Here is a 142,988-nt window from a genome sequence, read left to right as displayed (position 1 = left end):
CCATATCAAATAAGCATAGCCTACTGTATATGTGTCTTTACGTTAAAGTCAAATAAATGTACTGGAGTATAAGTATAACGTACCAACACAACTAGTTAATACATAGTTGTTAATGTGTTAATACACATTGTATGTAGATGCTGATATGTTTAAATATTCAACCACAGTTGTTGTTGTTGTACGTGTAAAAAAGAAAAACAGAGGACAGCGAGGGAAAGATTGGTGTCGTTTGGCCTCTCGCTGCTTCACTGCGGGGAGAGAAAAACTCTCACTGTCTGGTTTACAGTCCCCCCCTCACTTCTGATGCTTTTCACCAAAATAGAACTAGGCAAGAGGAAACCAAATCCTTGTATCAATTAAAGTTGTGACACTGAGGGGTCAGCAAACAACTTCAGAGGCAGGACTCTTCTAAGATGAAGACTCTGGGACAATCCGCTGGGCAAATTGTGCTCTGAGCATTACAGATTCCAAAATGACCACCCTGCCAAACAGTTATCTATCTTAACATATGGTTATTATTAGAAAGAGATAAGTGGCTGCTCTCAATAATTGTTAGGGCATGAGGGTGAGAGAATGCAAATATATTACAAGGCATTTTATTCGAAAATATTGGGTTCTCAAGGTCAAATAAGAGTCCTCCACTCTGTAAGCTGGTCAAACAGGAAGTGTTGTTTGTGCTAATGCCAGAGCATTTTTGATCTGTGATTACCTTCAGGGATCTGAAAGTCTTTAAGTGTGAAAATATGGAAATTGCACTGTCAAGCAAAAAGCTGACCGCCTGTGACCTTATTGCTCTGAGAGCAAAAGTGTCCCATTTTTAGAAACCTAATTTCCACCCACATGTCTCTCCTAATGCCTCTCTGGTCACCATTAGTGCCCCTCTGGTTGGTTCAAAAGGCCCTCTGGTCGACTCAATTGTCCCTCTAGTGTGACCCAAACGTGAAATGCACAATCACATTAACCCTGCACATAAGATTGCACTTGTTTTGTTTTTTTACCCCACTCCTGGTAGTTTTATTCTCACCATTGCTCATGGATATGCAAACAAATCTGTCCGAGGAAAAAAACGGTTGCAACACTTTTCTCTTACCAAACTCTATGTAGCATCCTGATGCTACATAGATACATGTTCATACATCCTGAAACTCAGCTTCCTGCTGTCTGGAAAAAAAACGGTGAAACCTGTAAGATTAGGAAAAAGTCTTGTTATGAAATGATTCAGACTTCAGATAAAGATCTTATTGTATTCTAGGTTATAGCATACTGTAGTATTTTGTGGGTATATGAGGTTTTTAGCATGTACAGATCGGACAGCTGTTTTCGGAGATTCAGGCCTGAGGCACGACCGGTCATAAGAGCAAGAGCCAAGCAAGGAATATTTTTCAGAATAACAACCTCAGGTTCTTGTCATTTTTTTATAGAAAATCAATGCACTAAAAAGCACAAATATCCTCGTTTTTTTCTTTCCAGTATTGTTAAAACCGGCACACTTGGACCTGAGATGTCTCGGCCGTTATCAGGCCAGCTGGCAGCCAGTCCACACCGCTCACTCACCGTGTTGAAAGGTGTATGGCATTCTGATAAGAGTTTTGAGTTGCATTACCATGTTTCTTGCTGGGTGTTATGACGGCCTGTATTACTCTTTGGGGTGTTGTGTCTGCCCTCCAGGCGGTTTCACTGTTATCTGGACCCAGCCAGGCTCACACAGGAGAACTATAAATGAGAACTGAGAAATGTGATAGCTCATGTGTGGCCATAGACTACCTTTATTCTCATTAATAAAACATGAGGAAAATATGGACCGTTTATGCAAGAAATACGCGTGGATCTATCCAATTCTATGTAACTCTCTGTGGGTCTGTGTGTTTATCACTAGCCCTGTTCCTGTTTCTCCTCTACACAGACATTTTAAATGATTTTGTATTACAATGGCACTCTCTGGCTCTCCAATCAAATCTTAATGAGAGATTGGATTGTGGAGGAAAAGCCCTTTTTATTTCTTTCATTCTATCCATGAGGCGTTCCGAGATAAACAGCTTACCTTTGGCATGACCCATTCCACTTTAATAAGCACTAAGTACTTCACTGTCCCACTTTCCAAAGCCGTTAATTTGATAAGTGAGGGGATCTCTCACTTAGCAATCATATTCTGGACAATTAAACCCATATTCGAAGAATAGCGCTTGTCAGGAGGGCTTTTTATTGCAAATTATGTGGAACCGTTTGTCTCGACGTCTAATATTATGTTGAAATGAGCCATTGTTGTCAGAGAGCTATTGCTTATACATTGCAGTTTTTAGTCTTTAGTTTATTTTGATTTAAACATTGAGGAACAGAGTATTACTGATGTGATGTCCACTGGCAATTTGAGTTTTTTCACCTTTTTTTTTAAAGGAAAAGGTGTTTTTTAACATCCTTCTGCAGTTTTGGCTTGAAATGATCTGAAACTGAAAGGAAGCACATTGTACACTTTTGGGCATTCACAGACTAAGAAGAGACAAAATATATTGACTAATTAGCTTAATCCCAGATTTTGATGACAATGCCTACTCTACTAGTTGCTTAATAACCCTTAAATCAGGTGACGGTAATGATACTGCCCAAAAAAATATTACTGTTAAATTCAACATCATCCCTCCATTTAGAAAACATGAGAGCGATAGAGTCCAACATGTCCAATCATGTGGCTGCTTATATTCCTGCAAGAAGTATTAGTGGGCAAAACATTTGTTTTTTTAAATAAAAAGGGACACAAATCTGAAAGGGACCAGAGAGCGATGATCGGAATAGTGGATTGTAAACCCAAACAGACACGAAGAGAGAGAGAACCTGACACACTGGCTGCAGCACTATAGGACATCAATTAACAAGCGACACATGTTGCACTTCATTCTTCACACCCTTCAACTTCACCTCAGAAAACATATGATCCAGAGGTGATAGCCTGTTTGATTGGATCCCCTCAGGTAGAAGACATAGTGACACATAGACCCGAAACCTGCAGCAAAACAATTGCCCGATTAGACTGAGCCAGCCGAACTCAGCTTGGGTTCTTTGACTATAAGGAACACCTTCTCATGTCACATTGAAATGATGGCCAAAACTAGCAAGAAGTAAAGATTCAGGTTGTAAAAACAAAAAACAAAATAATTCTCCAATAACTCCTCTGAATGTAGATAGGCAGCATGTAAGCTCGCGAGTGCATCGACCTGACTGACCTGAGTTCAAACCCACCACCAACACCCAACTGTCCCAACATGACAAATGAAGAACTATGAGGCTATTGAACAGCTGGATAAAGACAGGCAGCAGAGCCAACAGTGCACAGAGATCAGTCAAACGTCATCACCTCCTGACAGCCGGGTCAGCCAGGTCTCATGTAACAGTGATGAATGTTTCCTCTGCACTGATAAGTCCACAAAACTCTCACTGTCAAATGCTCCTAAAAACGGCTCAGAGTGCTTGGTCTTATTTATTTCACACTACTGAGTGTAGGCACTTGTGTGATCACAGCTCAGTACGAGAGAAATATTCCACGGGCTTGTCACTGACCGATTTGATTACACATTCAGGATGCAAGCTTTAGTCATTCGGAGCTATTAAAAAAATAATGAACAGCATGTTGTGTTGACAACAAGCTCCTGGAAGAGACACATTTCTAATGACTTATTTAGAGGTTTGTGACTCATAAATTATGTTTTCATTTCAAAAGAGGTTTATAGAAATAATCAAATTATTACATATCTGAATAGGAAAATAACCCAGTCAACTTTTGGTGCTTTGGTTGGTTTCTGTGATATATCTAAAAGAGCCGGGATCAAAAGCGGAAATGGGACTGCACATTTTGTGGCTTGTTTCTGTCTAGGTGTTTTATCCACGGTACAAACCACCTTGTTTTGGTAGATTAGATCATGATTCACTTCATGGAATCAATTTCACAGTGTATTACTGCAGTATCCCCTGCAAGATCAGTCTGAATGTCATTTTGGGAGATGATATTTCTCGCTCAGAGTGCACAAGCATTTTCCCGCGTACTGTACATACTCTCCTCAGTTTATCATGCCCTCGGAAAATCTTTATTAGCGTGAAAGGCTTGCATTGGGTCCCACGGGAGAGCGGGCTGGCATTGATGCGGATGACAGCAGCAGTCTCTTTTCACACTCTGTAGTGTTGACAGACGTGGAAGTAGTAAGGATCTGTCAGGAAGCACTGCAGAACTCATTGCTCGAGCTGCACCAGCTATAAATATTTCAAGAAATAACAATCAGGGCTGTTTATTCTTTCCAAAGTTATCCGCAAATATGACCGACTTGTTTTGAAGAAGGTTGTTGTTTTGACAGATTTCGGGGCTGACAGTGACTGCTCCCTGTCTATCTGCACGCTGTTGTTGTGTCTGCGAGTGCACACTGTGTACAGCCGAAGCAGTAGTGACAATAAAGCTACTCGTCTTCGTTTGGCTTTCTCTGAGATCTCTCACTTTTCATAAATCTGCACAGATTTTTACGTCCTTGTATTTATCAGAGATGGTTAAATATAGAGGGGGGGGGGGGAAATGACTGTTCAACTGAAGGGGGCGACGTTAGGAAACAGGAGCTAATTTAAAGCAAGCTGCAACCTTCAGTGCTGATAAATGAAGCGGAGAAAAGACGAAAACAAATGGCCACTTCAGGCTTGCTCCAAAAGAGAGTTATTTTCAAAGACCTTGTACAAAAAAACACTAATCTCCCCTTTCATGACAACTGTAGGGGGTTAAACTCACACATTTGAATTATATTAAGGCTTAAAGCTATGCGTAATTAAGGGTGTGGCCACTTTGAGTGACAGGTGGATGCCATCACAGGTTGCTAGCTGTTTGCTCTGCTGCTCCACCTCTTTGCCCATTTGTGGATTACCTGGCAGCTAAGCATAGTCGGCACTGCCAAGATGGCGACAACCAGAACTACACCACGGCTCTTTAGAAACCTGTGGGTGACGTCATGGAGATTACGTCCATAGTTTATACAGTCTATGGTCTAAAGTAGTAGTAAGTAACCACTCATTCCTTCCATATATCGAGCCACAGGTAGCATCGACAGCACTTCCCTGCTAAACATCTGCCTGTTAGCTAGCTGACTTTAGCAGCTGCTGGATCTTAGTTTAGACTCAGTATTTTACATTTTGACTACTTTAAAGCCAACGAAATGTCAGCGATACTTCCGTGACTGTCGTCCCTTTAACACTTTCAAGGTCAAGACTTGAAAATTCAAAACAATCCCTGCAATGATTAGCTCGGAGTTGACTTTTCAGTAATATCTTTGTGCAATTATTTTCACAAACAGATTAGAAACTGTGAGCTAAAATTAGCATCAGACAAACAAGGATTGATTTAGAAGAAGGTATCGATTGCCCCACTGTCACGACCAATTATGCTAATTGCCGATAGCCTTTAACTTTGCTGTCAGTGTCCTGATTTGCTAAACTAAATGTTAACATATAAACAATATGCTTTGGCAGGACACTTGATTGATGAAACAACTCTGCAGAATAGTTAAACTTAGAACAGTTTTATTATACTGACTATGAATCAGGTACTGCCAAAATAGAGACTGTCTCCTCTAATATTTTAGACATTGTTGTCTTCTTGATGTGGGTTGGGGTGTTTGAAAAAAAATAAATTATATTCTTCTGAGCAGTTATTTGTTTATTTGTCATACAGTCTGTTTTGCAGATAAGCCAATAAAATATTTAGAAATCATCACTAATTGTGTAGTCCATATTGAGGCAAATTACTTATTTTCATGTTTTTGTTTCCTAACAGCAAATCATTCTTGAAGTAAAACATACTTGCTTGCAATACTCTGCAATCACTATATTCTTTAATAAATCACACAAAAAAAAGGAATGGCACTGATAAATCACCTCAACAATGCTGGAGCGAAAACAAAATTGTAATCCAAGAAATGATACATGGTATGTAGGATGAATAAAGAAAAAGTGCCGAAAAATATCAAACAAAATTGAGCTATGGTTCGTGTGAAACACATCTGACACCAAATGTAATGTTTAGCAAATAAGGGTGAGAAGGAAAACAAACAATGTGAAAAAGAGGCGGAGGAGAGGTGTGAGGCCTTGCTGAGCAGGTGGCAGCGGCGTCCAGATGCTGCAGAGAAGCAGATAATGTCCTGCCTAGATTACCTCCAGGGCCTGATTACAGTGGAGCGTCTCATCTGGGTCAGCTCCAAGCTGGTTCTGCAGGGATCAGCTGTTCCCACTGTCGTCCTGATGGTCTGAGGTCTCATCTGTCCCCGAAACGCAGAGGTTTGAAAACATCTTTATGCGTCGTGAAATACATGTTAATTTCAATTTCACATAATCATTTAGGGAAAGCATTATGCCTGTAATATAAACCCATGTTGCTTCAAAAAATATCCCAATGGTTAACATGCTAGATTCATGTTTTTCGGTTAGGAAGTCGTTTCTCTGCGCTGCAGCTCCTTGAACACGTTGTCAGTGAAACTGTGTGTTTGGCATCGTCTTGTCTGTTGATGTAGCAATAAGTTAGCCAAGTGTTGCAGCAGGCGTTATCCTCCCATGTTTGTGTTACCCTCGCAAGAGCACCATTCAGTTGAATACACCAGTCATGTTACTCATTCTAGTAGATTTGTAAGCAGCTTCAGCAAACACGACTGGATTAGACTGAATATTCACACTTTGACGAGCTAATCGATGTCCATTTGAGCCACTTCAAATAGCGTGCAACACAAGTGATTATATAGTTTAACATATTGTGTATTTTGCTGAAAGTTATGGCAAAAATATTTAGCATCTTCGTTAGTAAAGTTTGGATTTGAGAAATCCCATGAAAAGACAAAAAAATGCAATATTCCATCTCTTAATAATTTGCAACTTTATCATCCTGTCTGTAACACTTCTCAACGAGTGCATACATCTTTAAAATGGTCAGAAATATACAGTTATAGTTACCTTAAACATCTGAACACTGTAGTTTTAAGTTAACATTATGAAACAGGAGTAGAAAGTGTATTTTTCCAGGTACTATTTTCTGGTACAGATTAATACACATTTAGTACACTAGGGAGTACTTACATGTCACCAGTGCAACAGTGGTGCTCAATGATGTGTTTTTAATAGTTGTTGGACAACAATGGAGCTCAGAGGAACAAGCTACAAACACACACACAGGCTTTGCTAAGTCTCTGCTTTTATTTTACTTATGGGAATCTTTGTTTAACCTGGCTTCAAAGGTTCATGTCATAGTGTATAAAAGCTTTGCCTCTTTCTCAATGATTATATGCAGGATTATGAATTATCTGACTAAACCTTATAAAAAACAAACTGATTACCAAACGTGTGTTAATGGCTGGTGATTGGAAGCATTTCATTACTGACTCATGCAGCTACCACTGTCTAACGCTGGTAAACTAAGTGGTGCATGGCTGCTTCCACACTGAGGGACTGATGATTATGGTGGTCATTTTTCATATTGCTGTAACTTCCAAAAGTATAAAAGGGCCAGAGGATTATGCCTAATTATGACCAATAACCGATATAGATTTGCTACTCACAAGCTTCTTTTCGTTTATCTCAGAGACAATCTGTACTAAATGTTTTGTATCAATGCACATAGTGCTATGGTGTAGGAGAAGGTGTGATGAAGGAGGACCCAAATGCAGCAGGCTGACGATGATTAAAATAACAGAAGGGGAGCTTTTAATAGCACAAAGCTGAATACAAAAGTACAACGTAGCAAAATAAGACAAACCAATCTGCGAAGGAGACGGGGTAGACACAAGGTAAGATCAATGTACAGACTGACCAGGAACACCGGGGACGACAGGGCTATATAGACAGACACTAATCACAAGAACGAGACACAGCTGGGAGAGAAAAACACAAGGACAGGAAGTAAAACAAGACATGACACAAGGGGGAATGAAACTTCAAAATAAAACAGGAAACAGAAAACAGAAAACCAAGATCATAACACATAGTTGTGTTTGTTTGGCATATTAGGACATGATTTGGCCTTCAAATTATGTCCTGTAACTGAACATACATTTGAACATTTACAGATTAATACCATTTGATACTTTTCTGGTTTAGGTTTGGAATCGTACATATGGCAACTTCAGAAAGCTGTATAGCTTCATATGTGTTAGCTGTAACTCACCGCTCCGGAGCTCTGCGACCGCCACTCGGCGTTGCGCACTGCCACTGCTAGTGCGAGCAATGCCAGATTCAGAAATGTCTCAATAAGGGAGAAAGATCATATCTGCTTTTTTTTTTTTACTTTGTTTTTGGGGAAAACCATTTTAAACCATATATTAATCATATCAAGAGTACTTTTGCATACTTTAAACATTGGAAAAAACCAACAGTGTGTGTGTGTGTGTACCAACAGTGTTAATTGAGAGCTGGAGAATCAGCAGAGAGACACTTGGCAGTGCGATTGTTGGAGAGTGCAAACATAATTAACTAATCATGCTGGCTGACATGTTACAAATACAGATGTAATTGACTGCCAATGAGAGTTTGAAATATTCAAACAGATAAGTTGCAACAGTTAGACATTGATACTGTAACAAACACAATCTCAAAACTAATTGGGTCAGCCACTGTTCAAAGAGGCAATTTAAAAAGCAATTACGATCTCGAGTTTGCTCGTTAGCAACTGATAACCGCGTGAAAATGTCTAAATCCTCTTATGAATCATAGACCTAAGACCTAATCAATTCCAGCGTTTCAGGTAAGCGACGAATGCACAGCTATTACAGCGAACTATCTCTGAATTAACTGTATTCTGTAGGAATGTGTCCCATCCCATGATCCAATCCTATTATCACCAAAGTAACGGTTGCTGGCTGCATACGATCAAACACTGGATTTGTGCCTCTGAAGTTTCTCTGAGTGAAATCAAATCCAAGGGAGTTGAAAATGGAGCGATGTTGAAGGTGAATGAAATTCACTCTTTGATAAAGGGTAGCATATAGAAAGGCAATCAATAGAGAAAGGCTGGGTGATACACCATGTCATGCCATAATAATGACTCAGTAATGGATGAAATAATTGATCAAGTTTAAAATTAAAAGGTTATTGAAAGTTGTTAATTACTTAATTTTGTTTATTTCTTCAATCTTTACAAGGCTATACTGTGGTCAGTTCACCCAAATATAACAATAATACATAAATAATGGCCATAGTAATAATATCCATAGCTTGTTTTGTGGTTTTCATATATCTGCCTTTGAGAATTCTGTCTCTACCCCAATAAAATGGAGAAATTGTATAAATTTGACATGCATTGCTCCAAGCTTTGAATAAAGGAAGAATGTGTAGATCAACAGAGTTCTGTACTTTCTACCTTTAATAGTTAATAATCTCCATCATCAAAATTGTGCTGAAGGAGTTGATCATGTGGGGATCATGAATTTGCCCAGAAGAATTGTGTGATATAAAAGAGCCTACTGAGATCAACAAAACTACAATATACAGTCCTGCTAGTGGTTCTGAAAGGGTGGCAGGAACATTAAGGGGATCAGCACTATATTGCATGATAATCCACTGTTGTGATATTTCACTCTGAACCACATATGGCAATTACAATTCATCCTCTGAGAAGCATGACTGTCTGAACCAAATGTCTTGGCAATACTTCGCAATGTTGAAACATTTGATTAAAAATCAAAAATGTCAAAAGAGAAAAAGTCAGTAAATCACCAAAGTCAGAAGAATGTATCCTCTGGGGACCATCAACAGTTGCATGGTAGGCCATAACATTGTAATGGAGATATTTCAAAGGACCAAGAAGGTCAACCTTGGGGAAGTGACCGGCGGTGGGTCCGCAAAACAGTTTAGCTTCAGGCACAACTGTAACGGTCAGAGCAGACAGCGTAAGTTGTAAAATGATGAATATAAAGGCAAAAATAAAAGAATACATTTAAAAGTTAATACATTAAAGAAACGGAAATATCAATTTATGTCACAGTTAATTACCAAGAATCATCCTCTGGGGACCATGAATACTGTTACCAAATTAAATGACTTGAATGATAAATGTCCCACTAATAACTTATATATTGTGAAATATTAAGTCCACAATGATCATGGATGAACGCTGCCATGTGTTCCATAGCAGCAGGGAGACGTCTGAGACACATTGTTGCTTCGCAAGCAAATAATGATTCACAGCTCTTTCAATTAGCTCAGCGGTCCTAATATAGTAGCCGGGGAACAGCACATTGCCTCAGCCATAAATCAAAAGGAATTATAAAGTAGAAGACATGCCAAGACTGAACATGGAAATCTATCCCGTTTCTAAATATGCATCAACATATTCCGTCTATTTATTCATATACTACCATTTCCACATCCATCAGTGCATAGCTTGATAAAGATTAGTCACAATGAGTGCCTTGAGTCAGCTAATGCTCAGCTAAATCATTAATTTGCTCCAATTAAAGAGGCAAAAACCTATTTCTGGCTCGCATACTCAGTCTTTGAAACAGCTGCGTTATTAGTTGTTGATTAAGTTTGTTTGTGAGCCTCTGTTCATTTGCATTTTTGAAGCTTCTTACAATTTTCATCCAAAAAGCATCCAGAGGCAGTCGACAGATGGCTGCTATTCAGTGTTTATCAAGCAACACTAACTTTTATGTCTTTCACTCTGGTCTTCAGAGACTCATTATCAATGCTAGTTAGACCCTATACTAAAAAGGCAGTTCAAAGGTTGAACACCTGGCAGCTGAGATGAAGAATATCACAGTAACATTGTGTTTAATAAATCCATTATATATGCACTATATAGAAAGAAAAGGTTGAAAAAAACACATTGCAAGGTTAATCCTAATACGGGAAACCCCACTGGTCTGGTCATTCTTGAGAACCCCCACAATCCTGTGTGAATAGACCATCCTCAAATTGTATTTGTTCATCCATCACTTAAGCTTATTTTCTTTCATAGCCAGGCTTTATCTGTGAGGAGTGTCAGGGCCCAAGGCGCAAACCTACTGAAAACCATCAGAATAATTCAACGAGATTGCCCAGAGATCTCATTACAGGTCTGGAGTGGGACACTAAGCATTACACTTTCAATGTTGCCAGCAGAGGCTCTCTGAAGGCGGTGGGTCGGCTGATTGACAGACTGAAGGTTCTTTCAGGGTGAGTTCATAGTTAAATTGCCTTCTGCTCCCCATTCTCTGTATCAGTGCTCTGTCTCTCAACACTCACACTCTCTGATACCCGCTTTGAAGTCCTTCATGTAAAAGGTATAGCAGAGAAGCACACGCACATATTAGTTTTTTCAGTTTTTTTGATGGGCTGCAGATTCTTCAGTAAAACCAGGTTTTCAGTATAATGCTTCAACTCACCTAATGCATGTAGATAGTTCTTTAAATAATGTATTTTTTAATGCAACCACCAACTGTGTGTATCTTACAGTCTGGTCTTTTGTATATGTTGGTTATGATCAGCAAAGCCGATGATAAGCATGGTTCTTCTAGGGATGGTAGTGTCGGTCTGTCAGTCGGAGTCCAGACTGAAATATATCAGCAACTATTTGATAGATTTCCATGAAATTTCGTTCCGACATTCATGATCCCCAGAGGATGAATCCTCATGACTTTCGTGATCCCCCCTGACCTTTTGTCTAGCTCTAATAGCAGGTCAGACGTTTCACTTATCCTGTGAATAATCTCAGCATCTACTAAATGTATTGGCACAATATTTGGTACAGACATTCATGGTTCCCAGATGATGTATCCTAAAGACTTTGGTTATTCTCTGACCTTTCCTCTAGCACCACCACGAGACCGAAATTTGTGATTTTGAGATTAAATATCTCAGCAATGGATTGCCATGAGAATCTGTACAGACATTGGTTCCCAGAAGATGAATCCGAATGACTTTGGATTGGAATTTGATGCAGGCATTCATGTTCACGTTAAGATTAATTATTATAACGCGTGTTTCCTTAACTTTTCATGTAGTGGCATCATAAGGTCAAATACCTGCAAAACTATCAGCTTAAACTGTACTTTGTTTTTTTAGTGGTAATTAGCTCATGTTAGCATAATAACATGCTGAAATAAGATGGTGAACATGGTAAACATTACCTAAACATAAGCATATTAGCATGGGAATTGTGAGAGTGTTAGTTGACGTTAGCATTTTGCTAAAAACAGTATACTGTGCAGCCAAGTTTGATCCACAAAAGTTGATATGTCATCAATCTGCACAATAACAATTTCTCCAAAAATATTCATGTTATCTGCTATACTCATGGGAATACAAACATATTGCTTGTTACTCAAAAAAACTAAAATAATGTAGAACCATGTTTACGCAAAAGAAAATATCTGGAGATCATTGGATGCTTTTCTCTTGTGCAATGTTCCTGTGGTGCAGAAATACAAGTGATTTTTCAAACAATCTCAAGGGCAGTGTGAATTGTACATTGTTGAATAAAACGCTGTTCAGCAGCTACACAGCATAGCTAATGAAATACAAAACTCAGTTTGAAGCTTTGCCATGTATTTGGATTCAGTAATCTCTTTATACAAGCATAACTATAGCATCTGGAAAGAAGACTGCACATTTTCTCAAACTAAAGTCTCTGCTGGGAGCTGCGGGTTTAATGGCTACTGGTTGATTTACAAAATACTTTAACTTTGTCATGTTTTGTATTATACCAGGCATATGGTGAAGGGAGACAATCATTAAAATACAGCAAGGATACTACATGCCGATATTCCCCAAATTATACCATTTTTCTGCACTGACACACACTCACATATGGCTTGTAATAAACACATATTATATTTATTGCACCTTATCTTTTTCATTTCTGCCTCTTCACCTCACATAATAGGTTGTCTCTCCAACAGCAGCTTTACCCGTCTTTTTCTCTCCTGTCCATCGCCCAATGAATTTATTATCCAATTATATTACAATACTGGAGGCCGGACCATTTAGCTTTCTTTCTCTGTTTCTCTTTCTCTATTAGTCCTGGGTGTTGACCAGTCCATTTAGACACTAAGCATCAAATCCACTGAATTACACACACACACACACAAAGTAGAATAAATACTCAACTCTGCTGAATGAGTCTCTACAACACCTTTTGTGATTTTCTATGGGTTTATCCAACCCCATCTCTTTTTTCATTATCTCCCCTCTTGTTTCCAAAATTCTTACTTCAAAAAAATAAATATTATCAGAGCACATGAAACTCCTGTTGAATGGTCTTAGTGAACTTTAGTCTTCAAGTGACAGTTCTCTAAACCCTTCTACGAAAGTGTGATAGACCAATCATAGCTGAGCAACCGTTTTTCCACAAGTCAGAGCGGTGTGCGTGAGACTGAATAAGAGCGATAATTATGATTTACAGGGTGGTGTCTTTGAGTCTAAAACCAAATACCAAAGAAAAGTATAAGCAATGAATTAAACAGTGTGTTCTGCTCAGACGTAACTGCACTCAGTAGCATATCCAGCTAATTTGCTGAGTACCCACAGTAAATCTGAGCATTTGGGGGGCCAAGTAGCAGATCATTATCTACTTCTTGCTCTTTTTATTCACATGTTTTCTACATAAATCATCAGGAAATTTGAGATTTAGCTTCAGTCTTTTATCACGTACTGTAGTCATGCTATATAGTCATCAAGTGTGAGGTGACAGCTGAGGGGGAAGAAGCTGTACTTGCTCATCTTGCTGAACTCTGCACCGTGGTGACAGCCCATTTTTTTGTTAAGGACAAAAAGGGCAAACGCCATCTGAAGGGAAGCGGATTTAACCAGAGGATTCCATAAAACAACAACTGCAAAATGGACACGGGGTGAGACTTTCTCAACAGTAAATATGTAAAGCAGCACATGTAGGAAGGATTGTGGATGATACCTGAGAAATGCCAGACGTCATTGAAACTTTTTTCCTTTTATTTACATGTCAAGGCTTTTTTGGTCCATCGAGTATAATTTATGTATGGCTAACAGTTTTGTTTGAAAATATAAGCAAGCTTTAAATTCCTTTCCCACTTCGGTGTCCTCCCCGAGCAGCTTTCTTTCAGCTAATCCGAGAATTCTGTGCATGTGACAGATGAATGTTTGTAACGGGGCCACATCATGCATACATTAAGTTAAAATAGCAGCGGAGAAGCGGAAAAATGCAGTGTATGAATTCTTCCCTTGTTTCTTTTGCCCTCTGGCTGCGCTTGTTAGCGTTTAATGAGCACTTGATCAAATGTGATGTCTTTTTGGTCAGCTCAGGATAATATGGTGAGGAGTGGGAGGAGGTGAATGAGGTCTCGCTAATAATAGCCCGCAACTTTGAAAAAAAATAAAGCTGCACATTAGGGACAGTTGTAGCCGAAAGAGATGTAGTCTTGTATGGGGAAGGTCAGGAGTTCAATTCCTACCAGCTCACTGACCAATTGGAAGAATCTGTTTGGTGAGGTTGAGTGAGTTACAGTCAAAGAGCCCTCAAGACACTTGGCCATGAGCTGCTCTACTGGGCAACAAGCAAAAGACTGTAGTTTTACTAGACAGCTCCCAAGTGTGAATATGTGTAACCTTATTAGAGGGAAACCATAGCTGTGCTGTGAACAAGCTTGTGTGCTCAGCAAACCTTTCCCTGCATAATTAACACTTGGGAAAAATTAACTTGGGTAAGGTCAGCCTCCTGCTACCATCTGTGCACTCTTTAATGTTTTGTGCCAAAAAACATGGAATCAAATCCACACCACCGCATTCTCAGGACCGTCTGAAGTATTCAAAAGCACAGGAGATTTCTAAATGCACACTTGTGAAATGTCTTTTTAAATATTTATGTGGTCTGGCGCTCAGTTTTGTGGTACATTTGTGAATATGTTGCAGCCTCAGGTTACTTCTGCCAGGGTAATGTATAAGAAATGCACAATCCTTTTATTGGAAAGCTCTCTTTATGAATCTGATTTTATCCTTTAAGGATGCACAAATAAGAAGCGTATTTACTTTTGACAGCTCAATTATTTGAAATACGTGAAAAAATGTATGGCAGAATTAACACTGCAGCCATCACTGAGCTATACATTGTATAAGTATAAGTATAAATACAATAAGAATATATTTATGCATGTAGTGTTATATATAATATGTGCAGTTTGTATACATACATACTATACAACAATACTACAATAGGTTACTATGAAATACAGCACATATAATAGAAATAACAAGACTAAAGCCTTTTATTTATGCGGTTGTGCACCTATGCATCTCGTGCATGCTGTTGGCACTTGGCATATATGTATAGTATTACTGTGGGTTATGTGTAACATGTCATATCTTTTTGATTTGGACCCATATCACAGTGATAGGAAAACAAATGCAGTAAATAAATCTACTATAACCGATGGTTATTGCAGGGATGACATTCATTGAAAGAGCTTTGACATGCATCTGTGCTGAATATGATGAAGAAAAAAACTTTGCACAAATTATCGTTAAAAATGTCGAATCGAAAGTCAAAGCGAATCGTGGATTTGGAAAAAATGTGACACCCCTATTACATGTACAACATTAGTGCTTGTTCGAGAGGAATTTGTAACATGTGTGACAAATGTCAAGACACTGCAGATCGACCTTTACTTCTTGGTAAAAACATTTAGCTTGACATTGATGTGGACGTGTGAATACAAATCCATCTACAATGGCAACAGCATGATGCATGACTGTAAATTGAAATCAATGTGCTCCTCCGCTGCGATACAACACACCAAGCGGTTGATTCTGAATGTGTCATTGTGTTCACATCTTTGCCTTTTTCACATGAACCGGAACTAAATGAAACAATTTTGTTCGCTCAGCAGCAAGGCTTAGCCACCGTCTACTGCTCTGCCAGCTCCACTGCTCGCCCACTTCAATCTGTGCCAGGGGCTTTGTCCGTCCAGGAGATTCATGCTGTGTACTGAGCCCATAGAGAGAAACGCTTTATTGTAAACAGAGGAGGAGGGGAGGTCCATAATGAGGTTTTGAGGCTGAGGAAAGTGGAGTGGGTCATAGCACAACAAATCAACCAGGCTTCATCAGGATAACGTGATCTGGCCAACAGCCAAACAATTACATTATGGGGAGGAGCAGGTATTACATTTTAAATTCACAGAATAATGACACAGAAGACAGCATTAGGTGTTGAGGATATTCTTGTGTTTCTCCACCAAGTGTCCATGAGCAAGCACACTTTTAGGCCATCAGAAAAAGTTATAAAATGATTTATAACCCTTTAAATCATACGACTGTTAATGGAAGTAACTGCATCATCAATCACCTTATAAAGAGTCACCATCCATTATTGTCTCATTTAAAGTAATTGGTATTTAATAATGAGTCTACCCTCAAACTACTCATACATTTTATTCATGACCTGTAGTTGTGGATTCATTTAGTATGCTTACTGTGAGTAGAGTCCGTTCACCTGTGCACCTTAGTTTCAGGCCTGTCAGCTTAATCAGCATCTGAACTTCTCTTTTTATATATTGATATCCTTACTTATTAATTAAATTATAAATAATGTCTATTTCCATTTGATACTAGAAACCAATAATAAACGCACACTGTATTTTGTGCATGTACTGTAGGGTTTATATGCATTCATTTTCATTCAACTTATTTTACAAATTCATTTTTGTATTGATATATAATGGTGTTTTTAATCAAAGTAAAATAGTTATTTTTTGATGTTTTTAAAAATGTGTTCTGAAACATGTATCTGAATTGAGGCTCTAAGGACAGAGGATGTCGTATGCTGTACAGATTGGTAAACCCATTGAGGCACATTTGTGATATTGGATTATATAAATAACATTGACTTGACTTGACCTGGCCACAAAGGCAGCATAAAAAGTTGTTTGTTATCAATATCAAATATGCAAGGTTGTAAACCCTGCGTTATTTAAATTTCATTGATTTTACAAATATAATTTATTCTCTTAAATGCAGGATTGTTGTGGATTTAGAACTGAAATTGAACAAAATGTCAATATTTACGAATACAGAAAAGGATTGGATTATACTCCCACACTCTTCTCCATCATATCTCATCTACACATTGTTAATCAACAGTGATTATGACATTTCATTTACAGTTTAATTAATGAGATAATCCTTGTGTTTGGCAGTTGTTTTTCCCTCATTGTACAATAATCCTGATGTTATCTAAATCTATAAACAAATGGCATTTAAGTAGCACAGATTAGAGTTATTTGTACATACAAGTTATTAAAACCAATTAAAACCTTCATTTTAACAAACACATACTTGTTATTAAAAGGTATGTGTCATGAAGTTCTTTCTGTTGCAGGATCCATTAAACAGAGTCGTGTCCAATCTCTTCTTCTTAATATGTTTGGGAGTTTGTGGATGTTAATTTCTCCTCTCATACAAATTGCCAAGAAAAGGAAATGAAGCCTTCAGCTTGATTGCCTGTACAAAACCTATTAGATATTTGACCTATCAAAACGTAATCTCTGGTAACTGGGATATGAAAATATGTGATTTTTTTATGCATATTAATCAAGAAAAACAGATGTATTGCTATTACGCCGAGATTAGTTGCCTGTGGCGTTTTCTTGAGAAGGCATTCTGAGAGAAAATTGATGTGAAAATCGCAATTTAATTGAGTTTCCGGCTCAAGGAAGGGTCCCATAATAAGAGCACAAAAATGTTTTTTTATGTTTGAAATGTTGAAAGAAAATCACACAACTTATTAGAAACATTTAGAGGAATACTAAGTGGTGACGACATTGATTGAGTATGCATTTTTATATTTCATCAGTTCAATCCAATACTTTCCTAATATGCATTTTAATACATTGTCACTAATGAATCAAATATCTCTATGAAGACTGGTTTATAAAGTATTAATCTTCCTATATATTGATTGTGATGTCAGAAAGATTCATCTAATCTTGCTAGTGTTAAATATTTAATGGGTTTTGTTGATCCTTCCGTGGCCTCTGGCTGTTCAAAGAACACAAACCTTCCTAAATACTTTTAAAATCATCCTCCACACCAGGAGTCCCCCCCCCCAGCACAGCAAAGAGTCAACATGCGTTTCCTCTGACAGTAAATCCCTTCCCCAGGAACCTGCTAACACATTCTATCACACACCATCAGCAGGATGTTTATTTTCCAACACTCTTGCTGCTGATTGTGCCGTGGGTGATTTAATGAGCAGAGAGAAATTGACTTTGCAGGGTTTGATGCTTCACCCCGGTGAGAGAGAGCACACACTATTGGCGCAGGAGAGAGGTATTCACTGGGCCGTCGAAAAAGCGTAGACCAAAAATGTTTTCCTGGTGGGTCAGCTGCAGTGAGTCTCCTCAAGTTGGTTGATTTCTAATCGGACAAAGGAGATTGTGACAATGTACAGATGCTCCAACCGAACGATATTTGCTTGTTAAATGAATTATGGGTTATATTTTTGTAGTATTTATTAATAGGCAGGCTACACTAATGTTCTTGTGGAATATGTGTGTATGTGTTACTACTGTAATGGCAGCATGTCTTTCATATGTCGTGTCGCTTTGACTTGTCTGACTCGACTAGTTTCTCATCCAAGGATTATCTAAATGTATCTGAAGTATGCTTACTCCAGCGATTAAGTATTGCATTTACACAAAAAAAGAATGTTCCAAAATCGAAGCTGCAGAGGCCGAGACTCCCAGAGACCCCGGGGAAGACCCAGGACTCGGTGGAGAGATTATATCTCCTCACTGGCCTGGGAACGCCCAGTCGGAGCTGGCGGATGTGAGCCGGAGAAGAGAAGTTTGGGGTTTCTTACTGGAGCTGCTGCCGCCGCGACCCAACCCCAGATAAGCGGTAGGCGATGGATGGATGGATGGATAGTCACTAGTATGAGTCAAGCTCCAAAAACACTGGATCCTACATAACGAAGCTATAAGTATGCATTATGCTGACATGTGTTTCTATTATCATTTATATTAATAAGGCTAAATAACAGAAACACCTCTCATCATAAAGTTAAATCAACACCTCTCTAAAAACTATTCCATTAAAAATTTAACTTTATAACCTTCATTAAAGTATAATCTACTGCAGGACTGCTGTATTAGACTGCTTTAGTTTGATCCAGGTGTACCTAATGCAACCTAGGTGCAACTAAGTGTAGTGTATTTCATAGAATCTAACTTATTTATTGTTACACAGGCTTTAAAATAGAACATTTTACAAAACCCTGAACCGTTGAAAACATACAGTTCTCAGCACCGTCGCCGCAGAGACCACGCAGGGTGTTTGCTTAATAAATATTCACCAATGGGTAACATACACCATCAGTAATTTAGCGCTGCTACATCAATGCATACATGTTTAACAAGCAGGCTGATTCCTGCCCTATCCATCACATACTCTGCAATGTATCCCGTTTAGGCCACGGCTCAATAAGTATTGATGAATCAGCCTTCGCCACTGGCCTCAGCTTACAGCACCATATCTTCCGATTCAGCAGATCATTTCTCAAGAGCAGCCCGAGTGTGTGTGTGTGTGTGTGTGTGTCTGTGTGTGTGCAGATTTGTTGCTGCAATATCTAGAGTCGTGCGAGTCCATAATTAACATTTCCACTGGGATGGTAAGTGACCATCTAATAGAGACAAAGTCCCAACCAGCTCTACGAGTCCTGCGAGAACCATCACTTTAACTTAATAAGAATGCTTTCACCTCAAATTAAAAAGGAGAAAAAGGTTTATTTTGCCGACAGGAATTATAAGCAGCCACTAATGTGTGTTCTAAGTTATTCAAATGCAACCAGACAATTTTGTGAGATGAAATACTATTTCCAGAGTCACACTGGGATTTGAGCCTTGAGGAAAACTTTGCTTTCATCACACCACTCTATTCATTAATCGAGTTTTAAACATGCTACCTTTCAACAGCCCCCTGGTTTAACACAAGGACACCTCAGTTTCAAGGTTGCATCTTATTTTATAAGGACTGGGAATCACTTTTGCATGTGGCGTTATACCCCTTTTAGCCTGTGTTTCTCAAAGGGAGGTCACTGTTTTACATAAATGGAAGTTTATTTTCTTCCAAAAGTTAGTTGCGTCAGCGTGCAAGCTAATGCTGAAGCTGACATTTGATATGGACTGATCAGCTTACAGCAAAAGAAAACTCCTAGGGAAGTAATATATTCATATATTATTGAAATTAGGCAATCTAGCTTTTCAAATTGAAAATGAAAATAGCTTTTATGTACGTAGGAAGTGTTAAGAGGCAATCTTTTTGTTTGGACTTCCCGAAACTTTTTAATTAAGCCTGAATCGCTATGAAGGCGAACATCTTCAATCTCATGCTCCTTCATTTTCTTCCTAATACACACAAGTATCCTTTCATAAATAAGCCTAGGCGCGGGTCATTAATAACAGGAGAAAGTCATTACATCTCTTCCTCATGCTGAATAATTGAGCTGCTGGTTGCCTTGTACGCTCCCTGTAAAAATATGCTCATAGGCTCAGTTTTGAAAGGTCGTACGTGGACCGAGGACACATCAGTCTAATCAGGCTCCGGCTCCTCCTGCTGCTGCAGAGCAATGGCGCAACCTTCATCACCGTTTTGGCTCGGGCACATCACTACCTGAACAAACACACGTAATTGGATTAGTCTGCTGGATGCCGTGTTCTTACAATGTCCTCACAGAGACAGGAGTCGCAAACCTTTTGATCTGTGAAGAGGCAGACACAGCCTGCTAACACGGCCGAACAAATCAACTACAAGAACGGGTGACCTTTGCCATTTGTCTGAAACTTGACAAAACCTTTTAATTTTTTTTAATGGGAGGTCCTTCAAGGTCATGTTATTGTTTGAGATGAAAAGAGCCTCTATGGAGATCTAATTGCCATTCATAACACAAAACGCTGTGTAGACAAGGGGACTAGTTTCCTTTTTTTCTTCATCTTTCTTTTTTCCTCATGACACAAAATGCATTTAAAATCACTTCTGGACCAAGGTTTGCTGGAGAGACAGCTGTTAATGTACTTTTGCTGTTTGTTAATGTGATCTCAATGTATCAGATCAATGACAGTATGGCAGTGCATCAATAAATAGCACGAATAAAACATTCTGTTTTTACTCACTCATTGAATTCTTGCCTCTGGAATAGAGCGCAGCTTTTAGACCAGTGGTCCATTTCAAAATGTATTACAGCCGGCTGAAGGACTCAACTGTCTGTGTGAAAACAATGAAAGAATGCACGCTGAGAGGAAAAAATGAATATGCAGCAATGACTGAGTCATAGGACAGATTTCATCATGGACTGCTTCCTTCACCATCATTATACAGCCTGTGTACACTAATGTAAAATAAATTTGCTTGAATTTGACACCAATCAACTCAGCATTCTTGTGTTTTATAGTGTATGTGATGTAAAATCCACAGTTTTATTTGCTTAGGTTTTGAAATCCCTCTCATATTTTTGCTGCAAGGTGAATTGAATTTTCTTTGTGGTTCACAGCATTGAAAAATGACATTTAAAAGATTCCACAGCAACATGTCTTCCCAGAAACAATGGCCTAGTTACACTTGATAATATACAGAATGATAGCCTCTTTACAACACATCTGTCATTTTTAGCATTTGTAGGTCGAGGTAGCAAAGGCATAAATTACACTGTCGATGCATTTTCACAATAGAAAGTAGCACAGCCAAACGATGTGGTTCTAGAAGCTTGTTGGCGAGATTTATTTGAGTAAATATGCTTAAGTATTGGCCACACATTTAAGGTCGATAAACTGAAGGATAAAGTGTTTCTTTATGGATTGAGAAATTGTCCTACTTCTTCAGCCAAATAAACTATTTGAAAACATTATCAGAACCTTACACATCTACAGATTGACATTAATGCAGCAGTAGCCTAATTTTAATCCACAAACATAAAACAAGGGACAATTTACGAGGTATTTTTACCTTAAGTCAATTTAGCTGATAATGACATACTTTTACTTAAGTATACAAGACTTGTACCTGCCACTTTACTTAAGCAAAGGATCTGAACATGTCTTCCCCCTCTGCTAATCACAGTGCTAGCTGAACTTCTTTTGCTAGCAAACTAACTGCTAACACACTAGCCAGTTGGAAACATGCTAATGCTAGTCAGCTACATAAGCTAGCTTGGTTGCTTCAACCCATTTCTTTTTTGTGGGGCAGATAATGCTCCAAAGAAAGAGGGTTGAATAAAAATAGATGCTACAACTAATTAGCCATAGCTCCATCTGTTTTGGACTGTCTGGCTCTGAACCAGAGCTATAGCCTATCTATGGCTAGATACCACTAAAGATAGGTGAGAAAAACTGTTTTCTATAATTTGGGTGAGCCGACACTTTAAACAGTAAAAAAAGAAAGGGTGGAGAAAGGATGCAGACAGCATGTGACAATGGTCCCAGGCTAGATTCAAACCAAACACATCACACGTAGCATTGTACAGTATGTGCCTTATCTAGCTGAGACACACGCAGAAATATATTCTTTCAACAATCATTATAGAATTTGTATTTTTCCTCAGGCTGTAAGCCTATTTTGCATTTTTTCTCTGTGTTATACATCAAAACCATGCTCTTTCCCCTTATGTTAACATGTTTACTGCTTTATGTTCAGCTGAAGTTGTAGGTTGAAGCAAAAATAAATTGTCAGGAGGGATAACTTAAAAGAGGAAGGAATGAGGGCGCTTTGTTATTTGGCACTGACAATCATGAATATGGGTGATTGTATGTGATTCTTAACATTAACAGCCAGTCATTAATAGTCAACAAGAGGAAGGAGTGAGTCAGAGATGAGAGCACACATGTTGAAATAACTACTTTGTTGTTTGGCCGCTCTTAAAAAACACAATTATTCAACTGGAAACACTGTAGTGATTAGAGTGTCACGCATTTTTGTCAGAATATTTCAAATAACAATCCACCCACTGCAGCAAATCCATGTGTGATTGTATCATCAGTGTGCCTCTTTCCTTGCAAATAACGGTCCTTGTTTTAGAGGTAATGTTGATACAATCTCCATTTTTACAGAACATCTTTTATGTTAAACTTTGATAACATAAATCATAAAAATGAGTCTCATTCTGCAAATGTTGTGCAGTGTCCATTAAGAATGAACCTTTAGGTAGAAGTTTTCAAGCTGTGATGCCTGACAGTTTTTTGATTTTGCAGCTTTCTAAATGATGTCTTGTGGATATGCAATTATAAATATGCAACCTATTCTCAGCATAATGTAATATTTGCATCAGTTATTGCAGTCATGGGGAGTATTTGTTAATATTGCATAATTCCAGTTTATTATAAAGGTTTCAAATACAAACCTGAACAGGAAGAGGGGAAGGGAGCAATTTTAAGAAAATGGATCATTACATTATGGAGGTAGAGAAAGACATATATCCTGTTATATATGTACCAAAACTTCATGTGAAAAAACTGGATATATTCCTTTTATATTTTCTTTCTACAAACCTGGGAATTACGCTTTTTTTTTTTGTTTCCACTCAAAGGATTAAATGCTCTTCTACAGGTTTAGACCATTTGCCATCCCTGGGTATTGTGAAATCCTCTCAAATCCCATTGGATAAACTCAAAAAAGCAATTTGGGCAACATGAAAAAACAGGTTTCTTTTGAAGAGAGATGCAAGGTGCAACATACAATGTAAAGCCTTTGAACATGGCAGGTGCCTAAAGACACTGGCTGCAAAAAGCCTAATGTGTTTTTTGCAAATTGCAAACTCAGATTGTACTCCTTTCTGTAATCTTTTTTTCTCACAAATACAGAAACATTTGAAAAGACTGGGTACAGACAATTTCATAACACGACAGCAAAGCGTGGATGCAGGGGTAACATCTATTTCCGAGCGTTATCGCATGCCTCTGACTACCTCTTTATACTTTTCTGTCACCATGGCAGTAGCAATAAGAAGCAGTTTGATAACTCTGTTTCTTTATCAGAAAAAAAGCCTGGCTGACATTTGGACCAAGATGGCTGATAAAACGTTGCAGCCGACATTCATTTCACCTCTTTCCACCTACATATTCATCTCTTTCTGCGTGTATTTTCATAGATGTATAATCATAGTGAGGGCAGATATGTCATCATAAAGCTTTAGAATAAATTGTTGTTAGCAGCACTGTATTGTAAAAATGCAAGATTTTGCTTTTTATCCAACATGAGTCCGTTTTTCAAAGACAAATCATGTACATCTAGATCCCACCACTGCTAAACCACCTAATAGACTCCTGAAAAAGACTGTTGTGTGACAGTGAGTCTTTTTAGTACTGTCATAAATAAATATAAATATGTAGTTATTTTTGTCAAATGTCGGTTGGAGATTGTTTTAAATCCTTCTGGTTTCTTTATGTACTAAATCATGTGAGGCTCTTCAAATAGACCTTTTCACAGTAGATATTTGACCTGTCATAGCAGAAAAAAACACAGATGTATCCAATCACCCTATGGATGGCTCTATGATTGACCTATTTTGACATGTCAACATTGTCAAAGGAAATAGCCTGTGTCCGAAATCACTCCCTTGTTCACTCATTCGCTACTCCCTAGGGATCAGTGATTCCCCACCAGGGTACAAGGGGCACTTGTAGAAATCATGATTTGTTTTATAAAAAAAAGAATAAGAAATCCACAAATAGATTCAGCTGTAAACACCTGTACCTGATAAACGGTTAAAATACTTAGCTAAACTGGTTGAAAAAGTTAACTTAAAGTAATGGATAAATTGTGAAATATTTTGCCATATGTAATGGATAAACTGTTGAAAATGTAAGCAAAAAGGATATACCGTTTAAAAGAGTGGACGTAAACACCGTCTCGCTAAATCTGGCGACTTTCCAAATCTCTTGCCGATTTTGTTTTGTCAAAAGCTACTAGCGACAAATCTAGCGACTTTTTATTTTGAGAAGTGATGGCCTATTTCAATGGCAAAATAAAAAATAAAAGAACAAGAATCAACATAATTTGTAGTTCTAAACATGTTTAGGGTGTTTTTTTACTCACTTTCTGTCTCTCCCACAACGTTATTCTTCTCTCCTACAGTGTCCATTACAATTACATGCAAATTGCCAATTATGCAAATTAGGCCATGATGTCATTTAGCGACTTCTAGGACAGCCAATAGCGACATTCCTTACTGAGGAGTTGGCAACACTGGCCACCGTGACATTGGTTTGTGGCCTACCGTTTTGAAGCCTCAAGTTTGGCATATATGAAATAAATAAAAACAAATGAATGCTATCAGTCAAATTAATGAAGTGAGAAGTAGGGTCATTATCTCATAGACTTCTATACAATTGGAATTATTTTTGCAACCAGTGGAGTCGCCCCCTGCTGGCTATTAGAGAGAATGCAGATTCAAGGCACTTCCACATTGGCATCACTTTTCAGACCCAGAGTTTGGCCCTTGGCTAAAAGTAGTAAAAGGGTTAGGGTTAGGATTAAGGTTCAAGCTTCTGCCAATCCAAGTAGGATTAGTATGAAAGCAAACTCTTTAACAATGTATGGAAATCATACAGTATTGTAACAATGCACTTTTATGCTGTTGGACAACATTCAGTTTCAATTAACACAATTTGGAAGATGACAGGGAGTGTTAATGACACGGTGCTGCGGGGGTACGGTTGCTTCAGTTTTGCATGACTGTAATATTTACTATAAAATGTGACACATAAGAAAGTGGGATTGTAAGCAGAAAGTACTTTTTTAATAATAATAATAATAATAATAATAATAATAATACATTAGATTTGTATAGCGGTTTTCTAAAAAACTCAAAGACGCTTTATTGTCATTTTTGATGGCATTATATAGTAGACCTACATTAATTCCATTCTCTGAATTCCAATACTCAAATAAAATTGCGAGACAGTAAAAATTGTGCACTGGCTAAGGTCTATTGTAACCTTAGAGGGGTCAGCTTGTTTGACTTTGTGAGTCTCTAATGCCAAAACATCCTGGAAGGGGTCGTTGCCTCGGTGGTTTGGCTGACATTCACCCTTCCTAATCAGAAAGGTCTATATTGTTTCTCAGGTCATATTAACATTTATTTTCATGGCAGAAAAAAATGTTCTCCAACAAATCTAGTTAAGTTTTGTTGTTGAGTTAAAAAAAAAATAAAAGCCTTAATAGTTACTACATGTATTAAACAAAGGTCATGAGATGTTGGCAGCTGCTGCCCAGAATGCGGTTGTATTAGCTGTTTTATTGGATTTGCCTATAATGTTCGTGCCATATTGGATGATGTAGTTGTAATAGAAATTCCAGGGCTGAGCCATCGTTAATGTTATTAGTTCCACCTGTGCTTTTACTGCAATGACAACTCAAAACATCTGGTGTGAATAAGATGTTTTTTAAGAACCAGAAAGGTTTGAATTCAAAACAAACCCCAAAAACGTTTATTTATATAATTTCTTGAAACATTGGAGAATTAACTAAACGCAAGTGAACATAGATGGATTTTGATGCCCGAGGAGGACCACGCTAATTTGTGTTCAATTAAATTAGTCATGTTGAACGTGATAATTACTCATGTTACGTAAAATGATCATCTAACAGTAGACGCTGATACAATGTGCCATATCTATAAGCTTGTGGGCATTTTATTTTCTTAGTCATCACAGCTGGATTGGACCAGCTCTAATTTAAGAGCTTGCAGCCTAAAAATATTCCAGCTAAAAGTGTGTGTGGGGGGGAGTTAAGCGCTTCATATGTTCACAGTAGAAACCAATAAACTAATTGAAATAATAAACCTTATTTATGTGGCATCTTTTTAAAACACACACATGATAAACAAAAAAGAAGGAAAAATATGCGATGGGTTGTGTCAGGAGGCTCTGGGTCCTGCCCTCCTGTCTCTGGTGTGGTAGTTCTAGTAATTGAGGCTCATTATTGATGATTTGCTACACCTGCTGTTTGGCCTATTTAAACATCTCCCTGCTCTCCTTCACGGTTTATGCTCCAGAAGGCACAACCTCCCTGTAGAGGCCCCTAGTCAGATTTATTTATATGATTGGATTTGATACGGTAGCATTAGAATTGTACATGTATGCACAAGGACAAGATTTGCTGTGTTTGTAGCAAATACAAAAAAAAAACATGATAATTTACATGTCCACGTGAGAAACAAAAAGAAAATACAACGTTTTGCTTGAGTACCTAGTGCCGTTCAAGCTGTAGTAGAATTCCACGTGCCAAGTGGATTTATGTTACATTTAAATTACTGTTGAGGTTCAATAAAACATCTTCCTGCTTGACCATCTTATGCCTCTGTGTGTACCTCACTACCTGCTATGAATAAAGCCTTTTAGCACAAATGGATTTTGACTAGTGATTTTAAGGATGATGCAAATTTAGCCTTAGCTCCTCCAAGCAGGGCCTTCTACAACCGAAAGTCAATTGACAAAGACAATTTTGTCTAGATATATTTCTACAACTAAAAGATTACTCTTAGATATATTTGTGGGGTTTTGGTGTTATTGGATAGCTGAGAGAGACAGGAAGGAGAATGACGATGACTGAGCTGAATGCATGATACGGTACTTACATGGTACACTTATTCGATGTGGGTGTATTTAAACACCAGAGATTGTGGGTTTCATCTCATCTTGTTGTATTTTTATTTACTTTATTCAAACCAAGAATATCTCCCTCATCCAAACCAATTAGTTTCCAAATCCAAATGCTTATTTTGGCTTATTTTGTAGCTTACGAATGATGACTTTTCACTATCTTTAACCATATTTTTGAGAACTTGGGCCATGTGTCAACCCCCTGAGCCTGCAGTGTTTTAAACCACGGAGAACCCGCCAGCTAGACGATCCCTCTGCCCTCACTGATGTCTCCCAGCTGGAGCTCCAACCCTGCCTCAAACTGTTTGCTTTTGGAGCAACTTGGCTACTGAATCGGCTGCTGCTCGTGCCAGCAGTCCACACAGTGCTCCTGCTACAGGATGAAGGTCAAACTTTACAGTATCTGAATGTAGAAGGCCTTCTGCTACCATTCCTTTTTTTTATCGTTTTGCCATGGCCCATTACTGTTATCCATGGTAATTAGTAACTCAGAACTTAGAAATAAAACTTTTTTGAAAATTAAACTTTCCCCAGTATACCTCGAGAGCCAAACAATCCCTTCACCCACAGTATATCTGTACGGAAAATAATGAAACTTGTCTTACATCTTACAGAAGCTCAGCTCACCCATTTGTCAGTGCGACTTTTAATGTAGCCGAAGTTGAGATGTTCACTGAGGTGACCAATTTATTTGAAACCATTTTGCCAACTAATAATGGTTCTGCTTCTGCTCTAGAGTACATAGTTCAATCACTGTTATTCTTCAGAGGTTACAACATCTGTGAAATTAAAGTTGTATTTTTCAATACATCTGGTTGAGGCTTTATGAACAAAGCCAGACTAAAAGCTGAATGAAGAATTTCAAACATCCTGAGACTTTTTTACATTTATTTTGAGCAAAAGAAAAATATTTTAAAGAGAACTTGCTGCTACAGTGCAGGCTTTGACTGGCGTTGTGCTATTCTTCTCAAGTTTTGTTTCTTGTTTAAGTGCAGAAGTCTTGACTGCTTGTAACCACTGACAAATAAATTCTCATAGTTACTCTTAAGCAAAGGGTTTGTAATGACTACAACTCACCTGATTTGGTTGTTATCTTACCTGACAAAATACGGTGTACCTCAGGGCTCAAGTGTAGGTCCCCTTAATATGTACACTTTACATGTTTAGATCTATAGCTCTTTGTAAAACTCAGATGTGTTAGGTGACATGGATACCATCTTCCAAGACGCTATGGTCATGGCTTTCTTGTGTTGTCTTCTTGACCTCATACACAAAAAAGGCATGAACATATTGAATCAAATTCTTATATACAAAATGTTACTTCAGTATTTATAATGCAAAGATAAATGTATTGATTATTTTACAACTGTTCCTTTTTGTAATGATTGTAAGTGGGGAATGTCATTTTTGGCCAGTGCATCATGGGAACTGCAGTCCCGTCTATGGCTCCAAAAAACCCCTCACATGAGGGTTTGCTAAAATTTGGAGATCCATATTTAATGTGCCAAAATAAGTCATCACTTCTTGTCCATAAAGATGAGTAAGGAATTACAGTAATAAAAACAAAGCAAAATGAGAAGAATATATTTGAGAATATTTAGAGGAAAGACATTTTGACTGAGTTGGGCTTTGTTATAGATTTGTTTTGTTATAGACTGTACTGTTGTTGAGCTCCCCTTACATCAGTGAAAATCCCAGGATAATATGCTCTACAAAGCACCAGTGACTGTTTAGAGAGCTCGAGGGATCTATATACCCCCACCAAGCTGTGCCTCACTGCATACGAAACCTCATAAACATTCTTAGGCTGTTAGTCGTGTAAGGCTGCTGCATTGATGGTCACAGCTCTGGTGAATGGTTGCTAAATAAACATCTGATCCTGTTTCATTATGAATAAGGTTGAAACATAGGCTAAAGGCACCAATAACGACCAAAGAAAGAAAATGGTACAGAAATGCCTTTGCACGACAGGGGCACCTATTATTATTCCAGCCTGATTTAGCCATCTGTTAAAATCATTGTCACACTACAATTCAACTCATTGTAAATAATTTAGCACCTGCTGACGTGGACAATATATCTTCTGCTGCAAGATTCATACAAAGCTATCAAATATTGAGAGCCATTTCTTTGAGAATAAAATGTCATTCATGCTGGTGCAAGACAGAATATGTTACACATACTGGATGTTTCTGCTTTGAGAAATATGTAATGTTTTTCATATTGTTTTTCCAGCAGGGCCACAAATGAGTGATTGCAGGGAGGCAGCAGGATCGGTTATATCTACAAGAACGCTTTTGTCAACCAAATATGGTAAGATTCTCTTTAATGTCAGGTTCCAGCCTGTGATTGCACATGAGCTTGAGAGACTGGTGCTTTACGGCACTATAATTACCCACAGTAAGTGTCTTCAGCTAAGAGAATTGCAGCTCGCAGGCAGGGGGTGAACTTGGTCTCAATTAGTCTTCTCGGTTTCATCCCCCCTCTCCCCAGAGACATCAGTACCATGGAGATTGGCGTTTGTCCTGCATACAGCTGGTGGGCACATCCTCTCCTTGACATAACAGAAAAATGTCACAGAATGAAACAGGAAGCATTCGAACGCTTTGTTTGAAGTGAAAGCATTCGTTTTGAAGTCTGACACATGCGCTACAGTCGAAATGTGTGATATGCAAACAAATTGCATCCTTTCTGATGAAGGAATTCCACAGTAACATCTGCTGCCTTCTGTGAAAGCGGCCTCTGATAAAGGTTTGACAGCTGACTGCTTTTGATAAGTCACTTATGACAACTTGTCTTTTGTCTATATTTCTGCTCTTCCCATTAATGCTTAGTCTGAGAAAGGTCACACTTTGTTTGTATACATTATCAAACAGGTGTTTTGTTCCTGAGTACATTCGCAAGTTATTTCTACTTTTTCATAATAAAGGGAAACACACCTTTACCTATCTAACAAATGGAAGATAAACTTTCAAAGTGCTTTTCTAGAGTATTGTAAACTTTAAATATGCTAGGAGCGACGTCTGGAAGGATAACCTGACCTTTCCATAGCGCCTATGTACCGGTGTTAAAACAAACTGAACCACCACCGGGTACTGTGCGTCTATTTCATCATGTTCCAAATCCACCACAAGCTATATACTGTTACAAAAACTCAGAGGGCAAAAAGGCAGAACTGCCATCATGATAGGGCACTGGGGTGTCAAAAAGGCAGGCAGCACTACAGGCAAGGTGTGCCAGTGCTATGTGAGGATGTTGGCAAAAGTCAGAATAGGACAAAGCTACAAATGTCTCACCAGCTCGTCATGCTTTTTCATAGAAATACAGCTCTTTTGTCACCCACAATGGTACTCTGTCCATTCTCAGGCCCTGCAGAGTTGAGGTGCTTTTACGTGTTGCAAGCGAACAAAGGCCAACGTCACTTTTTACCAAAGAAGAAATAAAAGCCTTGGTTAGAAAGTTTCTAGATGGTAAACTGTTTACTGATGTCCTGTGTTTATGTAAAACCTCAATGTGGCAGTAGGAATTTGCAAACGCAAAAATTAAAAAGGGGTTTTGAACACAATCTACCGTGAAGGAATTGGTTTTTATCAGCATTTATATCTACGAACACTTTGACTAAAATCAATTTTCCTCTTTAGTGGAATCACTGCAGTCAGTGGATCGCTCATGGAGGTGAAGGAAATTTGCATGCTGCAACTCTGACATGCAAAATCATGCCCTCATATTTTAGTGTATTCGTTTTGATCATAGACTGTATAAAATATGCATGTGGTCTCCGTGATATCACTCATTCTGAAGAGCCGCTGTGAACCTCAATGCGTGTGGCTCCGATTGTTGCCATCTTGGCAGTGATGAACTCGCTTAACTCCCGGCTAATCAAAAAATGGGAAAGGAAGTGAACCGCCGGTGGAGCCGAGGCGGGCCGGGGCGACGCAGCAGAGCAGACGGCTTTCGGCTAGCGACCTGCTACGGCAACCGCCTGTCACTCAAAGCTGCCATGCCTTTTAATTATGCATCACTTTTTAAGCTTTAATATAATTCAAGCAGGTGAGTTCTACAAAGAATTCATCCCATGTACAGTTGTCATGAACAGGGAAATTGGCTATAGCTGTTTTTGTACCAGACTCTTCCTCTCACTATTGACGCCAGCTTCAAGTGGCCATTCGAGGAACTGCAGTTTCCGTGTTTCCATAAAAGGTACCATGTGCAGTTTAAAACAGAAATGTCACCATTTGATGCAACGTACAGGATTACTGCTTTACGTTTATTTGCATCTGTAGTCCCTTGGAATTTCCTTTTTTTTTTTTCAATGTGGTGAAAACAAACAAACAAACAAACAAACAAAACATTTGATTTTTAATGATTTACAAGGAAAATCTTGCTTGCCCTATTCCAATATTCAATTATTATTCAAAGTAAGAAGACTACCTGACAAACCGACTACATACAAATATTGCTAGACTGCTAGATTGTGACGCCTATATAAAACGCATTCACTTAAATTAAATTACCCACCATATTACATGGTCACAAGACGCACAAGAGAAGACGATTTAGCTGTAATAAACCCAAAAACATACAACCACTTTATTGACCTAAAAAAAGTTGTTTTTCAGTGTGCCTCCAAACTGTAAAGTGTTATCCAGGCCTTCCATTTAGTCATTTTTAAATCATTGCTGCAGGTACAATCTGAATTCACCACCCACACTGTTTTCAGGCATTGTGAGCACTGACACCATCTGGCATTAAGTGAGGCACTCTGAGAAATATGGCTTCTGCGAGGATGTCTGACTGCCAAGGGCGACCTGGGGGAAGTGCTTTGTAGTTGAAGATATGTTTACAGTGTCTAATAGATCGGCACAGGGCCAAGAATCTGACCGTCCACCTGAGGCCACAGACGAGGGTCAAGCAAGTCAACGGAGGGAAATGTTTACGTTTACTCACCAAGCAGTGAAGTGTTAAAGGGTGACCAGAAAATTCAAGCTATGAGCCAATGTATTCGCAGGTGTTGGAGAGGAAAAAAATGAAGTGGTGCAGCCATGTTTGGGATTTCTGTTTTTTTTACTACACTTCCCTTCTCTTAATACAACTGTAAACTGTTTTCTGATGGTTCACTTTAATGTCAAAACTACTCGTCTGCAGGCTTGAAAGATTAGCATGCCAAGAATTGTCTATTCCCTCAAGTCACAATCCCCATAAAACATGTTGCTTCCCCTCCCCCTACTGTCCCCTGCGCAGGTGACAAGCCAAAATGAGAGAGAGAGAGAGCTCCATTTGCTTCCTATAGCTAATTGGATTAGTGCTTAAAGCACTACAATAACGGCTGAATTTAGAGAGGCAGGCTGAGAGAATGGGGGAGTGGGGAGATGAGTGGTAGAGGCAATTTTCCAGTGAAATGAGCTTTGCTCCAGGTGAAGAGCAAACTCCTGCAGAGACATAGAGAAGCTCTGTGTTGGGAGATTTTATGCTGCCAGACACAGAATGTGTCACAGAATTTACATTGAGCGCGTTCGCAAGAAGGGACACACAGTTGGCAGGTTGTATGCCATCGTCACAATGCAGCAAACAAATTTCAAGTCAGAAGAGGAGATGATTGTGTACTTTATATCCTGGAGAACACTTAATTCAGATTAGCTGGAGGAGGGTGTGTCAATTTTAGATGGCAGTGCAGTTAATATTCAAAGGTATATTTAAACCTTTTATGTATATATTTCATTCAAGCCCTTGCCAAACAATTTCACATAATGCTGATTAAGCCTATGATCGGCAGGGAAAGCTCTCTGCAGTTCGCAGTATGAGTTGTGGTGTCTGTAGGCACACGTATGCCTGCAGGTGAGCTCACCACCCAGGAGTGCGTTCTTCAAGTTCTCCCTTTTTACTTCCTCTGAACGGCAAGTTTACTTTCTATCCGAAGGATCAACTCCAGAATATTTTTCTTGGATGCTCTTTAGGATTTTCCGCAATACTCCTGTCTGCTGCTCCGATCTCTCCCATATAGTAATTACTCTCACTGCCATACGGGGGGAGGGGGCGAAAAAAAGACAGTATTTCTGTATTGAACAAATCTTTGTTGTGTTCTTCAGTTTGCTTTTGTCGTTTGTCTTCGTCTTACTTAGTACAATCTCTTTCAGCTGTTTGTGTCCTTGTATTTGTCTTCACTTGTTCTGTAATCTGTTTATTACACAAAAAAAATACAAATAAAAAAACAATTTTACTGCATTTGTCTGACAGTCTGGCCTCTACCACAGCAATACAGCCTTGCGCCTCTAGCAGGGAGGGGTTATTGGCTCCCAGGAGGCAGACGGTGAGCGTACATGCGGTCGATGTACAGGTCGTCCTGGAGCAAGGGAAATATCTTACTGACCACAGCCTTGATTTTGGCCGGTCGCATCTGGATCAGCAGGTCAAAGGCAGCATTGTTCGCCACCAGAGCTGAAGGGAGTTTCTGGTGAAGCTACAGGGGGGGAATCGAGCCCCAGCTGACAGGCATTAAGAATAACAATATATAGAAATATCCAATCTTCTCGCTGATGGTCTCGTTTGCTTACGTAGGTCATATAGAAGCATTGGTTTTAGAGTGTTAAAAACTCCTTGTGGTAATGGTTAATTTGCATTTTGGCATGAAACCTCCCCGAGCTCTTTACTCCATTGCAGCATTCAATTTATTTGGTTGTTTCACCTGCAGCCACCTTTTTGTGTGAATGTTATTGTTTCTCAGTTCATCACTCATGACTACTTGTAAATATGCACAAAACAGCTTTGAACACTGGCAGCTCCAGATGGTAGCAGGAGGTAAGATGTTAGCAAAATGTGAATATGCAGAAGTTATGTACCCGATGGATACTCACACTGCATACCGGTGCTTACAAATTAGTCTGGGATGCTTCACATAACGGGGACAAGGGAGGCAAAAGGTTTGACGTTACAGTTTTCAGTTAAAACAACAAACCCACGAAAGAAGAATTTTGGTTGGTCTTTTGGATTAAATAAATGGAGGTGTCAGTCGCATTATTAAAATAAATGTAGGTATGACCTTCAGGTACCCTGTGGAGATTTGTGTTCTCACCAAAAAGCCTAATAAACAGTGTTGAAGCATTCCTTATTCATGCAAGCTAGCAGTCCTCTTTTCCTTGCGTTCCTTGTTCAGATTTGCCAGATTGGATTTACAAAACGCAGCCCAATCAGAACCGAGAACCCCCCCCCAATCATCATTAAAGTAGCCCAAAGCCTGATCAGTTATTGTGTATTAAGTTGAGCCAACTGAAGTCAGCGCCCTGTCAATGTCAATCATAGTATTATTATAAGTCTACATTAAACAATATACATAGAAAAACATTCATCTCAAAAAGAGAAGAAATGATTTATGCCAGATAAACTATATTTTCACTTTGAGACAAATCCATAAGCACACCTCATTTAAACACCAGCACATTAATCCCGTGCAAGATATACTCCGATGAGAGGAGGGACCGATTATGTGGATTATAGCCAAACATTTTGTTGGTGTGGAAATCACTGAAATGATTCAAAAAGTAGGCCAAATCATCACAGGCCGCCCAAAACTATTTTTACCCGCGCAATAACATAAAGTGTGAGTAAAAAATGTGCCTCAAATTAGATCAGGTTTTCATGTTGAGTGCAAAAAAAGCTACATATATAAAGTTTATTAAGCACATGATCGTGTGTGTGTGTGTGTGTGTGTGTGTGTGTGTGTGTGTGTGTGACTGTAAAAAATAAGTTACAGCGTCAACATTTTAAAACCGGCCTTTATCAGCATTCTTATTCTACAACACCATTATTTCAGATATTTCACAATTACCAATTATTTGTGCCAAAATGGGACATACATTTTTATGCATAGTGCAAATAAATGTAGCAGTCACTGTCAGGAAACTGGGTGGGGGTGCGGGATAGAAAATTGCTGAGATGCAATGGAGAAGACATGGACTTATGGTCATTGCTGATTTATCTGATGAGAGACAATTTAACAGTTCTGCACTGATTTGTGGGTGTTCTTCATGCCCTGTCCACCTAGATCAATATGGGCGTCAGTGCTATGGCCTTAAATTACTATTAGATGCTCATTACAAAGCAAAGCTCAATAGAATTGGTGGTGATAGTAGGGGTTTGTGTATATGTGTGCACCTGTGAGTGCATTTTTCTGAAGTGCCTGCCGATAAACACCATGGCCATGAGGTGGTTTGAGTTGCACAGGTTTAATCAACCGGAGTCATGATCTCGACCCGCTCACACAAACACACTTACACACAAAACACGCACACGCACACAAATACAGCCTCAAACCCAAGGGGGAGAAGACCAAGTTCTCCTTGAAGTTACCTTTGGAAACCACAGGTCTCTTGGTATACAATGTAATATATAGTAAATAGTGTTGCAGTGCAGCTAAAACATGAAATAGTATGTCCACAATGGGATGATCAAAGGCCAGAAAAAGCAATAAAAGAAGTGTGTCTATCCATCAACGGGGCTGCTGAACACCTAGAATGATCTCAGTCTCAGGTGGACTGCGTGCCTGACAGACTCTCCTCTCTAAATCACATGGCTGCTCTCTTATTTCCTGGATGACTGGACAGTTTCTGCCCTCAGCTATGTACAAAATAAGCAACTTCTGAAAGGAAAACTTCACCAGTCAGTCAATGGTGAGTCACATTTATGTATTATTGATTTTTATTTTTTTTGTTCCTGCTCACAGTCACATCAGTGCATCTTAAGAGGCTTTAAGAATTAATAGGACGTGCGCACACGGAAACATAATAGCATTTCTACACTTGGCTAGCTTTCTGCTTTGAAATCGAGCTAATTAAAATGCTGTCTCCACCTTTTACATTTGAATCATTTTTACTTGTTGCAATACGACTCATTTCAAAACCAGAATATTGTAAAAGGGGGTCTTAAATATGCACTTGATGGCTACATACATGATATTAAGCTACACGGCCATGTACCCGGCAAAAAAAAGGCGGAACTGTCTGTTGTTTTTCCGATGGCACATTATCCCGAAACCCCAATAGTCAGAAAATAGTCCCATTGGACGAATTGCATTGCACCAAAAGCTCCTAGTATAATGTGTTTGTGCTTGTATTCTAAGTATGGTTTTCTGCGACCTTTGGAGCCAGTGCTGCTAGCTCCTTTCATTGGAAAGTGTTTCAGTTGGATACTTTTTTTAAATCTAGTTTACTCTTGCTGGTTTCTCCAACGTTTACTATCCAAGTTTGAATCTATTTGTAAAAAGGTAAAACTCTTTAAATATACAGTATACTTCTTCTCAACCACCACTGTCTTTACAAACCAGTGTAATAATAAAGTTTAAAAGGCAAACACCACTTGAAATGCAAGGCCTGCAATACACACCGTGTCCTGTGGCAAACGTTCTGTTGGATTACGTGTCCAACACGAGCATCCTGTTCCTCCTTAAAGAAAATACCTTCGACAGTATCAGACTATCAGACTATCAGACTATCAGACTACCTTGCTCTCCCAGACCTGTCACTAGCTGATGTGCTTGGCTGCCTGACTGTCTGAGGACACGAGTGAGACCACCCTAATGAGAGATAAGAAAAGAGAAGAGGCATGTCTGTGTGTTAAGATCACTCAGGTACAGAGAGCTCACACTGGGAGGTAGAGAGCAGGCATATAATCTACTTTTTTTGTATGCAGAAAAGGTATTGTGAAGGTGCATTACATTTTAACCACTTAATCATTTTATGTACACAGGGTTTTGTTTATCCTCAGAGTTTGAAGCATACAGTACACATTCAACCTAGCAAACATTGTTGAATGCTTAATCCTCCATTAAACATTTATAAAGATGTTTTTTTATGTTATTTATTTTGTACATGTGCAGAGCAAACCTGCAAGCTTCCTCTACTCTTGCATTAGTGACGTTACTGTTAACACATTACCACCCTGCACAGAAATGTGTATAATGTTACATTAAAAGACACTAACAATATAGCGACCTGCACAACATACATTGCTGTATACTGCTGCTAATGATTAAAGCTTCACAGGGTATGTTTAAGTTGTACTTTGTGTATTGAAAGTCAATTTAAAAAATAAATGAATTTAGAAATTAAGGCAGCACAAATTAATAAATGCCAGAACCAGACTGTGGGTGTTACGGCCACGGCCAACGCTGTCTGCCTTATTTATCTGCGGGGATTATTCTGTGGATGCATGCACCTTTGTTTCCCTATTGTGCATGTTAATTAAGATGTGTGACCCCCCGGCCCATGATTGGCTGCAACGATACCTCTTCTCTCACCTGATGAAGACCGAGTGGAGATTGGACCGTACCTGTTCCGGTCCTCCTATCCGAGGCACACTGGAGAGACCAGAGGATACAACTGCCTGGCCAGTGCTACAGTCGGGAGCTGGTGTTGTCAGCCATATGCACTTCTGTTGGGTTCTGAGACTGTCGCGCTCGTGTATAGAGTATATTGAATGTTGTATTTTGAACATGGCCTATTGTGGTTCGTATTTCGTGTAAGCTGTTCGCATTCCTTAGTTTGAGTAGATAGTTTGATCATCAGATTGTAGAACAAGCTGTTTACAGATATGTGTTAAGCACGCTAGGTGCTTCGGTGCTGTTTTCGTATTTTATATTAATCCAGTTTTCATCCCGAGTTTTGTTTAAAATTTTGTAGGTTGGGGTTTATTTTTGTTAGATTGGCTTTGACGCCTCGTTACTCTTGTGTTAAGAGCCCTTCCTGTGTTCCCTTTGTTTTCTCCAAAGCAATTGAAATTGCCAATTGGTCCAATTATATTAATAAATATATTTTATTTACCATAACCATCTGCTTTTATGTTACTCCCTTTTCCCTTGCCGAGCCGGGTCGTAACAGTGGGGAACACATTTTCAAGCATTACAACAAATTCATTTGATGTTTGTCTTCAAAACAATTCATAAATCAATGACAAAACACATGCTGTATAATACTGGAGAAGTCAAAATAAATACTATTCGAATTGTCCGTCAGGCTTTTGAGACAAATTAAGCGCATCAAAAATAACAGCCATTCCCACTTCTACTCATATAACAGACTATTTCAGCCATTTCATATGTTCAGAGTATTGCAATTATACGTACATGTATTTTTGGGTACATTTGAATGCCAAAAGCATCTCCTGATAATATCCCTATGATTCCACTGTATTGCTGTTACTACTACATACTTCACACTCCCTGTATCAAATATTTAAACTGGTGAAGCTTCAAACAGGTGAACAGTTCACTGTGCAATTAAAACGCCTGAATTTGAAAAAGCCACAACCTCGTAGACTGTGGGACAGAGGTTGTGTTTCCATATCATTTTTAAGGCACATTAGCGTGCTGTAATTATTGAGTTTTAAAGAAAGCAAACATAGGCTAATGGAGAGACGATTTGTTTTCATATCATACATAAATTTGTCATTTTCAAACCTTGATACAAAAAATGGTATCTGTTGTCACAACACTTCATTGAGCCCAGTTGCTCGTGTAGGAACATTTTGGAGACAACATGTTGCTAGAAGAGCACAGAGCATTCGGCGTAATTAGGATTTAGTTTGGCAGTGTCTCCGAAGCTTGTTGCCTCTGTAGATAATCCTAAAAGGCTACACAATGTGTTTGTCTGAGCTATGGGAGAACTGTGAACTCAAGCCTGAGCCTGTAAGCTGCCGCAGAAGAACATGAATGAACACCCACATTCACAACAAAGTAGACTTTAAGAGAGAGAGGCAAGAAGGGAGAAACAGAGGCAGAGAAGGTGGTTGTTCAAGAGATGACACATGGCATAGCTCCCTTCTACTACACAGAAATTACTTCGGACACTGTGTTTAAATGTATTTGTGTTAAATCCTCCCTGCATTTGTCCAGCTGTCTTTTGTCATATTTTATTTTAATTATAGATCACTTAATTTATTCATTATTTTTGGCTAATTGGTTATTATATCCGCCAAGGAGGTTATGTTTATGTATTTATAGGAAAATATGAAGGTAGCGATTATCCTGTTAGCTTAGCTATGTATAAAGTATTATATCTTAAATACAATTATTATTAGAATAATAATTCTAAGTGTATATAACATGTTAATTAGTGGGTTGCTGGTTGGCATATTTTTGTTAACTTTGAACAGAGCCAGGCTCTCTGTTTCCCCCCACCCCCGTTTCCAATCTGTATGCTAAGCTAACAAGCTAACGGTCTAGAGGCTAGCATCGTATCTAACAGACAGATGAAAGTGGTATCGATCTTCTCATCCGACGCTCTGCAAAAAAAAGCAATTGTAATGGGAAGAAAAATACATTTCAATTAATTCTAAAAGTGTGCCTCCATGTTTAGATAAATGTTGAATTACAATTTTGTAACACATCCTACCTCTGAAATGTGTTTGTATTCATTTCCCATGTAACAGCTTTGAGCTGGTCATACCATAGTAGGTGACTAGACTTAACCCATGGATTTTCATTTAATTATTGATGACTTTGTGAGACTGGGGCTCATTAAAACAACAGTGTGATGCAGATACACAGCTTAGTGCTGTCAAACTCACATCTATGACCTCCAAGGACCACTGCATTTAACAGGGAACTGCTTCTCATTACTTATCCTTTATCTGCTGTCTCATTATAGCCTTGTTCTGTTTTTTTTAATGTTTTCTGTTACTGTCTTTGCAATGCAAATCTTCTGCTTAAATCAGCAGCTCTGTGTGTACACAGGCAAGGGGGAAAAAATGGCTCATCCTATTAATGTTGAGCAATCCGAGCACTTGGGGATGTAGCCAGGGTGTAAAAAAGTTAGAAAGAATATTCCCATCTTCCTAAATGCTGCTTTTCTCACTAACGTATGATGTGTATGAGAGAGAGACTTTCTATAATTTTTGCAGCGCAGCATCAGGTCTGCAGTAAACTAAGGCGTATGTGCTGATATGCCTTCCTGGATGGTAGATGATAGCTCATATGTCATGACTCTAGGCCTATCACTCACTGCGTTTCCCCCACAGTGTGAGCCAATATGTTCAGTAGACATAGATGTGGGCATTGCCTAATGGAATCCAGTCAGTATGGCTGATACCATCACCAAGTCACACTGCCAAGCCTCGATAACACCAGGCTCTCTCCCTCTTTGGAGCAATGGCAAGTGTCCTGAAGAGCCCTGCAGGATGTTACATATTAATACTTCTCGACATTTTCTGGGTGATAAGCAGCCTGGGTATAAATATTTCTTTTTTTTATGAAGCCGTTCGGGCACAGCTTTCTCATAGAAGACAATCTTTGGCTATTTCCTCTTCATAGACCTGTATCTGAAAACAAATGCTCTGTCCTCAGTAACCTGTACTTCTTAAAGATGCATCACCACAAGAAGGTAAAGTAGGCTAACGCACAAGGGAAGGTATGGTTAGAATAGGATTCATACGGACAGATATTTTGGGAGATATACTCATTTACTTTCTTGACAAGTGTTCAATGAGAAGATCAATACCACTCTTATGCATGTGTGGTAAATATGATAAATGTGAAGCTACGGGCAGGAGACAATTAGCTTAGTGTGTGTGTGTGTGTGTGTGTGTGTGTGTGTGTGTGTGTGTGTGTGTGTGTGTGTGTGTGTGTGTGTGTGTGTGTGTGTGTGTGTGTACTACAGAGCCTGGAATTCCAAATGTTAAATGCAGAGTGAAACGAATACAAACCACACCGATCCTCGTCTCTCCCCTCTCTCTGCCGAATGAAAAATTCATGTTCTATTACCCCATCAAATATGAATTGCAGTTTATAAGATCTAATTTAAAATTCCATGTCACAGCTCATGCATTCCCAAATACTTTTGGTAACATCGTGGGGGGGGGGGGATTTCTGGAGCCGGCTGATAGAAACGGTTTACAAATATGTTTCTTCACGTCGAAAAAAGGTAAAAGCAGACTGACAAAAAGCTTTATCATAGTTTTAAATGCTGAAATAATGAGGCAGGGCTACTGTATATGGAGATATATTTATAATCTGTTTTCATCGGCTAGCACAGCGCTGCATGAGTTATGAGATTGCCTGATCACTTGTCATGGGCTGGCATAAGGGAATGAGGCATGTGTCCTATCTTATTTAAGCAGCCTGATGCAGTGTGTTTTTTGGTGGATGGTTCACAGCTAGTCCTCAGCCTCTCTTTGCAGCTCATGTTGTTGAACAGTTCCTCCCCCCGGCTGTTAACTGACTGGGAAACTTTCCCGCCGGATACCATGACGACGGCTGGCATCCGCGCTTTGCGCCGTGGCGAATGGAGGTCATCTGAAGAGACAGCACACTTACCTCTTACCGTCAAAGCCACTGCTGCCATGGCTACGCAAGCCAGGCAGACTCTCTCTCTCAGCCCTCAGCCATCCCAGCATGCAGTTCACCTCTCAGCATGCTGGAGCCGTGCATCCGTTCCAACGTACATATGCTCCACGCAGAGGAATTCAGGTGCCAAGAAACTAGCGCAGCATGTGCTTGCATCTCTTAAACATCCAAGACCTCGAGGCTTTACATATCCACATCCCTCCAGCTCAGTGTACAAATCCACCAGAAAGAAAAAACACAAGAAGCTGCTGCAAAGAACGAGTTCAGCACTCCTCTCTTGGCAAGTAGCCCATAGCATGAAATGATCAAAACACATTAATTATTCATCACAAAGTAAAGATTCCATATCTCTGATGTGTGTGCATCAACAGGGTGCTTTAGGACTTGGTTTCTTTTTCCTGATCCCCTGTAAGTCCACAAAGTTACTGGAAACATTTGAAGGATTTATCTGTTTGTGTTTATTGTGCTGAGTTTTTTTGACCATGCTTGGATTTTCTCACGTAATACATCATAACTTTCAGTTTAACTCTAAATTCATGATCACAAGAACTGAGATATGAAACTAGACCAATCTATTTTGAATTTGTTTTGGTGTATCTTCTTGTTACGTCCCCACGGTGTAGCTAGGGGAAGAGGGGGACAATAACACAACAACCAATGATTGAGCGAGTCAGAGTAGGAGTGAACGTGTATAATTGTTTGTTGCACAAATAAACTGGTTCCAACGAACTCTCAAAAGTAGGGGTGAGGAAGTGAGGAAGGGACCAAATGGTCGCGCCAAACAAAATAAATAAATATAACAAAACAAGGCCTGGCTACTACTGTCCTTGCAAACAAACACAAACAAAAGCCTTTACTAGCTGATCTACTAACAAGTGGTGTAAAACATATACAGAGGTGGCAACAACCTGCTAACTAGTGTTTCTAACAGAGAAGTCTCTACGTGGATGAAAATGTACAAGGTACCCCAACTTACCTAAATCCACAACCTCACACCACACACACACATTACTACAAATATAGAACTGTATATAATTTGCTTGGTCTGGGGACGTCAGCAGTAGACCACGACACAGGCTGAAGAGAGAGTTGGCAGCAGATAACTTTGTCTTTCACATTCTGTTCAGTCTGGTGGAGAAGGCCTTCCTTCTCCTTCTTAATTTCCTTTAGTTTTTCAATTTCTTGTTCACAGGCAGCAACCTGCTGTTGTAGTCTGGTCGTCTGCTCCGTTTTCTGCTGCTCAACTTGCTCAAGTTGAATCTGGAGATCCTGGATCTGAAGGAAGGAAGGAATGAAGGAATGCTCTCTGCTCAGTGATCTCCTTTTGCAATTTTTTGTAAAACTTCATCCTTGGCTTGAATCATTTCTTTAGTTTGAGACTCCTGTTGCTTCATGAGCTCTTTCTGTTGATTCATTTCTTCTTGTGTTATTGTCCATCATGTCCATATCTCTGATGTGTGTGCATCAACAGGGTGCTTTAGGACTTTGTTTCTTTTTCCTGATCCCCTGTAAGTCCACAAAGTTACTGGAAACATTTGAAGGATTTATCTGTTTGAGTTTTTCCGCCCATGCTTGGATTTTCTCAGGTTATACATCAAAACTTTCAGTTTAACTCTAAATTCATGATCACAAGAACTGAGATATGAAACTAGACCAATCTATTTTGCATTTGTTTTGGTGTATCTTCTCCTTCCAGTTAAACCATACCACCTCGTACACACCTTTTTATGAATGTAAATGATTTATTTAACTGTGGCCTCACGGTGCTCTTACATGAATAATCTTCCCTTGTGGTGTCAATGGTGCTTGACTCAGCTACTGTGAGTCTGGATGTGGCTCTGTGTCTGTTGCTGAGGGCAGTAAATACTTTCAGTTGTAGGGATGTGATGGGAAGGGAAGGAGAGAAAATAATAATAACACTGCACAGCCTCATGCAGTGAGGGAGGTGCAGGTGCAGAGCAGGATGAGCCAGCAGTGAATATACAGCACAAAGAAAAAGTGTTCAGCTGTAAAATATCAAAACACATTTATGGATTTAGTGAAATCAAGTGGGTGGCATTGGAAAAATTGCTTCTCTAAGAATGTTGATTTAACTTCTAGAGTTACAGTTAACAGTATTAATTTAAATTCAGAAGGATCAGCAATTGTACTTCACGTATTACAAGTAACAGTACTTGTTCTGCAGTAAAGTGAATAAATGTACATATCATATCTTGAAAGCCTGTTCTTCAATATTGCGTTCAGTTAATGACGGTGAAAATGAATCAACGGTGACAGTGGAGCCAAAAGGCATTGCAAAAGAATCGAGAGCATGAACAACAAACTGAATCAAATATTAAATTCATTGAAAAGGGGGATAACACTGGCAGTGACAGCTTAATCAATCCACATTTTGGCCTGATCTATTATGTCGCCGCTCAGACAAAAGAACACAAATGAAGAAAGAAGTGGATTTCTCCTCCGCTGTGAGACCATCTTTCTTTCATTTCTTTATTTTTTCTTCCGTCCTCTAAATGTTTCCTACCTCCTTTCTGTTCTTCTTCCTCCAGATGACTTCCAGTCCATTTTCAACTTCAGTATATTACACTTGTGTGTGATAACATGGGGATGTTTCACATTTCTGAGATGTTTGAGCTGGGTTATTTGTGCTACAGCCACAGTGGAGAGACCGCCTGCTCAATTTCTCTCCTCGTGACAGATTTCATCCTCTACGTATCCATCTTTCTTACCAGCTTGGGCCACATTGCTTCTGAAATAGGAAGAAAAGGTCAGAGCGTTAATGCACAAAGTGACAGTAGATAAATCACCTAAATCTATGGTGACTTTTGGCAATACATCCCACACATAGACACTGGATTTTCATTGGGCGAAAACGGGAGTGATGCGATGGATTCCGAAATTGGAAACACACAAAGTGTTTCCTCTGGGCTTGGCAGGGTTTTCATTTTTAATAGTTAATGGTTTTTAATAAGAAGATAAACAGAGTCATTTGTTCTAATATTAAAAACTAAACTCAATCCATTTGCCATTAAATTCATCTTAATTTTTTGAAATTTAAAAACAGATGGCGACGAACGCATTTCATATTGGAAACGTTTCTCAAGAGTGTGAATTTGAACCATTTAAGAGACATTTTCTTTAACAACTCATTAGCATTTTAGCTTTGAACCTTTTTTTTGTCAGTTGTAAATATTTCCATGTCATAGTTTTCATATCTTTAATTCCGGGTTAGGGTTAGGGTTAGGGTTCCAGCAGGGTTTTTTATGATTTGCTTTTCCACCATTTAAGTACAGTAAAAAGAGGCCACCAATATTATACCATCATGCTTATTTTACTTTTATCTGCAGATGACAGCTAACTGGGTTGTGACTGACAGTTGAATATTTATCTCGGAGCCAAAAAAAAAATTGGAAATCAGGGAAGCAGAAACTGGAAGTAAGATGCCCTTGGCTCTCGCTGTGTTCCCGAATGTGCACATTAATTTGAAACAGAGATTTTCAAAATGTTCAAGTGTATAGCCTGATATTGGCCTCTCTGCTGCAGCTTTGCAAAATGTGATTGATGGCAAGTTGTTGTTGTTGTTTACTGTGCCATGTTGAATTCACTGAGAGTGAATGAGCCTGAAAAGTAACCCATCATGGCAGAACTGACTTGATATACTGTCAAAGTAGGAAGTAAATATCAATGCATTTAAGGATAAATGGATGAAAAATAAAGAGATAAAATAAGTAAGATAGAACTTTATTCGTTCCAAAAGAAATGTTGTGCATTTGGTATACATAGGAAAAACAAAAACAGTTTATAGCTGCATTAATTGTTTTATTTCGTGTCATCTTTCAACAATAGAAACAAATACTCTACTTTACTTACTTTACGAAGAGTTTTAGCAGCTTTCAGCTCATTGTTTTGGTGTTTAAAAAACAATTAATGCAGGTTTGAATATATATAAATACAGTATATATACATAGAAGGCAATAGTGAAGTAAACTTACAATCATGTTAGATGTATCCTGTAACAGAAGAGGTCAAGACATTATGTCATAATGATTTTATAGACCACATTACGGTTTATTTCGTTATTTTTATGATCATCATGTTGGTTTTTATCCTCTACAGATTCAGTTAAATTTCCTTTAGATCTCAAGCTGTTCGAGCCATTAGTAAGGAGGATTTTTTTTCTTCACACCCTCTGGCTCTCTCTATCACTCTTTGTCCTTGAGGGTGATTAGAATGCACCCTGGTTGTCTGTCTGCTCGCTCATTAATCACACAGCGAGGGACTGGGCCGAACACTAAATATACAGTTTGTCCTCATCTCAGCACTCCACACAAAGTGCTATTACAGCAGAAAACCACACAGGGTCATAAATGACTCATAAGCAGTGCTACGGGTTTCCTAGCGCTCGTTACAGTAACTCTACCAGACTCCCCAGTATTTATGTAAAATCATACTCCCGTTAAAAACATTGGACAGCATTTACAGTTGCTCTTGTACATGTGTTCTGTGTAAATTACCATTACATTACAAGGCTAGTTCTCACCTACAATGGCTAACCAACTCCTAAACTTGCTATATTTTCCTTGTAAAACAGCAAATATCAAAGCGGTGTTATAAATAAGAATGAAGAGAGTGTTTGAGTAGACACACCACAAAAGTCACACCATCAATACACAACAACTTTATCATAGTATTTGAGTTATTTCCTAAAGATATTACCTTTTAATGGATGCTACTCTTGTTGTAACATCTGTTTCTGCTTTTAAGTTCATCCCTTGAGCTTAAACAAGTCTTAAAATTGCCTCAACGGCACAAGTGTTCTAGCTAAGTGGGTGGTTATGCCATTGACCCTTTGCCTACCGCCTACTGTTGCTACACCTGTCAAGCGTTACATTCTGACACTGCACATATGCAGATTACAGTCATAATGGTGGTAGATTTAACGCTGGAAAATTGTGGAAAGCAGTAGGCTCTGTTTCACTTTCAATGTTACAAAAGACAAAGCTTTTAGAAGGACGACTTGACCACTTGTTTGGCAAAGGTGACGCTATCTAGATAACACGTTTGTCTGGGGTTGCACTTGTACGGAGCTTCTAACTCAAATAGCATTCAGCATCCATGCAATGGATAAATACAACACAGTGGATGTGCCGGCTGTTTAGTTTATTTGAGAGAAGGGTTAGTGCAAATTAAAAAACAGGCCTAAAAAAAATTGAAAGGTCAGAATTGGCCAACATTTTAATGAGGCTAATGTGTTACAACAGCCTTCCTTAAAAACATCATGGTAAAAACAAAACAGGGCATTTAGTTTATAGATTTGAAAAGGACACACTGTTAAAAGCAGTAGGTGTATGTATTAGCTGTGAAGGTGTATGTGCGTACTCTGTAATCTAACAAAATGTTGATGTTAATAGATTTGTAGTTTTGTTGTTTGCATTTGATTGATTTTCCGTAACAAAACAAATGAACTTCACAAACCCACAGGTGACACAAGATGCAAATGAGAACGGTAATGAGGGCAGACAAAGTTCACTCCTTTAAATTCACAGGTACCAATAATGTTTGACACTTTTAAAGACAGAGGAGGATATGTGTGATTCAGAAGAGAACAGTCATCAGTCAACAGACTGCCAACAACTTTTAATAAATTGCCATTGCCTGATGCAGCGAACCACCGATATACCAAGTCAAATCAGGCCAGAGGCTTCACAAAAAGAGAAAACTTTACCAAAGGAATACATAACACCCCGGGACTTCAAGGATATAATTAAAAAGAACAAGGACACAGTAATAGGGACCCCTTTTCATATTGTCCTTTCTCTAATTATTCTGCCTCTACATTAGAAGACCAACCTAAGGGCACTCATTTACCTGCAACCTAAACTCATAAGCCATTATTGCTGCATGATTCCCAGGCAAACATAATGAGCTTCCCTAATGGAATCCAAACACAATTTCTTTTAAAGATATTGTTTTCTGTCTAAGGACTTACCAGCTAAGTGTGAATGGGGATTGTTTTGCTTTTCTTTTCTTTTTTTCTGCATCAAATGTCTGCTCTTTGACAAGAAAATGGGATATGTCTACCCAACACAATTAGCTCGGATAAATAATTATATCAACTACAACAACAGTGTGAGTGTAAGGCTCAATTTGATCATTCTTCAAAATTCATACTTGTCTCTCAGGAAAAAAGGGATGAGACTCATTTCCGCTGGGATATCTGGGAATTGTGCCATTTAAAGGAGCACTTCACTGATTGTTCATGTCAAACTCAATTCACCAGTCACGGGGAATACTGCAGAGTGTATTAAAACAGCTGTACAATAGCTTCTGTGTGTTAAGTCTAAAGGGTCGTGGGCTTTGAAAGATGTGGCTGCTTACCAGGCCGTTGGTCTAACAAAAGACAAGATTGGGTTGCATTATGGGAAGTGTAGGATCCATGTCTTTTGGACCTAAAAGTCCAAATATTTCAGCCTTTGCTCATTTTAACCATAAAAATATATATATATAGGTTTGGCATATGCCTCATCTCGCTTGGCGCTGGTGTGATATAGAAGATTTAAACCGCATGATCAGAATCTCCACATACACTATTGTGTAGAAAACAAAATTTCCATAACGTAATCACAGTCTAAACGATTCAATAGATATACCCCTAAAGAAAAAGATCAAATCCACATGCACCTCAGAGCAAATCTTCAAGAAGACCAAATAAAAATATTATATGTGAGATGAAAGCTGACATACTTGTAAATGTTATCCAAAAATCCACGGTACACCTCAAATAAATACTTAAAACTAATATTTAGCTTTGAACTTACATTAGTTTTATTGTCTATTAATTACCAAATGCTTTTTTTATTATGTTTTACCTGTTGGTTGAATGTATACAAGCTGTAATATTATTTTGACGATTAAAAAAACATCGGCCAGTATATATTTGAACTCTTCCCCACAGCATGAAGGTATTTTCCCCTAAAAGTGTATTTCATAATTTCATAAACATCCAGCTACAAACTGTCTTCATCCTGATGTGTTCAAGAGCCTGTGGGGGGGGGTTTCCCTCCAGGTAAATATGCCTCCTGGGTGTGAGGTGATATGTTTTTATCTGACAGGTTGTTTGCTCGGCAAGATGTCAGCGGTTCATGTGCAGCATATTCACTGTGAAATAACACTTGAAACATAGAATGTTTCTGCAGAAGCCGATGGAGAAACAAGCCGCAGAACAAGATGCACTGCACACTCACTGTATCGGAGTATCTGCTACGCTTTCCAGTGTCATGGTTTTACAGTACTGCAAACAGAACTGCTGAGCGCAGAGTGTGCAGTATTTGGGCAAGGGCTTAATCTACAGAGCGAGCAATGAATCATAAACAAGATGTCTTATTGACTTATCGACCTTTTACGCACGTCAAATGGGCTGCCTGTTTTGTATCCATCCCCCACCCACCCCTACTCGCCATTTCAATTTGAGCCGCAATAATTCTCCGGATTGCAACTCTCACATTTCACGCTTGATTTCACATTTCTCTCCACATTTATGGAAAATCAGTTGCGTTTGCTTTACGCAATTTACGTTAATGGCTCTGCAGATTGTATTTGCAAACGGCTCGGACAGCCATAATGTGTGGGAAGTTGTATCCTTTGTCACAGATCATCTAGCTTTGTTTCACCTTGCAGATATGATATTTTATATGACCAAAAGGAAGGGATTCACTAACATAACAGCATTACACTGTCCACTCTGCACACATTCTTTACCACAATCCCACAGTGTTTAATGAACACACAGACATTCCAGCCACTGCTGCTGCCACCGCTACTCTCCATTCTGAGCAGAGTCATATTGATCTGTAGCGTCATACAGTAAATATTGTAGCAGATCACCAATATTACAAGCAATCACTGCTGCAGCCACAGATCACTGACATCTACTATAACACAAATCAAATTTGATTATTGTGTTCGAAGAGGATGAGGTGATGACAGCAGTATATAAGAAGGGAGAAATAAAAGCTATACAGAAAAGGTACATAAATGACAATTTAAATGAGAAAATATGAGTCCAGCTCTTTGCTTGAACCAGCAGCAGGGCTGTCACTTTATTCTGAAGCAAACACAGAAATAATAAAACCAGGAAAATGGAACTTCTGTAAGAGTAAAACAGCACAATTGTCTACTCTTACAAATGAAAAGTTAAATTCACAAGCAATAAAATGCACCTTTTGTTAAATGCAGTTGAATTCAGACAGGCCCACACTAAAAGCATTTTTAAAATCTTAACAGATGTTGAAAGTGTGGGGGGTGCCAGACTTAGCGACATTAATATTAAACATGTTTAATATTGCAATTTGAAATCTGTGCTTCCTGGATAGACTTCCATGGAGTGTGTACCCCGCCTTGGTCTAGTATGAGGATATTGTGGCTAATCTTAGCTTCCTAAAATGTAGTTGTTGTATAAGTGACATTATTGAGTCAGTTTTCTGACTTTATGACCACTTTAAAGTTGTGCTATAAGTTGTGTCCCACGACTCTAAAACAGGGGTGGGGAACCTCCGACCATTTGATCCGGCCCTCGAGGTAATGCACTTTCCAGGAGAAATGGACGAATGATTATTTCTTTGTGTAAGTAAAAGGCCAGTGTGCCTAGTTTGTGCAGACGCGCTTGCGGTGATGAAAAAGGCTCTCGAGCATCATTACAGCAGGAAACATGCCAAACTGGACGAGCTGAAAGGACGAGTGTGTTTGGATAAAGTTAAGTTTGGCCCAACAAGCAGCTCTCTGCAGAGCGTCACATACAAACATGGAAAGATAAAACAGAAAGACACATGGTAAAAAAAAAGTAGTTCTTTTTTTGCACAGCATGAAAGAAAGGTGAAATGAATGGGTTGTGTCTTAAAATCTTTAGTAGAGGTTATGAGTTCAATAAATAGTACGGCCCTCGAAGGATGTTGTAAAAATTGAAATGGCCCTTGATAGGAAAAAGGTTCCCCACCCCTGCTCTGAATTTCCCAAGATTCTCTTGAATCCCATCTTTTAATGTGCCGTTACTCTGTATTTGCCCCTTGTGGCCACAGTGGCTACTGTTTACTAAAAGTTACATACTCTTGCTTTAAATAGTTTTTTTTATATATTATCTGTGTCATTTATATTCTGTGTCCAGAATGCAGAAAAGCGTTTGTCTGTTTAAGCTTCGCGCAGCCAAACTTTTTTGAATGAATGCTCTCTGACAACTTGATGTGCCCTTCTAAGACAAGTCTGGGGTCGGTCGGTGTAGATTGGCAGGAGCAGATTCTCTTTCATAATGATTTACCAGAGACTGACCTTACATGGTAAAGGTAAGGTGTGAAGAGCCGATGACATTTATGGGTCATATCTGTTGTAAATGATGGGAGCGCCCTTTGTCTACAGGGTTGGAGTTAATGGGTATGTCAGGGAGAAGGTGAGGCTCACAGTGGAGGAGAGGAAACAGAAGATGTGCATATGGCAAGTACAACATTTGTGTGTAAGTTATGGGAAATTTAAACAAGAAATCAGTGGTTTTAACAGCACACGTGGCTGGCGATAGCCGTTTTGACCGACAAATTTGGGACATTTCTGTAATGTGATAGGCCGTCTCTGCCACCATGTGCGACAGCGACACTGTAAAGGTCAACGCACGCTGAGCAACCTTTGGACCAGGTGTCACCTCGCTGCCGAACACTCAGACCCGACACACAGCAGCAGGATGCTAAAGCTGCCCTTTTAACAGTCCATCACGATAGATCGGCTCTGAAGGCTTTACCTTCCTCGTTCAGAGAATATTAGGTAAATCAATACCTCGGTCTTTAAAACGAAACCGCGTATTAAGAGAGATTAACACCCTGTAATGGTTGGTATTCTACCTGAGCTGAAATGATATGCAGCAGGCGTAATTACTGACACCGTGAAAGTTTTTTGCTGTGCATGCGTGTGGAAGACCGCACAACTATTGTTTCGCTGCCACTACTTTTTAGATTTCACATTTTAATTAAAAACTACTTTGAACACAGCCTCAGGATGAAATCACTCAGAAGGAATACGGCAAAAGAAATTGTAAACAAAACAAAAAATGTCAGCTGGGTCCATTCTCACTCTTTCTGTTGTATCTCTTTTAATGCACACACACACACACACACACACACTCTCTCTCTCACACACACACACACACACACACACACACACACACACACACACACACACACACACCTAGGTTTGACCAGTGGCCATTAAACAGCCATTACTTCAGCTGACTCACCTCTTCAAGGAGCAGTTTGGCCCAAGGCACAGTGATGCATTGTGGGTCACATTATGGTTCAGTTACTGCAAAAAAAATAAGGTTAATTCAAAGTCAGCATATTAGTTATTCCATAAATCACCCTTAACTCCCAATTATTTTTCCCTTCCCCGCTCCACTGTCAACAGTTAGCACAGGTAGCGCCTCTTCCTGTCCTCGAGCCACCTTGAAACAGTAATGAGTTAACAAGCTCCAGTCCAGGTAAGTCTCTGATTAGCCAAATATGATAAGCTTGTGGATCATGATGAATTTGGCAGCGGTCCATTTTCAACAAGAGCCAGCAGCTGAAGAAGTTGAGGAAAGTCTCAAGCCCTCTCCGCCTGTCCCGTCCTGCATCGAAGGCATCCAACTGAATTCAGCTTTAATTATCACAAACATCACAATTAATAAGCATCGGTCCATATTTATGGTCTCTGGTTCAAGGATGAAAGATGTATTTTAGTCATAACTTTCCGTTTTTTTTAGATCCAGTTGGTGTGTTGAGATGCTTCTGCTTTTCTTTCCAGTCCTTTAGCACCACACTGTGCCTCATCTGTGCAGTACAGTTAGTGAGTGTGTGTGTGTGTGTGCATGTGTGTGCATGTGTGTTGAAGTTAAGTGTGTGTGGCATTCTGCTGATCCTCACGTTTTGATAGAGGCTTAAGGTTAGTCATGGTTAGTGAATGAATCTAGACAATTTAAGGCCTTCACAGGTAGATTGATTGATGTGTGTGTGTGTGTGTGTGTGTGTGTGTGTGTGTGTGTGTGTGTGTGTGTGTGTGTGTGTGTGTGTTTTTAGCTTTTGTTTTCCTTGTGTTTATTATTGTTGCTGTGTGCCCCACATTCATCTACCACCCACTTCAAAATGATATTCATCCTATCTGCATTTGTTATTTTAATCTTGTCTTTTTAAGTAGCTAGCCTATTTTCTCTTAAAGAAGCAGAATCCTACCGACCTTATTCCCAGTCCAGGTAGAGTTTATTCCCTTTTCAACGTGAGTTAACTTCTTAAGTAGGGCACAGCCAACCAGGACAGTTTGTTTTAAACACTCCCATGTCAAGATGAATGTTTTGGGAAGTGTGTCGACAACATCAAGTTTGTGACATGAATATAAATATGCTTATTCACTTTCTTACTGTGAGTTAAGAGGAGATTTTATTTTAATCTCTCAGGCGGTCTCATTGAGATTAGGATCAAGAAGCAAGCACACAACAAGAAAACAAGAAACGACACAACTACACACACACAAAAAAACAAAAACAGTTACATGAATCATAAAAAACATCAGACAATAAAGCTGTAAAATCTCCCAGAGGAATGTACGACGAGTTTGAAGGCAGGTTGCAGTTTATTCCCTTTAAAAGGTGCTTTAGTGCTTACATGAGACATATCTAAAACATGATTACTGGATTGTGTACTTAATCGAGAGATGTGAGGTAGTTTGGAAGCTTTATAAAGGGTTAACATGAGGAGCGGTGTTTGATACAGAGAACAATGAAGAGAAATGAGTTCTTCTTTTATAATATACTTATATAAGCATGTATAGTATTGTTTACAAGTAGTATAAATGCTTTTATGAAACTTAAAATATACTTAAGAAGGGTGTTAAGGGTTTACAAACTGTTGGTTTTATTCCTCTGATTTAGTAAGTGGGGATTCATATAAATATATATATTTCTTTATCACCTTAAAGTGGCAAAATAAGGTCCAGGTTTTATTTGTCAGGGTGACATCATTAAAAAGCTGGATTAATACCTTATTTAAGGTCACGCTCTAACATATTTTATCTGTCTCACTCCCTGCCCTTTCTTCTCATCTTTTCCCTCTAAATTGTCCGGGACTGTTGTTTCAATCACTCACACGTAAAATAAGATGCCGCCAGTATCCACCGAAGCTGCCGTGAATTCTCAGCAATCCATCATCCACGCCATATTAATCGCAGACTAGCTGCCATCCACGTCCCGAATTAGCTTTGCAGAACAGAACCCCTCTGAGATAATCACTTTTTCATCACCAGCGATGTGACATGTGGCAAATTCAGATGTGGCCATGATAAAACAAAAGGAGAGATGTGTGTCTCCTTAATGCAATCTGCATGTAGAATATCATTCAGTGGAGGATGATTTAAGACATTGACGCTCCAGTATGGTTTGTGAAATAAGATTGTTTTTATCTACTCCCCTATGTAGTCAGTAATAGCATTTAAGGTCAGTTAGGCAGCCTTTAATGTCTATTTAATTAAATGGCAATTTACAAAATGACACTATATTATACATTCTAGTGTATGTGTGTGTATATATATATATATATATATATATATATATATATATATATATATATATATTCAGAGTGTAAGGTGATGGAGTGTCTTAATGCTTTTAAATAGTGATATAATTGAAACTGATAGGAAGCGACTTCAATGTCTATCGTTGAAAGTTTTTTTTATTCTTTGATAGATATATTTGGGAATTAGATTTTTATCGAGGTGTGGAATAATGTACATGTTTTGTAAGCTTATCCTTAATGTGATGCTTCATAAAAAATTGAAAAAGCAGATTTTATTTGAAAGCAACATCTTTTTTAATGAAACGGCAAAACGTTCATCAAAGTTGGCGTTTCGAGGGAGCATTCAGGAGGACTGGTTTGTGATCTCTGAGAAACTGTTTTCCATCATGTTCAAAGTGCTTAAAGATGGAGTCTTCTGGGAGACGTCGGCAACGGGAAGATTTTCTTTCTTCCCGACGGTCGTGATGCGTGTTGCCATCTCTTTAGCCACGTCTCCCTTGATAAAAAGTCTCAGCGGTGCTAACCTGGCAGTTTCTCTACATACATAATTAAAAACAACTTTATACTCACTTACTCAAGCAGCTTGTCATTTTTATGAATGGTGTATAAGTGTTCAGATTTAGCTGCAGTGACATGTGGCTGCCAGCTAAGGTCTACTGCTCTGTTGCAATGAGTGCACACTGCAGCTGAGTGGCTGTATTTGACATGACACTGCCATCCAGTGGTGACATCACCGCAACAACTGGTCCTTTATATCATATATGCAACTCAGACATGTGTATATATAAAAGATGTAACTGACAACTTCAATAACAATCCTTGTAGTAATTAAAAAACAGACAATAATGCGTTGTTGGCATTTCTTTAATAAACATTTGCCAAAGGAGGAGGGAGGGGGACAAAATCATTTTAGTACAAAAAGAAGACATTGTTTTTGAACTTGGGTTACTTGTGTTTTTTTTTTTTTGTTTTGCTCATGATTTTACAACACCTATTGGCAAAAAGGCATGTGGAATTTAAAGTGAAAAGAGCCTTTTTCCATGAAGTCAGATCAGCTGCTGCTGTCGTCCAAGTTCTACCAGTCTGTTCTCAAATAGCTCCCTGCTACGCCATCGACCCAATCAACTGAGCCGTCATTGTTTCGACAAACCATGGCAGTCATAAAAAGGAGGACACTACATTACTGGTCATATTCCTAATTGTGCAGATAAAGCACACCATCCATTTCCTTTCATAGCTAAAATAGTTTCCACCTACTTTAGTCAGTAGTGCAAAACATCAATACTACTCTGCTCTGGAGCAGTTACAGAAAGGCTAAGGTTTAAAATGTACCCAGGCCTGATAAATGTACACTCAAAAAAAAAAAAGGGTAAAAGTTTAATTTAAAAGACAGCAGAATAGATTACAAAAAAAAAAAAATAGGAAAAATGGTACGAGCAAGAAAAGCTCCTCCGGTGTTATTCGGCTGTCCTGCTGCAACGTACTCTACATTCCAGACTGAAGGAATACAATGCCTTACACAGATTTAAGTTATTACAAACTGAGTGTGCATCTCCAGATCCCTCTGGTCTGGCCTGAGAGGCTTTAGGCTCAAAATTGAGTCCTCTAGCCTTTTGTCCATTGTCACTGCCATTTGCTATTTCCAGTCTTTCAGAAAGGCAGGCCTCGTCCTCTGATTGTTGCTGTTGAGTTCACATGTGGGAGAAAGCCAAGGGGTAGTGGCGGGGCCCCCACTTGGGAAGGGGAGCCCCAGGGTTGTCCTGGGATGGGTGGGGGAGGAGGTACACCATCCTTTCTAGCCATGGCGTGGTTGTACAGGTGGATAGCACTAGGCTGTCCCTCCATGGGTAAAGGGTTGTGATTGTAATTAAAACGGTGGTCCTTGTCCCCAGTGAACACCATGCTGCTGGGTCCAGTGGCCCCAGCGCCTGGAGGGAAGGGGTCGGGGTGGGCCGGGGCCAGAACGCCTACAGCAGACAAGGAGCTAGAAGCCTGGCCAGGTCCGCTAAACACTTCTCTCAGAGCGTGAGGGGGTAGGCCTCCGCCTAACATGTGACCCATGTAACCATCCCCAAACCCTGCAGGAGTGAAGGGAGGAGGTGGATGGATGTAGTCTCCGCCATATCCAGGCCCCTCTGCAGTAGGGAGAGGTGGGTAGTCTGGCTCTGGGGGTCTCCCTCCATCACCTCCACCTGCAGATGCAATAGGTGGAGCGTGGCCAGTCTTGGGTTCAGGTGGAGGCTGCCGGTAGTCCAGGTCAGCATGTGGAGGCGGCTCTGGAGGCTCAGGTGGCCTCTGGTCTGGGGGCAGGATGGACACGCCACCTACTTCAGACACTGAGACAGAAATGAAAACATCACATTAGGTACGGAATGTATTTATTATAGTTTTATTTATTATTTCCTTACTATTAACCCTTTTTCTTGTGCCGCTGTAATGTGAATTTCTCTTCTTAAATTAATAAATGGTTTGGAAAAGAAATCCTTATTTCTTATGATTCCATCTGGCAAACCCATGTTCAACGTCAATAACAATTCTCTCATGGACACGTGGTTTGAAAAACAAAAAGACCTGCAGGGCCACAAGTAGAAAGAGATATTCCTCACTGAAAAGATTAAAGAGGGTTACCTGGAGAGACTGGGCTGGGCTCTGGAGGCTGTTTGACATCTGGAGGTAGAGGCTTCCCCCCCGGTGCTGCTCCTGCGGGGTTACCACTCTCCGCCCTTTCTCCCCCATCACTCGGTTCCTGCCTCTGGGCCTGCTGGGCCTGCTGGGCCTGCTGAGCCTGGAGGAGCTGGGCCAGCAGCATCGTCATGGCCGTCTGCGTGGCAGATGCGGCCTCACCTTCTGGGATACCAGTCGGTGCGGACATGGGGGGTGAAGGAGGCTTAGGCATTGGGGGTGTACGGGGCACTCCCGCAGGAGCAGCAGGCTGGGGAGGCTTCACAGGCGTAGGTTGAGGAGGAGGCTCAGCGGGGTCAGTGGGAGCTAGGGCTTTGGAGAGCTGCTGTAATGTTTCCTGATTGACCTTTGTGCCCATGGACTGCACAAACTGCGCGGTGTTGATTGAACTCTTGGATTGGCTGAGGAAGTTCAGGAGGACCGCTAGCTGCTCCTGAGTTAACTGGGAGCTTGGACCCTTTGGGTCTGTAGGAAGACGGAAGATTCATTCAGAGATGCATTTTAAACCTTGGAAACACACACCTGGGATTAAAAAGCTTTTTCAATGAACATTAGACTGTATCTGAGATTCGACTGAACAGCTGTACTCTATATCTCCAATGAGTCAAAACCTTTTGATGCCAAATCAAATTACAAGTCAGACTGCAGCTCCACCTGACAAAGCTGATTCATCACTAGGACAAGGTCCAAAAGGTGTAAAGAATTATACACAGTTCAACAATGTTGTAGAACGGGGCCGACTAAATGAGCTCCTTTGATGGGACCTTCAGAAGATATGGGAAAGTGAAGGAATCCGTATTAAAGACCAACCATTCTGAAAAGCATATAGAGACTGCTCTATAAGTATTAAGTCCAGTGGTTGTATGCATTGTATCACTCAAATTATACTCGATTAGCACAGCACCTTTCAGACAGGTTAAATGCAATTGAAAGCTTTTTGTATCCAAGTAGTTAAACTCACCTAGCAGCGCAGAAGCAGCCACATTTGGAGCTTTAATACCTCCAGGAGCAGGGAAGCCCTGGGGAGTATTACTGCGGCTGTCGTCAAGGCCCAGCTCTTTACGGGGCGCCTTCGGGGCTGCCGCTTCCTCTGGCACCTGCTTCTGTCGCCGACGTTTCTTGCTCCACAGCTCGTGACAGTCCTGCCACAGTGGAAGACTGGAGAGAGACAGAAACAGTTAACATTTTAATCCTGGTAGTAAAGCGTAGGATAAACCTGTTGCTGCATGAAGCAAAACATACTCTGGCGGGGGCATCTTGTCCGGGTCCACGTCCTTGAGGAACTCGCTTCCCAACGCTTGTTCAGCTGTGCAGCGTTTGCTGGGGTCCAAGTTTAACATGTGGTCAAACAGGTCCAGGGCAGACGGAGGGATGCTGGACAACGGCAGACGCACAACATTTCAGTATAATCCACTGGCCTATCCTTACATTTTCAATTACACACCATAAACATTCACTTACAAGGCATACTCCTCTCGCAACCGTCTCCTGTACTGTTTCTTTGGTTTCATGGTGTTGAAGAAGGGGAGTTTTATTACATCTGGCCACACAGCAGGGCAGGGGCTGCCACATATTCGGCTAAAAGACAGAAATGCATTTGTTTAAGCAGAACGCAGTAACGTGTGGACATAACAGGCAAGCATGACTTCCTACATATCTCAGAAAGGCTTCACAGCAACACCGAGAGAACTGGCCTCGAGTGTTGCTTTAAATTACATTTTAATTCACTGGAACTTATTTTCTATCCTCCCTCACTATCACCAATGCTGTACCTTGTAAAGTGAGGAAAGTAAATTAAAAAACAATACCGTTGTGTTTCTTCCATTTTGTGCTGCGCATAGCTCACAGCAAAAACAAGATTTGTACAAACCTTCAAGGTTTGCAGCAGCAGAGGCGGACTGTCTCCACTCGATTAATCACTACTGTCACCTTTTCTCTAACAAGGGCAGTCATAACAAAACAAGTGAAGCCTGTTAATCAAAACACATCTTGCGGTTTCATAGCTTTATGGTCGATGGAGGCGATCAGTGGAAAAACATTTGTACTGCTTTCTCTTCCTGTTTAAGATAGCTGAAACCCACTCAGTGCTGCGCCCACTTGCGTCAGAGACAGACGATGTGCAACTAAATCTAAACTTCAGACATTAAGCCTAAACTTACCTGATAAGCTCTAACTGGGCAAGCTCCTGATTCGCTTGGAAAATTGGTTTCTTCGTGAAAAGTTCTCCAAGAATGCATCTGTGAGAGACAGGATACAATTAACCAATATGACTAACAGAAGGTAGCACAGACTGGGCAGAAAATCAAGAAACAACAACATTTAGGTCAATATCAGTCCTGCTCTTACCCGCAGCTCCACACATCAATAGCCGGCGTGTACCTCTCTTCTCCCAGAAGTAACTCTGGGGGACGGTACCATAGTGTAATCACTTTATTGGTGTATGGACGACTGAAAATGAGAACGAAAGACAGGAGTTGTTAGCATTAACACACAGTACAGTGAAAGTTGTGAAGGTTAAAATGTGTGGTGCATTTACAAAAAGACATAGGAGACTCACCTCTCTTCAGAGTTATACAGCCGAGCAAGACCAAAATCTGCGAGCTTTATTTGACCTCTGAGTAGGAAAAAAAACTAATTAAATGTAGTGGACAACAAAAGACAAAAAAGGTGATAAAAGGAAATCAAAAAACAGTTTTGAGTGTAGAAATACTCAGGACTCACTTGTTATTGAGCAGAATGTTGGAGCATTTAATGTCTCTGTGCAGGAAGTTCTTCTTGTGGCAGTAGTCAAGACCCTCCAGCAACTGTCGCATGAAAGACTTGATGTGGCTCTCGTTGAAATGGACCAGACCAGACTCGAGCAAACCCATCAGGTCATGGTCCATGTACTCAAATACGAGATAGAAAGCACCTGAGATGAAGGAAATAAAGATTTAGTCATAAAATAAATACATTGTATTAAACAAGTCAGTGTCGTGTGGCAGGATCATGGAGTCCACTATACAAAGTAAAACATAATGTACCTTTATCATTCTTGAAATCCAGAGCATCTTCCTTGTCTGTGACGATCTCCTTCATGTTTATGATGCTCTTGTGGTTGAGTTGCCGCAAAATCTTAATCTCTCTGATGGCCGTGATTGGGAAACCCTCCTTTTCATTGTCCAGCCGAACTTTCTTCAAAGCCACCATTTCGGCTATGAAACAGAAGAAAGAACAACGTGCGAAGACCCATCATGAGCTGGTCTCACCCTTAACAGACTATGATCTATGACTGGCATTTCCAACAGAACATTCAATCAATAACTTTTATTTTGCCTCTAATAAACAGTGGTCCGCATTCACAAATACTTTCCTATGTTTTTTCTTAAATTTGTTCTTGAAGAAGTGTCAGATTCCAAACATGTTCCTAAACCGCAAAATTGTTTGTACCTGTGTTCTTATCATGATCATGATGAATTCCATTGTTATCGTAAATTGAGGTAAATCAACCCTGTCAATCCCCATAAAAGGGCGTAACAATGCAGGGCTGCGTGCACACAGAAATTGAAACCAAACGAAAGTCTGAAGAGGAACTAGACTACAAATGTTAAAAAAAAACGAAAACATTGATGGTCCTGAAGTTAAAGTAATTATGTAAGAAGTGGACGGCGTACGAGACGTCGCCAGTCAGTAGATATAGGTTTAAAATAACTTCAAAACACTCACCAGTGTCTTTGTCTTTAGCCTTGTACACCTGACCGTAGGTTCCTTCCCCTGTGATTCCAATGATCTCAAACTTGTCCACACAGCGTTTGCCCCAATCTATCTCAGTTTCTTTAATCTCACCGTATCTTGGGCCACAAATTCTGGAAATTACAAGAAAATATTTCAATGGAAGCAAAGTGAATATACAGCAGAAGAAAAGACGATAAAGCACTGAATGCACTGTAACATACTTAGGTCTTCGGCGAGGTGTTTGGGACTTCTTGTCATCGGGTGGGCTGTGCGGGAAAGACGTGCCACCAGGAAGTTCAGGGGGGAGAGGCAAGTCGGTGAGAAGCTGACGGGCCTTTCTCTCCGACTTTTTCTTCACTGAGAGCAAGCTTTCCTTCAAGCTGATAGTAGAAAAATGCAGGAGATACAAAGACAGAGAGAGTGTGAGTAAGTTTTGACAATCAAGTACAAAAGGTGCATAAGAATTCTGGGTCTATTGGCACAACAACACTCCCATACCTTTCTGCTTTCGCCATGTGCTCAAGAACTGTTTGAGGCAAGGGTAGGGATGACAGAGTAGAGATGAGTGGAACAGTTGCTCGTTCCTTGTCTTTGCTCTGTACAGATGCTGGTGCTTTCCTTTTGTCCTGATGTACTGAGTCATCTTTCCCCTTTCCATCTCTGTCCCTGCCGGTCTGGTGCTCAGTGTTCCTCTTGGACGACCTGTCAGAGGGGGAATGGGGCTGGCTCGATGTGGGAGTTCTTGGCCCTTTCTCTGGTTGTGGTGGAGATGGAGGGCGGCCCTTTCTGGATGCCTGATTGGACTTAGGGCTGGGTTGATGAGCAGATGAGGAACCCTTGGTTGGAGTGGATGTGTTGCTGGTGTTCTTGGCCTTGGCAGCTGCTTCTGCAGCTTTAGCCTTTTTCTGCTTACTGAGTTCAGCAGCAAGACTGGTTTTGAAGGTGAGCGTGCTCGGGGAAAGGCTAGAGGGGTGACTGCGGGAGCGAGAGTGGCGGTGACGGCTGCGAGACCGTGAATGCCTTGTGGATGAATATGGACTTCTGCTACGTGACCTGGCGGATCGCCTGGAAAGAAACGGACATGGACATAGGATTTTAACACCAACTGTAACATGCAGGACTTCTTCTATCACTTAAAATACAGTTAGGTCAGATTTCTGCAAAAGCAAATTTTGACAAAAACATGAGGCCTCAACAACCATAAATGTTACAACTTTGTCCTTGTTTGGTTTGCACCATTATGTCAAACTGTAAAAATCTACAACCACCGTTGTGGAGAATCAATGTCCGACAAGTCATATAATAAATATGTTTATAATATAAGAAAGTGCTTATTATAAGCGCATCTTAAAAACACAATTACACTACAGCCAACAAATAAAACACATCATTCCTATAGCTGCTTTATAACTACTCACCTGACATCTGGACTTGGGCTCAGGGACTTTCTGTATGGACTTCGTGATCTCCTGCGGTTTCCATAGGGACTTGTACCAAACTCTCCTTGTTCATATGGACTGTGACGCCCATAACTTGGGGACCTGCGCCAGTTGGCTGGGCTCGCTGGGGACCGCTTCCTTTTGTTGCTGGAGTATGAACTTGGTGACTTTGGCACACCATATGCCCCATACCCATCTGTATCCCGGCTATAATACGCAGAACTGGGAGAGAGTCTTTTGCTCCCATAAGTTGGACTTTTTCTAGATATTTGCTGGTTATAACCACCAGGAGACTGGTAGCTATACTGGATATGATGTCCGATAGGGACTTTCTGATTTGAAACCAGGACTTTTTTTGTATGCCCTGAGGTCTTCACGGTCATCTCTGTAAGATTGTGGAGCATCTCTGTATGCAGATGGGGGCTCTTTATCAGATCTTGTTTTACTACTTTGTCTTTTTGAATCCTTTTTCTCTGCAGATTGTGAGGACTGAGATGTGGATGTCCTTTTACCATTTCTGTCATTGCTCCTTGTAGTGTCTCTGTGATTTTTAGAGCTACTAAGGCTACCTCCACTCCTAGCTTTTGAGGAGTCTCTCTCACGACTCTGACGGTCCTTTTTCTTGCCTGGCTCCTTCTCTTGCTTGCTCCTATCAGATGGTCCTCTTGTTTTTTCGTCCTTGCTAATGCACACTGCCTCCCGGTCTCTCGGGTGACTTCTGTCTGGGGTTACTGGTCCATTATACTCACCAAAGTCAACATCACTAAGTCGGTCTACTGAGCGCCTGCCAGCATGGGGGTCATGTTTAGGAGAAGGGCTCCCAGAAAATCGCTCTGACTGGGAGCTCACGTCGTCATACTCTACCAATGTCCTAAGTTCAGAGTCTTTAGCAAAAGTGCCTTTTCGGTCATTACGAGGGTCTCCTGTTGTACCTGTATGCCACAAGTCTCTTCCCTTGGCCTGTCTGCGTTTCTTTCTCCTAGAAGCCGATGACCGCCTCTTCTCTCGTTGTTTGTCTCGCTGAGCAGCACCGCTCCCTGGTTTACTACGCCTGTCCTGTCTGTTAGCATTTTTCTGAGCAGAGGGGCTCCGTCCCCGACCCTCACGAAGCACCTCTGAATTAGGCATTTATCTACAAATATACCCTAAACCCACGTCGAGAATGTTTTGTATATGATACACTTTACTTAAAAACTATGTTCCTTGTTGTGTCGTGAAACAAAACATTGGGCTAGCTTTTGTAACAGGCTAGTAATTCACAATTAAGACAGCCAGCCAGCTAGCTAGCGTTAGCCAAATCACAAGCTTAACATTAGCATTACAAAGATAGCTCGTTTCAGGTTCAAGAAAAAGTGAGTTACCCCCAACGTTAGTTATTCCATGACACTTGGTGCCTGTCGATTCCACCACATACAATCCACAATAGTGTGTTTAGTTATAGAGTCAGTCGGTACTCAACCGTTGTCTTCCAGGACGGAAATCTCCCAAATGTGCTAGCTAATGGCAGTCGGTTTAGCCAGCTAGCCTCCAATAGCTAACTGTGTACAACTAGACAGTGGCATTCCATTTCATGGTCAAAGCACAGGCCCAAAGCAGCTCTATATTTAAAATCCAGTTCTTCTGTAATGTTGCAGTTCGTACAAGCATGTAAATCCATTAACCAGATAGTGTTAAAGTTTAAGTAAAAAAACTCAGTCTCCTTCTCACAAACTTCTTCTCGCCTTCCATCACACTCCAATGTGCAACAAGGAAGTGACTAGCACGCGAGTTGGCTGGGTAGCCGCCGCTAGCTAGCCGCTAGCATATTAGCCAGCTAGCTTCCTTTCCCCCTTGCTATGAGTTCAATGCAACTCAGTCAAGATGCAATATAACAATGTTATTAAAAAACAACGTCTTCTTCCACGTATCTCGCCTGGTTGTTGCTCCCTCTTACCACGGCGTGGTCCAAGTGTAGCGGACGTGTTCGGGCAAACTGGCTCCACAATTCCTTGAATTCATTTCAAAATATTGTAACTTTGTTCGCAATGTGGCTAACGGTACAACTCGCCAGGGCCCAGGCAGCTTTCAAACTACAGGCCTTGTGCGTCGGTGTGAACCAATGATACCCGTTTGCGTAATCCAGATCAGTGGGTACGTCACCGCCAAGGGAAACCCCTACCATTTCTAAATCGATGTATCAATTTATACAAAAGGTAGTGCCTTATTTTCTATAAACCACATACTAGATCACTGGCATTACAAATATTAATTTTGGGAATTTTTGTATTTAATTTTCTTATAAACATATAGATTACGCCACATAAAATACTTGTGCAAATATTTCCAAAACAGAAAAAAAAAAAGGCTTAAGTGCAACTGCGACATTACACTTACCTGACAGTTGTGACATTCTGCTTAATGTATTAAGTAATACGTAATATTGGTATTAAACAAATACAAATATTATGCTTATATAATATAAAATAAATATTCTAAAATGCCATCTCTCCTCTTTCCATCTAATTTATTAAGGAGTTTTTACTCCTGTTTTTAGAAACTGTAATAGATATTCTAGAAACTATTCACAAAATGTTTAAATTAAATGTGTGCATTTGGCAATTACATACGGATTTCACTCTTATCAAAGATTGTGCTCTATGCTATTTTTTACCACTCAACTTTGACCGTTATAAAACAGCAATATATCCATGTCTGTACTATGGTAAATCAACACTTCCCCTTGTCCTCCCTAGCATTATATATGCAGCACAAAGAATCAGTGTGATTGTGTAAACACAGAGATAAGGGCAGCGCCAAGTTGTCTGTGCTTACATACATTATATAGTGCAACAATAACAATTTGGTGCAGTCAAATTTTGCCTAAAAAAAACTGCCTAACATAACATTTAAGAAAATTACAAGTGTAGCGAGTGAAGATATATCATATCCGAGGCATTCACTGCTTAGATAGTGTAACTAATGATTTACAATTCTTTAAATTCACCTTCATCTGATCAATGGCAAAAGGTCAGGGTCCGCAGGTGGTGGTATTCGGCGTGTTCACACAGACATGTGAGCAGCAAAACGTGCAAAGTCCCAGAGGAACCTTCTGCCTGCTCAGTGTAAAAACTCCAGCCAAGACATACCTCTTCACACAAAGAATACCTCAACACGTTTGGGAAATGTTATTAGTAATATCCACTTTATTTGCCATTTCCAAAGAACTCACAAAATGTTTTAATTGAAATGTAAGCTTTTACCTCTTGCATTCACAAACAGAAAGACAGACGGGCTGCATTAGTGGTTATGTTCAAAATAAGGAAACATGAAGGAAACATTTAGTTGATGGCATACATACAACCATCCAATCATAAAACATAGATATCTATTTATTCTTCCAAGGGTAATTATATAAAAAGGCAAAACAAGTTATTTGAATACCCAGTGGGAGATGCTCATAGCTTTCACACAAATATCTGTTTTAGTATCACCCCTTGGAATGTGGGCCATCGACGTCTATCGACATGAAGACAAAGAAAAATAATTATAAATGTTTGCACCTGGAAAAACAAAAGCACTGAAACAAGAATTAAGTGTGTAAAGCCAATGTTAAAGTAAGCAAGCACTATGGTGGTGACTTTACTGTAAGTAGCGTCTGCAATGCAGATACACAGCACTTCATTTAATGGACATAAGTTAAGGAAGGTTAACAGACTCTTACACGATACGTCAGTTTCTGCGCCTGCTACTTTCACTTTCAGGTGTGTTTCACTCATGGTATGGTGTACTGGAGATTAGCCCTTAAAACAAATGAACCCAAACTACTTTCTGATGCCACACGCTTCCGACACGTCGGGGTTTGCCTCGCATATCTTTAAACGCTAACTCTCTCCTACTGTGTGCTTTTCAGTTGACAAGAAATACCACGGACATTCTTTTACATTACTGTCGTTTTTTGTACAATTAACACAATGAAATATATGACAATCAAAGCCAGAAGTTATTTAGTGTCGATGTAATAACTCAATCAATGAGACAACTTTACGTACTTTCAAATATAAAAAAAACAGTTCACAATTTTTTGAACGATGTTGGGTTTTCTGAGTTTTAAATTGTTCCCAAGTTTCATATTCTCTCCCGCTTTGCAATTACAACAATCATTATTTTTGCATAGACTCCAGTGTCGGGCACCTTATTTGTTGAGCAAATCCTTTAAATGTAAATGGCGATCTGTTGCTGTTGGCAACACAAACATTTACTCTGGATCAGAGTGAAACGAGGCGACAATCTCAGGATGGTGGTCAGACTTTGAAAAATAATTATAACAAATAAAATAAGTTATTTTAAATAAGTTAAAAGAAGAGTGGGTCAGTCATCAAATGGAAACTAAAAAGAATTGAGGGATAGATTACACAGTATGTTTTGGTCTAGCGGTTTAGCCGTTAATCACGTAGGAAATTCTTATTTTTACACTGCTAAAGTTATTACGACACGAGCTACAAGAGTAAATGAACATATCAGGTATTTCATCAAGATGTTGCTACAGCTTTATAACACCGGGAAGCCTTGCACAAAATGCAACAACGGTAAACAAAGTAGACCATCAATGAGCTCTAAACTCTGCACATCATTGGCTGACTAGGATTACAGGCAAACAGGAAGGTTATGGGGGGTGGGGGGTCACAGTCACAATGGACAGAGAGGCAACAGTGATGCACTGTACATGATTTACTAAATCCCTCGTAACTTTGCATTTCCTTCCCGGGCCATTCATAATGGAAATCTTTAACTTTTGCCTCCGTCAAGTTTTTACAAAGATAGTTTCTACACAAACACTGCAGACGCTCACTATAGCAAGTTGTCATTCACTTCCATTAATAAGTGGGCACTTGTTTGTACTAGCGAGCATTTTTCTTTGGTGACAGAGAGCTACTTTTTTTGGACAGGTACCGCCGTACTTCTTTTCCATCCTGCATTCATTTCTGATATTTTGTGCCTTAAAAATTCAGCTATCCATTGATTTATTCCCACTTAAGTCCCCATTAAGAAACACACACAAGGTTGTGGATTAATGGTCTGAGCCAGGAAAAGTTAAATTGGCTAAATAAATATTTACATGACTGGAAGCAATTTATTTGATCAACTTTTAAGATGCGTTTAAAAATAGCATGTAAAAAGATGTAGTGTTATGGAATCGCCTTTCATCAGAGCACCAGGGATTCCTTTATCGCAAAACAAAACAAAACAAAACAAAAAGGCAATGAAAGTTGTTAAACTTCTGAAATGTTATAATTCTAAAATGTTCAAGTGTTGTAAAATCCCTCACAGATTTAAGGGTAATGTTTGTGCATTTGAGAGGACTCAACAAAGTGACGTGGGGGGGGGCGGGGGGGACGACGACAGAAAGGACAAAAAAAGAAAAGGATAAAAAGAAGTATTCAGAATTCACCACGTGCTAAAATCGAGGTGTAAAACAACAAATAGGAATGGCATCAAATTTCGGCTTCAAGTAACAACCTTTCAATTTCAATGCTTCACAGAGTCACCAGTGCAACGTACATTTCCTTGGTGGCACTTGATGATTTCTGGGTGGACACTACACTGCCGAGTCTGTTCACTTACATTTCCTAACCAAGCTCCAGTTACAATTTCCCCCCCATTTAAACCGTGGCTCTGACACTTCCATTTCTATCTGCACAGTCGTCTGAATATATTATACACGTCAAACTTTACAATGAAAGGTTTCGTAACATTTCAGGGCTTAGCCCCGTGTCAAGCGTAGTTCTAAATTAAACTCCATCCATGTGTTACGCTCTGCAATGCGGTCAGAGGAGAGAGAGAGAGTACGTAAATGATCTGGAGTGTCAGCACATAAACAGTTAGAGCTATAAATGGTGTATGGAGTGCCACCTTACTACTCCCTGACACACGGTCAGCTGTCCTGTTAGCCAGGAACAGGAAGTCATGGTCAGGTATGGGCACAAAATAAATGCAAAGTCTGAGAGATGTATATGTACATAAGCAGCTACCCTGCTCTCTTTTACCACTATAAAATACAGCATCTCTCTCTAATTCGTTTAGCCAAACTTTTACTTTTCTTTTTCCCATTCTTCTCTTTGCTGTCCTCCATTTTCCTCGCCCGGATCTCTCTCATCAGGTCAAAGAAAACCTGTTAAAGAGAAGAAAAACGCTAAATATATATCTGCTTGCTCAATATAACCGGCGTTAACTTATTTAGCCTATCTTTAGCTACTCAAAACGTACCTTGTCAACATTGGCCCGGGTTTTGGCAGAAGTCTCCACATAGCACACGCCCCACTGCTCAGCACGTGCTTTGGCCTCCTCCGCGCTAACCTGCCGTCGGTCGTCCAAATCTGACTTGTTACCAACCAACAGAAAGGGCACATTCTCATCCTCCTTCACTCGCAGAATCTGCTCCCTGCAACAAAAAGAAGAAATGTCATTCAGCCATGAATACACCTGTAAATAAACAGGCTTACTAAAGTGAAAGAGGATTTCTTTTAGAAAATACAGCCTTTAATGATGTTCCAAAGTGTCAAAAAGAGCATAGCTTTATGCTTTTTAGCAGGGGGAAGACACCCAACAGAATCCGTCATTAAATTCTAATGGTTTGAAAAGTGTCTCGTGGAAATATTGTACGCCACTGGACCTGAAGTCGACTGTTGCTGCAAATGATTCCAGTTCTGTGATGGAAAATACGCAGAGGAAACCCTCGCCGCTGCGGAAGTAGTTATCTCGGATGGCTGCGTAGTCCTCTTGTCCAGCTGTGTCAAGGATGTCAATCTGTACCTCTTCTCCGTCCAGCACCACTTTCTTCCTATAACTGTCTGCTTTGGTGGGCTCATAGTCTTCAACAAACTACAAGGGAGGGGGGGGGGGGGGGGGAATATAACGTTTATGTTTGGAGAGAAACTTTTTCTACCTCAAAATCTTGAGATATACGGCATACAGAATATGATTTCACTGTCGTAATGCAAGTTTCTCACCTCATCGTACATGAACTGGAGTGTGAGGGCTGATTTCCCCACTCCTCCACTGCCCACCATAATCACTTTGTGAAGGGCTAGAGAGTTCTGCCCTTTTGGCTTAGCAGCAGCCATGGCTCTGTGTACCAAGAGATCCGAGTGTGTGGGGTAAAATGTTCAAGGTGGAGCGGGAGTTGGTGGGAAGGATTGTGAAATGAGGACCGTAAAATCCAGCTGCAGCAAGGGGCCCGAATGATGATTCCTGGAGAGAAAAAGATATTTCATCATCAATTCCGAGGCTCTATTGCAAAGCCATCATTGTGACCAGCAGCAATAAAATGCAACCAGGAGAAAGTGCCATTACACTTTAAATGTAGTGCAGAGGATTCTTCTCTGTGCCTGGTTAAGACTACAGCAAGATAAAGTGGTAATAATGACCACCGGCACAAGATTGATGCATTAGAAACTGCTTTTTAAAGCAGTATTTTTTATTACCACTCCTCCCTGCAGCTATGCGTCTGCAGAACGATTTGCCCCTTAATTTAGCTATAGTGAACACTGTTTTCTTTGCAAGGACAAAAAAGTGATAGAAGCAGATTGTAATACTTAAATAAAATACTCTATTTCTATACTATTTTGTAATAGATGTTAAACCACCATACATAAATGCAAAATAATGCTTATGGATAAGCAAACTCAACTGCTGCACACCATGACACAGTAGGCAAATTCCACTAAGCTAAGAAGAACCTGCGAAAGCCATTTAGCAAATAAATATAACTTTTTTTTTAAAGCTTCTGCTTAACATCTGGCAGTATTTTCCAAACTTTGACAGGACTCGATAAAATATGTCATAAGGCAAAGCCATTTAGTGGTCAGTTTCACATACTGGACAGACCAAAAAGACTATGGGAATACCATGATGTCCAGAAGTGTGTGTTAATGGCCTTTCCCCATCACAGGCCCACACAGACCTCTGGGAATCAGGGATAAAGATGGGAATGCAGCAAATAGGTCATTATACAAATTAACAAAAAGGGGCGTATGCACTAAGGAGGCAATGTCCATTTACCATAACCATTTAAAGTAAGTAAGGAAACATGTCTCTTAGATCATTTTCAGGAAACATTATATTGCCCGTTGTATACATATGTGACATCTCCAGTTATGTTAGGCAAGTTAAAGTCCGTTTATAATGAAAACAACAGCAACTATATGTTTCAACGATGACCCCAACAATAGGATTACCTGTAACGTTAATTAGGTGTCATCATAGCCGTTAAACAGGTGTATAGACGGATCATGAAATTGGCTCAATGGCACTGACACGTCAAGAAAACAATACAATGCTCTACTGTCCAATCATTATTGCAACAACAGACGACTGGAATCATAAATAAAAACGTGCAATGCTCTAATAATTCATTTATTAGCAAATTAGCAGGTGACATTTCAACAACAAGTAATCTAGCTAGCAGGTTAACCACAGTGGGTGATGTGGCTAACAAGCTAACTAACCCACCAAGCAGGTGCACGTCACCTGCACGCTAATTAACACGTGAGGAAGTTCACAATGAAGGTACCCTCTCAGATAACACATATAAGACAAATCCTTAAAATCAGATACCCAGCAACAGATGTTCAATCGATCCTCGATAGACACAGCTCGGGAAGCCACCGCAGACTGTACACACAGGCAGAAAGGGCTAGCAAGCGATAACGAGCAGCTAATCACAACTAAATGATGAAACGTAAAAAAAAAAAAAAGAGCAAACATGACCAGAAGCAAGCGTTACAACTACGGCATTTGTATGAATAGCATCACCTACCGGTTAATTTAACAGTATTCACCTTGGTTTGACGAAGGTTGAATTATGGTGGCAGAATGAGAAGACTCAGCTAGCTACTTGTTAGCTCATGGCTAGCTCCCAAGCTAGCTCCAGAGATTTAGCAGCAGACTGACTGCACATCCTGTGGGGCTTGGTTCCGTCTGACAACGCCCGCCCACGTGGGAAAAAGCAGACAACACTCAGCTTTGCATTTTGTGTCAACGTAACATCAATTTCGCACAAATGAAAACAACATCTAACAGTTGTGAATAATAATGTTGTTTTTGGTATTTGCTTTCGTGGTTGTACATCCAATAGCCTACGTGCAAGTGGATACAGGCATGATAATTGATTAATTGAATAATCCGCATAAATGTTGGCACGTTTGTTCAGGTGGAGACCTTTTGTCAAATCAGTAAGAGTGGCACTGGCTTTCAGGAGCAAGGTAATGTTGGTTAAAAACGCAATTCTTTAATTGTAATCCAAAGATATACATTAAAATTGATGAAAAGTTCATTTCAAATGGTGTGGATGCTGTAGTTTTAATAGTTTCAGTTTCTTCTTCTTCTTCTTTTGCCTGTGCTTTAGCCATGAAGTCCAAAATCTCTGACTTGCACTTGAAATTTGCAGAGAAGACATGGAAGGAAACATTTCAGCTTGTTCGAAGATGCATGGTAAGACAAACTCCAGTGAACACTACCTCTTGTGTTCATCAGCATGTTAGCTTTAACTCCTTTTTTCTAAATGTCACAATGAAAATTATGGAGCTCACATAAAATTATTATATTATTATTTGAAGGTATGTCATTTTATTATTTATATGCAGAGGAAAGTGAAGCTTGCTTAAATAAAAGACTTGTTACTGGCTTCTCTGTTGTATGATGATGTGTTGCAGATCAGGAACTGTTGTGACCATGCACTGAGCTCATCTATCCTGGAACACACACGTCTTTGTTGTTGCATCAGTTTGTGCATTGACGATTATTTGGATTCACTTCAACCACATGGCGTAGTATGAGTAGTGAGCCTTTTTAGAACAAAACAAAGTTGTTGTTTTTTAGGTTGCCTTATGGCGATTGCTTTGTTTTTCTATGTTTAACACTGTCCTGTTAAGACAATCACTATCTGTTCTTTGGAACGCTCCTCTTACAGATTTGTATCATTTGGCTACAATGTTTGCGGCCAAACTTGCTGAGCGTCACAGATTCTGATCTCTTTTACACTTAACAAGAATGCTGCAAAGTGCTGTTAAGGTTCCTGAGCACTGCTGCACTGACTTGTATGCCGAGGCAATGAGAGGGTGTGTCCGTTTTTCTTTAGATTTGTAACCGGTGGAGCCGCAGAATAGATAATACTTCTGGATTATTACAAAGTGGAGCTTGGCAGTGGTCAGCCTCTGCAGGCTCGTAAAGAAACTTGATGACTTGGTGGACTGAAGTGATGTGTGGTTCAAGGGGATAGGGCAACTGGGGCTAGTCATGCAGTTTCCTGCCAGTAGTGGTGCTTTTTTTTTTATGGGAAAAGGCTTCTCGAAAAGGAAGCCTGGTGAACAATGTATTTTCACACACCCGGGTGTGGCAGCCTCCCATGGTTTTAAAAACATGCCCATCCTAAAGTGCAAAGCATCCAAATGTCAATGTTTCCCTTCACCATGGTGCCATGGGCTGGGCTGGGAGGACCAAAGACTGTTTACCCATGGATGACCACACAACTGGTCCATTGTTGTGTTTTGTATTCCCTTTTGTCTCCCAAATAGGACAGACCTAAAGATGCTAGCAAACCGTGTGAGCCACTGGTTCGATCCCTGGAAAGGCTCCAGGAAGTGGTTAATGGTAAACAGACAATATACCAATAATTCTGTGTATGTTAGTACATGTATGTCACTTTACATGTGAGTAAGTCTGTCTCTGTATGTTTCAGTGTCCTCTATGAATACCATGAAGTCTCGCCTGGAAATGATCGCCAAACAACAAGGGTAGAGAGTTGACTTATAGGGCTTGTGATATTTGACGTCAAAGCCCTACAAGATCTATTTTATTGGTTTTAATGTTTCTTTTAATGAACAGGATCCTCATTATAGAGCTTAATTTCTCTTGTAATATAATGTGGCGGCGCAAATTATTTCCTCCCCAGAATGGGCTTTCACATTACTGAGGCCACATGCTACCTGACAGCAGATTTGTTCTACCTGGAGGTGGTGTTGCTGCCGTGTGGCGGGGTGGAAGACGTCAAAGTGGCCCCACATGGAGGATCCCCTGTTGTACGTGAGCTACATTCACATTCACATTACTCTCCTTTACTGTGTGTGATAATGTAATTGTCTTGCAGCCCAGTGAGTCCTTTCTTCAGCTGCTGAGGTAAGCATTAGGGCGGTGATCAATTCTAAATGTTGACATTTTGCTTGCAAGATGAAGCTGACTGTGCTATTTAAATGATTTACCTAAATAAATAGTTATAGATGCTGATGGTACGTTTTTTTTAATTTTCTTTGGGGTTTTTTTTTTTGTTGGCACAGGTTAAAACATTTTGTTGAGTTCTCCATGAAGTTGGCTGTTCTCTTCACCCAGTACAACATCCCTGGAGACAAGTACCTAAATAATATTTAGCCGTTAATATTTTGGGCCGTCTTTTGCTTTATGTGCATTGATGTCGTCTTTTCTTTTCTTTTCTCTCAGTGAAATCAAATTAAAATTGTTTGCATCTCTGCATTTCCTTGCAAAAGACCTGGAGCAAATGTCCCATTTACCAATGTAAGTGATCAAATATAAGGACTTGTTGTCATCATATAATAGTAAACAAGATTTTGACTCTTTATTTGGATGGAATGGCAATTTGAGGACATCACTTTGAGCTCTGGGACGTTGTGATAGTAATGTTTTACTACTTTGTTGACGTTTCAGAAACAAAATCAGTCATGGAAAAATTGGTAGATTAATCGATAATGAAAATAATTGTTTGTTTGCAGCCCAAATGCAAATTTGGAATCAGCACAGTTGCCAGTGGACTCTGACCCCCAAGGTGACAAGATTAACAAAGGCAGGATTGGGTGTTTGATAGCTGGAAAAGAAGGTAAATGGCACCAAGAAAACATTTTCTTTTAAAAACACAAGTTATGCATTATTTTTATTTTTTATTCCATTGATTTTTAATGTATCACTTTAGATTGCCCCATGTCTATCCAGTTCTACGTCACCCAGACTGCTGGAATGAAGACTCCAGATTTACGTAAGATGTTTGCTTGTGCTGAACCAGTTGGTTTACTTTATACACCTTTTTTTAAATAAATGTTCCAATGCGTTATGCTCATTCTTATTTGCATGTTGAGTATTTAAAAGGCACCATGAAACCTCCCCAGTTGATTACATTAAGACAATTATTTTTTGTCGTTTTCTGAAATGTTATGTTAAAATATGCAAATGCAGCAGACATTTATTAGATATGCATTAATTTGCATATATTTCCTAAACAGAAATCTGAACCTTGTTGTTTATTTATTTGTTATATCATTTTTTATTGTATGGTTAAATATGCAAATAAGGCATTATTAATGCACATTTTTGGTGATTTAGAGACCAAGACTAAGAGAAATATACAGATTCTTTTTTTTTTTAAAGAAATAACCGATAAAGAGTCGATCGTCCAGGCAGCCCTGGTGACTGTAGCTGTCAGTGATGTGACCCACAAGCTTCAGATGGCATCTGTGATCCCACAGCCTCCACAGCTGGATCCCCAGGGGTAACATGTTACTGTTTAATCTCTCACTCAACAGGATACTATTCATTATACATCCCACAGAGAATATGAATGTCAGTGCTTGAGGTGGTAAAAGTGTGTCCTCTGTGGCAGTTCTCCTGTGTTCCTGCCGTTGAGTGACTCACCATATGAGATGCTGCCTGCCTGCTTTCTCCTCAAACTGCAGCCTGCAATACCAATACTGTTGTCTTTTGTAAACAAGCTCAGCCAAGTTGCAGGTCAGTGTAAAGAACACACTTTTAAAAACAATCTATTTGAATAAGTAGTCAACAAGTATCACCCTATCACAGGCTCTCTTGTTCCCCCTCTGTGATATTTCGTAGATGTGGCCATACCAGATGTTGACCTGCAGTGGGCACCCTTACCCAAGCTTCTGATGAGCCGTTCACCAAGTGCAAAAATCCACGGGGAGATCTTAGATGAGCAGGATACTATTTGTACAGTGGTATGTATGATCAATACAAAGCTCAATGTGAAAGGTAACTGGGTAGATGAACATGAACATAAAGGGAATCGATACTTTTTCTGTCCAGCCACTTCCTGGTGGTGTGATGCACCGTTATATCCTCCCTGGAGCTGCATGGGAGGTGCCTGGACAGAGAGGGGCTGTAGTGGACAGTATTCCATTCACCCATCCTGCCCATGTCCCACCCCTGCTGGAGCTGCTTCGACATCAGTGTGCCATCAACACCCTGCTGAGGAGCTGTATAACTTCTCTGTGTGCCAGAACAGGCAGGATGAGTTTTAAATCACAAAAAGCTGAAATTGGACAATGATGAGGCATTTTTATATCTCTTTTTAAAAGGGGGGTGGGGGGGTGACTCATGGATCAAGTTAAAAGCGGATTTAAATAGGTGGCTTTTGAGTGAGGTTTTGAAAGAGGGGTTGTTGGCGTCAGCAGATCTGAGGTTTCAAAGTAGGAGTATGACCGTCCAGGAGGTCAGTGAGGTTTGAGGGGGCTAGGTTGTAAATGATGAGTAATGGATTTGGTAGAGCTGGGTGTCGTCAGCATAACGGTGGAAATGGAGGCCGTGGTGGCGTATTATGTGACTCAAGGCGACTCATTTCGAGGATGAAGAGGCTGTTCATCTAAAGTTGGCAGAATTTATATCTTTTTTTTTTGTGAAGTCATTATTGATTTATTTGATTGTTTGTTTATGCCATCAGCTTTGGCGTGTGACCACCACTTTGAAGTCCTTCCGGAGTCTGAGACGAGCTTTTCTGTGACCTTCCACCGACCTGACACCGACTCCCTCGCTGTTTGTGAGCATTTCATAATCTATGACGAAGGCCTTTTTTTTTTTTGTTAATCTGATTTGCTTTTCTTTCACCACATAAGGTGTATAATTTTAAGATAATCACATAGAAATCGCAAATGTTCTTTTTTTGTACACAGTGCTGGTGAACGTATCTGCATCTCATCGGATTACCTGCACTTTGTTCGGAGCTGGATTAGGGGAGCCCTCTCTGGGTGAACTCCTTTCCACTGTCATGAAGAAGTATGGCTTCATAATTTATAGCTACCCTCTTACTTCATGAGGCAAATCTGTTTGAGATTGTTTTGATATGCAGCAGTATACAATTGCTTGTTTTGTTTTTTTAATCTTAAAAAATACACATGACTTTGCATTCTGGCCTGTGTCTCAGGTCCATGTCCATCCCGGTGACCTTGAGGGCATTATACAACAAGCTAGAGGAGATCACCTCTGCCCGACATGCTCCCGGTCCTGCGGCCACCGCAGAAGCCGAAAATGACCACTCTGCTCCTTCGTGCACCGCTGTGACCGACTCCAACGGCGCCTTGACCACGCTCTCCCAGAGTGCAGCTGTGCCAGAGGACAGCTTCAGTGTTTCTAGTTCGGCCTGCTACGCCATGTCTGCCAAATCTGAGCTCCTTCCTGAAATAAACACGAGTCCTGCTGTCAGCCCTTACCCTTTCGCTCCTGGGGGTGTGTTTTTGCACTGAATGACCAATAGTGGCCACCTGTCAGAGCTGATCTGAAACCAGTATGTTTACACGTGGTGACATAAAGTGTGTCAATTTTAGAATTGAATAAATGTTTTGGTAAAGCAAATGTTCCGTCGCATACAACATCACAATGGTGTGTGTATCTGGTAACAGCTAGATACTTTTGTTAATCCAGTTACTGTGTGATCACAGCCATCTCCTGCAGAAAGATGAAGCCTTTCTTACTATGCATTCCAGTGTGGCAGAGATTGCAGCCTGTAAAGGTTTTGAGGTTTGGCGTTTGACATCTCTCAAACAGCCAAAAGCCCAGTTGATTGGTACCATGTGAGCCAATCAAACATTGTTAAAGTGCATTCTTGAAGGCTCGTGAGAGTAAAGTAGAGATCAACATAATAAACGTTAGAATAAGAAATGTCTCTGCTGGATGTCTAAACATTATCAAGCGTAGTGTCTGATTGTAATCAACATAAAATATTACAGATGTGTCACGCCTTTAACCCTTTCTTTTTTTAAACCAAAATGTTAGTACAATTTACAGTTCAATACCTTTTGGGACATTGCACTCCAGTCTGGGATTTCTTCCTTTTCCTGGGTGCCAGTCAGGACAGCTACCAATATAGCACAAATACAGTAGCAGATACATTTGCCATGCAATGCAGAGAAGCAGAATATGCCTTCATAAAGCTCCATCATGCAAACATAACTGTTTGCATGTTGATTTCTTTAAAAGTGCAGTCTGTCTCCCTCTATATATATATATATATATATATATATATATATATATATATATATATATATATATATATATATTTTATTCTGTTTTAATGTGACATTCTGCATTTAAAATATCTTTTAAGTTGCCTACTTTTTAAGCATCTGTAACGTTTTTATAAAATTGAGTGACATCTGGTGGTCATATTTTAAACACTTTATAATATTAGCTCCTTTTAACTGTACAGTATAATATTTAAAGCTCTTGCAGCCAAAAAACTTTTATTATATATGTTTAACTTCAATTAAAGGTCTTTTTACATTGTGCTATAATGAAAGAAAAGTTCCCCTTGACATTTAGTGAATAGTGCATTTGATATAAAACCAGTGGTGTTATATAAACCTGTGTATTTAATTAGGGGGGAAAAAAGTCACCATAGACCAAAATGCCGTGTAATCCTTAGATCTGTCGGCTGTGTGCATTTAGAAAGGAATTTCAACATGTATCTAGAATATTAAGTCACCTGTCAACAGCAGACAACTGGCTTTGTCCTGTGACTTTACTTCTAGATATCCAATGACCTGTATGACTGCTATTCATAGGCACATTCCCACATGTGCGGTTAAACCATTCTCTCCTTTCAGCAGGCCTATATCCTCAGAGATTATATGTCCTCCATTCTAATTGGCTGAGTGTGAATCTCTTAAAATCACACCTGTGATGACATAATACTTAAATATTAATGAGGGATAAGGGAAAATAATGTAATGGGATTGTGACTGTTTCCGTATGTTAAATATAGACTATGATTGTGTTAATTCAGTGGGGGGGGGGTAACTAAGTTTATTTACTATAGTAACGTACTTAAGATAAAAACTCTATTGGTAGGCTATTCTGAAATGAGCCATTCTGCATACCTTAGTGCTATTACTTTTGGTATATGCTGATGTTAACACTTTTTCTTTTTAAGTAATTTGAATGAAGCACTTTTACTTGTAACTGAGTACTTTCTCCCAGCACCACTGTCTGAGTCACAGTCTGTCGTTGGCTTATCTTTCTTTAAATATCCACATCTCCCTCCCTGGTCTGCGGTCTCTTTAAATCCAGATCCAGAGGAGGAGAGCTGCGAGTCCTCACCAAGTTGTCTGGCCGCTATGATTGCCCGCACTCCGCCTGATAAACAGCTGCTTACCATTTAGGGCACTTCACAAAAGTTTTTTTTTCTGAGAACTCCTCGAATCAGGACTTTTTTGTTGTTGTGTAACACCGCTCTTTGTCGGTGGATGTTCAGATATAGACCGTCTGGAAGCTCGAGTCTGAACTCTAGGTTTGCATAATGCTGAGGCGTCTTCTGCTCAACATCTGGATTAACTATTTGGAGTCAGAGCTAGCGGCCCTACACAAAACCCTCACTGTCTAGCCTATCTTTACGCAAAGACTGCCCGTTTCTCTGGAATTTAACTCCTTTTGATACACCGAGTTTTGCGCATAGATTATGTATTCTTTAAAATGGGTGCGAACAATGGAAAACAGTATGGAAGCGAGGGTAAGTGCTATTATTACTTCAAAACACATTGTATTTGAATTTTTTTAATGAAACGATACACTACTGTGTCACCGTTATCTGTCATAGTTTCTTCTGTAAAGTAAAACTGGAAACAAAGTTGCGGTTTCTTTGGGTTTGTAGCTTCCTTGAGTTTGTCCCTGGACATTACAGAGCTAGCTTAAAACTACAAATGTCCCCTCTATATCTTTAATTTTCTCCCAGTAAGTGTTTCCTGTCTTTGTGTAGAGATGAAAGTGTGCCGAACTCCATTCAAACATCTTCAAATGGCGAGGCTAGCTATGTCCTGATACCAAGCTGAAACCAACGTTTGACCTTAAATGCCATACTTTTCCTACTTTTTAAGTAATGTGCAACGTTTATATTCTTCAGTAGATACAGAGTGACATCTGGTGGGCATATTTTAAACACTAACAGTACAGTATAGCATTTAACATTTAATTAAATAACACTTTTTTAACCCACTCTCCAGAAATGAACTACAAACTAACATTTCAATGAATGTTACATATTGCTATAATATAAATGTAGGATGTAACCGGTCCTATAACTTATTATTGGACATGCAAGTATTTAAGTTCGTAGAAAAGGTGATATTTTAGATAGTTTATATCAAATATCACCTCACATAATCAGTCAAAAACAGCTGACTTGGCAGGGCAACCAGTTCATCAAACACCAAGTAGCTTAATTTATGCTTTGTGTTTTAAAGAGTGTATTCCTGCAGGTTTGGTGGAGGTGGGTCAAAGGATACGAGTGTTTGGGCATGTGGACACTTAGTCACTCTCGTCTTCATAAGAGCCAATTCCAGAGATTTTTGTCCACAATCCTCTAAACTATTTGCTGTTTGATTTGGCAGCCATTTTGAGCATATTGGTCACTGCCATATGATCTATATTAAGAAGAAATATGTAGAAGACACCCTGATAAGATACATAACAGCTATGGTAATGAAACATGTGTTAAAGCTACTATGGAAACAGCTCCTACTTAGATATATTTTTTATCGTAAAGGTATTCCTAAAAAGTTAATAGCTAATATTCTCATTAAGTATTTAGACTTTGATATTGTCCCTCGAGCACAGATTGCCTCTCTTGTGTATTAATGAAAATAACTAAAGATAAGGAATATTAAAATAATAAAAAGCTACAATTGTTTGTCTCATTACGTCAATATTAATTAATCAGTAATGATGGTCTGATGGTCAGGCAGGCACTGTCCATCTAACTCAACTATCAGATGCATTCAGAGAATTGTTTCACCCAACTGGAATGCATTAATTTGTGATATTATAACAACATTATAACAAAATCCATATCTGCAGACAGACTCTAATACCACAATATTGATAGCATCTCCAAACATGGCATTAAAGAGCTTAGCGAGTCAAACCCACCTTCACTGCTTAAGGCATGTTTAGGTATTCATTCAGTCTGTACCAAGACATAATCATTCATATGATCTCCTACCTCCTCTCTCTCTCTCTCTCTCTCTCTCCCGCTGTCTTTTCTTCATCTAATCTCTAACATTACTTATTCAGGGAAAAATCTGTGGCTGCAATCCATCGAACACATTAGTTCTGTCTCCAGAGCCGAAATGTTTGTATAAATAACATTCCAGTGTGCTCTCGTCCTAAGTCAATAACTGCGGAGATGTCATGATGTTAAAAAAAAAGTGGACCAGCTCCACCCAGGAATCCAGCCTGTTCAGGTACATGAACAGATCCTAACGCAGATGTGATTCCATACCAAACCTTCTTTTCTTACTCCCATTAAGTTAAACTGGGAACAAATGCTCTGTAGGCTCTGCATTGTGTAGTCCTGTTGCACATGTCACCTGTCGTTATTCATAAGGTCTTCATTCTAAGATAGAATAAGATCTGATGTTTGGCACTTGGTAAGATTAAACCTCTTTGGTATACAATATAAAACACAGGCCTTATACACCAAACTAAGTATAAGCACTGGTACGAACAATCCCCTAATTGAACGCGTCATCTTTTATGAGCTCACAAGGATTGATTTGATTGAGTCTGACGCTGCAAGCTTAAGTTTGTGGTTTAAATTCATGGATACGTCAGTTTCATAGCGGTTAATACACATGTTATGATAACACAGCATGTATCTCAACACTCAACATGTTAGCTAGTTGGTTAGCTTTTTCGTAAAAACAAAAGAAGCATTGCACCTTAAAGTTATAGTCTGTAAAGTTTCAGTCCTGGTTGATTTGGTGACGCCAGTGGAGTCGTCAGATCAACAGTCCAAACCCAAAGATATTCACTTTACGACAGTAGAATACTGAAGAAACCAGCAAATATTGCCATAAGAAGAAGCTGGAACAAGAGAATATTGGCATTTAACCACTTAATAGATTATCAAAATAGTTAAAAGTTCATCCTCTGTCGATTGACTAAACAACTAATTTACTAATAATTGCAGGTTTAGTTGTTTTAACAAAGAAGTCGGTCAATAATTAGCTTGTTTTTTGCGACCTGGTCATGCTGCACACAGCTGTTTCTGTTGAATCCCTCGTGAATAGGTGGGCGGTATAAATACAGGGAACTCCGCCATTAACAATGAAGACTACTATATAGCGAGCGTAATCCCAGAATGTAAATATATTAAATTGCTTTTGCTGAAGTTTATAGTCATTTCACAAAAGGAAATATCTGATAATATTTATGTTATCTGCATCTTTATAGTGTCTAAGACCAGCATCTTAGTGCAGAACTCTGCAGTCCGTCTGTCCACATCTGTTTTCAAGTGTGATTCCACAATTAATTACACACCGGTCACAGCTATGCAGCGAGCCCTCCACCAACACATTATATAAGCACAAGACAGGAAGCAGGAGCTTTTCTAAAAGTTGTTTTTCCATGAAAGACAGAAAACAATCGGCCTTGCACAGACTCAGAGTTCCTCATGCTGAGAAAAAGAATCCAGTTACCAGCTAAATATTATTAAGATATATTTGCTTTCTGCTCTGAATTAGAAAAGTGGACATCTGCGAGCTCTTCGTGCGTTGCTCGGCCCTTTCTGGGGGACTGAAGAAGCCGTAGCAGATGTGTCGGCTCGGTGATGTCACCCCCAAAACGTAGCATATATGAGCTGCTCTGGTTTAAAAGGAACGTATATGTGTCGGTGTGGTCGTGTGTCTGTCGTGCGGCCGAATCTGGCGTCATAGGTTGCTTTTTTTATTTTCTTCTTAATTCGGGGAACTGTCTAGTCCGTTTAGGTGGTTGCACTTGATGTGCAAGTGGGTGTGACTGTTTGGGAATACCTCTTCGTGCTGGGTGAAAGGCACATACTTAGTCTCAGGAAAGCCACAAAGCTGCATTTATGACAGAGGAATGAAATGCCATAAACAACTACTCCACAGGCAGCCTGCAGTCACCATGGCAGTGGAGCCTGATGTACCCTGGCAGCAAAGATTATCTGTTGTGGGACTGTATTGGAATCTAAATCCAACAACACAAGGATAGCTCATGAAGGAGGAGTTGTACATTTGTGTAAATTGAATCAAAAGTGCTTTCATGTGGCAGTTGTACAGACTTGTACGACCTGAGAAGCATGTTATTGTAATCACTCATTAGAGTGCTTGCTCGTATCTTTCCTCTCTCGTCCCCCGTGGAAGCGAAGGCTGAGGGAGGATTTTTAGGAGACTTTATTCTTCTTCCAAATATAAAACAAACGTGTGCCAAGCCTACCTATTCTTCCCAAAGTGAGGAGCATACGAGTGATGGGCTTCATACCTCCTTACCTTATTAAATACAGCATTAAACATCTCATCTGCAACATAAAAAGTGTTTTGAAAAGATTTTTCAAAGGCTGTGCGGTAAAAAAAAACCCCAATGAATCATAACTGTTTGTTATCTTAGAGTTGCTACACTGTGTCCCAGCAGTTTTGTTTTTCTTCCCTTTTCCCCCTGCAGGTAAAGGGAGCTCAAGCATCTCTTCTGACATAAGTTCGAGCACAGATCACACACCGACCAAAGCTCCAAAGAATGTGGCTACCACCGAAGGTAAGGCATCTGGTGCTCATTAACCAAACTCCCCTCCCTTCTTCTTCTCCTCCTCCTCCTCCTCCTCCTCCTCCCACCCTTCTCTTTCCTCCTCATCCCCTCTCTGTACTGCCTATTTTTGGAGAGAAACCTGCGTGTTCCTGGGATAACCCTAAACTGAAAAACAAACTCACAGCTCCCATCAGAAAACCAAAGGCATTTCTCTGGGCTTTGTTTGAGAAGACGGGGGAAAAAAACAACACACTTCTGGCTTCTCACTGCGGAAGAATGCTTATCTAAACTGTGGTCGTATCAGGCTCAAAGCGTTGCTAGGGAGGGAGGAACGTGTGCTTCGAGAGAGGAGGGTGAGAGGGATTCTTTCTGGAGTAAAAAATGGTGAAAAGAGAGCTTCACCTTCTGTTGTTACTCCTCTACCATGCAGCTCTCTGGCTCCCTCTCGCCTCCCCAGCCTTATGCCTGTACAGGCAATCTTCCAAACCCTGGCAGACCGGCTGTAGGGAACCGCTCCTCTTTGTCAGGAGTGTATGTGTTTAAAATGTAAACTGTATGCTCACTGTAATGGTTGGAAAATGCATCGCAGCTGACAGATGTCTTTTGAAGCCTCCTGTCAGCAGTTCTGAGACATTTAACAATATGTCACTCAAAGCAAAGATTTTAAATAAAAATTATGTTTTAAAAAAATAGGACAGAATATCTCAATGTCATAGCTGCAATGCCAGGTGCTATATATATATATATATATATATATATATATATATATATATATATATATATATATATATATATATATCCCCAATGTCTTGTAAAAACATTGAATTTGAGCTCTCTAGGAAATCATAGTTTGTTATGAAACACATTTATTCATTAAAGATTTCAGACCACTTGGTCTCAACCAAAACATTTTTGAATTAATGCAATTATTTTCATAATAAACGGGCTTGCCAAGCAACATTTTTGAGCAAAATCTATCCACAAATGTAAAGATAATAAACCAAAGTAATTGTACATAATGACAACTCAAAAAGACGTTTCTCTATTTTCCATCTGTGTAAGAAAACTCCACAGGGTGCAACAAGCTGAAAACACAACATGGACATATCATCTTATAAAGTTAATAGAGCTAATTTGTTAGCAAACTTATTTTTTGCAGACACAGAGCATCATTAGCCTTCAATTGCAGTTGTGTCTCCCTCTCCTTTTTGGCTCTGTTTTGGTCTCCACCAATACCTAAAGAAATATTCGGCTCTTCAGCTGTTAAATGTTCTACAATGTTCACCAGCTAGTTGCTCACTTTGTTTGCCGCTGAACACGTAGCATATAGTGTGTTTATCAGAGCTCCTTCTCTAAAAAGAGCTACCTGCTGGAACCGAGGTCGTTGTGCGCCGTGAGAGTGAATTAAAGCAATAAAGTTGCGCACTTGTAAAACCAAAACAAAGATCTGAAAGACTCTAAAGCACTTCAAAGAGCCCAGAAGAAATGCAGGGTTGGATAATAATAAGAACGACTCCTTCCACATTACACATAGTAATTGAATCCATTCTTTATATAAAGAAATATTGATTAATGCGCCTTTAAGCATTTCAGTATAGCAGACTAATTGCTTTGCATCAGTAAAATGACATAGCATCCTACAGCTCATTTACAGCATACCTCACAGTGCTTTACAGGTTTCGGGAGTGTGTTAAACTTCCACTAGGCAGGAAATGTTAAAAGAGTGTGAGTCAGACAGTGAAAACTAAATCTCAGAACCCGGTGAAGTACTCATTGATTTTGATCGTACACCATATCAAACTATATACATTATGCTCTCTCTCTTTGTGCTATGTTTCTCTTTCTCTCAGTTGACCACCGGTGACTCACCGACTCTTTTGCTCCCCCCCCCCCCCCCCCCCCGTTCCTCTCATGCATTGTCATCACCCGTCTTAAATTTGCTCTGGCATGATGAATGTAGTATTCTTGTGGTTTCGGAGCTGCCCACAAGAAAACAAATAGCAGCTTCCAGCCTGTGTTTGTAGCTGTCACTCAGTGGAAGATTTCAAGGTGTTTCTCTGAGAGAACAAAGCACCGGGGGCTGGCTCCTCACGAGACATCAGACGTGCTTTTGGTTTCACGCAAGATGTGTGTCAATTAGTTTGTTTTAGTGAGGTTAATTCACTGATTAACCTCGCTGAATGTAGAGTTGGATGTGGCGTCCTGTGGGTGCGCATTAGGACGAGGCAAATTGCTCTTTCGACTTCTTCTCTGGAAATGCTGACTCACTTGGATCTGACCATTGAGGAGCTACTGAAAGTTCTTTTCAGGGAGATTGATAATTGTCCTGAATGCGTCTACTTGGAGAACAACCTGTAACAGATAGAAATATATACAGTGGCTTTCTCGACCATAATTTTACTCCTGTGTTATGACTGATTTTATTTTTTTTTTCCTCCATGCTAAGTGGGAGTAATTACATGGTCTGGAACCACCACGGCCACAGTCAAATCCCCCCTCCTTAAAAAGACACACATGCATGTACACACACACGCATGCATATTCACGCTCACACACACACACAGTGGCAGATGCCCACCTCGTCCTGTGGTCCACTAAACTAATCAGGAAGCAGTCCGGGCTGTTCCCCCACCACACACGGGGAGTATTCATATTAGGTTCTTTCAAAGTATCCCCATGCTGCTTAGTCAGTTAGATATTTATTCACTTAGTTAGTTAGTTAGTTAGTTAGTTAGTTAGTTAGTTAGGAAGCAACATTTTTCTTGCGACACATGCAAAAAAGAAAAACATTAAAAACATTATATATACGTACATGTATACATGTTTTCATGCTTAAGTTCAAATGAATTGTGTAGAATAGGGGTGTTGCTTTATATCGGTATATGATAACATGAAATATTCATATCATATTAATAATACACATTTGATAATATCCCCTTTCAAGCCTCCATTAGTGTCATGATTTGTTTTGTACGCTTTTGTCATCAATCTGATATCGATAGAGGCGTAGTGCAGAAGAAAGAAAAATAAATGCTACGAGCCAAAGGCTTATCCCCATGAAGGACTTTCTCCTCAAGTAACAGGTTAATGTATAAATGTTTCGTACGTGAATAGCCAACTTCATTTCTGTTTTTAACTTACAAAAAAAACAACATAATGTTTTGGTTCCCAGTGAAAGAGACGGAAATTATATTGGTACAACTGAACCATACAATTCCACTTAAAGCAGCGATATAACTTCTGCTGAGTGGCAGCCACAGTGGCTACATGTGACAATTATGTGAGATTGGCAAATGTTAAAGTGAGAACAGTCAGTTACACAGCAATATTCACCTAAAGTGACCTGACATTATCCAACACAAGCTGCTGGTCATACCAGACCACGTAAGGTTGTATCTGCAAATCCCCAGAGTGTATTAAAATGAGAAAGAGTGTGTCAAATCTACAAATAAAAAACTTCTGAAGATGCGATAATCATCTCAAAATGCTTAAAACTCAATGAACGGTATTATCGAATAGCCCTAATATGAGTAGGACATCGCATGTGACTCATTCTGCCCCTGAACACAAACCCGAGTCGAGCAGTCATCTGGCAAGTTTCTCCAACGTGTCTCTGTTTTCATTTATTATTTAGACGGGCTTGTGGCGGTCTGACCCAGTTGCTTATTAGCCGCAGACTGAAAGGCACAGTCGTGGACAGTAAATCCTTCCTGTGGGATGAAATTGAGTATCTCCCAGCAGGGGTTGCACTGGGACCCTGTCTGGGCCTCAAGGCTTTGCTTTCGCACAGCCCAACTCAGGGTACCTTAGGAATGTAGCTCAGACATGGCGGGAGCTAAACGGACAAACGCCCTGAGATGTTCGACCTGCGTGTCGTAACTCTCCAACACCGTTATCATCCTCCTATATCAGCTTCAGATGTAACGCAGACTCACGGGGGGCGTCGATCGTGTCAAAGCAGCCATGCTTCGGGGTCAGCTCCTTCACCCGTTTATAATGGCACCAGGAAGGTAGCAGAGAAGCAAGGAATGGTGGGAACAATGAACATGCCGACTTCCTTTCCGTCTGCTGTGATAACAGGGACGGGGGAAAAGCTGACTCTGTCCTTCCATGAAAACACTGTAGTAAAAGATTACACATGATTTACATGGAATTCTTCAAAAGCAGCGTACCATTTAGATTCTTCTTCTTCTTTGGAGGTGTCTGTTCCTTGCATGAAGTCATTAAAGCCTTGCTGTACATGTAGTTATGGCCTATTAAGGCAAAATCAGACAATTTGTGACGTAAATTTGTCTCATAGTGGAAGAAAACCAAGATGTTTCGTACGTCCTTGACAGAAAGATTAACATGTTAGAAATGTTTTACATCCTTATACCATGTCCTCAGTGCATGAATGTAAAAGAAATCCTGCCCATTGTAAGCTTTATTTAATTAGGCAACTCTTCACTGTCCTGTGAAAGAAGACCTGAGTATATATAGTGAAAAACAATAATAAAGATTTAATATAAAAACACAATACATAAAGTACAATTATAAGTAAAAAAAAGTTTTAAAAAAGTACTTTTAAAAACACTGCAATTTCACTTTTGCATGTCAAGCAGGTTGTGAGAGACCGCAAGCAATGACTGGTGAGGGATCTCCTAATCTGGCATGAATTATGTTTCCATTCAAATGTTTTTCTTTGGCAAAAATGAAATCTAACATCAGCGTGTGCCTCACATTCCCACCATCCTCAAAACCTATTCATTGACCAATCTCTACCTGTTCACCAGATGTCCCTCCAGTCCCAGTCACCTGACCTTCCACCCACACAGCTGCTCGCTCACCTGTTCCCACTTTCCCCTCATCAGCCCTGCAGATATTTAACCAGCCCTTTTCCACTCACTCTGCTTTTTGCTTCTGTATTCTGTTATCTGAAACCTGGAAACTGAAATTGAACTTTTTCCTAAAAGTATCTCTTTCTCATGAGCTGAGAAAAACTTACCCCCCCTCCCCCACCCCACCCCATGAAGAACGACGCCATCAGTCCAAAATGATATAATATTTACCCTTATTCTACTTTAGCTTGCTTTTATTTCTGTTCTCTTGGATATTTAATGAGTTTAAAGTTGTATTTAAATGTCATTTAATAAGTTTCTTTTGCACTATTTAGTAATGCTTTTACTGTTTATGCAAAGCCTTGTTGTTGTATAAATGAACTTGTCTAAATTAACGGAAACACTGCTCGTCTCCCATATGCATAACATGACCGTGATCGCAGGTTTATTTTTGTAATGACGAAAGGTCCTCTAACCTTAGCCAAAAAAGTAATTTTAACTTACTTTGGCAAATGAAAGGCTCTGCACACCCACACAGGTGTTTTCACTTTGTTTTTGTTTACTCTGGCTAACACAAACCTTTTTTATTTGACTGAATTATGATGGAATCACAAACTCTGATATAATAATGTTACAACAATACACACTTTGATCAGTCTTAGTTCACAGTATTCCCATTTGAGGTTCAGCGGTGCAGTCTAAACAGCCCCTCCACAAAGCCCCTGTCTCCAACATGTTAATATTTTTGCCCTCCCAAAAGCAACAAATCCCTCACACTTCATCTGCAAACTAACCTCACCCACTGATGACCCATGTTCTGCTGTTTACCCAAAGCAGATATATAGGGTTTCACTGTTGATTTTTGCCGAGCCAAGTACGAGAGGCTGCCGCGAGGTGTTTGCGTGTGTCATTGCCTTTGGGACAGTTTGTTTTACTGCAGAAAGGAGATTTCACTGGTTGTCTTCCATTTCTGTTGTAAATTAAAATCCTTTTTTTTTATCGTTTAAGCCAAACAATTCTGGGAAGACTTTGAACTAGGTGTGACAAATCTTTCTCGCACGAGCAAAAGATGTGTAGATGAAGAAGCATCTGTTTCTGCACAGAAACGTTTGGCAGGTGATTGACTATTTTATGAAGCGTTAGAGGAAGTTGTGTTGTAGATTGTTTTCTTTTTAATGCCGAGGAATTTGCAGCCTGGAGAAGTTTGTCCTCATTAAATGCGAGACAGTGTTGGTGGAAGAGAACACTGTCCCTTTTCTTTCTTAGGACACAAAGCAGCAGCCTGCAGTTATTTGAAGACTTTTTCAACAAGCCTATAGCAATTGCAATGAGAACTATCAGTGCAGTACTTATAATCCTCATTGGAAATTGTCTACGTACAGAGAGAACACATAGAGGCTAATGCCAAAGCTTTTTCCCCCCAGATTTTCTCCATCAGCTGTCCTCGCTCCTCCCCCTTCTTTTCTACCGCTCTCAGAGCCAGGAAATCTGAGCGAAGAAGCACAGAACAAGGCGGTGAAAGAAAACAAGTGAAAGCAGTTTAGCGAAGGAGATGGAAGAGGAGGAGGAGGTGAAGCAGATCTCATAACTCTTCTCTGATTACAGCTCGCTCTTCTCATTCTCTGTCTCGGGGAGGAAGCGCCGGCCCTGTTGTTTAAAATGCCTTTTTTTTTTTTTTTCAGCAGGGTCACATTTTTCAGTTTCTACGAGCAGCATGTTTGACAGGGGTTGGGAAAGACGCCACATGGCCCAGAACACACGCTTTTGCTTCCTGTAAGATTTTTTGGCTCGCGAGTGATGTTTTTACTGTGATACACCTGGGTCTTTTGGGCTTTTCATGTGGCAGTACGACCAGATGAACTGACACATTGGCCTTCCCCTTTCGCTCTTTTCATTCTGTGGTTTGTTTCATTACGTACGCAGCAAAGTGTCAGTTGTGGCTGCAATGGTACAAGAATGAGGGGAAAGTTTCTCTCTGGACAGTGTTCTAGAAGAGGGTCTTGGTTCGGTAAATGAAAGTTTAAACTAAAGTTCTTTTTTTAAGACATGCTTGGTTGCAAAAATATACCAGAGACTCTAAATCCTCCGAAGAGAGTGGTATCAATGTTCGTATCTAACTCTCGACAAGAAAGCAAATAAGCGTAATTGGAAACTTTCAAGATTTATTTGTCAGTTTTTTGCCGTTTAACTTGCCTGACGTGGCTTTTTTCCACATTAAAAGGTTGCTGAAAGGATCGCCAACATACTTCTTGTGAAAGATTTTGAGAGACTAAAATGTCCCGGCTTCCCAGGACTGTGCAATATCATCTTCATTCTGCATATAAACATTAATATATACAGTGAAGAAACGATCACAAACATGCATAGTGTTTCAAAAACAAAACTTAGCTGATAAACAGGTTTCGTAACGCACTTGTTTTCACTCTCCCTAAAGGCACGTCTACCATTTGAGACAAAACAACCTCTTTCTGCAGTTAAAGTGAACCCTTTTTCTGTCAAGAGTTTAAAACCGCAAGAGTTCCAGGCACTTCCCTTGTTCTGTTGCTTCGACCACATGAGATCATTACATTTGCTCCTCATCACGACCAAATCAACCGTTTAGGCCAGCGCACGCTTTTCCATTCCTGTCTGATGCAGTGTAGTTCTTCCCGCTGTTTGCTGTGTGTCGCCAACGTTACCCTCCTCAGTCATTTAACATGACTGTCACTCCACACCTCACTCACACGCCACTGCCAAAAAGGATTAACTGTACAGAAAGGCATTGTATGCACATGATTCCCTGCATCTTTGACATCCTGATCTAACAACCTGTAAAAAAAATGATGACATCTTGATTTTCAGGGATTTGTTTAGTCTGAACTGTCCTCTCTATTCTGGAAAATGTGCACCGTGATGAATAGAAACGCACGCAAATGCTCGTTTCTGACTTTTGAGTAGATTGCGCCTTTAAGGTATCTGTGCGTCTGCTGTCCTCCTCAGCCGAGGATTTATAAAGTGACGAGGGGCAGAGTGTGGAGACGTTTGTGTCTTTTGAACTGACAGAAGGGCTATAAGAGGTCGGAAAACTCCCTTGAGGAAATTAGTGGCGTTATGTGGGGAAAGAGTGTAATAGTTCCTGGCGCATGTGTAGCGAATCTGTTGCTGCACATGCTTCAAAAAATGAATCCCGAGACTGAGTGAGTGTGAGAATAGCTGCAGTCCAGAAGTAATGGAGTTATGGGGGCTGTGTGGAACTAAGGAGTCTGTTTCCTGTCCAAGTGTGCACATTGTAAAGGAACCAGCAGGCCCTATTGTCTGTCAGGTCGTCCAGTGACGCAAGACCTTCCTGTAGTGAAGGCTTTACTGATAGCCCCGCCGCCACACTGTACGTTAATATCAACTTCCATGTATTCAATAAAACCCAAGACAGATCCAGATGTTTTTTATCCCAGGAGTTCTTTCTCTCAGTCGGATGTTTCCCTTTTAAAAAAAATCGCGTAACCGTTTAGTGCTGATAAATCAATTCTCTTTCAGTCAAATCCCTTCTGCCTGGTTGTTTCTCTATAACCTGATGCTTCTTTTTTAAACCCCTCGTGTTGATTTGTCTTTGATTTCCTGACCTATGAGTAGAAAATAGAAACATCTCTGATTCCCTCACATGCGGCACATCACCCTGTCACGGTCATGGCAGAGGAGAGGGTGCAGAGCAGGAACATGTCACAGGGCTAATGGCATTGAGGTAATGGTTGGTCTGTAATGCCAGATGCAGCGGTAATAATCCTACGAGCTCCAGACAGGGTCTTAGCAGAGCTTCACAGCACTGTAAGATCCTGAGAAGAATCCCTATAGCTTTAGTTTATGAGCAGACTGCGTCAAAGTCTGAATTGACCCTGCCTGTGCACTTGTCTCTGTCTCTGCTAAAGTCTGCAGACTCTTTTGCCAATTTATCTTCCCTCTCTTCTTTCCTCTTGCCCCTATTTTCTCTTAGAGGCCTTCGAATGACTCCCTTAAAATCTGTTTTTGTCCGTTACTTTTTCCTTTTTTAAAGCCATAAGGTCTTCGTCATTAAGGCGACATCACTCCAAACATGCAGCTGCGCCTCTTCATCACGCAAGCATCTTGTCTTTTCAGTGATCACTTCCATTGATGTACATTAAACTTGTGGTATCAAAGCTCGATCCAGATGTGTCTCAGAAGTAAGCTGATGTTAATGGGATCCTGCTGCGGCACTGCTGTGGATCAGCTTAGATTTGGGTATTAGTGGCAAATGATTTCAGCCAACTATGCCTCTCTGTGGCTATATGCACATTCAAAATGCATGACTTTCTCTTTCATTTCACCACTGCATCGTTGTTCTTTGTCCAGAGTAAAGACCAGATGTTCCACTGTTTCTCTTCTGATTTCCTAAACCAAGCTGAATCTTCCACCATCTGCACTTACAGTCCCTTGAAGAGCATTTTAACAGCTGCATGGTATTTGTTCTGTTAATGATAGGTTTGCTGTGATACAGAGATATAAAACACGACACCGCACTGGTTAACATATACAGATTCCACGGTTTATTCTTTCATGCTTAGAGTTTGGAGCTGCAGGTATAATTTACAGCAAATCCTAACTCAAGGGCCGCTTACTAGCTTTTTCTGGAGCTTTCAGTTCAGATGGTCTTATTTTGTGGATTAAGTTTGCTTAGTTGACATGGAGATAGATCTGTTGACATGCAATGTTTTCATCCATAGCACTTCTAGGACTTCTCGTGTCTGTTGGCTCATAACTTGAGAGTAAAGTTTATTCTCGACCTTGGAAATTACAGCAACATGATCTCATTCCTACTTGTCATATTTTGGCGCTGACACCATTTGCGTAGTATCGTGGCGCGTTACTCAGGGTTGTAGCGTCACAGTCAAGTTTAAGCAACAAAACTACTCAGTTAGGTTTAGGCAACAAAACTACTCAGTTAGGTTTAGGCAACAAAACTACTCAGTTAAGTTTAGGCAACAAGACAACTCAATTAAGTTTAGGCAACAAGACAACTCAATTAAGTTTAGGCAACAAAACTACTCAATTAGGGTTAGGGTTTAGACACAACTAGTTTGTTAGTTTTAGAAAAAAGCAAATGGTTTGTTACGGGCGTAACATCATGTGACTCAGTGACGTAGCGTCACGTGACATAACGTCGTCAGTAAAAATAACTCTCAATTCTCACGGGACACAAATGCCGATCCCTGGGTGAAAGTCCTGTGTTTGTTTGACCCATATACCACAAGCGGACTTTTGCACTCTTAATACTCCTTCCGTTGCTCTGAACATCTAATAATGACGCGGATGGATTTACATTGGAGTTACTTGAAAGCCTGGTGCGTCTCATACAGTTGCTTAACGGTGCCTTCATACCAACGCCCATTGCCCAAGCGTACTTGACCCCCTGGGAGTGAGACCAGACTGTAACAAGTCAAGCGCCACTTACAGTTGAAAGCTCTCGGAAAAAGTTTGTACAGTAAGTGGACCTTGAGTTGTCTTGACTTCAAAGGTCAAGAGAACTTTTCTGCTTCACACTTAAGTTGATAAGTTTGATTATTTTTGCATTATTATTTTGACTTTTTACATTATAGACAGTACAACTATATTAGTAGAAATATTAGAGGTAAAGTTCCTCAGGAATTATAGTATACTTTCTGCTCCTGATGAAATGCCTTTGCTTCTTATTTGGCTACAATAATATGCTTCATCTGGTTTATGCCTGGCATGAATGTTTGCATTCATACCTTTTATGTCTTAATTCCTCCATTTAGCCTGCGTCTGCATGACTGGCTTTGTATAGCTTACTATAGAGATTTGACTTGAACACGTCTGTTGCAAATGCATCATAGTAAATAGAACCATCAGATAGAAAAAAAGGCTTACATAGCATTTAAAAACTAGCAGAGGTTTTCCAGATGCTAAAAGGACACATTGACTGCATATCCAGAAGTGACAAAGTGAAAGAAATCGAAAGGAAAGTGAATTTTTTGATCATAAGATCATTTTTTTCAACAATGCCTATTGTGTGTGCAGCATTAATGGCCAATGGGGATTGGATAAACAGATGCCTTACTCAACAAAAAAAACATAGATAGATAACACCTGGGCGTCCTTAAAGAGACCCAGGTGATATGTCCAAAATCCAGCGCAACCAAGCAACTGCAAAGCTGTCTTTATTTAACTTTTCCCACCAGCTGTGTGGAAGTGTGACTGAGAGAAAGGAAAGGGGGGGGGGGGGGGTGGAAGTCATCTAATTATTAGCACTTTGTTTGTCCGGGCTTGGAGCTCTCTTCTGATCAGTGACACATGTAATTACTCAATTTGGTAGTTGCTTCTTAGCCAGTGGCAGATGAGTTTGTCTCCTGCATGCGGAATCCATCGCATTAGCTCGGACTTGGACAACAAAGTAATGCATCCGTCAAAACGAATGACTCAAGCAACGTGTCTGTGTCACGCCTGGAAAATCTAATATGCTCCCGGATGTCGAGACACTTTTGCAGATCTTTCACAGGATTACAACTTGAATTCAGTTTATATCACTAATATTGTTTTTATTTAATGAAAATATTTAATTGAAGTGGCAGAAATAGACTGATTTCCTCTTGTTTGTATAGCTCTGTGTTGCATAGTGTGTGGTTTCCAGCCGTGTTGGATAAATCCACAATCACTCGGTATTAACTCAGGAATCTTACAATATTTGCAGTGCACTTGAATAAACATAAAAAAAAACCCTCAGCACCACCAATGTCATGACATATTTGGACAGGTGTGTGAAATCTGAAATAGATGAGGTGTTTATAATGACCTCAGACCATTAAATCCTTTGTATTAAGGTAAAACAATAAACAAGCCAAGATAAACTGGATGACCTGAAGGAAATAATCCTAAAGTTGAACTAACTATAGGCAGACCACTCACAAGAATGAGGAGTTTTAAAGTAGCCGTGAAACGGTGGACATGCTCCCGAGAGGACGGGTCTGTGGATGTCATCAGAGGCGCGGCGGCGGGAGGCGGACCGAGCCCAGGGTCTGGAATACTGATCTGCGGGACGGATCGTAAGGGCGGTGTCGCTGCCCAGCTGCCTGTCCATGCACACAAATCCACATGACAGGCAGGATGTGGTCCATTTGTCATGAAGATGCCGACATATGCTGTGTAGAACCAGCTGACCTGGTCCTGAAGCATCCTTCAACCAACACGGTTCAATCACGGTTCAATCTACACGGCTAGAAATGGAGGTTAATAAATGTTGATGCAGTTATATTTGTTTAATGTACGGGAATCATAGGGGATGGTGGGTAGTACAAAGGTTACCACGGATTAATCCAACACTGATCTACCGATCTAGTTCTAGACTCGCCCTGATCATCCCATAACTATTAGTCTGAAACAAACAGAACTATCTTTATTTTGAAAGATGATAACACCTCTTTTTTGTTGCCCTATGAAGCCTGCAGACTTGTAGTTGGACAGCTGTAAGTGACATCATACTCGTGACTACTTGAAATGCTTTTAGTGATGACTATCAATCCAACTGAGCTCCTCGAGATTGGACGAGTTGGAGAGGTGATGAGGAGACGCAGATAGCATCAGAGAAGAGCACTCCGTGTCCCGGTGTGATGGGTCGACCCCGGGAGTCAGATCCCGACGCCCCGGCTTACGAGGCGTAGGGCTCCGCCGTCTCACGCCACGGTGATGGGATCCAGCCACCGCTTCTCGCAGCTGCGTCTTCAGACGTGTCGGCAATCAGCGCACATCTGTCAGGGGGGCCTCCGTGTTTACACAGGGCTCACCGTACAGTGTCAGCCCTCAGCTCCAAATCTGTCAGCTGGTCGCTTTGAAGCCACAGAGTTCATTTGATGAAGAGGCCCCGTGCGAATGCTAGGAAGATAAATCTGACACATTTTTTCCCCAAACATCCAAAAACATGATAACCAGATCCATGGAAACTCCTCTTCAGTGATGATAAAAGCCGGTGTGGCTATGACACCATCGTGATGAACCCTGACCCAGCTTTTTAGCCTTTTTATTATTCCCACAAATAACTGGCAAATATAATGTGACACTGTCATTTCCAGCGTAGATGCAGTGAAGGATGTGATGGAATACATTAATTTAAGTGAGCTAAAACAGCAGCTGTAAAGATGTGGTGTAAGTCCTTCAAAACGAAGGGTCACATGAAGGGTCACAACGAAGGGTCACATGGCAAGAAATTCATCACAGTAGAAGAAGAGAGACGGTGGCCTCACAGGTCCAGAATGCAATGCTGCCACGACATATGCTGTGTTTTTAAAAAGGGGCATTCCACCCAATTCAACACATCAAAGTTTGTTTACAGATCTTGCAAAGTACTACTTTATAATAAATTTTAAAAAGCTGTATAAAGTGGCTCAAAAAGACGGCATCTCTGGTTCTGCTGTATCGATTTTGATGCTTTTTATGTTATAGAAAAGCAATGCTAAATCTGTGGAGTACTCTTTTAAGGGGAAGACAACTCAGTCTGTGGAAACAGCTGTATAATGTCTTCTGTGGCTCTGAAGGGAGCTTTGATGAGTCTTGAGAAAATAACCTGAGGGTTATCTCAGCTAGGGCTTGGAGTCTACAAGCCTGCTTTACAAACTGGGTGCATGGAGTTCAGCAGATGTTGGTATTTACCAGGCAAGGAAAGGATGCTGTAGGTTGCTGTATTATGGGAAGTGTAGGACCCTATGTTTTTGCAACGTGACCCTACTAGGGCCTAGATTTTTTTATTAAAATGGTATGTGACTTTGTGCACTTTAATGTAAAGCACATTGAGTTTCCCTGTGCTATATGGATACAATTGCGTCACTTTGCCCTAAAAGTCTGGATATCTCAGCCTCTGCTGCTTCAATTATGACAATTGTTTTTTTTCAATCTGTCTCATGTCGTTCCCCCGACTTCATATAAATCCAATACTGAATCGCTGGAGTACCCCTTTAAGATGCATGGAAACTCTTTCCTTCTAGGTCTTACTAACAGGATCACCATTAGCTGCTCTCTCCACCTCTATAAAACCCACAGATGACAGTACAGTCGTTGTTTTATTAGTTGTCAAAAGTAATTCTGGGAAATGAAAAGTGCATGAGTCAGATTTAAGGGAAGTAAAGCGAAACGTTAAATGACAGTTTTCATTGCCATGTTATTCCTGGAATAGATTCAACATCATTGATGAATATTTAAAGTTTCTTTAAAGTGGATTTTGGTACAGGCCCCCCTCACATTGAAGGATGGTGTTAAAGTTTGCTTCCAATCCGCAGCTTGCGATTCTGAGATTTTAGTGAAGTTAGTGTCCGATGCACTACTTAATGTTGTAGAAGAAGAAAAGTGTTAGACCTTACAGTCAAAGCCTTTTGGAAACGCTTGTTTAAAACCCACTGTCAGATTTGTAGAAACCGTTTAACCATTTTTTTCTCGTGACGGTGATTTCATCGTCCGGATCACGTGAGTACCAGGTCTAGCTCAAACACCACAGCACTTACACTTGTCAAGTAGACTCCAGAGACAGTTCAGATGTTTTACTCTACTTGTGAAAACAAGAATCCAACAGTTGGACCTGGTCTCGATCAAAAACGTAGTTACTGTAACCTCCATAGACATACAGTAGCTTCATACGAAATGTGTAGTTTTACAGGTAATTCTTTTTAAACTAAATGAAACATTGCTTCAGACACTGACTCTGTCCCTCCATTTTCTCTCTTCACATCTATCTTGTCCTCCTCTTATTCAGGTCTAGACTCCAGCACTCGGACTCTGAGTACTCCCAGCCCCGGTCTTATCCTGCCATCCAAGTCCTCCTCTCTCTCCTCACCTGCCCTCTCCAGTAACGGCCATGAGACACACTCCTCTTCCTCCTCTTCTGCCCCCGCTGAGACCGTCGCCGTGGTCCACTCTCAACCTGGCACTCACACGCGTTCCCGCCAGTCAAAAAGCCACCACCACGCCCTCGTTGACCTCCTACCCGACCTCGCCCTACTGCAGGTCTTCTCCCATCTCCCCACCAATCAGCTGTGCCGCTGCGCGCGAGTATGCCGCCGCTGGTACAACCTGGCGTGGGACCCGAGGCTGTGGAGCACCGTGCGGCTAACGGGGGAGCTGCTTCACGCCGACCGTGCGATCAGGGTGCTGACCCACCGGCTGTGCCAGGACACCCCGAACGTGTGTCTGACCCTGGAGACGGTGGTGGCGAATGGCTGCAAAAGGCTCACCGACCGGGGGCTGCACGTGGTGGCTCAGTGCTGCCCCGAGCTCCGTCGCCTGGAGGTCGCTGGCTGTTATAACATCTCTAACGACGCTGTGTTTGAGGTGGTGTCCCGCTGCCCCGGCCTGGAACACCTGAACCTCTCAGGTAAAAAGAAATCTCTAACATCTTACCGCGATTGCGATCGCTCAGTTTTATTACTGCTACCCTACACATGTGTGGATTTACCTCAAAGTATTCCTCTCCTCAATCCCTCTCAGTCATTTCCACTAAAGCTGGTAAAATCATTAGAGAAGCAGGAGAAGCTCTGCCAACCTTAAGCTCCCATGTGGGAGAAGAAAGGCTCTCTTTAGCTGAAAGCAAAACTTACCTCAACGTGAGTAAGGAGAGCGGTCTGCTGCTTTCATTAAGGAAGTGACACAAATAACATTGACTTGGACAGGACTCTCGTGGCAGGGCAATGTCTCCACCATTAGCACCAGGAAGAAAGCCCTTTGTTGTAAAAAAGAAAAAAGCATTTCAAGAAACTTGTGGCTTTTATTTGAAAGGCACAAAATAATGAAAATCAGGTTTTTTTTCCTGCCTTTGATTGAATTTCTTTTCCTGAATATTGACCACAGTTTGGGTATTCTTGGAGTTGTTTGCACTCAAACATTGTCATGCTCCTTGTTGCAGGCATGTAGCCAAATGCAGGAGGTTTTACTCTGGCGCCCCCAAGTGACTCATGATTGAGCTTCAAAAGGGAAATTGTCTTTAAAGGGAAAGTTCACTTTTCACATTCCCATATGTACATTAAAACTGTTGTTGATGGCTGTAATTATTCCTCCTGTTCATACATGGCCACTAAGAGATTCCTTCAATATCAGGATTTAGCCGTACGAGTTAGCGAATTAGACAAATCAAGTGTGTTACGGTCTTTTTAGATGTTAGAAGTCTGTTTCATTGTTCACATGGACTCATGACGGGTGTTTTACGACAATCCTTTCTTATCCTTTTAAGAAATCCTTTGTTTTTTTTAGCTAAAAACCTCTGCTTCCTCTTCCTCCAGGCTGCTCCAAGGTCACGTGTATCAGCCTTACCCAAGAGGCCTCACTGCAGCTGTCCCCTCTACACGGCCAGCAGATCTCCATTCACTACCTGGACATGACCGATTGTTTTTCCCTCGAAGATGAGGGCTTGCGAACTATCGCCTCCCACTGCCCCCGCCTCACGCATCTGTATTTGCGCCGCTGCATCAGACTGACGGACGAAGCCATGCGCCACCTGGCTCTCCACTGCCCTTCAATAAGGGAGCTTAGTCTCAGTGACTGCCGCCTGGTGGGGGATTTCGGCCTGCGTGAAGTCGCCCGCCTGGAGGGCTGCCTGCGCTACCTGAGCGTGGCCCACTGCACCCGTATAACTGATGTAGGCATGCGCTACGTGGCTCGCTACTCCCCAAGACTGCGTTACTTGAACGCCAGAGGTTGCGAGGGGCTGACAGACCACGGCTTGAGCCACTTGGCCAGGAGCTGTCCCAAACTCAAGTCCCTGGATGTGGGTAAGTGCCCGCTTGTGTCGGACAGCGGGCTGGAGCAGCTGGCTATGTACTGCCAAGGCCTTAGGCGAATGAGCCTCAGAGCCTGCGAGAGCGTGACAGGCAGAGGACTCAAAGCTCTGGCAGCCAACTGCTGCGAGCTGCAGCTTCTCAACGTGCAGGACTGCGAGGTGTCGCCAGAGGCTCTGCGGTTTGTAAGACGCCACTGTCGCCGTTGCGTCATCGAGCACACGAACCCTGCCTTCTACTGAGACGGGGAGTTCTTGGACTGGTCTCCTGACGAGTGGATGTTCTAATATTCCTGCTATGGAGTTGGCAGAGTTCAGCGGCCGATGTGTCAGAACTGGTTGAAAACCGGCGTGCAATACTGGCCAGAATTTGACTCTTTAAAAAAAAAAAAAAACCCCGCTTGGTGGCTGTTAGTGCTGAAAATACTTCCGTAGACTGTATTTAACATATTTATCTGTAAAAAGGCAGAGGGGTTTTTCAGTGCGTTACTTTTTTTCAACTTCACACTTCACAATGTAACAACATGCGACAACACTGAGCACTGGGTACAGTTGTGTTACCACGTACAAGCGATGTAATATATTTCAACACCTTACGGCCCCTGAATCATAATCATTATCATACATTACTGCATCTATTTATAAACGGCAAGTATATTCAGATCACACAACCCACTGAGAATGTAGCTATAAAAGCAGATCTGGTGATTTCAAATATTCTCAGTTTCACTTCTTTAATGTTGCATATGCACTTTATGCAAATGTACTGACAATCACTTCAAACTGAGCTCAAAGTATCATTTTTTCATTTTCTGTATATTAAAACTATTAGCCAGAGACAGCCACATAGAGTAAAGAGAATAAACACATTGCTGCTATAACTGTGCCAATAAACTTCTTCAAAATTTGCCTCCACAACTGTGAGATTCTTGGGATTCAAGCCATGCGCATGTTTGTGAGTCATTAAGGTAACTGAGTAAATATCCAGCATTACCTTATAAGGATGTTTTAAAGCGTGTGGGCTCAAAGGGCAGTACATCCTGCTTTCAGGCCATTGGTTGAATAAAACTTGCTGTAACCTTACACGGTGGTGAATGCACCTGTCTGTCCACCACAAAGGTATCCTCCAACATGTGTATATATACTTTGCACTTTAGTTACAGGATGGTTTTAAGACGGTCTGTAAGTTGTTATTGCCGCAGTAATAGTTCCTGTTTCTGTATTGGGCTTCTGTCAACTATGGGAAACCTTCTCCTCCACTTGTTCTTAAGTGTTGCGCTCCTGCAGCGTTCCCATGGCTCAAGCTGGCAAGTATACAACATAATCACACAAATAAAAAAAACGAGAATATTTCTATTCTATCATAAAGTTGTTGCGAAAAAAAGATTCTGTGCATCTGTGTGTTTGCATAGAGAACTCTGGGCTTGCAGTGGCTCTAAAGAGCGGCGCTGTGCGAGGACATTACAGGGCAGTGAAAGGTGCAGAGCAGCAGGTGGAGGAGTATTTAGGTATCCCGTTTGCTCATCCACCTTTGGGGGGCCTTGAGGTTTTGCTGCCCCACAGCCAGCTGAGCCCTGGGAAGGGGTGAGGGATGCCAAGAAAATGGCTAAAATGTGAGTATACACTGCTTCCTGTAGAAGGTTAGTTGGGCTACATTTAAAAATGGATAGAATTTGTTCCCATCTTGGGGTTTACTGTTCTAAGACTAATTGTCTTATTAATTTAAGACAAACAGCACCCACTCCATATACATATGTTCCTTATACACAACATTCTATAAATTCATATTAGATTTTTCTTCTCCAAAAAAATATATTTTTTTAGTTATTAGCACTATTACAAATGTCAAAGTGATTTTGAATTAAGTTTTTCTACTCCTAAAAACATAACCCAGAAGTTTCCCATCAGCCTCAGCTGTGCTTTGTGTTTAGTGCTGCTGGGGGAAATGTTGCTGCTAGCACAATAAACTGATAAACACTAGCATGTAGCTCCGAATACATCACATCGGTTAAATCACACTCTCTGTCTCTTCTGTTAAATTGTTATAAGCATACACACATATATATATATGTGTGTATGCTTAACAATTTAACAGTGTGTTATAAAGCATATATTATGGGGATTTGAAGCTATTTATAACTAAAAACATATATAATCACATGTTATACTGTGTTATCAATAATTTATTAACTGCTTATTAACCTCTAATGAATTCCTCACATTCATTAACACGTAGCAATGTCCTTATATCTGTTTGTAACTACACTGTGTTTTCTAGCGCATTAATTCATTGTCTATTTGCTGCTTATAAATACAAAATAGTGTTATGTATACTAATATAGGGCATCATGATACTATCTAGTATCTCCTATTATTATATTGTGGATCTGTGGTAAATTAAAATTTAGAAAATTCTAATTTGGGTGGAAATATCAGAGAATTGTGTAGTACGTGGAGACGTTCTTGCACTTCCTTCTTTCCGCCAGTAGAGGTCGCTAAAGGGTCCTAGGTTTTTCCCACCTCCTGATGCTGGTGATGAGGCGGTAGTGTATTGTTGTGAAATGAATACCACTCAACAGGGTGACTCATTGTTTGCTGTGTTTTCAATAAGCACTGGAGACCAACATGCGCCTGGCACCTGGCCTTCAGTGGGTTCGTGACAACATAGCGGCCTTTAGCGGAGACCCAAATTCAGTCACTATCTCCGGACAATCTGCAGGTGGCATCAGTGTCTCTATGTTGGTGAGTATGGGAATAATTCACTCAGGATAAGGAACGCAGACTCTTTTTTTGTTACACATGTTTCTGTGAAGGTACTGTCTCCTTTGGTCGAGGGTTTATTCCACAAAGCTATCGCCATGAGTGGAGTGACACCACTGGAAACTCACTACACCAGCAACTGAACGTCAGTAGAGTGCCGGTTTAAACCTGCACAAGATAATATTTAAATGTGAGATAATCTTAGATTTTGTCTTATTCTAAATAGCAATACATTTTTATTTTAATTGGGGTTATGTTTGGCTACATGTAAGTGACAAGAATTTCTTGAAATGTCCCTTTTTTGATCTTATTTTAAGGCTTCTGCCAGCTGGACATCCTGATGTATTTACGGTAACCACATGCTCTATCTGATTGGTTGTTTTTGCAGTAAATTGATTGGTTGAACGACCTTTATTTCACTTTAAGCTGGTCTCGTTTGTCAGATACAATATTTCTGGCTCCATATTTAATTTTTTTCTATGGTGTCATGTGATCACTGTTAATGCTAAATATATACACATACAAAGGGAAGGGCTTTTATCAGAATTATTTATATTTCAGTTTAAGGCATTTTTGGGTCCAGCTATTGACGGAGTGTTCCTGAAAGGCCCACCTGAAGACGTTTAAAGGACAAAGAATTCCAGAAAGTTCCTAAGCTGATCGGAGTGACCACTCATGAGTTTGGATGGATGCTCCCACAGGTACACTCTCAAGACTGTTTTTTTTATTTGTGTTATGCAGGACACTAGCACTCACTTACAATGTAACATGTGTATTGTTAGAGCTTTTGGTAATTTCCCAAGTGACACATTGATAATAAAGTGTTTCTAAATTTCTGCTTATTTTCCTTGACATACTACATGTACTTGTGATTAGCTCCTCGGACCTACTGGATGGGATCAAGGTATGAAGAGGGAAGATGTGATATCAGTGATGAACATGTTCTTCCCCTCCCGTGTAAGTGACATCCAACACACATGTACGTCCAATGCTTTATTGTCATGATAAATACACAAGAAACAGGCAACAAACAAACCTAAGTATCCACACACATACTGTAAAAATGAACATTCCTATATATTTATTTATTTCTTCCACAACCTATCTGTCTTTCCTCTGACAGGCGTCAGGTGCAAACAAACTAATACTGAATGAATACCTGCGACAGGATGACTCTCCGGAGAACGTACGGGACACTTTCACAGAGATTCTTGGCGACATGGTGCTCATTCTTCCTGTTCTAAAAGTGGCTGCATACCACAGAGGTGCTTTACGGTGACTCAGAATCCTTTCACAGCTCTCGTCATCAGAACACGACTTGATTGATGATTCTAATTCCTCCTCCTGTGCACGACAAGACCACTACGACGATGCTTTGTTTTTTCTCGTATCCTCCTTTTGTACCGTACAAACCGTGGTTACAGGTACTTGAATTAGGAAGATCCCATTGTGTCGCACTTTTGATGAAGTCGATGGTGTTTGGTGCAGTGCAATAAATCATATCTCCCGAAAGGACCTGTGTCACACGAAGAGGAGGAACTGAGCAAGCTCGCAATGGCTTACGTAGAAAACTTTGCACACAACGGGTTAGAGTATTTTATCTCACTCTTTGCTGCTTTTCTCCTCGTGGGAAGTGTTTCTACTCGAGTGTCACATTTCTATTTCACCGGCCCTTTAAGTGTCTTTTTTATGTATTTGATTCCAAGGTCTCCAAATGGTGGATTACGACCACGACGAAAACTACCTGAAGCTGAACCTGAAGCTGAACCTGCAGCAGAGCCGTCGGCCGAGGACTGAAACGGAACAGAGCTCACTTCCTTGATGTTGTGCTGCTTGATAAACTAAAGTCTCACAATGCTACTGATGAACTGTGATCGGAGACGTCCACAAAGGGCGAGGAGGTCGTTGAATTTCACGATTTGTTATCAAGTGTGCAACGTCTTTGCAACTGGATGTAGTTATGGTTAATCTGGCGGACCTCCCAGTTCGGACTTGTAGCTCGATCTGTGCAGGTGCATTCAGGTACAGGCCGCGGTGTCCGAGTCGCCTGGAAAAATAGAGACGCTGAATTTAAGTCTTTAGGCCTTTAATTCCATATTTACTGTAGTGAACATGGCAGAAAACTAGATTATCAACTCCAGACGGTGTGTTGTACCTGAGATTTGAGGGCATGTAGCTCACTGTGAACTTTTCTAAACTTCATCTCTAGTTCCAGGTATTTGCTTTTAAGCTTCTCCCTGTCCTTGCGCTCAGTCAAGAAGTCTTCCTTGTAGACTTCTGCCTGAAAATGGACAGAAAAGGAAACATGATATCAGCATTCATACCACTCTCATGCTACGTATGATGGATAGCTTAGCTTAGCAAAAAAAAAACTCAAAACAGATGGAAACAGCTAGCCTGGCTCTGTCCAAATGTTAAACATAATATTAGAACATCTGGACCACCTCCACTGTTATATTATTATTGGACTGTGGACAGAGCCAGGCTAGCTGTTTCCCCTGGTTTCCAGTCTTTATGCTAAGCTAAGCTAACCGCCCGTAGCTTCATATTCTGGGAGTGGTATTTCTCACCTAGCTAAATTAAAAGCCAATAAGTGTATGTATAAAAATGCAGATATATGATGATGAACAAAGCTCACCTGCTGTTCCCAGACATCGAGAGGTTGAGTAGTCTGACTTGCCTCCTTTAAAGCCTGTACGAACATATTAAAAGCAACTATGACACCACTGTTGTTGCAGGGAACAAACACTGAAAACTCTTCACTTTGATAGGTTACATTCCAGGACTCACCTTGTTCAATCTTCTGATCTCCTCTTCCTGATGATGCAATCTTCGGGTCTGAGTGTCGTTTTGTGCTCGCAGCTCCGTCGCCTTCTTTTCTGCTTTTAGTAACTCCTCCACAATCTGTGAGAAATTTCCCCACGAGGATGGAATTATTATTCACATTTTTACAGATTGTATCGTTAAAAAACGCCTTATATTTAAACCAGGAATTACAATACATGCTCTCATTTACCCATGTGTTCTCTTCTTCTGTGACTTTCTCGTTTAACGTGACGTTCTTTTCTCCTTCTCCACACTTCTCCGCTGCCGAGTGATCGCCTTGCAGTAATGCTTGTAAGTCTTGGACCTGACACGAAACACAAGGCATGAAAGCACTGACGAGACATAGAATTAAACAAGCTGTCAAGTGCGGAATCAAACAAGGGCCGTGAACTTACCTTCTCTTTCATGGCGTAGTACTCTATAGCCCATTTCTCATTAATACAGAGAAGCTGAGTAAAGGAGAAAGAGCATGAGAGTTTTGAGTACTTAAAAAAGGTACATGTGTGTTTTAGTGTGTATATGAATCAAACTTCTGCTAAATTAACTCACCTCGTGCATTTTCCTCTCCAAGATAAGTATCTGGGCTTTCATTCTGATGTCACTGCCGGCAGCCGACGCTCCTGACTGAAGAAATAAAAGAGGAACTCTTCATATGTGGCTCACGGTTTGCCCATCCGTGACTGCACGGGCAATTATGCAATATGACCCGTATCCCCGAACTTCCTTTTACACATTTTTGGAAGTTTTGCTTTAGAGTGTTTCCAGTAACACAAAGAACATGTTAATTTCTTCGCGGTCAGGGAATCAGATGGTGACAGCGTGATTATTATCCTCTCAGACGTACCTTCCAACGTTGCATCTGTTATTATTACCTGAGTGTCTCTGCGCAGGCTGTTGGGATGATACCCTGCAGCTGTGTGAAGCTTTTCTCCAGTGGAGTGGTCCGCCACACCAACCTCGTCTCTGTAAACATTTGATCACATAGACAAAAAATTAGCGTTATTTTGCCTTTTATTTATAGCATCAAGCCAGCAGATGTAACTAAGTACATTTACTTGAGTTATTCCATTTTATGCTTCCTTACACTGCAACTCCACTACATTTCAGAGGCAAATATTGTACTTCACTACATTTATTTAACACATTTAAAAAAAAACATATACTTATATGACATGATGCAGCACTACCAATCTACCCACTAGTGCACACTATACCTAAACTTGGCTCCACAGTGCTGAACTGCAACATTAAAATGCTCTTACATGGACTTGTTAATGATAAAAAACAGAATATAATATTCTATAATAATATAACAGCAGCCATTATGCTAAGTGAGTACTTTTACTTATGATACTTTAAGTACATTTTGCTGGTGATACTTTTCTACTTTTACTTAACTAACATTCTAAATACAGGACTTTTATTTGTGAAGTATTTTGAGACTAGTATTTAAAATTCAAGTAGTAATATATTATCTACCTGTACTTTCGTAGTGATGGATACAGTCTGTGTGTCTGTCTGCTGTGTGTAGTCTGAGATCTCTCCACAGGTGAGCTGTCCATTGTGTTTTCATGTAGTGACTGTCAAAGCAAAAAGGAGGACATACATTATACATAACAGCCATTTTTATATCCCTACATCTAACATTCATATGTTATGAATTGACGAAAGAAAGATCTGCCTCCGGGGGATCTTATGCTTTATTAATATTTATTTATGTTTTTATCCAAATTGTTTCTTTTATGTTTTTAATATATATATCTGACTGACGTTGTTTCCCTATAACACTTTGTTTTTCTTTACTTCAATTGTATTGAAAAAAGATTAATTTGAATTCATCAATAAATATGTAATATATAAACAAAAAAGCATAATCCCCCCAATTTTTAATATATATATTATATATATATAATATATATATTATATATACATTATATATATATATATATAATATATATTATATATATATATATATATATATATATAGAATTATAATAATGATATATATTTATATATATATATATATATATATATAATTATAATAATGATATATATATATATATATAATATATATATATATATATATATATATATATATAATATATATATATATATATATATATATATATATATATATATATATATATATATATATATATTATATATATATATATATATAGAATTATAATAATGATATATATATATATATATATATATATATATATATATAGAATATATATATATATAGAATTATAATAATGATATATATATATATATATATATATATATATCATTATAATAATGATATATATATATCATTATAATAATGATATATCAAATTTAACATATGAAAATCTATAAAACATAAATAAAACAAAATATATTCTTGTCTGGACCTTTGTTGCTGTTGCTTATATTATGCTATATATTTTATTATAGTATATATTTACATTTATTAGATTAAATGATTAATAAAAGAAAAATAGATTCCTTCAAAATAATCATTTGTTGCAGTACTGAAATGATCTACATGGTACATTTCGGAGATGCTGTATTAATAATGCAAGGAGACTACAGCGTGCAGAACATGTCACATTGTGTCAGCTGATTTAAAACCCACACAGAGAATGTGAATTATTTTCGAACACTCACGCGATCACCTAAACTCAAGCTGCACGTGGATGTATCAAATATCTCCATACCACATCATTTCACACAATAAACATGACATTGGGAGTATGTCCTGCTTTAGCTAAGGATCAAACATGGGTACATATCTATTATTGAAGAAGGAGAGTGAGTAGGATTTCTCTAAACATTAAGCTACTTAATAATAATAATAATAAAACAACTTTTAGGTCAATTTAGCGTTTTAAAAATATGCAGAGACATAAAACAATTAAAATAAAATAAACATCTCACCATCTTGTTGTTTTCTTGGGTCCTCGACATGTACAAATCTCACAACAGCTGGGATTTGAAACAGCGACTCGCTCCGCACAAGTTATATTGACGATCCTGAGTGACGTGGTAAAGCCAGTATTGTCCAATCACCTGCCGGGATTCCCTCGCGTGGCTAGGTTAGTCACCGGGGCAGAGCCGCTGACGGAGTTTAATGAAGGAAAGGAAAGTACAAGTAGCCGATCAGCAGCTCGAGCGGTAATTAAAGATGCGTTCATGGTCTACAGTACGGATTGATGACTAAGAAAACACATCTGACTCTACACTGAAAGAAATGACACACGGCGAGGATGGATCTTACATTTGTATCTGATGTGTGTGTTTTTTATTGTTATGCAATAGGATTGACTGACAAAACAATGGATTAATAAATAACTATATCAATTCATTATTATATGCACAAAAAAACTAGCAGCGGAAAACGAAAGACAACATACAAATAATAAAATAATTAATAAAATAAAGACAAAATCCATAACATATAGGCTATGGAAAATTACAATAAAAAATGCAGTGACTAGTAGGCTACTAGAAGGGGTGTATCATTTATATATTTATCATATTTTGATGTAGAAAAGAATATTGTTTCAAGATTAAAATGCTTGTTTGTTTTTTTGTATAGAGCCTGAACGCGTGTGAAGGTGTCTTGGTGTGTTTTCTTCCTGGATGTTTGAACTGCTCAAACTTTGAAGCCGGAAAACCTTTTTAAAAAAACTAATGTCAAGATCAAAATGTCCCACAAAAAAGCACAAAACGTGCTGTGGGTTGTGGGAAAATCACACATCTCGCAGGCTCACTTGTTACTCAATCTTTTGACTCAGAACAAACTTGTTTCCGGAAAGACTCTCAGGGGGAAATACGCCGCCGCTCCTCCTCCTCCAGTAACCGGCACTCAGCAGGGGACTCACTCGACCTATGGCTGCTCATTTCTAGAAACGTGTGTTAGTGAAACCTATTTTACATATTTCTTCCCATTTTAAAGCTATAAGACCACCACCCTCTTCTTACTTTATACTGGTTTAAAAAAGAAAAGAAGTAAAGACATTAAACTAACTCGATGCCCAAAAGAAAATAGGCTACATAATTCCCCCACTGAGACTTTTCACACCAAAATACCACATTTAATTCAATTAGACATTTGTTTTGTGGATTTTTTTTATTGAAGTGTGAGCTTCCACTTCCATTATTTGTTTGCAAATGCTGGCAAGGTTTCAGCAGGGTATTGTGGGATATCCCACTTCACCAAGATCATTTTTTCAAAAGTAATAAAATAGTCAGTCCTTCCCAGAAAGGATGATTTCTTTATTTCGGTGTTACTTTTGTGTAAGCTAATTCTGGTCAGAGACATTTTTTGTGATGTGGGTCCTAATTGTAGATAATTAAGAAAAATATTCTTAAGTCATTTTGGGAGATATGCTAAATCGCTTTCTTGCTGAGAGTCATATAAAAAGATTTCTGTGATAAATATAAAGTTAGAAAAAGGACAGGTAGCTTAGTTTAGCACAAAGACTGAAAGGCAGGGGAAACAGCTTGGCTCGAGAGTCTTGGCGCCATCATGGCGTTGCCAGACAACCAAGATTCTAGAAGGTCACTTGCCTTCCCTATAAAACTTTGTACTTCTGTTTTGTACATAACAAACAAGATATAACGTGTTAATTAGTGAGCTTTGGTCAGAGCCAAGCTAGCTGCTTTCCCCTGTTTCTAGTTCCTGTTTATGCTAAGCTAAGCTAACCGCTTGTTGGCTTTAGTGGACATAGTGGTGTCATCATCTCATCAATACCATGCTTCTATAAGCCTACTGTTTAAATGAAGCTATCAGTAACCGGTTATCTTAGTGTAACTTAGCATAAAGACTGGAAACGTGGAAAACAGCTAACAGCCGTAGCCTATCGGTCTTCTCGTCTAACTCTCAGGCAAGAAAGTGAATAACCCCATACTTAAAAATAATATCTCAACAAAAACCTATTGTATAGATGATATCATAGACTGCATGTCTAAGGTTAACTCTTTTTAGATAGTTAAATGGCACTTTAATTCAAAGTCCATGATAGGTAAATGTAAAATAAATGGCAACTGAATACATTTCACTGCACCACACGTATTGTCTAGTGCTATGTAAAGACTAGCAGGAGGTTGGTGGCAGCGTTAGTGACTGAAACTGTGACGAAGTTTATCGACATTACAATACTTGTCACAGTATGTTGTGGTTTTAAAGAAGGGGCCTTTCTTCATGTAACACCTGTGCAGTGTGTTCCCAGCACAAAACAGCCGGTTTACGGTACGTGTCTGACACAGCATTAAGTCACTAGAAAGGAAAGAGGAGGTTATTACTGTGATCGACGAGCCTCTTGCTTCCTGCCACAAAAAACTTCACTCCACTCTTCAACTTCTTGTATGTGTCACCAAGAACACACCCTCGAGTCCCACACATAATAGATAAGACATTTTGCGGCCTACAGCTACAAATATAAAACCAAAAGAGGGTGTCATTTGTTCATAAGCACTTTCTATTCTCTGCTGTGGTTTAGTGGTTCAGTAGATTTGCATACACCTTCGTCTACCTATGTTCCAGTTTCACGTGAAACAAAAGAGAAAGATGGACAAGATTTGCTGAAGTGTACACGTATTAAATGTGCGAGAGAGAGAGAGAAATTCCCCCAGAAATCCTTTCATTAATTCATCGAAAGTAACACTAAAAATGAATTAATAACTGAAATAAAAAGTGAAACTAGATGTTCAAGCCGAAGCGTGTGAAGCTCTCAGGGCCATCGTACATTAAACCTTATATTTGTTTTCATTTATTTAGCAAATTAGTATAAGTGTTTTGCAAAACATCTGAAATATTACAGTAACAACTTCAGCATAAGGCTGCAACATAAAAACGTGAAAAAGACAGAGTGGTCTGGATACTTTCTGAATGCAGTGCGTATATATTTGTATATACAAAGAAAAGAAATCCTGTTTGCAAATGTCTGACAGTGTGGAGACATCAGGAGGGTCTAACCATCGTCATAAAGTCCTGAACAATAGCTGTATTTATGTACGATTTTATTATTATACTCTTTTATGCCCATCTATTCCCATGAAGGCAGGGTCATTATGTAAATGTTAGTGCTGTGCAGTGACACGTTCAATTTGAATTCTAAGAGCTCTTTGTGGCATTCTAGTCTAGGATCGGATCAATAAAGTATAAAGTATAAAGTATATCTGATATATCTGAATCTGAAATGTTTTATTCTTCCACCAGGTGGGAGCGAGATTGTCAGTTGAACGTAATTAGATAGCAGCGACGTGCATCTTTACAACAACTTTTAGATTCGATAAAAGGTTTTGTAAACATTTGTCAGTGACATTTATTTAAAAAGACACATTTCACATTAAGTCCAACTGGCCCACAGGTACAAAAGGATTTACAATTCCAAAATATTGTATAATAGCATATTATTTCATTTACAAAGACTTTACAGAATTATTTTTCCTACAGCTGGTTATTGTTGCGTCTCATCTTGTCAGACAGTAGAATCGGATATTTAGTTCTCCACATGTTCACCAACAGCCTCCGCAGGGTTTCTCTGGACTGGAGCACTCGTGGATATGAGCTCTGCACAGAGAGAGTCAAATAACATGCAAATGGACATAATGTATGAGGACGTACATATAATATGTGGTCACTCACGCAAGCATGCTGTACTTACTCAGTCACTTCCTTGCAGCTATATGTAATTCCTTTATCCAGCTCTCTCTGTAAATCCTTTAAAGATGCATGTGTGCAGTTAGACCTGAAGAGTATAACAGAAAAGACTTTAGAAGCAATTTTACCTCCATACGTTTATCTTTCTGCATATTTGTGAGTTGTACCCTCCAACAATGAACCTCGGTGGAAGAACATACCGGATATTTCCTGTACTTATCACATTTAAAATGAACAAAAGAAGCACAATAACGTTGCAGAAGTCTTGTGTATAAGGAGAAACACTTACACAGGGTTCTCCTGTGTGACCAGAATAACATCCAGGCTTCTCACCCTGGGGTAGTCGAACCTCTTCACCTCGATGCTCGCAAAAATACTGACAACAAAAATAGTTACAATTTACTCAGTAAAGTGGAAGAAAACAATACTTTGCAGGACGTAATATAAGTTGATAACAAATAACTATAATTTACAGATGTTTCTTGTACATGATTCTCAACAAATATGACCTTTTATTTTATTCAAAGGCTTAATTATTGAATGTCAAACCAACAACATACAACCACCACTACACAGTAAGCGTCCCTAAACTAATTTAATTTCTGTTTGTTTCCTCCATAATTTTCCCATTTTCGTAACTGTAGAGAAGGATTTAAAGGTACAGTGCATTTAGCGGTGAGGTTGGGGAATGTAAAAATGTGAAAGGCCCTCTCTAGAGCCAGTGTTTGTGGTTTGTCCGTTCTGGGTTACTGTAGTAATATGTAGTTCTAAAAATAATGAAAACAACAATTCTTAGTTTGACAAGATTATATACTAATGAAAACATAGCTGTGAATATCAATTTCTGCCTTTTAAATCTCCATAAATCATACACTTTGATAAGGTTGGTGTGGTTTGAGACTGTTTAAATATTTAATCATATTATCGTATTTACCAGTAATCCACTAAATAAATCTTATAGGATTGCAAAGAAATGCAAATACTATTTTTGTTTTTGCAAACTGTTGTCTGAATTAGCATCCAAAAATTAGACATTAAGATAAGGTAATGTAAAAAGTGATACAAAACTGTCCACATGAAAGGGGCTCACCTCGCAGGATGGAATGGTATTGCGATGGTTCCGTTCAGCATTGCTGTGACGTTACCACAGGCGGCATCTGCAAACTACAGACATGAAGATGTCGTTAGGGAAGATGCCTTACCATCAACTGAATTGGGTTCATCTCTTCACATCCCCTCTTCTTTAAACACGTCGAATAATCTGTTGTTCCATCGGACAAAGAGGCTGTGCCACACCGCTCTGCATTAACCTCGCCAGGTGAACAAATACACATTGAAAGATGCAAAACGGTCAAATGTTAATGTTATGATCCCAGGTTGTTTGGAGGTCTTTCCCACTCCAGCGAATATTACACAGTAATAGTAATAATAGTCGATAATAAGTAGGTGAACAGCAACACATTCCAAGAGAAACAACAACTCAAGACCTGTCCGCTCTGCAGAGACTTCACTGGCAAGTTGAGTCGTTGAAACCATTATTTTAGCGAATAAAAAAGTATTCTGTGCCCTGCTACAATTGTATGCACCTTGTTTGTTTTATGTGCTGTTTTTTGGTTTCTGCATGTCCATGTTTTGTGCTGGATTGAGTGAAGTGTGTATAGTATTTATCATAGAATAAAACCCAGAGAAAAGCAGCCAGGGCTCCTCTAAATGTGTGGGTTACCGCTGCTCGCTCAGGAGAGAGCTACGCAATGCGGCTCCATGGAGACCGACACAAAGCCTCATTGATGAAGAACCAGGCTCGTGACCTTTTCTTCTCTCTTCTCCATCATGCTCACTGATGCACAGGAGAGATTCCACCTCATGCTCCAGATAAAAAATGTGTTATTTTAGCCACTGCTTAATCCCACCACTGTTGTACTTTTGGCAAAACTAGTTCATTCTTGTTGATAACTTACAGCAGCTGAGACTCTGGTCCAAAATGAGCGAACAGTGTTGTTCTGACAGTCGGTCCACCCCGGGCAGTCGGTAGTGAATGTTTCTAGAACAACACACACAGAGTCAACCCCTTTTTTGCATTTCAATGATAAGAATTTGCTTCGGTGAGCTGCTCACAAAAAGCAAAGCAGAAACCTCGGGGCATCACATTCCCACACTGAGACAGAAAATAAGTGATACAAACATAAACATAGTCAAACAATAAAACTGAAAATGATTTAAACAAGCAACCCATAGAGATGCTATTATCACCATAAACCGACTAGGATGTGTACATAAAATTACAATATGGCATGGATGAGAATCATAATGTGTATTGTATGTATCTGATGTGTTGGGAGTTAAAGAAATACACTCATTACCTTTCTCACCGACAGTTAGATGAGAAGATCGATACCACGCTCATTCAGCAGATGAACTGACTAGATTTTGATGGTCAAAGGTCAAAGGTCAAGGTCACTGTGACCTCACGTCTGTCCCATTCTTGTGAACGTGATATCTCAGGAAGGGAATTTTTTCAAATTTGACACAAATGTCCACTTGGACTCAAGGGTGAACTGATTAGAATTTGGAGGTCAAAGGTCACGGTCACTGTGACATGCTTTTGTCCATAACTCAAGAATTAATTATGCTAATTATGACAATTTCACACAAATGTCTAACACGATGAAAATGAGTGAAGACATTTTGGATGTTGATGTGAACTTCTACTCGGCCACTTGGAGGAGGCATACAACCGCGAGGCGGTAATTCTAGTCGATGATATTCCTTTGCCTTCTCTCTTGCAAGCCCTCTGAGCCACCGCCATAATAATACATTATGAGAATGTGACACGACCTGACAAGCTTACACTTGAATCTATGTAAAAGTAACCATAGGCATAATATAAATAGCACCCGTGGCATTTTACATTAGCATGTTTGACTGATCAGTCTTGATTTCCATGTTCTCATGTCGCACATACATAAATAAATGACTCCTGCTACTCCTCTTTGCAAATGATAAATGAAATGGATTAAACTTTACCCAGTTATGAGGTTGTCTACTGGTATGAAGAGACTTACCACTGCTGCCCTCCTTTCCACACCAGGTCAGACCATCCAGCAAGTATCCCAGCAGGGTGTCCTCCAGGGTGACAAAACAATCTCTCTTCTCAGTGAAGTCATGGACCACATCCTTCGCTTTACTCCAGAACATCATCTTACACAAAAACACAGTCATTAAAAGTATTATTCTACATTAAAAAAATAAGTCTTGAGTGGATAATGTGCACACGTACAGTTTTGTGAAGGTTTTTTTAATTTGTTTTTACTCTGTTGCATGCAGGTTTGAAGTGGGCCACAGCAATGAAAGGGTCATAAGCTTCCACGGAAACATTACAAGGGTCCCGGCCTACATAGGCTTGTTCAAATGCACCCCAAATCTTTTCACAGTCGTATCTGAAATGCAGAGAAATATTACAGTTCTTGTGGATCAGCCTGCTTAAAAGCGTAGGATGTATTTAGTCGCTGGATGGATACATATCTTCGACATATTTACTATATTTATTAATTTCACAAGGGGCATTTCCTCTCTCTCTCATTTGAATCTTAACTATGTATATTTTATTTCACTTTGCACCTGTTGGTTTTATGTGTTAAGTGCTTTATAGATCGAGTTATTATTATTATAAAGGAAGTATCATGGTTGCAAAGCAGCCTACACAGTATGTTCAATTCATATTCCTGAAATAAATAAATAAATAAGACACTACAGGTCATTTAGAAACTGCATTGTTATTACGCTATATGTAGAGCGGACAGACACTAACAAAGTACAGCCTGGAATTAGGTCAGTCAAGTAATCATTGACTACCAAACACTTGGGCTGAACTCCAACTTGCATTCATGTGAATCATCGGTTCATGCCAAGATTACTCAATCTTGGCATCTCCCATTGATTAAATCAACATTGAAATATTTTTTTTTTTAATTAACATTCTGCATTTGAATGTGTTATTAGGTGGTTGTTTGTTAACATACACAGTTTCCACTTTGTTAGGTACAAATACTATGTTTTACAATCCCAAATGCCATCATATCAGTAGAGCCAATTAAAACCTATTTTAGAATCATATAGATAAGCCACCAGACAACAGAAGGCCAGCATCGTAAAGCTATGAAAACAAGGAACCCCTTAACACTGTTAGAAAAGCAAATAAGAAACACCTTGGAACATCATATTTGTATATATATATATATATATATATATATGTCTTATGTGGATTGTAATGTGTAAATTATAAATGTGTTGATTTATGTGTACTGTAATGATTTTAAATGTGGTAAAACCATCTGTACTTTAGGGCACAGATAGAGCAAATAATAAACTAAAAATATTGTTTTGATAGTGTTGATACAACCGTATAATTAAATTGGAGGAGGGTGTAGTTTGTAGTTTCTATTATTTTGCATTTTTGTGAGGGCAGGCTAAATAACAGAAACACCTCTCTGTGTAATGCAATACAGTACGATGAACTACAACTTCCCAAACAAATGAGCTCCACACGTTACTTGATATTCTGTACACAAACTTTTAAAAAGTAAAACAAGCTTACCCTTCAAACTCCTTACACCTTGCAATGAATGTTTGCTGAAGTGTGTCTGTATTCTGCCGCAGTGTCAGTCCCAACACAACCGCGACAATAATAACGAAAAGCAGGAGAGCGACGACACTTAGAATACAACAGCGTCTCCTGCTTCTCTTCTCCGGGGAACGATACTCCACACTCTCCATTTAAAAGCACACAACTTATAATGCACGTTTGGCTTGTCTAGCTGTTGTTTGTTATCAAGGCAATGTCGCTCGCGCTCGGGCGTCATTCTATTTATGGAGGAGCGCACTCACTGTGCGCGTGCAAGTGCACTGGCTCGTGGCCATTTACTCCACTCAGGAATCTTAACTGTTGAGGTGGAGCTGCCCAAACTGAGGATCACTAAGAGACCGTTAAGCAGTGGTGGGAAGTAACTAAGTACATTTACTCAAGTAATGTGGGCCTACTTGAGTACAATTATGCGGTGCATTGTACTTTACTCGAGTATTTCCGTTTTCTTTCACCTTCTAACATACTACACATGTGTTTGATAACTTTAGTTACTAGTTACATTGCAGTTTCAGATTACTAATACAAAATATTACCAACAAATACATTATTAAGTAACTAATATATCAAGACTATGTTGCAAATACGTAGCCTACTTTTACTTATGCAGGAATTGTAATTAGTATTTCCACAGTGTAGTATCGTTACTTTTACATAAGCAAGAAATCCAAAATCAAACAAAACTATTTTTTTCAAATGAATTTCCATAGTTTGGGGTGCAAGCCAGTCGTATCCAGGATACATTTTTTAATACTGGGGTTAAATAAAGACACTGATAGATTAATAAATAGATAAATTAATTACCCATGAATAAATGAATGATTAATTACTGAGTCTGCCTCACTTGTTGCAGTCTATATGCAGTTTCTTCTCACACAGGGATATAGTTCATGTATTGAAATTGTTCATTTTTTTCCTGAACTAAACTAGTCATATATATAAATGCATATATGACAAAAATACATATATAAAAAGTATATATAATATAGAAAATATGGAATCAGCCAACAATAAATTCACATGTGTTTTTTTTTATTGAGCTACTGTAATTGATCTCAATGGTAACAGCGGCTTCGGGTATAGGGACCTCCTACCTGGCTTGTACTTCATTCAGAAAGCAAAGAATATACTTATAGGGCAGGCATGAACAAGTTTGGATCATTCACAAGTTTGCCTCTCTCATGATTGTTGTTTTTAGACTTGTCTGCTCCTATTTGTGGGTGATGTAAGTGCCATGAGTATGTTACAGTAGCATTTTGTGAATTAGCTCAAATTAGCCTCACATTTACCAGCTGCAACATTAAATGATGTACACATTAATGCATCTATAAATATAATCCAGTGATATGATGTACATTATTCTGATGCTAAGTATTTGTATTGCTACTTTTACTTCAGTAAATAATCTGAGTACTTCTTCCAACACTGAGCGTGATAAGCATGTTATGGCTCAAAGTTCAAATCAAACTCAAAACAAAAGTTTTGACACCACAGGGATTTACCTATTGTGAAATTTAAAAGAGCAAATAGGTCAGGTTGCATGTGGGAGTGTCAAAGCTTGAGGGTTCATGAAAAGCTGAGTGAGCTAAACTAAATACTTGGAACTCTTGACTCTTTAAGATTACCCAAGGAGTTTACAGTGTGCAAGCATTTCCCTTGCGTCCTTTGACCCCATAAACACAGATAGCAGGACAGACATGACCGGATTAAAGTGTTTTTCAGGATCAGTGCGAACGTGAGCTGCTCGACCCCAAATAAAGCCTTTGTTCATCCGACTCTCTGTGAAATGTACGCTAGACTTTCAATGCTCTAGTATCTGGCACAAAACTACAGAAACCAGATGTAGGTCATAGACAGAGCTTCAATATCACAACAAGTTGATGATGGACCAAAGTGCAGCACACAGGAAACCAAGGATAATTGGTAATGACTTTTATTTAAGTTAAGTTAAAGCCTTTTATTGTCATTATACAAAAAGTACAACGAGATTCAGAGTGCCACTCTGTCCCAGTGTGCAAAAAAGACAAAACTAACATTAAAAACACGGGAGTAGGACAGACAACATAAGCAATCATACGGGTTTCTCTGTGATTTGAAGTTCCTGTATCTTCTCCCAGAAGGCAGGAGAGAGACCAGTCTGTGACCTGGGTGAGAGCTGTCCTTTATTATTTTGTTTGCTCTGCTGAGGCAGCGGGAGGTGGAGATGTGTTCCAGAGAGGGCAGGGGGCAGCCAACAGTTTTCTCTGCCATCCTAATCACTCTCTGCAGGGCTTTCTTGTCCGCAGCTGAACATCCAGCATACCACACAGAGATGGAGTATGACAGCACTCTCTCGATGGTCGCCGGGTAGAAGGACACCAGCAGCTTCTTGTTCAGTCTGTTTCTCCGTAGCACCCTCAGGAAGTGTAGTCGCTGCTGGGCCTTCTTAACTGCTGCAGTGGTGTGTGCTGTCCAGCTGAGGCTCTCTGAAATTTGAACCCCCAGGAACTTAAAGGTGGGGAACCTCTCCACTCTCTCTCCATTGAGGTGAAGGGGGCCGGGTTCTGGACGGTGTTTTCTGAAGTCAATGATGATTTCTTTTGTCATTTGTAGTCAGGAGCAGGTTATAGCCGAGTAAACAGATCCACAGCGGGATGATAATAATACTCAAGGACAAACCAATAGGTAGCAGGCAAAAGGTAAGTCGGGGCCGGGCAGAGGGTCGGGAAACATGCGAGGCAGGTTGAAGGTACATAACAGGCTTGGTCAGGAAACAGGCAAAGCAGGCAGGTCAGGGGCAGGCAGGGTCGGCAACGAGAGATCTGTTTAGGGAAGAGCGCTGGAAAGACTTGCACGATGCGGAGTACAATCTGGCAGTGAAGTGGAGGCCAGAGCAGGCGGCTTAAGACCAACTAGTCTTAATTGTTTGCAGTAGGGAAAGTGACACACTACTAGGTGATCAAGCCTTAAAGGAACAGTGACATTCAAAATGATCAATGACCCACCTTGAGTCCAGTATCATGTTGGCCTATGGTGCCACCCCGCCCCCTTCCAAAAAACCCCCCATTTAAATCATCATAATCCAGCCGGATCTTTTGGCTTCAGAAAACAGACACAATTTAGACTCCAAGAGGTTTTCTGACTTAATCTGCTAATGAGATGGGATCAAAGAAAAGTGCCGGATATAAAGAAACACTTTTGAAATCTTTTGAGCCGGCAGTTTCGATTTTATCCAACGTCAAATAACAATATCAGAATACATGCTGACTCTCCAGGGGGGGGTCAGTTATGTGTGAGTCTCTTTCTGTGCGAGAGGCTGTTTGCACATGTTTGGCAGGAGGACTGTTTGGGGTCCTGGACACACTGAAGGATCATCAGGGTCCTGTGGACAAATGTGATTTGTGTTACTCCAGGGTTGCATCAGGAAGTTGGTTATCAAGCCAAAAAGAACATCTGTATGTGAGTCACACTTAATCTTAATGTATGTCTCTATTTGTCTATAAATCTATCTGTATGTGTCGTTCTAGAGGGCTAAACAGCTTATTTGGTCGTTTAATTTGTAGGACCTCTTGGACGTCACTTACTCCTCGTTGTTTGTGCAAGTCCAGCGGAAACCTCTGGACTGAAGGATCTGGATCAGGTCTGCAATGGATCCTTCACTACATGACTCTCTGTAGAGGAGAACAATGAGGAACTTGATTTGTGGATCTAAATATGTACCACTCTCGAGCAAATCACCATTTATAAAGCTGTAACTAACCAAATCAATAGTTGATGGTGACACTTTATAGATCAGTTAAAAAACATTAAATAAGAATGAATGGTTTCTGAAAAATCCCTCTGACCGATTTATCCTTTCTATTTGATAATAATTCAATTCAGATTCATTGTCATTATACATGCATACCATGAAACAAAGTCTTGTCGTTCCAATTTATATATTATTTTATAAAATAAATGGATTTCGGCACATATTCTCTGCAGGTTTTTCCAGAAGTTGTCCATGAGATGGTCTTAAAGTGTTAAATAAAGTGCTAAACTGACAAATATCCTGGTGAAGGAACCTGCTAGAAATCTCAATAATAGCTTATAACTAATGTATTGGCATAATTATGATTCGTAAAACATGAGCTACAATTTGCAAAGCCTTTATAAAGGGGGACTAATTGGAAAGTGGTACTGTTTTATTTGATAGTAGCTTTGTGCTATTGGTGCTATTGGTAGAGATCCACATTTTACTATAATGCAAAATATCAGCTGCTTTTTATTCTCACATAAAAGGTCCCTCTAGATTGGTCACCACCTTTATGTTGACATAATCCAGCCGGCATGGGTTCAGACTGTCCAGTTCAACACTTCCAAACATACTGTGAGAGAAAAAATAAAAGTTTTGTATCATTTTGAACATACTCTTTCATTACATTGCTAAAATAGTTGCTTCATTGTTTTCTTTTTACCTTTTCCTACTGAAGGCGTTGACAATAGACCCATTCAGTAATACGGTGATGTTCCCACATGCCATTTCCGCAAACTAACAAACGGATGCAAGAAAACTGCATTTATTCCACTGCTCGTTATGGAACGGTGTGTTGCATATGAATAATAAACAACACAGCTGTGTGTTAAAACACTTCTGCAGTTGGGACATTAAACTCACATTTTGTGACGCTTGCCTCCACAAGGAATACACCGGATGGTTTCTACATGCCGACCACTCCGGACAAGAACTGAAATCAAAACCTGTGTGTTTCACAATTCACAACTGTGTCAACACCTTAGATAACATTCTTTCAACTCAACTCAAATGAATAGTGAGACAAACGAGTTTATGTGTTGGGTTGACATGCAACGACATCCAGGAAGTGTTACTACCGGTACTTTAATGAAATAAATCTAAAGGCACAAAGAAAGATTTGGGAGCACAGATAAAGCAAGTGATCTGTTTCACATGTCAAAAAAACTAAATTGAATGCACTTTTTGTTGTTGTTAATATTTTTAAAAGAGTAGTTTAGGTATGTACAATGATTTATCACTGGTAGTGTAGTATACATACATTATTTTAAACAATTTAAAGATACGTTAACTGACTTTTTGGCTAATTGGGAGAATATATACTGCCAGTTTCCTTTTTTTAATCCCTCTTTTACTTTTTCAGTTGTCTCTGTCTTGTTAAAACTATAAAAGATCTACCGGAGTCTTCCTCTTGTCCGCACCAGATGAGGTCGTTGAACATGTAGCCAACCAGCGTGTCCTCCAGGGTCCAGAAGTGAGGCACGACAGCTGCGTAGCTGTGCATCAGCGTCCTGGTTTTACTCCAGAAGAGGAACTAAACATAAGAGGAGGGAAATATAAGGCAGCTTAACTCAAATATCTTGCATCCCATGAGGTATCTAGGAATAATGATGAACATAAATCTAATTTCGGAGCTCTTCCTCACCCTATCGCAAGGCCAGGTTTGTGGCATCGCATAAAACATGTGATGATAATCCTCCACCGTCACATTACAAGAGGACTGACGGACAACCGCGTCCTCAAACTGTCTCCAGATCTCCTCACAGTCAAACCTACACGTAAAGTTTAGTCAATCAATCAAAGATTGACAGGAAATTAATTGGAAATCAAGCAAAAAGAGGCAAATCTGTTGTTGTTCCAGCTTCTTTAATGTGATTTTTGTCATTATCATAGAAAATAGAATATCTTTTCGAGTGCTGTTCGGACAATTTGAGGATGTCACCTTGGATTCAATTTTTTTTACATTTACACGAAACAATTAATTGTAAAATATGCGAAATTTCTCTTGTTTCAGCTTCTGAAATGTTTTTTTGCTGGTTAACTTTGATCGTAAACTGCGATAACTTTGGGTTTTGGACTATTGGTTGGACAAAACAAAACATTTAAAGGCATAACCTTGGAATCTGGGAAATTTTCCATAATTTTCTGACATGATGCCATGTATTATATATAAAATAATCATTTGTTACAAGGTTTTTGATGCATGCGTGCCAGGTGTGGGAAACGTGGTTGTTATGCAAATCAGTTTCATTCAACTCCCGAGTCAGAACCCAAGCCCTAATGCAGTATGTTCTTTAGTAAATTAAGCCTTTGTGATCCAACAAAAGTGATAACTGCAACTACACATCAAATGAGATTAGCGTTTTTCAAAAGAAAACTAAGCAAATTTGACTGTACTTGATTAAAAATCAAGCTGTGTAAAGATGCAGCTAGACTTTCCAATGAAATGAATTGTGTTTCATATAAAGGTGAATCAGTACATCCCCTTGTTTCCTTCTTTCTACAGAAGCACAGAGAAGAAAGAAACTCACTCAACACCTCATCAAAACAGGTTTCTCTGCCCTTCATGTGAGCTTCCATGCCGGCCTGATTATTTGCTCAGATTTTTCGCACGCCTAGATTCTTCTGCTATTGGAGGGAATCGACTCTTTCAAGTTTTGACGCTCAAGGCAAAGGTCATTTTAATTTGTCTATTTGAAATGTCATATGAGTAAAGTAAGTCCTCATGCACTGCAGTTACCTCAGGCTGGAGTTAACTAGTGTGATGTAATTGTAACACCTTCCAACCACAATGTGTTTAATGTTGGGGGTAGTCCCCAGCTGTGCTCTCAGTTCACCGGGGCAGAGCAGGAACATAATAAACCCTTTGAAAAAAGACACAAAGATGGAGGAAAGAATACATTATTTATCACATTTAGGAGGGGCACATCAAAATATAAAAAGAAAGAGAAAAGATTGAGTGAAAATGACTTACATACTGGCACGTTGATCATTACAAAGGATGCAGATATTTTAAGGGAGGTCATGACCTCAGCCTCGTGTTTGTACATGCCTTAATCCACCTTTTAGATCAACAACAAAAAAAAAGTTTGAATCAGTTTCTCCAGGCTAGCATGAACTGTTCTGGGAACTCATAATGTGTGTGTTTGCTGACTGAAATCTAATTTTCTCGTTGCATGTGCAAAGCTTCCGCCCACGTTTTAATTTTTGTCTGATGCTGTCAAACCTGGCCGCTGTTCAAATACCCTCCAGGAGATTTAAAAAAAATAATGACACCTGACCTATAGAATACAATAGCATCAGTGAGAAAACATAGACGTATGCTCACCATTTCCCACGCAGAAGGTTCCATTTCAAACAAGCGGCTTCGTGGTTGTGATGTTAAATGTTTGGCTCAGGTCACATTTTTGCACAAATCGAGTCCCGTCGTGGAGTGATCTGATGTGTAACCCTGCGCTCAGGGCTAATGTCTGACATACCCACAGAGCTGTTCATTAAGGACAGATGACATGCTTTTTTTCCCAGCCTCCTGTTGAGTAGATCCACATGACTCACGTCGTGGTACCAATAACAATCTTCCCACACAGAGTGTTTGCTGTTCTCTGGGACATGGTGTGGTGGGCTGGAGGAAGAAATATATATTGTCGTCTGCGTCATTGGACACACTGAATTATTACTATTGTTAATATTATTAACTCAATTTAAAGGCCAATGTGTATAGCCTATACGTCTCAAAATGATGGTGGAGATAGATGTTATTTTGTGCAGTAGTACTTAGGTTAAAGGAAACTGGAAAGCATTCAATGACAACATGAAACGTATATAGTTTAGTGGTTAATGCGTCAATAATGTAACACTTACGTCATTCTTCACAATTTACTGAAAATGATTATTTTCTACAAATGTTGGTATTTGAGTATTATTTCATGGTGGTACTCATACTTTTACTTCAGAAAAAGAGATCACCATTATGCTTTTTTTCAACCCAAGCCCAAATATCTTCTTTAGTAAATGAAATGACTTTATTCCACTGCTCGTTATGGAACGGTGTGTTGCATATGAATAATAAACAACACAGCTGTGTGTTAAAACACTTCTGCAGTTGGGACATTAAACTCACATTTTGTGACGCTTGCCTCCACAAGGAATACACCGGATGGTTTCTACATGCCGACCACTCCGGACAAGAACTGAAATCAAAACCTGTGTGTTTCACAATTCACAACTGTGTCAACACCTTAGATAACATTCTTTCAACTCAACTCAAATGAATAGTGAGACAAACGAGTTTATGTGTTGGGTTGACATGCAACGACATCCAGGAAGTGTTACTACTTTAATGAAATAAATCTAAAGGCACAAAGAAAGATTTGGGAGCACAGATAAAGCAAGTGATCTGTTTCACATGTCAAAAAAAACTAAATTGAATGCACTTTTTGTTGTTGTTAATATTTTTAAAAGAGTAGTTTAGGTATGTACAATGATTTATCACTGGTAGTGTGGTATACATACATTATTTTAAACAATTTAAAGATACGTTAACTGACTTTTTGGCTAATTGGGAGAATATATACTGCCAGTTTCCTTTTTTTAATCCCTCTTTTACTTTTTCAGTTGTCTCTGTCTTGTTAAAACTATAAAAGATCTACCGGAGTCTTCCTCTTGTCCGCACCAGATGAGGTCGTTGAACATGTAGCCAACCAGCGTGTCCTCCAGGGTCCAGAAGTGAGGCACGACAGCTGCGTAGCTGTGCATCAGCGTCCTGGTTTTACTCCAGAAGAGGAACTAAACATAAGAGGAGGGAAATATAAGGCAGCTTAACTCAAATATCTTGCATCCCATGAGGTATCTAGGAATAATGATGAACATAAATCTAATTTCGGAGCTCTTCCTCACCCTATCGCAAGGCCAGGTTTGTGGCATCGCATAAAACATGTGATGATAATCCTCCACCGTCACATTACAAGAGGACTGACGGACAACCGCGTCCTCAAACTGTCTCCAGATCTCCTCACAGTCAAACCTACACGTAAAGTTTAGTCAATCAATCAAAGATTGACAGGAAATTAATTATAAATCAAGCAAAAAGAGGCAAATCTGTTGTTGTTCCAGCTTCTTTAATGTGATTTCTTGTCATTTTCATAGAAAATAGAATATCTTTTCGTTTGAACAATTTGAGGATGTCACCTTGGATTCAATTTTTTTCACATTTACACGAAACAATTAAATGTAAAATATGCGAAATTTCTCTTGTTTCAGCTTCTGAAATGTTTTTTTGCTGGTTAACTTTGATCGTAAACTGCGATAACTTTGGGTTTTGGACTATTGGTTGGACAAAACAAAATATTTAAAGGCATAACCTTGGAATCTGGGAAATTTTCCATAATTTTCTGACATGATGACATGTATTATATATAAAATAATCATTTGTTACAAGGTTTTTGATGCATGCGTGCCAGGTGTGGGAAACGTGGTTGTTATGCAAATCAGTTTCATTCAACTCCCGAGTCAGAACCCAAGCCCTAATGCAGTATGTTCTTTAGTAAATTAAGCCTTTGTGATCCAACAAAAGTGATAACCTTACGTCTCAAAATGAGCGGGCAGTATTATGGTGGAGATAGATGTTATTTTGTGCAGTAGTACTTAGGTTAAAGGAAACTGGAAAGCATTCAATGACAACATGAAACGTATATAGTTTAGTGGTTAATGCGTCAATAATGTAACACTTACGTCATTCTTCATAATTTACTGAAAATGATTATTTTCTACAAATGTTGGTATTTGAGTATTATTTCATGGTGGTACTCATACTTTTACTTCAGAAAAAGAGATCACCATTATGCTTTTTTTCAACCCAAGCCCAAATATCTTCTTTAGTAAATGAAATGACTTTCTAAAATGTAAAACATGAAAGCCCTCACAGCCTTTGTGATCCAAGAAAAGTGATAACTGCAGCTACACATCAAAAGAGACAAAGGAAAAATCAAGTTGGGTAAACCTGCAGCTAGAATTTCCAATGAAATGAATTGTGTTTCATATAAAGGGGAATCAGTACATGCCCTTGTTCTTGTCTGTCTTGTTTCTTTCTTTCTTCCTTTCTTTCTACAGAGAAGAAGGAAACTAAAACAAAACAGGTTTCTCTGCCCTTCATGTGAGCTTCCATGCCGGCCTGATTATTTGCTCTGACTTTTTGCACGCCTGGATTCTTCTGCTATTGGAGGGAATCGACTCTTTCAAGTTTTGACGCTCAAGGCGAAGATCATTTCATTTGAAATATTATAAGAGTAAAGTAAGTCCTCATGCACTGCAGTTACTTCAGGCTGGAGTTAACTAGTGTGATTTAATTGTAACACCTTCCAACCACAATGTGTTTAATGTTGGGGGTAGTCCCCAGCTGTGCTCTCAGTTCACCGGGGCAGAGCAGGAACATAATAAACCCTTTGAAAAAAGACACAAAGATGGAGGAAAGAATACATTATTTATCACATTTGGGAGGGTCACATCAAATGAGTGGACTGCAACCTGCATCTGACTCTTTCATTTGTTATCTCCTGAAGATAATAATAATTACAGATTATTTCAGATTGTTACTGCTAATGAGGTCTGAGTGACCTTGTACTCTGACGTGAAAGGACTTTGGAGTCCAAGAGAGACCTTGAATAGTTTAATCACATGTTGTTTGTCACGAAATATACTATTATACTGCCTCATTTGAAAATGTACAAACAATAGTGCACTAGGTTGGAGGAATTAGATTTAATGTATGCCTAACCGTTGCCAGACTTCTCATTAACGGCTTGTGATGATTTTGTATTTCTGTGACCTCTGTGTGAGATAAAGGCCGCCTGAGGTTAATCTGTGAAACAGTATGGATGAGATAGCGCCCTTGTGTTTTCAAAGCTAATTGAGTTGTTAGCATTCTGCACAGGAGGACAGCGCGTCTCCGCAGGACTGCTCAAATTTATTGACGTATAACGCTCTGAGGTTAATAACTGAATACAGCCTCAAAGAAAAGCAAGCCAACACATTTTCATACATTATTCACTGCTTCATTGACTAACTGAAATGGAGTCATATAGGCCTTCAGGAAAATGTGCTATGTTAATTCCCCATAATGTATAGTATGTGTATATTTAGATTTTCCACACTAGAGGAGGTTTATGAGGTATTAACTGAAGTAAAATGAAAATTAATGTTAATTATCTAAAAGCTACTTCCTTTTGTGTAAATAGTTCATGGCTTTACATGATGACTCCTAAAAGTGGTTAGACAAACAACAACTAAAATAATTTTAGAAATGCAGAAAAGCAACCAATTCCTATTTTTACATGACTAAAATGCACAAGGTTTTGGAATTATATGCAAAGTCTTAAAATGAATTGCACATAGAAGACTTGTTTTGCATATGAAGTTGTTTCGGTCTATGGGAACAGGTGTTGACATGATTTTCCTTAGATGTCAACTCAAGATTTATAAAAAAAAAACAAAAAAACACAAACATCGCCTACAGCATTACTAGTCTCTACACAAGGCAGCCACTAGGCTTTACAGTATTTATGCATTATCTCATGCATGCAGTGTTACTGCTGCCACCTTCTGGCTGTGGTACACACAACCTTTAAAGTAAGACATTAATGACAGCCTTTCTAGCCAATGAGAGCGGAGACTTTGCATCCCCAGCGGCATTTATTGACCAATGAGAGCAAGAGTTGCCTTTAGTCCCACCCTTCTATAAACTAGCTTGCAAAAAGTCAACACTGTCACTGACAAATCAGTCCGTCTGGAGGTGTGTTAAGTTATCTTTAATCCATTGAAACCCTTAAACTGTCGTTTTTGCAACTTAAATTAAAGCATAACATAGCTGCCTGGCTGTTAATTGTTATGTCTGTAGTGGTTTGTTGTCGCAGTTGGCATTATGCTCAGCAGACAGTTTATTCGTGTAAAAGCTAACTAGCATAAACAGCTAATCTCAGCTAACGTTAATTTGACAACGTTCCTACAGTTATGTAACAGATGTACTTGCTTCTTAATTATTTTTAACCAGCCAGTACCTCATCGAGTATATATGTAATTGCTACTTTGAATGTGAACTAACTTCCGGTGTCGCCTTTTCTCAACAGGAACTTTACGTTACTATCTGGGAGCATTTGTTGCTCTTTATCATTTCTCAACATGAGTGATCCTTGGCAAGAGTGCATGGATCACTGTGTGGAGGTCACCAAAAAGGCTGGCAAGGTGAGTAAACACTTAAAAAAAAAAAATGCTATGGTCTGGAAGTGACTTTATTTAAGTTTTGCATCCAGTTGTATCTGTACCACAGCAGTAGTAACTTGCAGGTACAAGATGCAATAGTAAGATCCAAAATAATAATAACAATGTACAACATTCGTATATGCTATAGCACAATAACAAAAGGACCTGACATGAAGAAAGGGGAGAGTTTCCATTGTGATGCTTGGGTCAGAGAGCTGTCAGAAACCGGAGAAAGCATTTCACAGAAGAACTACGAAATTTACCAAAAATGGTTGAAAAAGTACAAATGAACTTTCTTCTTATAACATTTCAAAATAAAACGCAGAGATGACTGAAAGACCGGATCAAGTAGACTGAACAAGACTTTTTCTTGCTGCAAAGAGGAAACATTTCTAGGGTTAACAGTCTTTTTATGTTATCAATGTGATTATGGGAACTAAAAGTGTCTTCTATCTATATTGTATTGAGACTTTAACTAATTCAGTTCCATCTGTGGTGTGAAGAGTAATGGTATCTTCCTACGTTATTGTACCAAATGCGCATGATTCCCCAAGAAAGTTACAGGCAAGGTGTAAACACAAGAATTTGGAGTTTACACCTAATCATCTGACTCTGATCCCAAAACATCCCCTCGCTGAGTTTTGTTATTGTTGTGTTTCCGCCAGATGATTCGCGAGGCGCTTCAGGAGGACATCGCCGTCATGCAGAAGAGCTCACCAGTTGACCTGGTGACCGAGACGGACCAGAAAGTCGAACAGCTTATTATATCCTCCATCAAGGAAAAGTACCCCACTCACAGGTATTTGACCAGAGAGACATGTGAGGTGTTATATGAAAGGTTTGAAAGCACTGCAGGACATGGGACAGTGCATTTGTATTCCGTCTCTCAAAGATTGGTCATTATTTTTATGTTTTTTATATGTTTCATGGTATTTAATGCTGCATTTACAAAATGTACTTTACTTTTTTGTTTTGTAATGTGGATGATAGTTCACTATACTTGGGATGTTCACACTTTTGCTGTTTTTACTAATCCGGGTAGGGCTGTATTTGCAAATGCTGATGTTATGAACAACAACAAATAAAGACACCAAAAAAAGCTTAAATGTGATAATAATTTGAATTTTAAACATTTTATTTATTCAGTTAACCGTAAATATGAAAATCTTAAATGCTGTTGCAAAGCCTTCTCTACACATTCTGGTGGGGAAATACTGAATCCTTTATTTATTTGTTAGTTTTTATTTAATATTTTGCTCTTAAAGTAGTCAAAATGAAATCTATTCATTCTTAAAATACTGCAATCAGCCTTTCAAAAATATCCACAAAGAATAATTGCAGTTGCTCCAGGATGCTGAAATTGAAATTCTAAGAAAATAATGATTCGGACATGACCTCAGTGGTAGCTACGGCTACAGTAGATATGGTACATCATACTGTATCACATATTATAATGTCGGCTCTAACACAGCAGGTAGACGATATGAAATGCAACAGTGTCATTGATTTTACAGCTGATGTAACAGTCGTGTGATGCGTAAAACATGTTTTTTTTCTGTCTGGTTTTGAAGCTTCATAGGTGAGGAGTCGGTAGCAGCAGGAGCTCCCAGTGTTCTAACTGACAATCCCACTTGGATCATCGACCCTATTGATGGTACCACCAACTTTGTTCACAGGTACCGCCTGCGCTTCAATACTGTATAAACCCGATACGGCTCTGGATTTGTTTTATCTTTTGTCGCTCCTTATCTATTTTTATCTTTTTAATTAGGTTCTCTTTTGGATTGGCCTCTCTGTCAGGGATAATGAGACGATGTAGATGAAACTGAACTGATAATAGAAATAGATTCCTCTGAGCTTAAACCAAAAGGGAGTTCATTTCGGAAATGTTTTCATATTACTAATTTCTTTTGTACAGGTTCCCATTTGTGTCTGTGTCAATTGGCTTCACTGTGAAGAAAGAGGTAGGTTTAATGTTTATGAATCGCATGTTGTTTTTTTGACCGCGTAACCTCTTGATTAAAAGAAACATTAACATGGTAATTGCTCCGACACCCGAGTGTATTTCTGATGACTAGTACAGTCCTTTTTCTTTTTATTTATTGCTCTTCTATTCTTTCCCGTCCTCCCAAACCACATTCATCAACTGTTGTTTTCTGCGCTGCTTCTCAGATAGAGTTTGGGATTGTCTACAGCTGCATCGAGGACAAAATGTACACGGCACGTAAAGGGAAAGGTGCATTCTGCAATGGAGACCCTATTAAAGTGTCTGGACAGGAAGGTAAATATCCACAATCACATCAGGCTTCAGTGTTGCACTTTTCAACAAATCCACCAGGTGGAGGCAAAATCACGTCCAGAGTATCGGCTCGTACCGACCGCTCCACACAGTGAAGCCTCAGAGACGGTGTTTGCACATTACGAACTGTCATTCTGTGTTTTCAGATATTAGCCAATCTCTGGTACTGACAGAAATGAACTACAAGAAGGATCCTGAGCATTTCAAAACAATGTTGGCCAACATCAAGAGCATCGTCACCATCCCTGTGCATGGGTAAATATACACTGTTGCACAAGTTGTAATCTTTAACATTCAAGTTCTGGTTGATCTGGTGACTCCCGTGATCAGTACTTGAGCAAACATTCGTAACATGCAACCGAAGATTAACTGGTGCATCTGTTTACAGTGAAGCTAAACACGGTCCTGCTGATTGGATAAAGAAGAATAAGTCATTTGGAAATAATTTCTACCACAATAGTATGTTGCGTTGCACCCTGTGAGAGTAGTTTTCCACACAACAGCAGGGCACAGTCATTTAAAGTTTGAGGTGTGCAGCCTGTTGCCTTCAGCTCTCTTGGGCTGCTCCCTCTTCTGTTACTTTTTTATTTGAATTGTTTTTAAATAACGAATTCTAAATAACAATTTGCATGTTTTATTGACGCTTTTAATTTGAAGGAGCAGTAGATAAAACATTTAGTTCTTTGGTTTACATTTGCAGTAAGTTGCAGCTCTGCAGCTGAGTGAATAGTAAACAGTGACGCTGATATCAATGAGATCAAAGTAACGCTGGATTACATGCATGCGTTGTTTCTTAAGGATTACAATTTAAAAGATTCACATCAAACACACACTAAACTTTCCCTAACCCGTCTGGAGGTTAACAGGTCGTCATGCACAGTCAAATACCGATGAAACATAACATTTCCATCAACAGTATGCGCTCCCCGGGCAGTGCCGCTGTCAACATGTGTCTGGTAGCGTGCGGGTCGGCTGATGCTTACTACCACATGGGCATCCACTGCTGGGACATGGCGGGAGGTGCGGCGGTCGTTACTGAAGCCGGAGGAGTTATCATGGACATCTCAGGTGAGTCACGCAGAGGACTTGAGGGCTTTTTGCAAACATTTTCAGAAGCTGCTGAGTCACTGGATGAAATGATGGAAGCGGGCAACAGAACAAAGAGGCGAGAATTAGCTGCTCTGTTCTTTCAGCGCAAACACAACAGAAGTTGTTTCATGTTCATGAATGATTCATTATTTGTTTTACTAATCTCGTTATTGGTGTTTATCCCTGTTTTTGTGCCTGATGCACAGTTAAAGATGGGGAGCAGGGCAGCTGGTTCGCTTTTTTTTTTTTTTTACTTGAAACAGGAAGCAGCGGGGTTTGAGAAATTCGGTGTTAAATTTGGGCAACACTGCCACTGAAATAACATCTGATATTGAGAATACTAAAGAAGCCGTTTGTCAAGTCAAACCTGTGCAGTCGATGCCAAAGCTATTAAACACACTCCCTTTTCTACATATTTTGCGTTTAAAAAGTAACTAGTAAGTAACTTTGTGGCGTTGGATCGCAGCGACTTTGGTCCAGCACAGTCTTTTTCCGTCTTTTGGACGATTACTCAAGGTTATAACTCGCTGATCAGCTCTCACGCTTAAAATCTGATCCTGCAGGGGATAGAATTTTTAAAATGAGCTGGATCATGATCTTCATCGCCCACGCCTTTTCACCAGCTGATTTATAACTGCTTGTGACTAGCTTAGTACTTAGCAATTGTTCTTGTACACACAAGCATCTCAAAATGAATGCATTCTGTTTGTTTTCATCGATCGGCCGGTGCAATAAGCCAGATCTATGGAGGACAGAATTTCCTCTGGCATATACAGTATGTGCTCATCTGTTCCCATAATTCAACCTTGTTACTCCCCTTTGACTCAACTAGTACAGTTTCCCTTACGCTACCTGGTGAGTTTTGAGCAACGATGTGTAAAAACTCAAATTAAACGGTTCAATTCTTAATTTTTTATTTTAAAAGAAGAGTTTATTCTATCAGGAAAACGAGTCAGCAAAATGATTCAGTTAGGAATTAAGATTCTGGAGAGATGGTGGATCTTTCAGCACTGACAAATGGCCACATGAGAAGCATTACCTTTGGAGGCCATCAGCTGTTTTATTCAGGTTAACGCAAGAAGCGTTTCAACTTTTCTAGTCTTGTAATGTGAAGTTGAACATTATTAAAGTAATACTTTTCTAATTTTTCTCTCTCTCATCCAGGTGGACCGTTTGATGTGATGTCTCGGAGGCTGATCGTCGCCAGCAGCAGAGCAGTAGCAGAACGCATCGCTAAGGAGATAACAGAGTTTCATGTCGGCAGGGACGACACAGATGGCTAGTAAATTCATTTCCATCATCTCCTCGACCGACTTCACGGTTACTTAATCACCCGACTGTTTAGAATATGACGGTCACGATTCCGTCTTTGCCTTATGAGTCAAACCCATAAACTGACCTCTGAAGAACTGTCCACTGAAGTTTGTTAGTCAGCGCTTAAGACTTTATAAGTTATTTCTGCGCTTAGCCATTCACACATTCATACTTTTTGTTCTATTGTATTTAGATATATGATATTGTTTATGCCTGTGTGTCCTAATACACACTTATATACACCGTTATTTATTATTTGTATTCACTTATGTGGACGATGCAGTCAGAACAAGATCATTGATGAAGTACCTCCATAATACAGCACTATTAATATTCATGTTTGGACCAATGACGTTGCTTTTCCAGGTAGGATTTGAGCTATTATTGTATTTAATTACATGTATTTTAAGACATGTAAATGAATTTCAGTGCCATCTCTAGTTTGCATTACACCAAACTGTACTTATAACTACTGTACTGTATCACATCTCAATCAAGTCCAGATTGAAATACACTTATGACGTTAATGAAATGTGTTTTTATTATCATCATGTGAGTTTTGAGAAATAAAGAGCACTATAAGTATCTCCTGTTCATTCCCTGCAGACGATCGCATGCGTCCACATGTTGGCTTTACTCGTAAACTGAAGACCGTCTGAAGATTCATGCTGAAAAACGCTGAATTTCTTTCTAAATATGGGAGCTCGGTGTCTTGACTTGTTCCCTATGAAATTCCTAAATCAACCATCCTGACAACCTAAAAGGAAGAAAAAACATTTGGCAATAAAAACCTGCCAAAGACTGCTCCCATGCTCCCTTCACTGAGAGAAAACAGAACCTCCTACACCAGCCAGTATCTTCTAAACAATCGGATATTGTATTGAACTACATCGGAGAACTAAATCTCTCTCTATTCAATCTCCAGCAAGGCTCCTAAACACCTTCCTGACATCCTGACACTGGTCTGTATCAGCCGTGTTGTTCACACCACAAATAAATGTCTTTTTGTTGGCGCTCAACTAGAAAAATGATAAACTGTCTTTTCTTCTTACAAAAACCTGTAAAGTAGAAAATGTGATGAAAGAAAGAATCTCTTGTTGCAAACAGGAAACCAAATAAATGGGAAAACAAGCGTCTGACACTCCATAAAACACCAGCAAAAACCCACAGTGACGGCTACCGATTTGATTTAGTAGAGAGATAAAAGCATTCACAGCCATTACACCATGTAAAATTCTCTGCTGCATTTCCCCTGCCCTTTTCAGTCAGCGCTGCAGACACTGCACATGCAGAGTGCTGGTATGTCCCCCGGGCTGATTTGCTCTATGAAACAGCTCTGAGTTTTGCTCTCCACGGACAGTTGTCTCTGTTTTCCTTCCAGCTCGTGTTTGCTGATGACTAACAAATGGTTTTAAAACACTTTACTTGAGCAAACCCAGGTCTTATACTACTGCGGCCCCCCTACTTGGAAATCAATGGTTCATGTTAGTCTGCAGCAGAGGGGGGGAGGGGGGGGGAGGGGATCAGACGTAATCACTAGTGTTGGGAATGATTCCACCTTTACACCACCACGCTCATGTTGTCGGTTCCCCGTCTTTGTTTTATGTTTATTTACTAGTTTACGGAGTCATTAAACAAGTTCTTGTACTTTTATGTCCTGGTTGCCGTTGGGAAGTACCACACATTGTTCTATGAATAGCTGGCGACTGTTTCCCTGCTACATCCTAAACGATTTCCCCCCCCCCCCTGAGGAAATGTAGACATTTTTGAACATTGTTAGCTTTCCGTTCTCTACCCCAATGTGTCTCTGTGCTCTGTCTTTGGCTTGATCTGCCCCCCGCCCCCCTACTATCATACATTTATTTGTTTTAGCCGAGCTAGAGTTAGTTATGTCAATGTTGGACGAAGGGGGGTCCAAACTGAAATATCTCTTATTCTATTGGATAGATTCACATTACATGTTGTACGGACATGTATGGTCCCCAGAGGATGAATTGGAATACGTTTGGTGACTCTAAATCCAGCTAAAAATGTCAGTTTGTAAAATACCAAAAGAAGTGCAAAAGTCGAAAGGGGCTTATAAAAGACTTTCAGAGAGGAAACGACGGCTTCCCTGCTCATCTTTCAGGATGCACCATTGACCTTCAGCATCATAGCAGGCCTCGGTTACAGCTGTGATCCAGGGAACCAAACATCCAAAACATCCGTCATCCTGGATAAATTATTCATAATGGACCTGCCAGGGAGACAGCAGGACTGATGTATTTGTTTTGCTTCTCCTATCACTTCCCTCAGCCTGTCTCTCAACACCTTTCACAGAGCGCCTTATATTTAGTGCACAACGGGGACAACAGGGCGACAACTGCTCTCCTGCTGCTCCCGGTAAGACAAAAAAACTCTCAACAAACGCCCTCTTCCATGATACCACATGCCGATGTGTTAAAGCCAACACAACAGAGCTCTGTTTATTTTGGCTGCACGGCTTTGTGAAATCAGGAGATCGAGTGACTCCGGCAGGATGACAATGTTCCCTGTCATTGTTTAACAAATGTGTTGTCACATGATTGTATAACACTAACCTGTTTCGAGAAGATCAGCTACTTGTGTTTGTACTCCTGCATTAACTAGGACATTTGCAAGCACGCGAAACAGGTCATTTAACACATTACTATGAGTTGTGCAAGGTGTGGCGGTGATGAACAACATGCCTGAACGAGCCCTGGGAGAAAAACCCACACGCCGTTTCAGCTCTTTTTACTTACACAAATCTACATCAGGGGTGGGGAACCTTTCTCCTATCAAGGGCCATTTTACAACATCCTTCGAGGGCCGTACTAATTATTGAACTCATAACCTCTGCAAACATTTATAAAGACACAGCCCATTCATTTCACTTTTCTTTTATGCTAAATGCAAAAAAGCAACTTTCTTTCTGTTTGATCAGAAATCAGAAATCCTTTATTAGTCCCACCACGGGGACATTTATCTTGTCACAGTAAAAGAACACATGAAGTAAAAAGGCAGTAAATAAAGTGATAATTGCACAGCAGTGGTGGAATAGTCTGTTCTTGGTGTGGTGGTCTACCTCTCTATCTCTCCATGTTTGTATGTTACGCTCTGCAGAGAACTGCTTGTTGGGCCAAACTCCGCCGAAGAGCGTTAACTTTATCCAAACGCACTCGTCCTCTCAGCTCGTGCAGTTCGGCATGTTTCGTGCTGTAATGACGCTCGAGAGCCTTTTTCATCACCACACAAACTAGACACACTGGCCTTTTACTTCCACAAAGAAATAATCGTTCGTCCATTTCTCCTGGAAAGTGCGACATTCCGCATCCACCTTTCTCTGTTTTACACTCGCCACGCTGCGTTCACTGAAGTCAATGACCGTCTCGTTTAATATTGAAGTTTTTTGACATGACGTGACCACGTTCCGCTCGTGTTGTGTTCAAGGACCCTGACCTTGCCAGGAAAAACAGTCAGTCGGCCTTTTTATTCTATTGCTGTCTAGATTTTTTTGTTTTTTTTTCTAGTGCGTGTGTTTATGAATTACCTCGAAGGCCGGATCAAATGGTCTCGTCTGGTCACCCCTGCTCTACATGAGGCATTAGTTGGGTATCTGTGATTCAGTGTCTTATCTCTTCAGTAAGAGTGAGCCTTATATCACTGCTATTGTTTCAACATTTCAGGTAGTAATGGCTAAAGAGGCATACTGTTTTTTCTTGAGACATGCAGCATTGACCGTTAATTCAACAATCTGTTTTGCAAGGTATGACTTCCTGCAAGACAACCTTCGTTGTTTTAGGAGAAGTTGCTTGAAGATTTTAGAGAGTATTGTTTTGCACTCCCTCCAGACTTACTTTAACTCTGATAAATATGTTGATAAATGTGGATACAAACGTGTCTGGATCTGTGTATCTGCAGTGTATTCTTTCATTCAGTTCTTAAAGGATATTGCCCAGACTTGCACAGTAAGAGAGGGGCATGCATGCACACATCATCTACGCTGACTCACCAGGGAACTTTTCAAAGTATTTTCCACTAGTGGAATACAATAATAAAAAAAAGGACATAGAGGAACTGGAATATACAGCTCATTTCTCAAAAGAATGTATCTACAAAGTTTACGAGCTGATCTCAACACTGAGAATATGTTTTGTATGATTCACTGTTCAGCATTTAACTACTAGTCATGTCGACTGTGGCTGTATGTGACAGACATTTACGCAGCAGGGTGTGTCTTTCTCAATTAAGAAGACACGAAAACTTTCCACTTACTTAAAATAATGCCCTCGTCAAACTCACTGTGCAGTTAAGGCGGCATCATGTGTTTGTAGGTCTGCCTCCATAGACAGACGGAAGGTTTTTTTTTCTTTGTGTTGCTATGAAGAAACATGTGGGGGCGGTGCTAGTACTTTTCCCCACTCTGTTTTTAGTTGTTGCTTCATCTCTCCAATGAGGGAACTTAAAGTTGATTTTTTTTCAAAAGAAAGTACACTAGCATCTCAGGAGCTGCCTTCGAACACCTGACTTCACAAGGTAAGGTTTTTTATATATGTTTTACAATCATTTTATAGCAGTGCATGGATGATACATGGGTGTGCATAAAAGGTGTACAGGTGTGTGCTTATCGTCACACTGGATGGATAATTGACAACTAACTTTTTGTAATTATTGTGTAACTTATGACCAACAACTCTTTATGAACTATTCTGACAATAGCAGAGATAATGTTCTACAACAGCACAATAAAGATGCACATGCAATGTTTATCGAGCATCACCAAACACTACATGTGATTCTAACATCTATCTGTTTGACTACCCAATGGGGGAATGTAACTAAGTACATTTACTCAAGTACTGTACAAATTTGAGGTTTATTTTGAGTATTTCCCTTCTATGCAACTTTTTACTTTTACTCCGTTACATTTGCAGCTTTAGCTAGATCTAATGTTTGATATGATGCTTTTTGGATTAATATTAGTAAAACACTGACATGGACCATTTTACTGCACAATCAATACCTTTACTTTACTTTTCATACTTCAAGTGCATTTAGCTGATACTACATCCTTTTACTTATAGTAGAGTAGTTTCAGTGTAGTATTAGTACTTTTATTTAAATAAAGGATCTGAATTGCCACTTAAATTTGTAGAGCATGATATGACAAATTTCAAAATGTAAAAATAATAAATAATAAACATAAATTGTTTTTACATGCTTTTATTTTATTCTACTGGAGAATCGCTGCCTTTTTGTGCCCTGCCCTACATTTAAAAGCAAACCTACGCCGCCGCCCAACATCCTACTGTTTCCTCACACTTTAAAGACCTGCGGGCCTCTAGTGGGAATTTAACACAATGCCGTTACAGAGAGAGGCCAGCTGCGGAAGTGTTGCGTAACTCACTCTGTTGTAACATGCACGGTTACTATTGTTTTGAGATGCGGGTGGGGGTTGGGGCGTCGGTGTCTGACACCTGTTACGCCAGACATGCTACTAACTCAAAAAAATAAAAAAAGATTCTAATTATTTTGTGTTTATTTAGTTTTATTGCATTTTCTAATACATGACATGCCACTTGTATGCATGTCACTGCTGCACATTTACAAGCTTTATTCATTTTTACAGCTTCTCATACTTACAAACATAATGTGTGACCAATGGAAGGAAGAATTTGAATATGCCGTTCAAGTGGCAAGAGCAGCTGGAGCGGTACGTAAGAGCCATCTGAATGTATTTCTTCTTTTTTGCGATGATCAAAATATGAAATATGCCCTATTTTATCCTTGTGATCCCTAAGCATGTGCCAATGATTTCTTTTTTCTTTTTTTTAGGTAATTAGGAAAGCAGGAGAATGTGAAATAAAGGTCCAGACAAAGAGCTGTGCTGTCGACCTCGTCACCCAGACTGACGATAGGGTGGAGAAAATCATCATCGGGTCTCTTAAAGAACAATTTGGAGAAGGCACACACTGGTGAGACATGGACACAGACACACACACACACACCTGTATATGAATATGTGTACTTGTTGTCATATCTTAATATATGTCATTGCTTCTTCTGCGTTTGCAGTTTCATTGGAGAAGAGTCAGTCTCTAAGGGGAAGCCGTGTGTCTTCACTGATAAACCTACATGGATCATAGACCCTGTGGACGGCACCACAAACTTCGTGCATGGGTAAGATGTCCGTGTTGCTAAAGGAGCCATGTTTTTTGTGTTAATGCATTTACTTTAACCCGATAAACCAAACAGGTCGCCCTTGCCCAAAAGAAAGTACATTTGCATAAATCTGGTGCGCTTTAAGACAAACAAATGTCTATCCACTCTTAAACACACCATCTGTCTTTCAGACACTTGTAGGTGGAAGCATCAAATAATTCCTTCTCTTTTTGAGAGTGGCAAAGCGATCTACGATCTACTACGAGCCAGGAGACGGTTAGCTTAGCATAGCATAAAGACTGGAATCAGGGAGAAATAGCTCTCCAGGCAGGCTTTTTCCAGATTTTCTTAACCACCAATTATGAAAATGCTTCTTTAAAATACCTATTAATAGATGCACAGGATGTATAATCACAATCTGATCTGACGCACATGAAACTCCTTATTCACAGATTCCCCTTCGTGGCTGTGTCTATCGCCTTTGCTGTTAACAAGAAGGTATGTCAAATCAAAGAAGAGCATCAATAAAAGGTTTTTACTGTATATGAAAACTAACAATAATGACGTCCGTTTCAGTTGGAGTTTGGTGTGGTGTACAGCTGCATAGAAGACAAGATGTATAAAGCGAGGAAGGGGCATGGAGCTTTCTGCGATGATGAACAGATTCAGGTGTCCGATGTAAAAGGTAACTCTCTTCGTATTCCTGTGCAGTACCGGTCAAAAGGTTTGAGCTATTTTGCATATTTGAAAAGAAAAAAGTAGGAAATAACTCAAATTGAGTTTTGCATTGACCACACATGTGCTATCCTTTGCCTCGCTTTTGAAATTGAAATGTAATTAATCTGGAAGCATATCCGTCATCACTTCCACATCAAGGACCTCGAGGTTACACATTTCTCTTAGAACAAATTAGGATAATAAAGCATTCAAGCAGAATCCTCTAAAGATGAAAAAGGCTTCACACATTCAATAGATCTATAATCTATGCTTTGACCGGTACTGTATGTGTGAGTATGTGCACCTTTTTACAGGCATAGTCACACCTGCAATTATGCACAATAGTAACTAAGTATTTTGTATGCTTTCATTGCAGACATCAATAAATCCATTATCATCTCTGAGCATGGAACTGACAGGAGCCCAGAGAAGGTAAGCAAGATCTTCTCCACCATGCAGAAGATCCTCCGCATCCCAGTGCACGGGTGAGTGGTCTCGACATGCACACTGACTCATTGTTACGCCGTGTGCTGCCCTACAAAGCCACAACACAAATAACCAAATCGTTTTTGTCTGGAATCTGATTATTTCTGATAAAAAATCGTAAAAGTGGTGCGAGTATCATAAACATTTGTTTGCCATAGAGCTTATTTTCTGCGACAATCCGAAAGCTAATGGGAAGAATCCCATTGGCTTTTCGTTGAGGGAACCAGTGCTATGCTAACTTCTAACTTCAGAAATATGTCATCCCTGTAAATGAATGATCTAGTATTTAATTAAACAAACTAGTTAAAATGGTTACCTAGTTTCCCTAGCTGTTATCTGTAAGCGTAAAATATCCATTCTGACAAACTGCTTTACCGTAGCAACAGTATATCGACTCACGATAGAGGGAGAAAAAAAAAGATGAAGCTAGCTAAATGCCTGAAGCTAGCTAGCTTAGCGGAGTAGCTGTAACTGAATGAAATCCACTGAATCCACTAAACTGAATCCAATTTCATTCAATTTAGTGTGGTTAAGTTACCTTAAAATCACTTAGTTCCATGCATTACATTGCAAATGAATTCATTATAGGCTAGTGATTTAAATATGAATATTAGACAGATTGAAACACAAATTGTAAGTAATCAAAAAGCTTAGCCTACCTCCTTTAACAAACTATTAAAAGCTGATCAAGAAAGACGTCAGAGTGCAGTATCTGCATTTTGTTTTTGTAATGACAAGGAACTGCAACTTTTTCTATGCGTTACAGTTTTCAAGCCAGCCTGGTAATTAGAAACCCTTTTTTTTGCTGCCTTTTTGTAGGGCTGTGTAGCCTACTTGTATTCATTCATATCCAACTGGTGTGTCCTGACAGGCTCCGTGGGTCAGGGACAGCTGCCACTAACATGTGTCTGGTGGCGTGTGGGGCGTCGGAGGCCTTCTTTGAGATTGGGATCCACTGCTGGGACATCGCTGCCGGAGTGGTAATAGTCAGAGAAGCCGGAGGAATACTCCTGGATGTTGATGGTGCGTATGCTTTGAAATCTGATCACAGAGCGATCAAGTGATTACGCAGCATTAACTGAGTGCAAAGTCTTACAAACTTAAATAAATGAATGAGAAGCTTATAAGTGATGTTTGTTTTGTGTTGGTGTAACCCCTCTTAACAAAGGCTTTGTTTGGCATTTTAGGGGGGGAGTTCGATTTGATGTCTCGAAGGATGGTTTCAGCAAACAACAAGACTATTGCTGATCGGATCATCAAGGAAATTGAAATATTCGAAGTGGTGAGGGACGACGCAGAAATCTGAACAACCAACTGCATTTTAAAATGATAACAAGAGGAAAATTCCATGTCCTTAATAAAGTTACTGTGTTGTAATCACCACTCTTTTTGTTTGCATACTGCGTGTTTCATGGGCTGCACATTTCTTTAACCAAAGGAAATCACCAATTCAAGTGGCCTCCAGGTTACATTGTATTACCCTTCTGTGATTTTCTATGATCAAATAAATTGATTGAATGTGGAAACAACTGGAACTTTGCACTTTTGTATATTGTTATTTACACGCATGTCTTTTGTCTGCATCTGTCCATGTATGCATTTGACCTTACGTTAGACATAATTTATTCCGTTTGTAGAGCCTCATCCACATATTTTGTTCTGGTTTCATTTTACACAGTTGTGAACTCTACCACAACAGACTGCAGGAGAAGCATTTTTGAGATTTTTCCCGTGTGACTGTAATGCATAATTATCTGATGGAAATTAGTGAAATTCTACTGCGGTGATTACCCTCATTAGAGTCTTTAGCACTGAGTAAGGTCAATGTTGAAGTGACTTTATAAAGTCCAGTCAAGTGTCACATAATTTACCTACAGTGAACATCACCATATTACCCAAGAGCCTCTATTTCAGCATTATTGCTGTTTACTCAATTTATTACACTCATATTACCGTTCACCACTAGAGGCCAGTAATGCATCAACAATTAGATGGGATCTTCAACATGCTCTCATTTTACATTGGTGGTTGAACTTGCAGTATATTTATTTTATAGTCATTATAAGTTTATATTGTGGACTGTACTTCACTTGATATTGACAGCCTGCTCTGAAATCCCTTTGTGTTCCTCAACACCTTTTCTAGCGTGGCAACAAGAAAAAAAATGACCCCACCCAAGAGATTAGGTCATTTTTCATTTCTGCTCTTGTTTTTTCTGAGTTATAAATTAACAGCTGGCTACGAGAATGGTCGCACATGAGGAATGCAGAGGTGGAGAAGCAGGCTGAGAGCAAAAAC

General features: G+C 39.8%; 10 protein-coding genes and 1 long non-coding RNA gene across 14 annotated transcripts; 5 read left to right on the top strand and 6 right to left on the bottom strand.

Annotated features, from left to right (window-relative positions):
- Positions 1-55,352: 55,352 nt before the first annotated feature.
- cdk13 (cyclin dependent kinase 13) lies at positions 55,353-64,458 on the bottom strand. Its single transcript, XM_029457655.1, is given in 15 exon segments — positions 55,353-56,842; positions 57,135-57,653; positions 58,150-58,346; positions 58,431-58,562; positions 58,650-58,766; positions 59,348-59,425; positions 59,535-59,636; positions 59,746-59,802; positions 59,910-60,099; positions 60,212-60,382; positions 60,894-61,033; positions 61,124-61,282; positions 61,401-61,967; positions 62,321-62,649; positions 62,651-64,458. Coding segments are annotated over 15 exon segments (4,263 nt in total). The 5' UTR covers positions 63,470-64,458; the 3' UTR covers positions 55,353-56,156.
- A 1,042-nt stretch (positions 64,459-65,500) lies between these two features.
- On the bottom strand, positions 65,501-71,464 carry ralaa (v-ral simian leukemia viral oncogene homolog Aa (ras related)). Of its 3 annotated transcripts, none has more exons than XM_029457396.1 (5): positions 71,136-71,464; positions 69,328-69,568; positions 68,991-69,199; positions 68,585-68,759; positions 65,501-68,489 (listed from the first exon to the last, which is right to left on the bottom strand). In XM_029457396.1, the coding sequence occupies exons 2-5, from the start codon at positions 69,439-69,441 to the stop codon at positions 68,367-68,369; spliced, it is 621 nt and encodes a 206-aa protein (XP_029313256.1). In that variant the 5' UTR covers positions 69,442-69,568; positions 71,136-71,464; the 3' UTR covers positions 65,501-68,366. The 3 variants fall into 3 exon arrangements, with proteins under 3 accessions (XP_029313256.1, XP_029313258.1, XP_029313259.1); XM_029457398.1 differs by having other exon boundaries at positions 71,158-71,464; XM_029457399.1 differs by lacking the exon at positions 71,136-71,464 and adding an exon at positions 70,934-71,044.
- On the top strand, positions 70,848-77,556 carry med1l (mediator complex subunit 1-like). Of its 2 annotated transcripts, none has more exons than XM_029457395.1 (18): positions 70,848-70,885; positions 71,529-71,580; positions 71,724-71,809; positions 72,892-72,967; positions 73,056-73,110; positions 73,269-73,395; positions 73,464-73,492; positions 73,651-73,722; positions 73,811-73,885; positions 74,101-74,204; positions 74,298-74,360; positions 74,750-74,870; positions 74,982-75,106; positions 75,212-75,333; positions 75,422-75,620; positions 76,056-76,151; positions 76,285-76,387; positions 76,536-77,556. In XM_029457395.1, exons 1-18 carry the CDS (start codon positions 70,880-70,882, stop codon positions 76,852-76,854), a joined length of 1,830 nt encoding a protein of 609 aa, XP_029313255.1. In that variant the 5' UTR covers positions 70,848-70,879; the 3' UTR covers positions 76,855-77,556. The 2 variants fall into 2 exon arrangements, with proteins under 2 accessions (XP_029313255.1, XP_029313254.1); XM_029457394.1 differs by lacking the exon at positions 70,848-70,885 and adding an exon at positions 71,396-71,422.
- Positions 77,557-78,712: 1,156 nt separating this feature from the next.
- On the top strand, positions 78,713-100,186 carry LOC115025239 (F-box/LRR-repeat protein 7-like). Its single transcript, XM_029457272.1, has 4 exons — positions 78,713-79,115; positions 83,066-83,155; positions 97,709-98,326; positions 99,228-100,186. The coding sequence occupies exons 1-4, from the start codon at positions 79,079-79,081 to the stop codon at positions 99,962-99,964; spliced, it is 1,482 nt and encodes a 493-aa protein (XP_029313132.1). The 5' UTR covers positions 78,713-79,078; the 3' UTR covers positions 99,965-100,186.
- A 2,124-nt stretch (positions 100,187-102,310) lies between these two features.
- Positions 102,311-103,439, top strand: LOC115025822 (uncharacterized). The gene is made up of 4 exons (XR_003834244.1): positions 102,311-102,463; positions 102,799-102,832; positions 103,043-103,182; positions 103,358-103,439. It is a non-coding gene; the product is annotated as an uncharacterized LOC115025822 (long non-coding RNA).
- Positions 103,440-103,461: 22 nt separating this feature from the next.
- On the bottom strand, positions 103,462-109,172 carry LOC115025821 (TNFAIP3-interacting protein 3-like). Its single transcript, XM_029458294.1, has 11 exons — positions 109,066-109,172; positions 108,230-108,409; positions 106,787-106,887; positions 106,180-106,270; positions 105,857-105,931; positions 105,703-105,756; positions 105,498-105,611; positions 105,272-105,385; positions 105,120-105,173; positions 104,637-104,762; positions 103,462-104,528 (listed from the first exon to the last, which is right to left on the bottom strand). Exons 2-11 carry the CDS (start codon positions 108,257-108,259, stop codon positions 104,394-104,396), a joined length of 894 nt encoding a protein of 297 aa, XP_029314154.1. The 5' UTR covers positions 108,260-108,409; positions 109,066-109,172; the 3' UTR covers positions 103,462-104,393.
- A 2,419-nt stretch (positions 109,173-111,591) lies between these two features.
- LOC115025235 (ADP-ribosyl cyclase/cyclic ADP-ribose hydrolase 1-like) lies at positions 111,592-116,810 on the bottom strand. The gene is made up of 8 exons (XM_029457267.1): positions 116,554-116,810; positions 115,270-115,396; positions 115,022-115,157; positions 113,918-114,000; positions 113,050-113,123; positions 112,249-112,335; positions 111,964-112,047; positions 111,592-111,869 (listed from the first exon to the last, which is right to left on the bottom strand). Exons 1-8 carry the CDS (start codon positions 116,730-116,732, stop codon positions 111,815-111,817), a joined length of 825 nt encoding a protein of 274 aa, XP_029313127.1. The 5' UTR covers positions 116,733-116,810; the 3' UTR covers positions 111,592-111,814.
- A 3,022-nt stretch (positions 116,811-119,832) lies between these two features.
- Positions 119,833-123,827, bottom strand: LOC115025547 (ADP-ribosyl cyclase/cyclic ADP-ribose hydrolase 1-like). The gene is made up of 10 exons (XM_029457880.1): positions 123,699-123,827; positions 123,345-123,432; positions 123,111-123,234; positions 122,016-122,142; positions 121,769-121,904; positions 121,235-121,317; positions 121,035-121,108; positions 120,852-120,944; positions 120,162-120,248; positions 119,833-119,959 (listed from the first exon to the last, which is right to left on the bottom strand). The coding sequence occupies exons 2-10, from the start codon at positions 123,418-123,420 to the stop codon at positions 119,860-119,862; spliced, it is 900 nt and encodes a 299-aa protein (XP_029313740.1). The 5' UTR covers positions 123,421-123,432; positions 123,699-123,827; the 3' UTR covers positions 119,833-119,859.
- Positions 123,828-123,921: 94 nt separating this feature from the next.
- LOC115025767 (ADP-ribosyl cyclase/cyclic ADP-ribose hydrolase 1-like) lies at positions 123,922-126,800 on the bottom strand. The gene is given in 5 exon segments (XM_029458232.1): positions 123,922-123,992; positions 124,463-124,573; positions 125,020-125,155; positions 125,267-125,393; positions 126,685-126,800. Coding segments are annotated over 5 exon segments (561 nt in total).
- Positions 126,801-128,040: 1,240 nt separating this feature from the next.
- LOC115025833 (inositol monophosphatase 1-like) lies at positions 128,041-134,131 on the top strand. The gene is made up of 9 exons (XM_029458311.1): positions 128,041-128,156; positions 128,491-128,605; positions 129,289-129,422; positions 130,195-130,299; positions 130,542-130,587; positions 130,796-130,904; positions 131,069-131,177; positions 131,839-131,990; positions 133,176-134,131. Exons 2-9 carry the CDS (start codon positions 128,543-128,545, stop codon positions 133,292-133,294), a joined length of 837 nt encoding a protein of 278 aa, XP_029314171.1. The 5' UTR covers positions 128,041-128,156; positions 128,491-128,542; the 3' UTR covers positions 133,295-134,131.
- Positions 134,132-137,786: 3,655 nt separating this feature from the next.
- Positions 137,787-142,225, top strand: LOC115025478 (inositol monophosphatase 1-like). The gene is made up of 9 exons (XM_029457768.1): positions 137,787-137,861; positions 138,955-139,038; positions 139,161-139,300; positions 139,401-139,505; positions 139,940-139,985; positions 140,064-140,172; positions 140,581-140,689; positions 141,562-141,713; positions 141,878-142,225. The coding sequence occupies exons 2-9, from the start codon at positions 138,976-138,978 to the stop codon at positions 141,994-141,996; spliced, it is 843 nt and encodes a 280-aa protein (XP_029313628.1). The 5' UTR covers positions 137,787-137,861; positions 138,955-138,975; the 3' UTR covers positions 141,997-142,225.
- Positions 142,226-142,988: the final 763 nt, after the last annotated feature.

Source organism: Cottoperca gobio, chromosome 20 (genome assembly GCF_900634415.1).
Source record: "Cottoperca gobio chromosome 20, fCotGob3.1, whole genome shotgun sequence".
NCBI lineage: Eukaryota > Metazoa > Chordata > Actinopteri > Perciformes > Bovichtidae > Cottoperca > Cottoperca gobio.
This window is presented reverse-complemented; position numbering and strand designations above follow the sequence as displayed.

What these genes read in the sequence shown, in the direction of transcription:
- LOC115025833 (XM_029458311.1), top strand. Translation starts at nt 128,543, where the DNA reads ATGAGTGATCCTTGGCAAGAGTGCATGGATCACTGTGTGGAGGTCACC. An exon ending in TCACCAAAAAGGCTGGCAAG is followed by an intron (nt 128,606 to 129,288) that starts GTGAGTAAACAC and finishes TGTTTCCGCCAG; the next exon opens with ATGATTCGCGAGGCGCTTCA. An exon ending in AGTTATCATGGACATCTCAG is followed by an intron (nt 131,991 to 133,175) that starts GTGAGTCACGCA and finishes TCTCTCATCCAG; the next exon opens with GTGGACCGTTTGATGTGATG.
- med1l (XM_029457394.1), top strand. An exon ending in TTTGATAGCTGGAAAAGAAG is followed by an intron (nt 74,205 to 74,297) that starts GTAAATGGCACC and finishes GTATCACTTTAG; the next exon opens with ATTGCCCCATGTCTATCCAG. An exon ending in AATGAAGACTCCAGATTTAC is followed by an intron (nt 74,361 to 74,749) that starts GTAAGATGTTTG and finishes TTTTTTTTAAAG; the next exon opens with AAATAACCGATAAAGAGTCG.
- ralaa (XM_029457396.1), bottom strand. Translation starts at nt 69,441, where the DNA reads ATGGCTGCTGCTAAGCCAAAAGGGCAGAACTCTCTAGCCCTTCACAAA. An exon ending in GCAGCAACAGTCGACTTCAG is followed by an intron (nt 68,760 to 68,990) that starts GTCCAGTGGCGT and finishes TTTTTGTTGCAG; the next exon opens with GGAGCAGATTCTGCGAGTGA. An exon ending in CCCGGGCCAATGTTGACAAG is followed by an intron (nt 68,490 to 68,584) that starts GTACGTTTTGAG and finishes TCTCTTTAACAG; the next exon opens with GTTTTCTTTGACCTGATGAG.
- LOC115025478 (XM_029457768.1), top strand. Translation starts at nt 138,976, where the DNA reads ATGTGTGACCAATGGAAGGAAGAATTTGAATATGCCGTTCAAGTGGCA. An exon ending in CCTTTGCTGTTAACAAGAAG is followed by an intron (nt 139,986 to 140,063) that starts GTATGTCAAATC and finishes CGTCCGTTTCAG; the next exon opens with TTGGAGTTTGGTGTGGTGTA. An exon ending in AATACTCCTGGATGTTGATG is followed by an intron (nt 141,714 to 141,877) that starts GTGCGTATGCTT and finishes TTGGCATTTTAG; the next exon opens with GGGGGGAGTTCGATTTGATG.
- LOC115025235 (XM_029457267.1), bottom strand. Translation starts at nt 116,732, where the DNA reads ATGGAGAGTGTGGAGTATCGTTCCCCGGAGAAGAGAAGCAGGAGACGC. An exon ending in TGGAAAGGAGGGCAGCAGTG is followed by an intron (nt 114,001 to 115,021) that starts GTAAGTCTCTTC and finishes GTGTTGTTCTAG; the next exon opens with AAACATTCACTACCGACTGC. An exon ending in GGACCAGAGTCTCAGCTGCT is followed by an intron (nt 113,124 to 113,917) that starts GTAAGTTATCAA and finishes TCATGTCTGTAG; the next exon opens with TTTGCAGATGCCGCCTGTGG.
- LOC115025239 (XM_029457272.1), top strand. Translation starts at nt 79,079, where the DNA reads ATGGGTGCGAACAATGGAAAACAGTATGGAAGCGAGG. An exon ending in AAAACAGTATGGAAGCGAGG is followed by an intron (nt 79,116 to 83,065) that starts GTAAGTGCTATT and finishes TTCCCCCTGCAG; the next exon opens with GTAAAGGGAGCTCAAGCATC. An exon ending in GGAACACCTGAACCTCTCAG is followed by an intron (nt 98,327 to 99,227) that starts GTAAAAAGAAAT and finishes CTCTTCCTCCAG; the next exon opens with GCTGCTCCAAGGTCACGTGT.
- LOC115025821 (XM_029458294.1), bottom strand. Translation starts at nt 108,259, where the DNA reads ATGTCGAGGACCCAAGAAAACAACAAGATG. An exon ending in GCCTGCGCAGAGACACTCAG is followed by an intron (nt 105,932 to 106,179) that starts GTAATAATAACA and finishes TTATTTCTTCAG; the next exon opens with TCAGGAGCGTCGGCTGCCGG. An exon ending in CAGAAGAAGAGAACACATGG is followed by an intron (nt 105,386 to 105,497) that starts GTAAATGAGAGC and finishes AATTTCTCACAG; the next exon opens with ATTGTGGAGGAGTTACTAAA.
- LOC115025547 (XM_029457880.1), bottom strand. Translation starts at nt 123,420, where the DNA reads ATGTACAAACACGAGGCTGAGGTCATGACCTCCCTTAAAATATCTGCA. An exon ending in AAACCTGGCCTTGCGATAGG is followed by an intron (nt 121,905 to 122,015) that starts GTGAGGAAGAGC and finishes TCTTATGTTTAG; the next exon opens with TTCCTCTTCTGGAGTAAAAC. An exon ending in ACTTGCACAAACAACGAGGA is followed by an intron (nt 119,960 to 120,161) that starts GTAAGTGACGTC and finishes ATTTGTCCACAG; the next exon opens with GACCCTGATGATCCTTCAGT.